The sequence below is a fragment of the Clarias gariepinus genome, chromosome 5, assembly GCF_024256425.1.
Source record: "Clarias gariepinus isolate MV-2021 ecotype Netherlands chromosome 5, CGAR_prim_01v2, whole genome shotgun sequence".
NCBI lineage: Eukaryota > Metazoa > Chordata > Actinopteri > Siluriformes > Clariidae > Clarias > Clarias gariepinus.
Genome location: NC_071104.1, coordinates 6370001 through 6490114, shown reverse-complemented (window position 1 = coordinate 6490114; position 120114 = coordinate 6370001). Strand labels below are relative to the sequence as shown.

General features: G+C 39.8%; 3 protein-coding genes across 12 annotated transcripts in view; 2 read left to right on the top strand and 1 right to left on the bottom strand.

Annotated features, from left to right (window-relative positions):
* Window positions 1-16138: 16138 nt before the first annotated feature.
* On the top strand, window positions 16139-40164 carry LOC128523884 (transmembrane protein 50B-like). Of its 2 annotated transcripts, none has more exons than XM_053496057.1 (7): window positions 16139-16203; window positions 23200-23360; window positions 24223-24335; window positions 28745-28812; window positions 30096-30188; window positions 30398-30455; window positions 39404-40164. In XM_053496057.1, exons 2-7 carry the CDS (start codon window positions 23262-23264, stop codon window positions 39447-39449), a joined length of 477 nt encoding a protein of 158 aa, XP_053352032.1. In that variant the 5' UTR covers window positions 16139-16203; window positions 23200-23261; the 3' UTR covers window positions 39450-40164. The 2 variants fall into 2 exon arrangements, with proteins under 2 accessions (XP_053352032.1, XP_053352033.1); XM_053496058.1 differs by having other exon boundaries at window positions 16169-16186.
* Window positions 40165-44254: 4090 nt separating this feature from the next.
* LOC128523880 (glycerol kinase-like) lies at window positions 44255-81935 on the bottom strand. Its single transcript, XM_053496053.1, has 19 exons — window positions 81805-81935; window positions 76574-76647; window positions 75433-75539; window positions 75254-75331; window positions 72771-72850; window positions 72245-72382; window positions 72006-72115; window positions 70956-71022; window positions 67070-67105; window positions 66836-66903; window positions 61467-61509; window positions 61287-61367; window positions 56029-56107; window positions 55747-55843; window positions 53624-53708; window positions 52293-52413; window positions 48409-48552; window positions 47449-47535; window positions 44255-44469 (listed from the first exon to the last, which is right to left on the bottom strand). The coding sequence occupies exons 1-19, from the start codon at window positions 81862-81864 to the stop codon at window positions 44450-44452; spliced, it is 1575 nt and encodes a 524-aa protein (XP_053352028.1). The 5' UTR covers window positions 81865-81935; the 3' UTR covers window positions 44255-44449.
* An 8406-nt stretch (window positions 81936-90341) lies between these two features.
* Window positions 90342-120114, top strand: part of map4k4 (mitogen-activated protein kinase kinase kinase kinase 4) — a 62044-nt gene continuing 32271 nt past the window's right edge. For all 9 annotated transcript variants that reach the window (XM_053496049.1, XM_053496048.1, XM_053496047.1 and 6 more), the window contains exons 1-9: window positions 90342-90663; window positions 90976-91041; window positions 109659-109715; window positions 113465-113590; window positions 115022-115132; window positions 115460-115550; window positions 115990-116120; window positions 118968-119022; window positions 119498-119576. In XM_053496049.1, coding sequence (XP_053352024.1) covers window positions 90607-90663; window positions 90976-91041; window positions 109659-109715; window positions 113465-113590; window positions 115022-115132; window positions 115460-115550; window positions 115990-116120; window positions 118968-119022; window positions 119498-119576 — 773 coding nt within the window. In that variant the 5' untranslated portion in view covers window positions 90342-90606. The remainder of the gene's footprint in view (window positions 90664-90975; window positions 91042-109658; window positions 109716-113464; window positions 113591-115021; window positions 115133-115459; window positions 115551-115989; window positions 116121-118967; window positions 119023-119497; window positions 119577-120114) is intronic.

Below are 120114 nucleotides of genomic sequence, written 5' to 3'. Positions count from 1 at the left end.
TGATTACATATTGTGTTTGGTTTTTACTAAAATCTGGATAATTATCAGCGGCCAGGTTTGTGTGTGAATTGTGCAAATTGGAGCCATTCATCCTGAGCAGAGTGCAGAGGTGCCAGGTGTGCGGGATATTTGTGGACTGCTGATGCAGAGTGTTTGTCACTAGCATGAAGACTATTTATTGATGATTGATAACAACATTATAATATTAGGATCTCCATCAAAGAAATGTACACACAATGGTAACTCAACATACAAATGTAATCTGTTTAAAGCGCCTTCTCCCATAGGAAATAATGTAAATGCAGATAATCCGTTCCAAACTGAAAGCGGCTCCCTTTTCTTCTTACTATTGTCATTGATTAAATATTTGGGACCTATGGGACCCACAAAAACATTTGTAAAATACAAGCTTTGCTTGGCTTTCCAATAAAGCAAACAAGTTTTAAATGACTTTTGGACCTCTGTGCAACTTAACACTTCGGTCCAGCTTGGTTTGTCTGGCTGTAAGCTGAAAATATTTTGACTAAATTTCTTCTCTAAAGGTGAAAGTTTACAAGTGAGCGCAATTTTGTAAAGGATGACAAAGCGATATGACCTCATGTGCAACCTTGATTAGTTAAAAGACAATTGGTTAATCTGTGGTTATTAATACAGGTTTCTGTTATAAAGATGCTGTACTTAGATTCTATATGAAGTTTTAAAGTTTTCGTGTACTTTGGTCCTTATACTCAGTTATTTTCTTTAGAACCATTTTGCTCAGTTAAATGTCTATCTTATATTGCTTTATTTTGCTTTTACGTTGTAACTGCTTGTATATAAAGCCAATAAAAGGACTTCCTTCCATTGTGAGGATAGTACCACAAGTGCTGCGTCTCAGAGGCGTCTCTCGAGTGTCAGACAGATGTAAATCCATCATGAGAGTATTTATTTAGGAAAACAGTTTATCGGCATTTATTTATTAAAAATATTTAAACAAATATAATTTGAAAATCTGTATTTTCCCATAAAAACGGAAAGAAAATGTTAATTATTTATCCAACTGACTGGGTAGAGCATTTTAATTGTAAAAAACAAAAATTATTACTGTTATCATTGTATTTCTGCTCTTAGAATACTGTACTTAATAGATTTGTTCCTGATCTTGGCTCTGTACTGTACAGTCCCACCTTCCAATTTCAATTTAATTCACAGTAAATTATACTGCAGGTCAAACAGCGTAAATATAAACAACTCTTATATGCTGCACATCTGGCATTCCTTGTCTGTTATTCATTCTATTTTCAACATTTCAACCCAACAGGAGACATTATGTGCATACGGAGCTTATAGATGTCCCGCAGGTGTCACACAGTTATCCACAGAGATGGAAAGAAGGCGGGACAAAGACATTTTCTTTGTTTCTTTGTATTACAGATACTTTTCTTTATAGTCATTCATATTTGCTTGTTTCCTTTGTCGAGTACCAAGCATCAAAGTCGTCACCTTGTAATGAGTTCACGTGAATTACGTGAGTTACGACTAAAGTCAGGAGATGTTTCCAATTCCCATAGTCATGAATCCTCTAATCTTGAGGTTAAACAATTGCATAAATTGTGTTATGATAACTCCAGGTATTCATACCACTTGAACTTTTCCACATTTGGTCACGTTACAATCACAAACGTAAATATATCTTATTGGGATGTTATTTAAAAGACCAACACAAATTGTCACGTGATTGTGAAGTGTAAGGAAAATGATAAATGGTTTGAAAAGTGTGGTGTGCATTGGTATTCACCTCTCCGAGTCAATACTTTGTAGAACCACTTTCGCTGCGAATTACGGCTGCAAGTCCTTGGTGCTATGCCTCTACCAGCTTTTACAGAGAGAAAATTTTCTTCCTTGCAAAATAGTTGAAGCTCAGTCAGATTGGATGGAGAGCGTCTGTGAAGAGCAATTTTCAGGTCTTGCCACAGATTCTGAATTACAGTTAAGGTCTGGACTTTGCATGGGTCGTTCTAACACATGGATATGCTTTGATCTAACCCATTTTATAGTACAATTTTTAAAACCATTTATTATTTTTCCTCCAATTCACAATTATGTGCCTCTTTGTGTTGGTCTGATACATATAAAATCCCAATAGAATACATTTATGTTTGCGGTTTTACTGTGTGACAAAATGTGAAAAAGTTCAAGGGGTATGAATACTTTTGCACTGTATGTCCACAGAACAGACAGAACAGACGTTCAACTAACATTCCTAAAAACGCTAAGAACTCATCATTACATTTAAACTTGAATTCCTGAAACGTTCCTTTTCCTTTTCTGTGACTGAGCTGATGCCCTCATGGGGGGGTCACATGACCCTGATAGGTCAGTGTGGAGAGTGCTGAGTGCTGGACGCTGGTCCACCAGGAGCCTGTTGACTAGTACAAACTGCTTTGTTAGACAAACAGCCTTAAATGATAAAGATGCTAGACACTACTGTTAACAGCAAAGCCAGAAGCAGCCTTAAGGGCAAAATCCACCCTTAATGATGTTGATGTCTCTGATCTGTTCTGTAAAATGTTGTGTCATTTGTATAAACATTATATTTCAGGACAGTAGATGTGTGTCCTGTGGTGTAACATGGCTTAACACTGATTTTAAATATTATTCACTAACTCACGTTGAGAGAGACTGGGTATGTGCAGAAAACTGTTGTGTTTTCAAATTTTTTTATTTACATCCATTTGTCCAAGTCATGCTAACTTTTAAAAACAGCCCCAATGTTGCTGCTCAAAAAAAAATGTCCTGATGTTGTGTGTCAGGTGGACGAGGTTGCAACCTAATGACACAAAATCCAACAATAGCGTTACTGCTGATGAAGGACGAATAGGGTGACCAGGCCTAAAAATACTACAATGATTAGCACCTTAGAGTAAACATACAAGGGAGTATCAAAAAGATTCGAGAGATCAGGAAAACCTTCAACGAGAACAACCCCAAAAATGTCCAGACCCTTCAGGAGTATACTGTCTGCATGATCATCCACAACATCGCTGCCTTTGTGGTGCGTGATATGGAACAGTTCGGGCGATCCTCACTTGTGATGTGAACGTGTGTCACTGAGTTCGTCCCCAGGCTGCTGATCCAGGAGCAGAAGGAACACCGCGCCAAGAACTCAGCGTGCCGTGGATGACCCGTCCTTCATGTCAAGGATTGTTATCAGTGATGAAACTTGGGTATTTGGATACGACCCTGAGATGAAACAACAGTCTTCACTCTTCACAGTGGAGAACCCATTATTTCCACAATCAAAAACAGCGAGACAGGTCTGCAGCTCAGTGCATGCTCATCATCTTTCTTTTTTGACATTCAATGCATTGTGCATCGAGAAGTTGCTCCCAGGAGCCAAACCGTCAATGGCGAATTCTAGGTGAGGACGTACAGAGAAAGCGACCGGATCTGTGGAGCACCAATCTAGACACGTTCTGATACCACCTCGTAGTATTTATTTTTCTTTTTTTTAAAGAGCAAATCTGTCAGCTAGTATTCAGCTCTAGGGTAGAGGGCTGATTGGCTGTAGAGCCGTGATTAATGTGGGAGCACGAAGTACCTCTCATCCGTCCCCCAACCCTCATCCCTCTGAGTCAGCTCTCTCTAGACCTCCGGCTGCGAGAGGTTACAGCATCACCCGGGAATCGAACTCACGATCTCCGGATGATAGGAGGAGTACTTTAGAGATGGGGTCAATGATGTGTCCTATGTCTATTTGAGACTGGAGTTCATCTTAGCAAGTGTAACCTTAGTACAATATGAATAACGGTCAAAGTTCATGTTTGGTCAGGCACAAACTGAGACTGCATTGAATGTGAAATAGAAAAAGTCTCCTATACTCAGGTCTTCCTTATACTGTATCATGTTGACACATTAAAGCTCAGTACAGATCCCTCAGTCTGCTATAAAACTGGAGACTTCCTTACAGATTCAGAACAGTTTGTGTGGCTTCATGATAATCAGCTCCAGTGCTGCAAAATCTGTGTATCATCGGCTTTCTTCAGATCTAACCCTGAGCAGAAGTGTGGTTTAGCTGAGAATCCTCCGGCTGTAGAGAGTTGAGACTCGTCTCATCCAGGAGACAAGGAGCGAGCTGTCTGCTTCAGATAATCCAGAAACCCCCCCGAGATGAACAGGAGCGCTTCATCAGAACATTAATGGAGTGATTATGGCTTCAGCAGGTAGAGATTCCTCTATTGTTTCTATTCTTTAATATCTACACTCTTGTAGACCTGTACATCTGTACATCTGTATGTTTTGCCTGTTTGCATATTAAATCTCCTACTGTACTGATCATCACAATAAGCCCCTATGCACTTTGTTTAATAAAGATACAGAGAGGAAGAGATGAGAGGGAGAACTTTATAGGAAAAAATGTTAAAACAGTGTTTTTTTACAAACCTTACTGTTTAATTCCAGAAATAGCATTAAGAGCTGGTCTCGAGAGCTTATTAGCTGAATGTGAAAATGTGCTCTTGACATTATGCTGAATTAATAAACACCTCAAGAGGCAGGTTTTACGCAAATAGGAGCTCTGTGAGAACTGTGATGAAATGAAAATAAAATAAAAAAATCTCATCCATTCTGAGCTTCACAGAGGCAGAGGTGAAAAAGGAGGCGATGAAAATACTTTACAATGGGGTTGTTAATAAATGATCGACCAATAACGCACTCTAAGGTGGTCAATAAGTCCAGTGGTGTCATCACACTGTGGAGGCTGCAGTGACCTTCCTGCCCAGGCAGAAAACTGTGAATGTTTGTGATTACTGATCACACACTCCTATAAATAACCCGGACTCATACACTCACACACACATTATGTGAATTCTTTCTCTCGAGGCTCTCAAGAGTTTTTGTTCATGGTCTCTGGATTGAATGCTTTCGGCCTTTTAGAGTATTTATTGATTTATTTTAAGATTTTGAAAAGAAGAGAAATGCAGTGAAATGTAATTAAATGTCTAACTGTTAATCATTCATTCTTAAAAGTATAAAAGGAATTCTTTTTAAAATATACGCAATAACAATTGTTAAATATTTATGTGAAATACTTATAAATCTTTTTAAAACTATACAACTTTTAGCCAGAAAAGGTAAAAGTCCAATGCTCCATACACATTTTAAAGAGCACTATGGATGATCTGTACATACACAGCTGGAGCAGATGTGGAGAAAAGCTTAATGCACCAAATAATCTCTAAATTGAACTAAATGACATCATTTCTAATCAAGAAAAAACTTGCTGGTTAAATAAAAGTAAGTTTAAGTCAGAATTTGCCAGAGGAGGGAATGATTTGGGGCTGCGATATAAGAAAGAGTGAAAAATTTAAGGTGGTGTGAATACTTCCGTACCCACTGTATTATAAGTATATATACATTATGTGTAAAAACGATAATTCCACTCAGTGTGGCCGAAACCCTTTTCCACATCCTCAGTAAAGCAGAGAGTTGGGAGAGGAGATGATAAAATAGTTATGATCTTTCTGATATTGGAAAAGAACAATCATTTAATGAGAACATCCGGGTCACTCTGAATGTCAGATATTGTAAGACAAGGTTTTTCCAGGGATTATCAGAAACATGAGAAGTGTAATGAGGTGCTTATAAAAACTCACCAGTCAAGACATCCTGCAGTGCACATTGTGATGTCGCCTCCACGTTGGCCTGGGACATTCAAAAGAGCTCCAGTGATGTTCCTCCCTTGTCAGGTTGAACGCAGCCTCATCTATGAAAAATAAATTCATGTGAGATTGGATCACCATCAATTAGCAGAACTCTCTAAAAAAAAGAACAAAAAATAGAGAACATGTAAAAAGGTTTTGTGTGCAGGGGACAATACTAAAGTGGACATTTCCTACCTCCACATATTCATGCCGTAGGTTTTTTACTCTTTCAGAATTTTTCTCAAGTGGCACTCGGTATAGTTGTTTCATCTGGATGTGATGCTTTTTAAGGATTCGTGTCAGTGTTGTTAGAGAGACCTGATGGACATTATTGAAAACGGTATGTTCATTCAGGATGTTTGTCTGAATTTCTCTGAGACATTTTGCATTATTGGCCAAAACCATGTTTATAATAGCTCTCTTGTTCCTCTGTGAATATGCGGCTCCTTCCTCCTCTATGTTCCTCATCCTCAACCCTCAATCCTACTGTACAGTATGTGGATTAATCAAAATACATGTTACAGTAAATGCCACAAGACAGCACACACAAGACATTGTCTCAAACATGGAACAGGGTCATGTAGTAGGCCATATTGTACTTTAGACAGCAGAGAGAAGTCGCTTTTACAAATAACCTGTGCTCTTGTTGAAATGTCCAACAGTTTATCTGTGAGGTTGGGCCGAACTCTCTGGCGAATCGCTTCTGATAAATTTGGTCCCGCCTTCTTTGTCCACGTCCTCCAGGTCTACCTGGTCCTCCATGGACCGCCCCTCTTATCCTACCACTTTTGTCTCACTTTAGATTAATTGATTGATTGATTGATTGATTGATAGATATTTTATTGAAAAATGTGTTACCCATTTTCATTTATGGCATTAGGCATAATCTCTCTCTCTCTCCCTCTCTCTCTCTCTCTTTCTCTCTCTCTCTTTCTGTGTGTGGTGTGTTAATTAAAGTTAACTGGTCAATCAAAGTTTCCTCAAAGTTTCCAGGGTTCTACTCATCCTTAAACAGCATTAATCAGCACTGCTCACTTGTCTGTCCTTTATCCTCTAACGAGTCCTCTCTAAAACATCATGCAGTTCACAAAATCCACTCTGATGACTTACATCTGATGTTGTTATGAAAGTGCAATCAGCGGCAATTAATGAACAAAAGCACATTTGAAGTTTTTTTTTACCGCGCTCTAAAAGCTTTTACGCACACCTCGACCTTGACCGGCACTTTCCTCTCTCTTTATCACACACTCAAATTACACTTTCTCTCAGTTGATGGCATCTGTTTTAAACCATTAGTACTTAATATGAGCTAATTCAAATAACATTCATGAATATGAATGTACAAATAACAAGGGATGATGACTTTTTTTTTTTTTTTTTTACAGTTCATAGAGTTTCACAAATGGAAATGATGAAGAGGTTAACATGAGTCAATATACAGTAGACTGAGTACTGAGAACTGCTATATGTATTCTAGGAACCTGAGTACCTGAACTCACACAACTGAGTCTGGGTATCACAGCTTGGATTGCATTCTGCATCATATATAACCATCTGGCAGATATATAAATATAAAGGGATACAGAGAAAGCAGAAGATAAATAATAATAATTACTGGCCTTAATCTCACCTGCCTGAGTAAGACTCTCACTGTGACGCCAGAGGAAATACAAGCTCACATCCAACTGCTTCTCTTTTATTTCCCAGCATGCTCCCCTGCTCCTGAGGCTGTGTAGTAATAGCACTAAGGCAACAGTATGTACTGAGGAATACTGAGAAACATCACAATAACCCAAACCGATTATAAAAAGCAATCAACTATGTGAGAATTTCTGGGATGAATATGAAATGAGATAGTCAGGCACAAAGCAATTTCCAAGTCCTTTAATTTATTGTATAGTGTCAGTGTAGAAAAACACAATAAACCTGACATTTGTCTTTTATAGTGAATGACTTTCACTAGAATCTTATCCTTATCTTATCGAGGACGACACAGTGCCAAATTAAAGAAGGACTTTCTCTGTGTTGTCTACGCACCATTATCATCGCTGTGATTTGTTTAGTGTACAATGCCAGAAGACACAGATGCACTATATAGACAAGAGTCTTTGGCCAGACCTGTTAATTATTGAACTCGGGGTTCCTCATCCCCAGTGAAGGACAATTTTCAAGGACTATAAAGACATGGTTTAATGAGTTCAATGTGGAAGAAGTTAACTGGCCCTGACCTCAGCCCCATCGAGCACCTTTGGGATGGAGATTGTGAGCCAGACCTTCTCGTCCAACATCAGTGCCTGACCTCATAAATGCTCTACAGAATGAATGGGCATGAATTCCCACGGAAACATTCCAAAATCTTGTGGACAGACTTCCAAGAAGAGTAGAAGCTGTTACAGCTGCAAAAAGGGGAACCGACTTTATATTAAAGTGTTGTAGTATTTGGATACAATGCCATTGCATGTTTGGATAAATCCCCATAGAATCAAGTTCTTCCACACCAAACTCATTAAACCAAGTCTGTATAGTCCTTGCTTTGTGCCCCGGGACACAGTCACGTTGGAATAAAAAAGGGCCTTCGACAAACTGTTGCCACAAATTGGAAGCGTAGCATTGTCCAAGCATTGTCTCGGTATGCTGAAGCAGTAGTTGTGAACAATCCCTTTGGGTGATGGGTTTCATGTTGTCATCACTGCATCACACAGATCCTGCATTTTCTTTTACTTTTATGTTTCGAATCTCCCACTGAACCACATCCCAAAGGTCTTCTACTGAATTGAGACAATGAGAAGGCCACTGAAGAGTTCTGAACTCATAGTCATGTTCATGAAACCAGTTTGAGATGATATTATGATATACCTTGTGATATGGTGCATTACCATTCTGCATGCTGGATGATCAGTATTAATACTCATGTAATCTGTAGAATTCTAACCATGATTGATGGGTAAAAGCAGGTCCAAAAGATGCCAAGACAAATGTTCCATACTTTATTAGATTTATCCCATACACCCTACATTTTTCCAGCTTTTATCCGTCCTGTTTTGGTGATCCTGTGCTCACTGCTCTTGGCTAATAGAAGTGTTTATCACTAAGTTTTCTGCTTATTGAGTGGTTATCTTAATTGCTGTAACCTTTCTACCAGCTCGAGGCAGTACTTCCGTTCTCCGCTGACCTCTCGCGTCCACGAGCCCTGTCAAATACTTGTTGCATTCATTAAAAATAACTGACAGCTGCATTTTCATCATATTTAAAAAAAGAGAGAAAAACATAGCTAGAAAAGGCGGCAAAACAGCGTTCCAATCTGCTTGAGGTAACGGCATGTACAAATTGATCAGTACAGTATCTCACAGAAATGTCAAGCGTATTTTAAAAAGGTTGTAAACCAAGAGTTAACCTTGCGGTGCCAAAGTGCCAAAACATGCAGTACCTCAAACGTCCACTAGGAACTTTCTTCTGAAGCAAGTCAATCCCCTTTGAGTTAAAATGTGAAACTTTATAACAGAAATATACATGTTAACTCCCTGGTACTAACATGGTTTTGGTTTCCATAGCTAGATTTTCCATTCATAACAAGCGTACGGGATGAATTAGCATGTAAGTCATCAGTTAAAGTTATGCATAATTAGGGGCGTGGCTGATTCATCCACATGTGATTGCAGGATGATTAAACAATAATGATATCAGTGGTGTGTTCACAAACATTGTGGTGTTGTGTGTTCTCTGTCTGGCTTCACATGTTGCCCTGCTACCTGATGGGAGGCAAGTCCCTGACCATGAATCCTGGACCTTTCACACATCCTATTACCTAACTGGGGGGAAACTTCCTTAATATCTCTAAATTCTTACTGGGATTAGTTCATATTTTCACTTTGGCTGAAATAACAGCGCTGAAGTGGTATAAGTGAATTTTAACACGCTGGAGTGGTTTTAAGACAAAACGTCATCTTTATCCTTTCATCTACTTTTTCCATTTCTCATCTGTGATTCACTCTCCGATTACCGAACAGGGAGTGTATTTGTCTGAGCACCAAAGAAGGACAACTTAGTGTAAACAAGGCGTCAGATACTCAACCTTACAGAATGGGATTTCTTTGTATTAATAAGTTAGACAGAGAGTTCTGCTGTACAGAGAGACACACAGACATGGACGTGGGCTTCAACCTCAAATAATAATAATAATAATAATAATAATAATCATAATAATAATAATAATAATAATAATATCACTGATTACATTAAAGATCAGCAGATTATTATTGGCTTTAACCTTTTAACTCCTTAACCTTCAATGACGAGCACTTACACTAGTTTTTAACAAACACTATTTTGGAGAAGGGAGTGAGGAGTTGTTGTGTGTGGGCTGTGTAACTGAGAGTTTAATGCAGGTGGGGAAAGTGGCTGGTGGATGTTGGCTGGCACAGGTTAGGCTTAGGATCTGCAGAGTCAGAGAGAGAGAGAGAGAGTGAGTGAGTGAGAGAGAGAGAGAGTTCTCATGGTGGCAGAACGTGTGGGTACACCGGCTGTAAGCCCGCTCTCACAATGCTCAAAGCATTTAATCAGAATATAACTTATTTGATATTCCACCCGCTGTGAAGTGTTTAATCTGCCAGGAATATAACAGAAGGATCCTCCCATCTTTTTCTCACCTTCTGTGTTATGAACGGTTACAAGAATTCAGTCAAGTCTGTGATCGTTTCGATGCTTAACTACTGTATCCGTGAGCCAATCAGAGCTCCCTTCTCAGCCAGAGACACAGTGCATGAAAGTCTAAAGTAAATGCGAGAGCTGTTTGTTCTCACAGACTATATTGATCAGGAATGGAGGCATAATTTCCCTCCTGGAGACTCATCATGGCATCTAACGTCACATGGGGCAAACATGCGCAGAAAGAAAATATTTACTCCTACAAGATAGGAACAAGTGTTTATGTTGACTTATATATAATAAATATATATATATATATATAAATAAAAAATATACAAAAATGTAAATTTTATTTGTCACATACACGACCAAACACAGTGAAATGCTTATACGACTGTTCATGACCTAATAATGGAAAGATAGAATAAAATGGAAAGATTTCACTACAATAAAAGGGAAAAAATGGAATGATGGAATACAGTTAAACTAAACATATCATTCCAATTCAATTTGAATCAATAAATAAAAATGAATAATTAAAAAAACTTTTAGATTTACAAAAGCAACAAATAACATTAATTAAAATTTAAATATATAAAAAATGTATAATTTACACAGATTGTGCAAAGTTGTAATTGTAAACTGAGAAGTATAAAAAATATTCAAATATAGAAGGGTGAAGATATGGTAGATATCTACAGTGTATAAGTGAAATAAAGGTTTTGTCTGTACATCAATCAGAACTCGCTCTTTCAATGCTATCTTTATGTTTCATCTATTGGAGGACCAGAAACCAATGAAATGAAACTTTGGCAGTACTTGGGTATTTGTCTCAAGTTAAAATAAATGAAACTAAATTAGTGTTTTACTCTTGAAGTGGGCGTGGCTATACACGTCACTCAACAGGGTTAATCAATGCGATAGTTTATCGTGTATACACAGAGTATGCGGAAGATACAGAAACGACGGTTATGCATCGACACGGCACCCAAATCCTCAAGAAACAGAAAAAAAAGCATGAGACAGCATGGCTTAATACAAAATAAGTAACGTAGGCTATGAAAACCGAACCTTCAAAGATGAACGGACAAATCATTGTATGTTCTTCCTGCAGGAAATTTAAAACCAGTTTGTCTGAAATGTTCAGAAACCATGGTGTTGATAAAAAGTAGTGATGTAAAGCGTCACAATGAGATAAAACACGGGTCGTTAGAGCGATCACATCCACACCAGTCTGAGGTGGAGGGGTGTAAAATTCCTGAGCTATTGTTATGCGCTAAAATGTTAGCTGTTATAAAAAAAATCGGTTATTTTTGAGTTTATTTATCTACTTTGTGAGACAAGAAAAACATGCACAAGCTACAGTATATAGGGTTATAGTGTTAGCATGCAACATCAGTCTCAGTCTGACCGAGAGCGAAGTAGAAAGTAATGAGAAATAAACCATAACTCGGCAAACTCATACCGCACTTAATCAAATAAGCCGTAGAATAAAAGCTATACAATGAGGATTCACTGGATGTCAGTCACTGGAGAGCCACTGAATTAGAGAGTGAATAAGTCTTGCTTATCAATAAGTCTTGCTTATCAATAAGTCTTGCTTATCAAAAAAATGATCGGGTTTTATTTATTCAGACATTACAAGTGAGAAGAAAAAAAAACAAGAAAGATAAGAATCCAATTGTTTCCTTCAGTTCACTTGATACGTGAGATGTGAGATGAAAGGAATCGGTCAGTGCGGCGGAGAGGTCAGGAGGGTCACGAAGCAATTTCCTCTCTTGTAGAGACATACTGGATGTGTCCTGGGTGAAAAGCCTCTGATGCAACCGAGCCTTAAAAAACAAAAAACCTTGTACAGTAAATGTGCCCTTAAATAGATTGTATAGAGACGCTCCTGAGACAGAGGGTTATGGGAATGTACAAAAAAATACAATAAACAGCAAAAAATATAAAATTATTTAACAGTAGGTGTACAAAACACACTTATGAGTGTGCATACACACACACACACAGGCACACACCCGCAAGAAATCCTTAGACTTTTCCCAGATTTCACAGACAGCCTGTCTAAGCGGGCAGAAAGCATCCTCTCCTCCTCGTGCTGTCGATTGGTTCAGCACATACAGTATGGGCTCCATCCTGAACATCACACACATCTCCCTACATCATAACTCCAAATGTGAGATCTCCAGAGACACAGGACTTTTCTCATTACTGTTAAAAAAATCAGTCTAATGAGTATCAGCCATAATACCAAGACCACCATCAAGGGATTTGAATAACATTGATTATCAATTATATGCCAGTAAACTTGTGACAGATTAACATGTAAAATAGTACAGAAAGTACTGTTGTATAAGAGTTTCTTGTCTATCAGTCATCTGATAGACATCTGATAGATTGTCTATCTCAGCGCCGGCTCTGATGGTGGCGTCTTTGTTGCGGTTTTTCACATTTAAGACACTGATGGTGGGATTTTTGGGTGTTACTGTCCCTGGAGTTTACACAGCGCTGGCTCTGATGCTGGCGTACTGACATACAGTACAGTACAAACACCCATGAGAGTGAACAGCAGCTCTGTCCGTGGAATCACCCTGGTAATGAGGAGGAGGAGGAGGAGGAGGAACAGACCGGCTCGGGCTGACAGGAGCTCAGATATCTGCTGTGTACAACATCACATGAGTAGAAAAGCTTCTCTAAATCTACAGCTGTTCTCAGGTTTAAATTGGGCTTCTTAATAATTTTATCAATCAGTTTACCTCAAACGTAAAGAACGTAATAATAAAAAAAATGACAAATTTGTTTCTTTTGTGTAAATTGTATTTAGTAAAAGCAGTGTGTTAAGGCTTGGCTGTTTATGCCCAGGATAAAAATAAAAAATAAAAAAAGGAAATCTGAGATATGTGATAAATAAAGAGTTTCACTGTGCAGTAACGTATATGTGACACACAAGGCTTGGCTTAATGCACAAGAACCCACGGTGACTCAGGTGTCACAAACGTTTACAAATTTAAACGTTTAATTGTTCAGAAAAACTTTATTTTATTTTTATTTCTATTTGATATTCCTTGAATTTCAGAGGTGCATTCCGATTCGCTTAAAGTACACTTCAAAGTAGACAGCACAGGGTGTAGTGTCTGTAAAATAGACTCTGCCTGGATTCAGCTGTGTACAACTATATACAGTAACTTGTTATTGTAGTCAATAAATACTTATTATATAGACTAGCAATCTGAAAAAAAAAAAAACCTCCCCTAATGATAATTTCTCCGTACATCTAGTGTATGACTTATACACATTTCAGTAGCATATGATTTTTAATAGGATCAGTTTTGGTTTAATAAATTCAATATTCAATTTAATATTTAATATTTAATGTCAGCAGTGTGAAATTTCCAGCAGTGCCAGGTACCCGAGGTGCTTATGTTACCATGGTAACGCATGGAGGAAGTGTTCTTCTGCCCTGGTGGCGTTGCAGGATGTTCCAAATAGAATTATGTGGAGGGAAGTTCTCCCTGTACAGGGAGCGAGGAATAGGGAGCACTCGTTGAAGTACACTGTGGAACGGAACACAGTCGAAGTCACTACATGACATCTAATGAACATTCTGTCGAGTCATGTGACAATCTATGAAACTGTGTACCGATGACATCATGCCTGGGTGACATATATAACACATATTAGAAAGCTTGTTTTTTTGTTACTGAAAGTAAGTTTCATCATAAATAACATTTCTAATATTTCTAATGAATTCTAATTTCATCTTATATTTTATATAGAAGCTGTTCTTATTTCATTTCTTAAAGAAGTTTGTATAAAACAAATGAAAAAAAATATCGCTGTGACATACTGTATATCACATACTGTAAGATCTTTAAGCCTAAACATCAGGGAAAATGTCATGTGACGTCCTTCAGAAGGTGTTCCATGTGGTCTGATGTCACTTAAAAGAGAAACTGGTCTGCACTCTTAAATCCCTGGTACAGTACTAACCAGTATTAACCAGTTTGTTCTTTAGTCTCAGTATGTCAGGCTTTCAGATGACATAGTTCAAGTTGTAGGTAGACGAGGCTTAACATGGCTGTGACACGAATAGGGATTCATTTCTATAGTGAGAATTATTCGAGAATATAACTATATAAAAGTTATTTTAGTGCCATTTGTTAAAGTGGATTTTTCCTTGATAGATTATTACTATTATTGTGTTAAACACAGGCTAATTGGATAACATTACCAGATCAATGTATTTCATTATACAGACTGCATTTACAGTAACAGCATCCTGCTTTCCTTGGCCCGCCCTCTGCCCTCTCCCTCTCCCTCTCCCTCTGTGCTCCGCGGTTCTTTAGTGCAGTCACTCTGTGTTTCACATTCGTGATGTTTACTCAAGTCAGATGGGAATGAGGTTAATAAATAGACAATAGTGTTGCATTACCTTCAAATTATTAACTACATATTTATAGGGACCAAACACATTTTATAGAAATGGCAGGATTTGCAGGATTTTATTAATGTTTTTAAAATAAATCTGAACCGAGGTGTCTGGAATAATGGCACAGTGTGTTACATGGCGAGATTGTGCTCATGTCCATAAATTACAGCCAGTCACAATGCAACCTTTGGGTCTGTGAGTGAAGAACTGCATGTGGTTTGAGGCAGATATTGGATTTTTTATTTTTACTTCCATTAGCTATGTTAACCTCCAGAGCGAGAGGCAGCAACTAATAACGATAGCAGGGATGCGGTGGAAAGAAAAATCCATGATATTTAAGAGAGGTGATGATTTTATTAGTTTGCTTTGTGGAATATTTAAAGTGTGGAGCTAAAAATCACTGACACAACATACACCAGTCAGCCATCACATTACCACAACATATGATTAATCATCAATTATAAAAAAGAAAAGTGGTGATAGGATCAAAGCCACCCAAGGCTCACCCATGCCCGCAGACTAAAGGCCCGCCTTTCTGATCCCATACAATACAAATCAGCAGTTAATTTACTGTCTCCTTCTTAAATCTGCTATTGCTTAAAAAGTTGCTATTTGCACTTAAAAAATTAATATATAAATATTTATTTATTTATTTATTCATTTATTACTGATTACTAATTACAGAGGTGAGAAAAAAATGTTAAACATTGTAAATATTGACTGTTTGCATAAACTGAATGTAATTAATCAATAAAAGTCTTTGACACTTATAAACTGCTTGTAATTATACTTCAGTATACCAAAGATAACAAAAAGATCGAAAAACACTGAAGCAGACTTTGTGAAAATTAATATTTGACACACAGCTGTAGATATCATCAACAACCGGCACTAGTGTTTCTTTAATTAATTAATCACAAACAATTACACTTACAATATGGAAAGAATAAAAATACAAGATTTAGGTGTAAAAACCTGAATCATACAATTAACTATTTACAAATACTGTATATTAAGTTTGATTATACTGTATATCTTAAATAGAAGACAAATAGAAAACTGATTAAATCAGAATGTCGAGATCATTGCAGAGATTTTTTGTGGATTTAGAAAATGTATTAAAACTTGTAAAACTTGGCCGTTAAAATATACCATAATTAGTGTGTGTGTGTGTGTGTGTTTTCCTCCTACTTACTACCAACAGAACCCACCCCCTGGGCGCTGATTGGTCAGTTCCTGCGCTCCTTATCGGGATTATATACCGTTTGAAGTTTAACCTGCTGGCCAATCAGAGTGCAGTAGGCGGGGCCTCGGGTTTATCTCCGCCCCTGTGCGCGTCAGGCCGCGGCGCTGCGTGAGGAGGGGGGCGGGGCGTGTGAGCGGCTCTGCGTGGGGGCGGGGCGTGTGAGCGGCGCTGCGTGGAGGAGAGGTGAGCGCGCGCTGTTAGTAAGTAAATTCCTGTACAGTCTGTTTAAAACGCCGGAATGTGTGTATGTTTGTGTTTCTTATGTTCTTCAGGTGTGTGTTTTTGCGTTTATTTGTCAGACATGTGGCTACAGGTGTGTGTATGTGTGTGTGTGAGAGAAAGAGAGAGTGTGTGTGTGTGTGTGAGAGAGAGATAAAGAGAGAGAGAGGAGATCATCAGTGTGCAAAAGTTACTTTCACTTTGGAGCAGCAATGTGTGTGTGACGCTAAGCTAACTGGCTAACTACTGGACATGCTAAAATTATTTCTCTTAAGTTTTTTTTTTACAATAATAATAATAATAATAATAACAATAATAATAATAATAATAATAATAATATAAATGTGAATGTAGGGACTACACTGGGTTTACTGTAAAGAGTAATATCCAGTATAAACTTTAACCTTTCTAATATTATTAGTGTTTATGTTCTTAATTAGAGATGGAAAATGATTTACTTCAGACGTAACACTTAGGTTTAAAACTCAGATGTATAATGAGATAAATGTAAGTTGCCCTGGATAAGGTCATCTGCCAAGTGCTGTAAATGTAAAAATAAATAAAACACACACACACACACACACACACACACACACACACACACACACACACACACAGCAAAATGATGTATACACACTTCAGGAAAAAAAAAAACTTTAAATATTTAAAAACTAAACATATTGCTAATGTATGTCCAATGACGCAGGCGCACCCAGACACAGAGCAGGCTGATACAGAGAGAGAAAATAGATCTTTAACCTCTCTAATGAGACTTGCTTTTGCTTTAAACGCACACACGTACAGACACAAAATAATAATGTTTTACACACACACATGGTCCCAGTGTTATAGTAAACAGTACACACGTGCACGGATGTTAGTTATACCGGTATGAGATGCGCACTACGACCCAGCAGGGGAGTCGCTCACATGACGCTCGGCGTCAAAACAAGAAGCGCATGCGTGATACATGATACTCGGTACTCGTAAACCACGACTTGTTAGTTTTTTTAAATGTTTTAAAAATCTTTGCTTGTCTTGCAGAACACTCGCAAACTGCATTACTCACAATCCAAGGTTTCACTATATTTGATATTATGATAATAATATTATTATATTATTAATATATTATACATCATACTATTTTTTTTCTTAAAGTGTGTATACAGTAAATGTTTTGGTTGACTCTTTATGTAACTATTTTTCTTACTACTTACCGAGGAACTTTACTATACACAACTCAATATTAAGTTAAACACCTTTTCTGTTTTATACAGTGGCAAGAAAAGGTGAACCTTTTGGAATGTTATGGTTTTCAGCATTAATTAGTCATAAGATGTGATCTGATCTTCACCTAAATTAAGAGTATTGACAAATATAATGTGCCTAAAATAATAACACAAAAAATTCTAATCTTTCATGTCTTTATTGAGAATAACCATAAAAACCTCATAGTGGCATTGCAAAAAGTATCCTTGAGTTAATGACCTCAGAAAGCATACCTGGAGTCATGTTAAGAAAATGAGTTTGGAGGTGCGGACTAGAGCTACTTTGACTGTAAAAAAATAAGAAGAATATGCTAATGTGAGCTCTGCCTTGCCAAGAAGAGCTTTCAGAGGATCTATGATCAAGAGTTGTTTATTTTCATAAAGCTGAATAGGGTTACCTCAAGAACTTCGAACAAAATTCACCAGCCTACAGAAGACGGAAAAGTAGACACCCAGTCCAAATGGCTCCGAAAGGATAATGAAGACTCCTCAATGGGGTAAAGAAACAACCCTGAGTGACAGGTCTAAAGGCATCATCAGAACTGGCTTACATCTGTGTTCATGAGTCTACAGTACATAAAACATTAAACAAGTAGAGGTCCATGGCAGGAAACCACGAAGGAAGCCACTGCTTACTAAAAAGAACATTGCTGCATGTCTGAAGTCTGCAAAAGAGCACATTGACACTTCACCGCGGTGTTGGCAAAATGTTTTTGTGCACTGATGAAACTAATATTGAAATCTCAAAAGAATCTGCAGCACTACGTCTGATGTAAAAAGGGCGGTGCATATCATCATAAATACATCATCCCAACCGTGAAGATTTTCTACGGTGGAGGAAACAACATCATTTGGGCCTGCACTGCTGCATCAGGGCGTGGTCATAGAAGGAAAGATGAATTCTCAAGAGTATCAAACAATAGCTGAAACTCTGGAGAAGTTGGATGATGCAACAGGACAATGACCAAAAACACCAGAGCAAGTCCACAGCAGAATATGGCTTCAAAACTATTTGGCCAAGTCAGAGTGTCAGACCTCAACCCAAAAGAGATGCCGTGGAATGACTTAAAGATGGTCGAACACATGGGACATCCAGAGAATATGACAGAGCCAAAGCAGTTCTGCCTTCCTGGGCTGAAATTCCTCCTGAACGATGTGCAGGTCTGATCCACAGCTACAGGAAGCGCCAGTGGGTTACAACCAGTTATTAATTCAAAGGGATCACTTACTTTTTCCACTACCAATTAAAATTTTGAATAAATATGTTTAATAAAGACATGAAAGATCAGAAATTTAACAGTTATATATAACATTATAACAGTTTTTGTGTTATTATTATTTTTATAGGCACATTATATTTGTCAATATTTACATTTTATGAAACATTAATTCAGAAAACCATAAAATTCCAAAAGTTTCACAAACTTCTTCCTGTCACTACAGTATACAGTGGTGTGAAAAATTATTTGCCCCCTTCCTGATTTCTTATTCTTTTGCATGTTTGTCACACAAAATGTTTCTGATCATCAAACACATTTAACTATAAGTCAAAGATAACACAAGTAAACACAAAATGCAGTTTTTAAATGATGGTTTTTATTATTTAGGGAGAAAAAAAATCCAAACCTAAATGGCCCTGTGTGAAAAAGTAATTGCCCCCTGAACCTAATAACTGGTTGGGCCACCCTTAGCAGCAATAACTGCAATCAAGCGTTTGCGCTAACTTGCAACAAGTCTTTTACAGCGCTCTGGAGGAATTTTGGCCCACTCATCTTTGCAGAATTGTTGTAATTCAGCTTTATTTGAGGGTTTTCTAGCATGAACCGCCTTCTTAAGGTCATGCCACAACATCTCAATAGGATTCAGGTCAGGACTTTGACTGGGCCACTCTAAAGTCTTCAATTTGTTTTTCTTCAGCCATTCAGAGGTGGATTTGCTGGTGTGTTTTGGGTCATTGTCCTGCAGCACCCAAGATCGCTTCAGCTTGAGTTGACGAACAGATGGCCGGACATTCTCCTTCAGGATTTTTTGGTAGACAGTAGAATTCATGGTTCCATCTATGACAGCAAGCCTTCCAGGTCCTGAAGCAGCAAAACAACCCCAGACCATCACACTACCACCACCATATTTTACTGTTGGTATGATGTTCTTTTTCTGAAATGCTGTGTTACTTTTACGCCAGATGTAAAGGGACACGCACCTTCCAAAAAGTTCAACTTCTGTCTCGTCGGTCCACAAGGTATTTTCCCAAAAGTCTTGGCAATCATTGAGATGTTTTTTAGCAAAATTGAGACGAGTCCTAATGTTCTTTTTGCTTAAGTGGTTTGCGCCTTGGAAATCTGCAATGCAGGCCGTTTTTGCCCAGTCTCTTTCTTATGGTGGAGTCGTGAACACTGCCCTTAATTGAGGCAAGTGAGACCTGCAGTTCTTTAGATGTTGTCCTGGGGTCTTTTGTGGCCTCTCGGATGAGTTGTCTCTGCGCTCTTGGGGTAATTTTGGTCGGCCAGCCACTCCTGGGAAGGTTCACCACTGTTCCATTTTTTTGCCATTTGTGGATAATGGCTCTCACTGTGGTTTGCTGGAGTCCCAAAGCTTTAGAAATGGCTTTATAACCTTTACCAAACTGATAGATCTCAATTACTTTTGTTCTCATTTGTTCCTGAATTTCTTTGGATCTTGGCATGATGTCTAGCTTTTGAGGTGCTTTTGGTCTACTTCTCTGTGTCAGGTAGCTCCTATTTAAGTGATTTCTTGATTGAAACAGGTGTGGCAGTAATCAGGCCTGGGGGTGACTACAGAAATTGAACTCGGGTGTGATAAACCACAGTTAAGTTATTATTTAACAAGGGGGGGCAATCACTTTTTCACACAGGGCCATGTAGGTTTGGATTTTTTTTCTCCCTAAATAATAAAAACCATAATTTAAAAACTGAGTTTTGTGTTCAATTATGTTATTTTTGACTAATAGTTAAATGTGTTTGATGATCAGAAACATTTTGTGTGACAAACATGCAAAAAAATAAGAAATCAGGAAGGGGGCAAATAGTTTTTCACACCACTGTATATGTTTGTGTGTATATACAGTAAGTCCCCGACTTATGCACGAGTTCAGTTCTGGGGGCAGGTTTGAAAGTCTGAATATATTGAATGAAACATGACGTCATCGAAACACAGCGCCATCTTTAGAAAGAATGAGCGAGTCCATATATTCAGACTTTCATTCAATATATATAGAGTTTTCATTCCATTCTCTCATAAATATTTTCCTAAACGGCTAGCCATAGTATGTGTAAATATATAAATATATATAAAATGCTGTGTGTTAGGTGGCTGGTTAATTATGGAGTCCATTATAATGATTCTTCATTGTTAGAACCTAGAATAGTTTGAAATGTTTTAAAAGATGTTATAAAAATAACGAAAATGAAAATAAAGACCGGTTGTGAATTAAGATCTAATACCAAATATAAAACAAGCTTGAGTAATGTATTTCATTGTCTAGCTAGAAGGAAGATCAGAAGAAACGGCATCATCAACAGCTACTGCAGAGCCACTCGTCTTTACATCAGGTCCTGGAGACAGACTGAAAGCTTTCAGAGTAGCAGCGATAGCCCGAGAGGGAGTGGTGCTGATATTCAGCACAACAGGAAACCTCAAGTGTGATATTGTTTTTATACAACAGTTCCTCCGCACTCCATTTATTATCAACAGATTATGATTTTTTCATTTATTTCATTGGTTATTTCACTCTGTCAACACATGTCCTTATGCCCCTGGTTGAACTAACTGACCGCGACTGGTCGAGCAGGTGACCAACAGTTAGTATAATTAACGGGGGTGAAAATACAGTAGGCTAAAATTCTTAGCCAAAAGGTGAGGAGAATAAACTTTGGAGGGAGTAGACAGTTCTATAAATCTCATTAGTTTCACTTACTTATTTGGCTTTAGAATATGTGTGCGTGAAATGGAAAGCTAGTGCGTTGATGTAGGGTGTAGAATCCCCTGTTCCACACACCAAGTAGTGCCCTTTACCAGGGGTTAGAGGGGGATTTGTCATTCCGCATTGTGTTAGAAGCTTTTGCAGTAATTCTTGTTTTATAGTGTACATAATTCCTTTTAAAGAAATAAAAAAAAATCCTTCTCTAAGCAGTTTTGTAGTCGTGTGTATTAGGGCCGGGAATCACCAGTCACCTCCCGACACGATGTTATCGCCATACCTCGGTATTACAGTTATGCAGTGCTACTACTGTAATGACGCGGGCCTCACGAGGGGCAGAACCGCGCATAAATGATCCAGAACGAGCAGATCCGCAGGTTGCTACTCCGAGGAGTTCTGAACAGGCAAAGCCGCGGCCATTTATACACACGGTGCCGGGCAACGCTGCAATCAGCGTGAGCGCGCCTCACCTGGCGGCGTGTTTATTTAAGGGTCCTAAGGGTCTCTTTGTGTGATCATTTGGGTAACACCGGTAAGGTATCAGGGCCAAAGACAAAGCAAGGCAAAAAAAGAAAATGAAAAGAAAGAAAGACAGACTGACGAGCTATCTCCAAACGGAAAGGTCTTCCTGCGCCTATCATAAGCTCTCTCACAAGCTCTTCTTACACATTATAACATCTCGTGGTGCGGCTCTCCATACCGCACCTCCTAACAGTTACGAGAATTTCAAGAGCTAAAATTTTTTAAATAATAATAATAACAATAATAGTTATTTTCAGAACTCTTAAGTTTTATAGAAGGTTTTTTATTCACCAGATTGACATTGAGAATTTAAACAATACAAACTCACTTCAAATACAAGACTTTAACATTTAACTGAGCAGTGCGTATCTCTGTCCTCCGTCATAATTATTATTTCTAAACAAACCTGGCAATAATTCATTCCTACTACATGGAATTCCAGGGTGGGAATAGTACAGAGTGCTCCACCTGTGTGTTTTGAGACTGGTGTAAGTGTGTGTGCTCAAAGTGTGTTTAAGACTAATTTGCTTACAGAGTTTGGACAAAAAGGGCCGATCTGAGGCTTTTTAGCACACGGAACTTGTGATAATGTACAGTAACGCCATAAAAATGTGTAAAAAAAAAAAAGAATCACGACTCATAAGTGAATCAGTTCTTTTTCTCCCATCACTAGTGTGTATGTGGATATAATTAATCTAATATTAAATGTGAATAAACTTTGATCGGCTGACGTAAAGGCCTATTTCAAGGTCCTATATTGTGTATTTATATAAAAGTAAATGTGTCCTGGTAAACTGTCACGTTCTGCTTTGAGCCGAGTTATTTATTGTTTTTTTTAAACTTCTCTAAACTAATTTAAACTTGAATTGTGTGTAAAGCCTTTCAGCACTCTTTACAAAGACAGTCTAAGTGCACACTTTGTGTCATTTTTCTATTGAAGTTCTGGCTCTTTAAAGTAATAAGTGTGTCTAGACAACCTGATGAGCTAATGCCACTCCTTTAATCCAACATTTCAGGCTGAGAGACGTACACACTCTGAGACATGACGTGCTGGTAAACACGTGAAAACACACTCTGCACTCCAGAAACACAGGTCCAGAATGGGGTCTCCCGTGTGAGGCGAGGTCCAGCACAAACACCGTGCACCGGAGGGTCATTAGGACGTGAGGTTTAGGGCAGAGACCTCAGACGCTCTGAACTTAAATTAAACACCAGAGACTGAACAGGATCAAATCCGCATGTTGTTACAGGTCTGAGAGGAACGCTAAGGTCAGGAGGCGTGTAAACCTGGGGGCGGAGCTTGGAGACAGACATGGCCGGCTTCCTGGATAACTTCCGCTGGCCGGAGTGCGAGTGCATCGACTTGGCAGAGAGGAGGAACACGGTGGCCTCCATCGTAGCTGGTCTTCTGGTAAGTGTGTGTGTGTGTGTGTGTGTGTGTGCAAAAAGTTCTAAATATTATTTTTTCATAAACACAGGGAAACACCAATTTCATTAACATTTCTCTCTCCTCCTGTTTCTCTCTCTCCTCCTGTCTCTCTCTCTCTCTCCTCCTGTCTCTCTCTCCTCCTGTCTCTCTCTCCTCCTGTCTCTCTCTCTCTCCTCCTGTCTCTCTCTCTCTCTCCTCCTGTCTCTCTCTCTCTCTCTCCTCCTGTCTCTCTCTGCTCCTCTCTCTCTCTCTCTCTCTCTCTCTCTCTCCTCCTGTCTCTCTCTGCTCCTCTCTCTCTCTCTATCTCTCTCTCTCTCTCTCTCTCCTCCTGTTTCTCTCTCTCTCCTCCTGTCTCTCTCTCTCTCCTCCTGTCTCTCTCTCCTCCTGTCTCTCTCTCTCTCTCCTCCTGTCTCTCTCTGCTCCTCTCTCTCTCTCTCTCTCTCTCTCCTCCTGTCTCTCTCTGCTCCTCTCTCTCTCTCTCTCTCTCTCTCTCCTCCTGTTTCTCTCTCTCTCCTCCTGTCTCTCTCTTTCTCTCTCCTCCTGTCTCTCTCTCTCCTGTCTCTCTCTCTTCTCCTGTCTCTCTCTTTCTCTCTCCTCCTGTCTCTCTCTCTCTCCTCCTGTCTCTCTCTTTCTCTCTCCTCCTGTCTCTCTCTCTCCTCCTGTCTCTCTCTTCTCCTGTCTCTCTCTGCTCCTGTCTCTCTCTCTCTCTGCTCCTGTCTCTTTCTGCTCCTGTCTCTCTCTCTCTCTGCTCCTGTCTCTCTCTGCTCCTGTCTCTCTCTCTCTCTCTCTCTCTCTCTCTTCTCCTGTCTCTCTCTCTCTCTCTCTCTCTCTCTCTCTCTCTCAGTTCTTCACAGGGTGGTGGGTTATAATCGATGCCGCCGTGTCCTATCCCGACCCAAAGGATCTAAACCATGCTTTTCACACATGTGGAGTTTTCTCTACCTTGGCATTTTTCATGTAGGTCCTATAATAATAATAATATTAATAACAACAACAATAATAATAATAATAATAATAATAATAATAATAATAGCAATGAGCCATATTTCTAGAGTTGGTCTCAGGATGGTGTGTTTACAAACTGCACAGTACAAGAGAACTATTTCAGTAAAACCAGAAATGAACAGAACTTATATTTCTACATGCCTTATAGTTCCTCAGCACTGTGTCAGAACTCCAGATGGGTCTAGAAAATATGTTTGCTAAATTATATCAGAAAGTTTTGGAGAAGTCATGGGAATTTTGGAAATATTAATCAACATTTTGGGTCTAATGTAAAGCAGATCATTTGAGTGTGCATGAGTGTGTGTGTGTGTGTGTGTGTGTGTGTGTGTGTGTGTGTACTGAAAGATTGATGTAACTTCACCACCCCTTCACAAACACACACTAACACACAAACTAACAGGCTCCAGTCCCGCTGGTTGGTGTAATCTGTTTAGTGAGAGGTGTGTGTGTGGTGGACGCGTCACAGCCTTGAGTGTGTACTGACCTCTGTTTTTACACATCTGCACTGACTTGACACGTCCATGTGGCTTTTACACGTCTACATGGCTTTTACACACTTTCCTGTACCAGCACTGATGGTAACAAGCGAGCGTCCTTGAGCTCCCACATGAGTATATAACTTAACTTTATAAATAACAAAAATATTAAATATAAAAGAAAAACTTAACAAACAGCAATCCACAGGATCCAGGGCCCGAATTAATTAAGCGTCACAGAATCGCGAAAAAAAATATTTAGGTCTCAGAGCAGGACATAAAAGTAATTTATGAAGCTTCCTACTCTTACTTTCAGCGAGGAGTTAGGACTGCTCCTAGGAAACTGCTGCACATTATAGTGGGTGTGGTAGTTTTAAACGGTGGAAAAGTGAAATGTGAAAGCTTTATACACACAGACTGCTCCAATCACAACTGTTTAAAGCCCCTATAATAGATCTGTGCACGACCGTCACAGTCTGATCAAAATAATTTTGAACAGAAATGTATATCAGTAAAACAAGAGCAATTTAAACAGCTCAATGCAACTAATATAACAAGTGGTTTCTCCACTTCAGGTCAACACAAAATGCTTCTTTTAATGATGACCACAGACAAAAAAATTATTCTTTAATGGGGGTTGAATAATTTCCAGTGTAACTGTGTATATTGGCACTTATTACAGTTGTGAAAACTCACATGTGGTTGTGAAAATCAGTAGAACGCACGAATGTATTATATTTTCTACCGTAGTCATAGAAAAGACAAGGTGCTGCTGAAATAACAAAGGGCTTGGTCTCGCTACACCAGCACCTCTCTGTAGTACACTCTTGGAAAATACCAAACACACGTCTTGTGTCAGAAATAAAAACAAAAATTTTAGCACTTGCACCCAAAAAACCTCCATCCTTCTCTTGCGATGGTGTTCCCGCAGGAAACAGTAGGAGTAATGTAGTAGTAATCATCATCATCATCATCATCATCAGTGTCTTAAACAAGTATAAATAGTTTGTTTCACAGAGACAGTTCTAACAAACTGAATATTTTACTTTATCGTCTAAAACATCAGTGACATTTCACTCCTCACGCCCACATGTATGAGTTCACATTACACTGTGACCGTAGGAGTGGTAATGTGATGTAAGGAATAAATTAATAAGCATCTGTCTGCTGAAAGCAAGAGCAGGTAGTGTAGTCCGGGTAACAGGTTATCCATGCAGCTTTATTGGTAGTGTGTGTGTGTGTGTCTGAACAAGAGAAAAGCAACATCATGAGTGTAAAATTACTGACAGTGAAAGGTTCCTTCTTATCCTGCAAGATGATAACAGCTGGTTCCTCTACACAAGGCAGATGTTTATCATGCAGTGGCGATCACGTAACACCACCGTTTACGTGTCCTGAATGAGGTAGGACAGGGCAACTGTGGTGAATTTGAGTCTTAAAAAATATAGTTGTTAAATGCTCCAGATGCAGGCGTCACCCTGTCACTGTTTCACTTCCTCATTTCTCGGTTCCTCTGGTTGTGCATTTGCTTGTGATTGTGGAAACGGGAGGTGAAACAGCGTTTGAGGAAACACTTTATGTGCATTAAACTGTTCTGCACTTCTTTATTTGTTGGAATCTCGTTCATCAAAATGAACAAATCTTTTTTTTTTTTGGTAGTCATTTAGTTCATTTCGTTCTTTTGATCAGAAATAAACTAAAATGTTACATTTTAAATAAAGACCCCCAAACCGTCTACATACACAAATTTTGGTTCCAGTAATGAGAATATTACACTACAGCTAAGGACATATTATAATAAACAGAAGGAGCAGCTCATCTCCTATATCTTCTGGTCCGAGTCGTTTGTTGTTTTGAATCTATCGCACTGCGTAGTGTCTATGGGAGTCACGTGATTTAAAAAACGAACGACTCGAACGGTAACTACTCATTTCTGTTTCCTGTACATAACCAGCGGGGGTTTATCGATGCTTTGCGCATGCGCGCCCAGTAGACAGTGAACAAATCACTCTCTGAGATACTCGTTCTTCTGAGTCACGTTACAGACTCGTTCAAAAAGAATGAATCGTTCATGAACGTCCCATCACCATTGGACAGGTCTGTGCTACAAAAGCATCCCAATGACTTCTTAACCCCAGCTTAAATCCTCTGTGGATCCAAAATCTGAGTTATTATTTAACAGTAACATTATACAGGTGTTTAACTGACACATCTGTGATTTCAGGCCACACTGTTTTATCTAAACACATAAGTAAAGATTTCTCACTTGTGCACTCACACTCAGTAGTGACCATGCTTAATTCCCATTTATGCAAAAGTGATGTGCTGATGCAGGTCCGTGTCCAACAGAACAGGAAGGACTTGAATAAAGTTTTAACATTTACACGGAAATATTCTTATACACACGTAAGAATCTCTCCCTGAGAAGAGACTCACCGCATGAATCCACACGAAGCACTTCAGGTTTTTTTTTTATAATAATAATAATCATCATGATTTTTTGCTCTATGTGTCCAGCGTTGAATACTTATTTGAGCACGAATGTCTGGAATGCGGCTGTGAATTTATGACTGAAATAAAGCTGCTCACAGTTTCAGTCAAAAGGCAGCGTTTTGATCGAAGGCGAGATGAAAACGCCCGGCGGTATGAGCCGCTTTATCTTAGTCGTAAAAGAGCAGCAACTTCTGCAAAGCAGACGAAATGTGAAAATCAATAATAATACCTGAGAAAAACAACAAAACACAAACAGATACTCACTAAATAAATACTGCGTGCCGAAGTGAGCAGCTTTATTTCACTCATAATCACAGAAAACAACAAGGCGCGATGCACGGTGTCTGTGGAAGGCTGAAATGTGGTTGTGACCATGACTTTTTAGAAAATATAAAATGTTCTGATTGTTTTGATTAAAAGGCAGATGAAAGCGAGCGCTGATAGAACCGGATTTAATCTAAAGTAAATTTCTCATAGGACTGTCCATCACCTCCATGGACATCCATTCTCCTCAGCTTTTGGCTATATAGTATCAGTAACAATTTAAAACTAGTCAGTCGCCAGCTCAGCCAGTCGCGGTTACTTAGTTCGACCAGGCACGGAAGCATACAGTACATGTTGGTGTAGAAAAATAACTGGTTAAATAAACAAACAATTAATAATCGGTTAATAATGAGAAATGATTTGTTTGTTGTATAAAAGTAAATTCACACTCGAGGTCGTGCTGTTGTACTGAATATCAGTAACTGTGATATCTACAGTCTCGGGCTGCACACTCATGTCTACTAACGCATCTCAGCCATCCTGATATCCAGCACAACAGCACTGCTGCTTATTTATTATCCCCATGATAATTATGTTATTGTTCATGATCAGAGATATAAAAGTTTGTTTTTTCAGTTTCTCTCCTCTTTTTTGCCTGATCGCCTGATCTGGAAAATCCGACCTCGTGTTCAAATGGACAATGTCACATCACATACTATATCTGATCACATTTAAATACAAATACTGCTCAATCGTGAACATTATATCTACAACATATTAAACATTTGCATTCTTTAAAGGTTTCATCTTGTCAAAACAAATTTTTTTTTTTACATGTACATCTAATGTTATAAATCATTCAAAGTCTATTAAAAACACATTGTGAGCTTTGCTGTTCAACAGTTCTGGGACTGGCAGTTTACAGCGGATGTGAGTCGTGTGGGTCAGAGTGGGTGAAGATTTAAGTTCTGTGATTTCCTGCACATCATTTTTAAATGTTAACGATCCATTATCAATGAAGCATACCGGATGTGTTTTAATGCATTCGGTGTAAAGTGGTACTGACTCCCTGTTCTTTATACTAGAGTGTCTGCTAAGACAGTGTGTGTGTGTGTGTGTGTTTTGCAGGATTAATGCAGTGTCAAACGCTCACATTCGTGGGGACGTGTTCGAAGACGGCTGCCTCGGAAGGACAGGTACGTATTCCAGCCGCTAGCGAGTGGTACCGATATATAATATAGACTACAGCACTAACTCCGCATGCAAAGAATTTTCAGCTTAAAAACAAAAATTTTGCAAAAACTTTTCTTTGAACTGAACGGCTGCTAAGTTGCGTTCACATCCGAGAGACGTCCAGAACGTATTTGTGTCGGTGACAAGCCAAGTGAGGTGAGTTTATGATTTTTCTTTTTTTTTTGTTGCATTTATTAATACATCAGTCTCTATTTCCCTATTTCTCTATTTGACAGGTGTGAAGGTGATGAATGTCCTGTGTTTCAGGTCTTAAGTTTGGTCACATGATGGTGTTTGTGTAGTAATAGTGTACTCGCCACATAAACAGTTGTTAGAACTTACAGTAACATCACAGAGGAGACATTCATTTGGTCTTTTTGTAAGGAGTCTCTAGTGTCGGTGCAAAGGCGTACCAGTTTACAATATAGAGGTTTATGTTCCACTGGAAATATTTCAGAACAGAGCGTTTTGTATTGTTTTTCTCAATTTCCTCCTGATGAGAGAACAACAGGTTACAGCAGCTGGTGTGGACAGGAACTAACATGTTTTTCAACATTCCATGTTCATACGTTATTAACCTAAACTAAAATATAGTTTTTAATTGATGTTAGAATTACATTTTTATTTCTTATGTTGTATTACTCCAGAGAAAGACACAACACAGATATCATGGGTTATGCAGTACATGGGTCATAAAAATAGATAGTGAGGTGCACAAACAACAACAAAATATATTGTTTACATTTAAAAAAACCTAAAACTATATATATATATATATATATACACACACACACACACAATCGAGCCCGAAATTATTTACACCCCTGGCAAATTCTGACTTAAAGTTACTTTTATTCAACCAGCAAGTTTTTTCTTGATTAGAAATGACACAGGCGTCTCCCAGCAGATAATAAGATTATGTAAAAAGGCATCATTGTGGAAAAATTATTACTCATCTTTTATTTACATTTGAACAAAAGTGGCATGTCCAAAATGATTCATACCCTTCACAATAACCAATAAAAAACGCATTTATTGGCCATTAGCGCAATCAAATGCTTCCTATAATTGTTAACCAGCTGATTCATCTTTCGCGATGAGCTCCAACAGGTTGAAGGGTCTCCTTGGTATCACCCTGATCTTTAGCTCCCTCCACAGATTCTCTATTGGATTTAAGTCAGGACTATCTGTATAGTATTTCACAAAAGTAAGTACACCCTGCCATTTCTGTGTCTCCATCTCCTAGGAGCTCGTCTTTGGCTCTTCATCGGTTTCCTGATGATGTTCTCCTCTCTCATCGCCTCCATCTGGATCTTGTTCGGGGTTTATGTTGCAAAAGGTGAGTTGCTTCTTTCTTTCCCAAAATATGAAATTACACATCATACCTGATACGTCTATAGCTTACCATTGGACACAAAGATATTCAGAGTTTTTCCAAATGTGAGACTAACTTATTGTACTGATACCATTACCTGTACCTTAATGAAGCAAATTATATAGCATGGAAATAAATTAAAACCACACTTTTTTCTTTCCGTGCTCCCTCAGGACTTCCTGTGCATCCGGGATTGTGTGTGTTCTTCCAGAACTTGTTCATATTTTTCAGGTGAGTGAGCGTGTCGATGAATTTAACCTCGTGGAGCTGACGGGGGCATCATTGGCTAATGTTCCACTTGTACTCTGTTCTAGCCACACGGAAATATTACCAATATTACCAATTTCCAACACTATAATCATATTTTTACCTATAACAAAATGCAAACATTTAGTAAATGATGTAAAATATAAAATAAATAGACATTAAACCTCAGTTAATCTTAATTTATGATTCCTCTCGGCACCGGCTGCTTTAAAAAACAAACTGAAAGTGACTCCCTTTTCTTCTTGCTGCCGTCCTTGATAACGTTACCCATGGTGCTGTGTCTTCACTAAATCTTACACAGAATGCACAAAAATATGTAAACTCAAGCTTTCCATTGACGTAAACGAGTTTTGAACGGCTCCCAGACGTACACGCAACTGAAACCGGTGTTTGATTTGGCTCAGTTTCATCGCTCGTGTGCCGAAAATATGCCAAGAAAATTTTCTAACAAAATTTAGTTCTTAAGGTAAAAATTCTTAAGGTGGGTCATTTAAATGCCGAGGTACCATCGTACAGTTCTAGTATTTTTTAAAGGGTAAATTTTATTTATAATATTATTAAATTAGTAATAAATGAATATAAGTTTTGCTTTGTGTCGTGAGTCCCGCCCTTTTTAAGTAATCATGTAAATATAATCTATGTGAGCCGTGCCAGCTTGTTTATTTATTGTCCAGTTATTAAACAACAGATTATTTGGATCTCTAAGCGTTCGAAAAAATTGAAAAAACTGCAGGAATTAAACACCACCGTTTTAACATAAGAAATCCTGTTAATTTATTATTTTATTCTAATATGCCATGAAAAACTAAAATACTAGCACACCTGTATGAGTTTCTTTTTTAATTCTGTTCACGTAGCACAATCATAAGCTCATATTAAAGAATTTACAGCACCATCTGTTGAATTTTGGAACAAAATAAAATTCTTATGTGTTATCTTAAAGTGCGCGGAGTGAAAGTGTGAGATTGCATTTATTAAGTAGACTTCAACTGCACACTCATAGGCACGTATTAAAAAATTTACAGCGCCCTCTTATGAATTTTAAGATGAACTAGATTTTTTTCAAGATAGATTTTTTTGATACAAGTGTGTTTTTCTATTAAAATTTCAAAGTAGCATCTCTTCCCTTGGACCGATTGCAATGAAAAAAAGCCTGTACTGTATGTTACCTAAGCTTGGCCAATCTCCATTAAAATTTGTTTAAAAGTTTTTTACGTGATTCGTGCACAAACAAACAGACAGACAAGAATTCCAGAAACGACCTTGGTGTGTCCTATTACTCATCTTACACCCTCTATATTAACTTACAGAAACATTCTACAGTAAGTTGTGGTTCAAAGATTGGGAGCAGGAGAGTGGAATCTGAAATATGGGTCAGGTTTCATCATGCACAGGCTGAGAAATACATACATTCCTATTTTGTAATGCCTGATAATCTGTTTTGTAGCTTTTATAATTTAATTGGTCTCAATCTGGCAACCCATCGTTACAGAACTGAGCTGCTAGACTGCACACTGGAACACTGCAGATCTTTATTTGCTCTTTGGTGAAGTCTCATCCCGTGTTCCCGTGAGGAGTTTCAGTTATCTGTTGCCATCCCGAGTGCAGATGATTGGAAAAGTCTGTAAAGCCTGAAATCTTGAGTTTATCTTGGCTATAAGCCTGAGAACGCTTTTAGCTTCCCAGTTTGTCCTCAGGCTATCTGCTCGATAAAACTGACCTCGAGCAGCTGTGTGTCTAACTGAGAGTTAAAGCTTTTATAATCCTGTGTGCTTATTTCATTCTCCTATCTTGCAGCTACATTAATGAACCCTTTTATTATGTACAACACTTTGTAGATATATAATCAGTGTGTGTTAGTGATTACTGCCAGCTGAGCGCTACACTGTGTATTCATTATGCAGGTCCTGAGCTCTTTATTAAACTGTCCTACCATCTCTGTAGATGGACAGTTGGAGATAGACGGTATTATTTCCCTTCGAGTAGGGAGTGTCTGGTGTCAGGGTGTGTTGGATTAAGTGTCCAGTTCCATCATTAATAAATTGAAGGCAAAATGATGTTCTTATTTTTGCTATTTTTTGCAAATATGTAAACATTTCCCCAAACCATAACTCAAAAACTGTGATACAATCTGAACTGTAAGATTCTTTGAGTTATTCAATCTTGATTTAAGACAGACTTGACAAAACCTGAACTATACCTTAAAGAGAATCAATTAAGCATTGTACTAGAGCTGTAGCTATCGAGGAGTTAAGTAATCGAGCATTCTACCAAAAAATGAATCGAGTAATTGGATGAAATGTACTTTTGCTTAATTAAACAGCAATCTAAAATTTATAAGAGAAACAAAGATCAATTGGATTACTTTTTAGAAAAAAAATGTTTAAACATGTTTTTAAGGCGGCTTAAACATGAAAGATGGAAACGTAGTCGTAGCGCTAAAACTCGCGGTGAATCATGATGCATGGTACTTCTGGCCACCGCGTAAAACCGCATAGGTGATATAGAGGTATTAAAGTTGACTGAGATGAATTAAGTGCGTTACGGTGCCATACATTCTTATTTTAAATCCTTTTCTCAGATGCAAAAAAAAAAAAAAAAAAGGTATTTCAAATGACTTTAAGGATCATAAAACTAAGGCACACATTGAAATTAATAATTATACAAAAACACTACTTTGTGCAACTTAAATTTCAGAACTAAAGGTTTCTAAATCTACAGCTCAGGCTTCATGACATAAGCTTTTAATGACCATTTCTATTGTTTTCTCTTGCTGGTTTCTTCTTCTCTTGCTGATATTTTTATCGCTTTCTTCCATTTTGCAGCCCACAACCGAACGCTCCATCAAATCAATACACAGCTAACTGTTTGCGTCTGCTTCCGCCTTTTGGATGACGTAATCGCTTCTTCTTCGTTGGTGTTTACTGGCGGCTTGCATCCGGAAGCGCACTTTGTCACAACGCGCTGTCAACAAATAATTGCGCAAAAACAGGATGCAAGCTTTATTTTTAAATTAATTAAAAGAAGCTTTGAGGCAGAAGACTTTGCTTAGATAATTTTTTGTAATCGAATTACTCGAGTTACTTGAGGAATCGTTTCAGCCCTACATTGTACTGTACGGTTAAACTGATTATTAATCGATCATTGATTGGTTCACTGTCCTGAGCTCGGATTTACTAATCGTCTCAAAATCAAACCTACTGTAGGAATCTCACAAAGTTCTTTTAGGACTGAAAATATTTCTAGCTCAGAGCAGGACCTTAAAGTTATTTACGAAGCTTCCTACTCCTACATTCAGCGAGGAGTAGGACTGTGCCAAAGAAGGTGTCTGGCGTCACTTTTTAGGACACTGGGAGCTGTGAAGTAGGCTGCACAGTATAGTGAGTGTTGTAGCTTTAACAGATTTTTGCAAATTGTTTTAAATTGTGCAAAAGCGAAACTGTGAAATCAGCGTCAGTCTTGTGAAAGCTTTATGCGCACAGACAAAACTTGTATATATTTGACTCGGCTGCTCCAATCACAACTGTTTAAAGCTCCTATAATAGATTTATGTAGGACTGTCATAATCTGATCAAAATGATTTCAAAAAGAAGAAAAAACTGGAGAGAGGATGAGAGCGTGATGGAGAGAGGAGAAGGCAGTAAAATGTAAAGAAATAATTAAATTAAAATTCTGCCCTGCTCTTACCACTACAGACAAAAAGAGTGAGTGGACCGCACTTTGTGAAAGCATCAATACCACCTGACAGTTTGTGCACGTACCCCTGAGGGGTGTAAAACACAATCAACGCTGAAATTTCAGCTTATTATGCAAAAAACTATCTCAAAAATTATCTAAAACAAAAAAAAATTTTTGTGTACACTGTCAAATACTTTTATATAAATATCTCTACACGAACACTATTTTCTCACACCTGTTTTAACAATGTTATATATAAATAGCTTTTACTTCTACTCCTAAAAGTAGGACCAAAATTGCATCACTCTGAGAATTTTTGGCCACTTAGAAGTGATTTCCTACTCTGAGACAATTAGTAAATACAGATTTTGGTCATGGCTGGAAGAAGAGCCCCAAAGACCAAGGAGTGTCATGTAGTTATATTGTTCACTGCACAAGACTGGTGTTTGTTGTTAAATGAGGACGAAGAGCTTCATGCTTATCGGTGAGGGGGAAAAGTCCATAAATTCCGCTGATGAAAAAGTGATCAGATGATTAACAGAAAAGGGGAGACGTATATGCTGATCTAATATACTACTCAATATGTCACCAGCCTGTTCTCTTTAGGAAGTAATATCCTCCCCCCCGCTGCTTCCTGCACAAGAAGCTTGGATGATGAACAGATGCACTAGGCTTTGGCTTACCAACATGAAATGTGTAACTACAGAGTGTAATGAGGGATCAGTTAATGATAATGAAGAAATACTTCCTAGATAAATGATTAACTCATTAAATAGGTAAGAACTCAAATTGTTTATCTCATCCCCTGCTTGTAGCATGATCTGTAGAGTGTAAAAGAAAATGACTGTGCATGCACTTAACAATCTCTATTTATTTACCAAATGACAACCAAGTCATGTTAGTGCTTATGTTAGTACGTCCCCGACTTACGAACATTTGAGTTACGAATTTCCGCTAAATATGAACGGACTGCAGTTATATGAACATTCATACAGTAAATGTGAACACAATTTACAATTATATACAACACTTTCAGTGTGTAAGTGAATGTAAAAAAATGTCTAAAGGCTGGTATATTGTAGGGGGGGGCGGGGGATGAGTCAGCCTCACCGGTTTCAGTGAATTAGTCCGGGAGCACGATGATAGAAAATGTCGGTGCTGTAAAGCTGTCCTGATGGTGAATAATCTTAATTTTGGAAAATCCCAGTTCACAGTCCAATACAGTGGAAAACATCTCCGAGACAAAATGGTGTCCGTTCAAGTGTGCAGTAAACACCATGTAAAGTTGTCCTTCCCCAGACGTCTTCTCAGGTTCTCTTTTAATGAGGTCAGCTAACCCTGCTGTGTCACTGGGATTCCCCTCACAATTTAAAGGTGCAGTCTCACGAAAGTACAACGCGGAACCCAAGCACCAAACCTGTATGTTTTTTTTTTATGCTTTACATTGTATAGTTGTGTCAAAGGTGTATGAGTCTCTCTTTGTCAGACTTGCAAACTAATTCGACTTACGAACATGCTCCTGGAACAGAACCCATGGACTTGGAGCATGATGTTGTTTACTGAGAATTACAGTCTGCACCAGTTGCTATGAGACAATCACACCAATGTGGTCTCTCAGAATCCTGTATACAGGAGCAAATGCGCTTAGTAGCAAAGTGCCAAATATGTCACAAGACTCAAAGCCCCCTTGGTATTCAGTGGATAGGGTTAGCTATATTCTCATATACTGTATCTCACTAAAGGTTTATCTTCTGGATCTAAAAATCAGCAGCTTGCATCTTATACACACCTCCCTCCTTTATTAGCCATTAGCAAACCTAACACCTTCCTGTGTTGGAAACGGTCCTCTTCTATGTTTGTATGATTGAGTTTGCAAAGTTCTGCATGGCATAAGCCAAAAAAAAGTTATCTTCTGGAGAAATCAGTTTGCTGATGTAGTCACTGTAGTCGAGTGCTTTACCTAGACTTACACGTTAATGCTGGTGGGCTTCCTGTCTCGATATGTCACGTCTTGTTTATCAAGGTCAGGGGTCACCTATGCATGGTGAGTAAATACATATTCTCCAAATGAAGACATGGAAAGCATTTGTCGTTTAAATTTCGTTGGAATAAATTCATTATCCTCTGTTCCTCTGCAATTATACCGGGGTTAATTAGCAAACCGCTCGGTGTAATCATAACCCAAGCAATCACCAGTACTGCAACCTCCAAATCATGCTGTGTTGAGTATAACACACACACACACACACACACACACACACACACACACACACACACTGCAGAAATTCAGCTCTTGTGTGAGCTCATATGGTGCTGGTTGATTGCCCCAATTAGGACACATTACATGACAAACCCAACAATTATGTGTTCATTTAGTCGTAATCTGAGCCTCTCGCAGGGACAGAGGACAGACAGTGTTACATCTGCAGGCAGTCAGCATCTCTAAAGTCTCTCAGCATCGCTGGCGGATCAATGACAGTGGGGAATAAACATTAAAAAACATTATTAAATATTAACTACAAATGATCTACTGCACTTACTGTCTTATTATTTGTCCAAATGATGTGACCCGCCCACCTGACATTCGTTTATTCATTCACTTATCGTCTATACCGGTGTACAGGGTTGTGGTGGGGCTGGAGCCTATTCCAGATACCAATCCATCGCACCGCACACACACACACACACACACACACACACACACACACACACACACACACACACACACACACACACACTACAGGCAATATGGGAACACTAATTAAACTAATCTGCATGTCTTTGCAAAACCAGAGTACCCAGAGGAAACTCACAAAGTATAGGGAGAACATGCAGACTCCTGAGGACAGACTGCAGAACTTTGCTCAATCCACTCGTGCATAATCTTCAATTTGCTACAGAGATCCTTCGCCATGCCTGTAGGAAGAAAGATTAGGAGCTCAAGTTTGGTGATTTTCATCCTCCCCTATGTACATGTATCGGAGGACTGGTAGCACTTGTAGACCTGTGTGCCATTACTTCTGATTCAGTGGTCCCATGCGATTTATGTGTGATGGGCACGATAGGTTTATAGATTAGTGTCTAATGCAGCTTAAAAAATGCTGAATGAATTAATTCACAAAATAAGTGAGTTCTGTGTGACTCTGTATCTGGGGTACACTGTGTAAAGTGATTTAATAAAACTTTGTCATGCTTGTTTTTTTGTAAGACATTGCTGTATTTTATTCTTTTAATCCTTGGAAAGCTTTTTCTTCTGTCCCATATTGCATGAGAGCTGTGTGTTGCTTAATAATAATAATAATAATAATAATAATAATAGGAAACAGCTATTTTAATTAGGTTTCTATTAACTCATTAACAAACCATGTCTGAGATTAATACTGAGAGGTATCTAAGAATAAATAATGAGAAATAAAACAAACCAGCACTTTGTTTAAAGCTAATAGCTGTGTGAAACTGCTTTGATGAAGTGGATTGTCTGCAGGGACCGGACCGGACCGGACCGGTGTCTCCTGAGCTCCTGAGCGATTCCCGAGTGTATGGAGTTGACGAATTATGTGTGATATTCATGATCATCTCTCTTCCCAGTATGCGAGTGGGGTTTTCCTGGCAGCGGTTTGTGACTTCGGTCCCAGATGCGTCTCTGAATAAGCAGAGTGAAGGGGAGAGTGAAGAGCGAGATCTTTCCTTAGTGATTTGTTTTTAGAAGTGTTTAACTGGTGTACAGTCCCATGTGGCATGTGTATAATCACCTGGTGTTTGTTGTGTACGCGGTTCCTTTTTCCCATTTTATAGATCCTACAGCCTGTGTAATGAGTCCTGTGGATCATTTTGTATTGTATCAGGTGCAGACTGGTGTTACTGGTTACATGTTATCACAGGATAATTATTGGCCTGATCTCTGGGTGTAATTAGGCCGTTTTCACAGTAGGAACGATTGCTCCTCGCCCCTTCCTCATTCCCCCATGTTTATTTTCCTCTTTTGTCTCCTTTCTCTGGCACACTTATGTATTTACACCATCGGATACAGCAGGTGGCAGCTGTCATTAAACACAAGAGAACAAATAAGTTAACTTTTTGCAATGCCTAATATTACAAGATTGTAAATGTTTCGCGATAAGCTCAGTTTACAAGTTCAGTTTTTTCGCCGTCCTCCATCAGATGCCTTAAAACCTGGCAGTAGAATTTGCTATTGATGGTCTGGCCCCTGCACGTGAATTCGCGAAGCACAATGCTGCAATTACGAAAAAGACGATGAGCATGCACTCGGTTGAGCTGTGGACCTGCCTCGCCTTTTTCAGTGGTGGAGATGACGGGCTCTTCCACTGTGAAGACTGTTTCTTCGTCTCAGGGTCGTACCCGGTGTTCCTTCTGCTCCTGGGGCAGCAGTCTGGGACAAACTTGACAGCAACACGGCACATGTTCATATCACACGTGAGGATCGCCTGGACTGTTCCATATGACACACCAACAATGTTAAGTGGGGGAAAGGGTTTGTAGAATTAGCTAAGTAAAGTAAAAAATAGTAGAGTTAAGAAATAGTAGTGTATCTTACGCCTTGTGTACGCCAAATTTACAGATGAGAAATGGAAAAAGTAGATAAAAGGATAAAGATGAAGTTTTGTCTTAAAACCACTCTAGCGTGTTAAAACTCACTTATACCACTTCAGCGCTGTTATTTCAGTCAAAGTAAAAATATGAACTAATCCCAGTCAAAATATTCACTTTATCTTCTCTAATTAATATCTATTGGTGCAGGTGTTTGTTTACATTGAGACAGTAGCGCATTAGTAGATTATTTTAAAGTAGATTATTAAATCCCACACATAACTGTTCATAACATCACTTTTACTCAACATTCAGATTTCACTTACAGTATGGTGCAGATTAAACTTCAGTCAGAGATCTAAGTACTGCAAAAGTTTCATTGAATTCTGTCCAGCGGTCGATTTAAGACGCGCCCACAGTTTGACGAATGCGCAGTACTGTTTGCTGTCAAAATGTACGGTTTATAATCTGGCACAAATCTGTTATACCAAATACCAAAGTACTGCCAAAGTTTAGTTAAATCCTGTCCTGCCAGTTTTGCGTGATGCTGTGACAGAAATTTTTCTGAGACTGGTTTCTGGTCCTCCAGTGTATGAAACGTAAAGATTTTATGTACAGCATGAGTTCAGAGTGTATTTGAGAGAAATGTATATGTGCAAATGAAACCCTGTCTCTCCATCCTGCAGCTCTCTCGTCTACAAGTTTGGACGCACTGAGGACTTATGGGGCTGAGGGGGTGCCACAGCTTCCGGCCAATCCTGAGGCTTTGACCTTTGACCTAGATTATATTTTAGTAAGATCACTGAAATCTCATGTAGAATCTTTGAATTATTTAGTGTAGTGTTAGAGATTGTCCATTTCCCAGAGGACCATACTGCATCACGCCTCGGGTGTCCTGCCTGTCCTGCTGTACCTGATGTGTGTCACGAGGAGTCCGAAATCCTTTACATCAGTTTGTGACCAAATTATTTGCTTCTGTGTAGTTAATGAAATGAAAATAATTTGAATGTTTTATTTTTTAAATGTTTTTGTTTTTTTGCTGAACTCTTACTGAAAATCCAGCCGATATATTTCATGCAGAGTAACAGCTCTGTTTTAGTCTTCTGTTTTTTATTTGTATAACTTGATGAACTACTGACTCTAACTTGGCAACAGTTAGATAATTAAATGCATTGGCACGTCTCTTATCATCATCATGGCATGCACTGCCAAAATCTTGAACATGAAAATATCTTGAATATATTTTTATATTTCTGATTAGGTCTTAAGTGTGTATTATTGGCCAGTACTTCTATCTGTAACTAAACCATTGGTTTTTATCAATGTACATATTCTAATACACTGTTTCTATGGTAACGGCTCGTGTACAATGACTAGTACAGTGTACTCGCTGCATACAGTGTGTGAAGCACAAAATGTAAAATAAATAATAAACTGACTTTTTAAACATGTGGTGAAGTTTTTTTGTTTTTTTTACATTTATTTATGGAAGACTTCTCCCGCTATAGGAAAGTCTACTTTACAGAGGTTTTTACATTTTCTATTAAATTCACTACAATACTCTGTCCTTTACTTATTTTAAGTCTAGTCTAGTAGGATTTTATTGTCATTCCAACCGTAGTTCAGTACACAGTGAAACCAAACAATGTTCCTCCAGAAACAACATAAATCAACAAAACTAACTAGCTACAGTAAGACAACTAATTAGCACCATAAATACGCAAACTATTTAAGAACAATACGAAAATACACGGCCAAAATACATCATGGATGCTGATTTTTTTTTTATGTTATACATATAGCATGGTTAAAGTTTATGTAACATGGAAGTGACCAATCTTTCTTCCCTAAAAATTTCAGTTGCTAACTAAACAGCGTTATGCTGTCTCGTTTCAAACAATAATCATAAAAAAACAAATTATTTATCATTCTTTATGATTTATTAATGCTAAACTTGGTGTAAACGTCTAGAAGCATATGACCTGTAAAAAATGTTGCTTAAATTAAAGCATTCCATCCAAAATTAAGGATTTTTCCCCCAAAACAACCATCAGTAACCATGTCAAATGTCCTAACATTTTAGAATAATACAGTATACTTTTTCAGATTTATACAATTTAGTCTTTTCATGTGAAATCTAATTTGTCCAAGTTTCATCGTAATGACAATTAAGATCATTGGAAGATTTGAATACAAAAAAGGTTCCATAAACGAGCATGAAATTGTTTTTAGCAAATTTATTTTTTAATCTAATAAAAATATAAATGTGTCTGCACAAAAATTAAAAAAATTGAAGATAAGAAGCATTATGAAAAATTGTGTTATATGATCTTATTTAAAAATTAACTTTTTTACCTAAGTGAGACACTTCTACCGTATACCAATACAATGTTTACATCGACAAAAAAAGACAAAGTGTACAGTATGTGCAAATGTGCAAACAAGAGCAACAACACGAAGCACTGCAATACTCTGTGATGAGTATTATTAAAGTATTTGAGTACTTACTTATGACAAATCTATTCAGAAAAATGCTTGTCCTAATAAATCGGATTTTAGCCTTGACGTAAACACTGAGACTGTGTCTGAGTTCTGAACGTTAATTGGAAAAATATTCCATAACTTAGGAAAGATAGAAGATCTATAGATCTATACAAGGTCTTGGCTGTCTGATCTATTCTATAAAACTTATTTCAATGTTATTTTTATAGCGCTTTAACAATGGTCTTTGTCACAAAGCAGCTTTACAGAATTAAATGATGATAAAACGATGAAGTTAAAAAAAATGTGAGTAAATATGTATATATGTAATTTAAAAAAATGTATTGTCCCTGATGCCCTGAAGAAACATTGAGAGGAACCGGACTCAACAGGAAACCCATTGTAAGGGGCATGCTTAACCATGTTTAGCTAAAAGCCATGCCTAGCTGATTGCCATGTCTTTAGCCCTCGTCCCGTCCCTCTCTTGGTCTCTCGTCTCTAGTCTTTACGTGCCTCCCGTTCCTCTCTAGTGTCTCCCGTTCCTCTCTAGTGTGTCCAGTTTCAGCTCCACGCCTCGTTTGTGTCCTGTTAGGTGTTTGTCCCCCTGCCTGTGTCTCGCCACAGGACGTGTTACGTGTCTCCCTTTGCCTGTGTCTCCACAGGGCGTGTTTCGTGTCTCCCCCTGCCTGGGTCTCGCCACAGGGCGTGTGTTTGTTCCCCTGTCTGTGTCTTGCCAGAGGGCCCCTGTTAGCACAAAGTTAAGTATTGTTTGAGTTTGTTTGTTCCTTTGTTTGTATCTTTATTTATACTTTGTGTTTACCCTTAATTAAAAGACTCTTTTTGGTTACACCACCCCTCTGCCTCTATGCCTGCTCCTTTCGCCCACGTTCAACACCTGCCACAACACCCCGATCATGACACCCATCTTCGTTTGGGTGATAACGGATAGCAGGGATTGATCTGCACTCGTACTGAGTGTTACTGTAGGAGGCTGTTTGTTCAGTATAACAGGAGACGTGTTTAAGTTTATTTGGAGTTTGTTATTGGAGGCTCTACTGAAACTAGTAAAAAAAAAAAGAAGTGTCTAAACATATAAAACTACAAGTTTTATATTAGAAATCTTATTTTTGGTTTATTGTAATCTCAGGTCAAAAAATAGTATTTAGATTGGACACTTTCCAGCATCCTTTCACCCTCTAACCTTTTGTTTCGGGGGTAATTGGATGTGAATCCTGTCACTAAAGCATGTCAGTTGTATTTGATTTAGAATATGTTATTGAAGCCAATTATATGGTCTGGTTCTTTCTCTGCCTCCTCCTGGCCCGAAGCTGACAGCAGCCCTGATCCGCACCACCTGGGAACAGGATTCGCCCTTATTATTCATTTCTGAAATATTTTACGAGCAAGACTTTGAGTGCTGTCAGAAAATGAACTTTGTGTATCTTTTCTGCATGTCTTTTAGCTTTAATCTGTCCTGAAGAAAGCCTGAGCACATGGTCATTGATCTTGTTGAATAATGGTTCTGATTCGGTTCTGATCATTAGGATGCATTTTGAACCTTTTCTACTTTTAAAGTAAAATAAAAGTTTTTTTTTTTTAACCAGCGTGTAATTTTCATGTTTAGATTTGTGATGACGTCGTAATCTTGTACAAGTGATCCACCTCAATAAAACCTGCCTTTCTGCTCGATTTATTCTCATCTCATCGCTTAATGGCTTCCTTCTTGCTACTCTTTCATAAAGGCCAGATCTGTGGAGTTCACGACTAACACTTCTCCTGTGGACAGATTGTCCCACCTGAACTGTGGATCTCTGCAGCTCCTCCAGAGTTACCATGGACCTCTTGGCTGCTCTCTGATTAATGCTCTTCTTGCTCGGCCTGTCAGTTCAGGCAGACAGAAATGTCTTGGTAGGTGTACAGTCGTGCCGTACTCGTTCCATTTTCGGATGATGGATTGAACAGCACTCTGTGAGATGTTTAAAGCTTGGGATATTTTTTATAACCCTGCTTTAAACTTCTCCAGGACTTTATCCCCGACCTGTCTGTTGTGTTCCTCAGGCTTCATGGTGCTGTTGGTTCACTAATGTTCTCTAACAAACGTCTGAGGGCTTCACAGAACAGCTGTATTTATACTGAGAATAAATTACACACAGCTGGCTGAATATTAATGCATTTTTCTGATTTTTATTTGTGACAAGATTTATCATTTCTCTTCACAATAATGTGCCACTTTGTGTTGGTCTGTCACATTAAAATCCCAGTAAAATAACTTTACGTTTGTGATTGTAACCTGGTGAAATTAAGAATAGTTCAGGGGGTGTGAATACTTTTGCAAGGCACTGTACACTCATTTCTTCAGTCAGTGCTGTGCAGGTGGTCAGGATCCCGTCCTGGGAACATGTTGTGAATACACTGTGTATGAGACACCACTCGGTCTTTACGTTACAGGATAAACCAATAAAGAACATTTTCATTGTTTCAGGGTTTTTTATAGATACTCTTCTTAAATAAACCAGTTTACACAAAAATCAAGCCAAACTTAATTATTACATCAATGTAAACACGTTAATATCAAAAAATATTAACAACATCATTTAATGATGTTAATGTCATTCATTACATTCATTTCAATATTCACTCACACAAATACTTCTGATCTGATCAACTTAAAGCCTTTACTTCATTTTAGTGCTTGTTTTTATTTTGGCTCAAACGTGCCAAAATAAAATAAGTTGTGATTAGTTCTGTTATTCACTAATTAAAGGTGGATTTCTTGTGTTCTTATTGTACTGTGAAATTCAAACCAGTTTGTGAAGGAAAAGATGCGAAGCAAAAATCAATCAAATCTACTGATCACTGATGTGAGTAAATCACTTAAATTTATAATTTAGCTGCGTTCATATTAAAATAAAAATCACACAACCAGTCGTTTGTTCGTGCAGGTTATCGATCACACCATTATTCTCTTTTCATTCTGCTTCCCGTTGTTGAGAGACGAACTATCGTCCAGGACTTCAGCAGCTGGGAATCAAATACATTTTAAAATGTGATGGGAAATTCAGGGGGAGCACCGGGCGGGGCTGTCCGGGTCCAAAACACATGGAGACATGGTGCACTCAGACTCTGGAGCCACACACACTCAGAGCCACACACACTCGGAGCCACACGCTCGTTTAATCAGGAGGAAAAGTCACTTGGCTGGTTATGGTGAAGACCGCCGTGCAGATGTCTTCAGCCTGATTCACAAGTTTTCACTGCTGGTTTTGGTAACCTGAAAAAACAAAGTGAACAGATCTCAGTGAAACAACACACAGAAGAGCTCTTACAGGCTGATTGATTTGTGTTTATACAGTATATACACTGTATATGAATTGTTAAAGAGCAAAATTAGATAAAGGGCATTTTTTGAGCTGTTATTCATTTTGGCTAATTATTTTCTGGCCCAGAAACTTCATGATCAGTGAGTGAAAACACTTTGTGTGTAATACAGTGGCGGTCGTGACTAGTGTGAACGTGTTCAGAGGGTTTCTGGAGAATACTGAGGAGCTCCAGCAGTAATAACAGGTACAGTACGGATGCATCATTTAAACATCTGCCAGATGTTCTGTGAAATGTGAGGTTATGTGATTTGGATATGATTAGAACATTATGTACTTAACCAAACCATGCGTGACACTGTGAGGTCAGGACCGCGGGGAAAAGAAAACTCCAAATTAAATCCTCCATCTAATTTGCTGCCACTGCTTTCTGTGGGACTCCATACAACATCACAGTTAAAGCTTGAGTTTGCTATATTTCTTTATTAATATTTAACTAACAAATTAATGATCCTAAACTGTTTGCGTAAATAACCAGAAACACAACTGCAGGCTGATTTATCCATTGTGATAAAACTGTGGGAGATGGAGGGGTTTGTGCTGTACTACCTGTGATCATGGTGGATTGGGTGTGTGACTTTAGCGAGACGTTTATATAAGAACAACAATACATTTTAGAGGTTTGTCTAATGAATACAACCTGTGTGTGTTCCTGAGTGCAGAATCACTGACAATAATCCATTTTGCACCGTGATGTGATGTACTGCAGCCTGGACGTGACCATGGGAAGGCGTGCATTTGTAGGTTTTAACAAATTTAGAAATGTTTTAGTTTAACACAATAAAGGACCGTTATACTGATTTGTAATGCATCTCAAAATGAAGTTAAGATCCAGTGGGTTCGATATTAGACATTCCTGTTCTTACAGATTGCAATACCTAAAGCGTCTACACTACAAACCTGAGAAGGATTTTAATTCCTTGTACTTTTTAAAAGGAACATGAACTCTTATTTGCATTCACATTGTGTTTTGATTGATGTGTTTTTAATTGCGTCTCAAAGCCTTCAATGTCTATTAGTAGTCAGTTGTGTGCTTGTGCTTTCATTTTGACTTGTACAGAAATCCATTAGAGATCTAAACAGCTGTCAAGAACAAACAGTACACACACACACACACACACACACACACAAATAGCTTTTTGACATGATTGATGTAAAATTGATGTGAAATACAGACAGATCTTTTCTTCTAAATAATTCATGCGCAATATATTTATATTTAAGGCATTTGGTAGACACACCTCTCCAAAACAACTTACATTTATCTTATTATCATCTGAGCAGTTGACGTATACTGTATGTGTGTGTGTGTGTGTGTGTGTGTGTGTGTGTGTGTGTGTGTGTGTGTGTGTGTGTGTGTGTGTGTGTGTGAGAGAGAGAGAGAGAGGGAGAGTAAAGACGGTGTAAAAATGTGTACTGTAAGAATGCTTAGAAAAATATTTTTATGTTAACAATAGATTATTGTTATCAATTTACAAAATAGAAATTAAATGAACAGAAGAGAAATCCAATTCGAATCAGTATTTTATGCGAGCACCCCTTTCCTGAAAATCTGTATCGATTCTTCTATGTGAACTTTAAAGGAACTCTGCAGGTAGGTTGTTCTTAGTGCCACCTTAGAGACCTAGGCACTGATCCTCTGTGGATGTCGGCTGCCTCCAATCTTTCTGTCTCTCCATGTAATTCCAGATGTTGAGGTCAGGGCTCTGTGGGGGCCAGATATCACCTCCAGGACTCCTGGTTCTTCTCTACACTAAGGATAGTTCTTAATGAGATTCCCTGTATGTTTGGGGTTGTTGTCCTGATATAGAATAAATTTGGGGACAATCAGACGCTTCCCTGATGGTACTGCATGATGGATAAGTATCTGTGTGGATTTCTCAGCATTGAAGACACCATCAATCCTGATCAAATCTCCAACTCAATTTTCAGAAATAAAACCTTCATGCTTCACTGTTGCTTGCAGACCCTACGGCAAACAACCTGCCTAACACTTCACATTCTGGCTCATCAGTCCTGAGCTCCTGCTGCCATTTTCCTGCACCCCAGTTCACATGTTTTTGTGCATAGTTGAGTCACTTAGCGTTGTATACATCTGGAGGAACGGCTGTTGGCCACAATCCCTCCATGAAGACCACTTCTGGCCAGACTCCTCCAGACATTAGATGGATGTATCTGGTTCCCAGTAGTTTCTGCCAGTTCTTTGCTGAACAGCGACTACTATCTTCTGGTGTCTAAGATGATGTGTCTTTCGTTTAATTCTCCTACACAGCTGTTTCAGTTAATGACTGTTTCAATCTACACTACCGCTCAAAAGTTTGCGATCACTTGTAAAATTATTCGTTTTTGTTTAGTGAGTTATTTTCTACATTCTAGAACAATACTGGGGATTTCAAAACTATGAAATAATACATAAGGTAATTATGTAACTACAACTGTCAGTTGGTAACACAAAGGTCAGCTGTTCTGGATCAGTTCCTGCAAGAACAGTATTGTGTCAAGTGCATTTGCAGAACCCATCAAGCTCCATGATGAACCTGTCTCTCATGAAGACCTTCCCAGGAAAGCAAGACCAGAAGAAGAAAAACTTCTTCTCAGTCACTGGATTTAGAGTCACCAGCCTCAAAAATCACAGATTAACAACCAGCACCTCAGATTAGAGCCGTTATCTCAATATCAACTGTTCAGAGGAGATTATTGTTTATTATTTATAAACGCCTTCAGTATTGCTTAATAACAAAGAAAGAAATAAAACTCAGGAAGGACCATGCAGAAAGTGTGTGTGTGTGTGTGTTTGTGTGTGTGTGTGTGTGTGTGTGTGTGTGTGTGTGTGTGTGTGTGTGTGTGTGTGTGTGTGTGTGTGTGTGTCTCACCATTCTCGTTAGAAAGTGGATCCACAGTCTCCCAGTTCATGGCTCTCTGGACAGCTTTCTTCCATCTTGCGTATCGGTATTCACTCTCTTTTTAAAAAAAAATTAAATAATAATTAATCAGTGTACTGCAGAAGCACAATAAGAAACATCTCTTAATTCATGTTTTTAAATTCAAGCAGGTATCTTGAAACCTTAACATCAAAAGGCGTCTGTGAAACCTTTGCTGGAAAGCGACCAATCAAATGGCCCACAGTTTCCTCCATCAGAGCAGGTTTATGTGTGAACTGGATGAATGTAGAGTAGCTAAACAATGACATCTTCATATTACAGACAAGAACACAAGGGTGATGGGACGGTGATTACAACATTCAGACAAATAGTGGGGGGAAAAGTGATGGTTTTCTCAGATTTGGGCACATTTTGTTAGCTTGATCAGTTCTGGATGGATGGATGTGGATGAGTAGAGGGATGGATGAAAGGATGATGGTTGGAGGGGTGGATGGTTGGATGAGTGGAAGAATACATAGATGGATGGATGGAGGGATAGATATGGTAAATGGATGATTACCATGATAGTGGGAGAGGAGAGTGGAGGACTGGATATATAGTTATGATGGTGGGTCGGTGGAAGAATGCATTGACTGAGGGGTGGATGGATGGAGGTGTGGTTAGATGGAGGAAGGGATGAATACTGTAGATGGTTGGAAGGATGGAGGGTTGGAGGTATGGTTAGTGGTATGGATGAAGTAATGGATGAATTGAGGGGTAAATGGATGAAGGATGATTGCCTAGATGAAGGGATGGATGAATGAATAGAGGGATGATTGGCTGGATGGAGGAATAGATGATCCTTCGGGAACTTGTTTATTTAACATCTTCTGTCAGTTTAAGCCTTGAGAACATCATTAAAACCCTGGAAGAGCAATAGAGGAGGGCCGTGCTGTTCCCCTCAGCTCTCACCTTCTGGTTTGATTTGAGGTTGGTATTTCTCAGAGGTCACACAGGTCATGTCCTCAGGATTTATGCTCCACACGTTGACCCCTTCAGCTGCTCCAGCGGCCATCGCTGCCCCCAGCGCAGTGGTCTCAGACATCGAGGGTCTCACTACACAGGAGAAACTCTCACAGTCAGGAACACTGACCGAACCTGACAGGCACAACTCACACGAGAGAGGGTGAAACATGTTTATCACGATGTACACTTTGAAGAAGTCTTGCTTGAAAGGAACGTTTGAAGATGCTTTCCTTTAAAGGGGACAAAATCAAAATAATTGAAGTGGAGTTTAGAGTACTAAAGCAGTACTAAAGCAGTACTAAAGCAGTACTAAAGCGGTACTAAAGCGGTCCACTAAACTGATGTGGAATGTGTTTTCAACACTTTAAACACTTACAGGTTTCAAACCTTTTAGGGACAAAGAGAAGATAAAAATATCACCAATCATTATTTTTGGGGAATAAATGAAGGTGCAGAAAATCTCAAAAAATATGTTTCTTTAATATAATTTGTTGCGCGAGTTTCTTACGACTGACTTTTGCTAATGTGGATTAATGTAGACACGAGACATATTTGAAGTTGGCTATTAGATTTTCAGCAGCCGCAACAGAAACCCCAAAGCACCAACCTCTCATTTAAACACACACCTGATCCATACTGTAAATGACAGGGTTGGCTTTATCACACTGCTGATTTTTTTATTAAACTTTTGTTTTCCAAATTTTCTTTTTACCGAAAACTTTTTCAAGGACTAACAAAGCTTTTACTGCCTATTTTTTCCTTAAAAAATATAAAAAAAATACATACAGTATTGTCATGGGTTTATAGTAAATCAGGATCTACCTGTAACAGTCACATTTACATTCAAACATCATTTTTAATTTAGATAAAGAAAAAAGGGGGGCGGGGGGGGAGACAGAGGGATCGTGACTTCTTGCAACACACCATGACTCCGCCCTGAAAACTTAAAGATTGACACAGACCATACATGGATCTCAAGGTGTATATTAAAATGAAGAGAAAAAATAAAATGAAGTCACTACAGCAAATACAATGTGTTGTATAAATACTAAAGTAAGTGAACAAGGCTGATCCTGTGTACACTCCCATCTTCGGCGGACATAAATGAATATTAATGAGTATGCAAATGAAATGGTCACGTGACACTATGTCAAAACAAACACAATGTCAGAAACCCAAACAAGAGAAGATTTTTCTGCTTTTAAAAAAAGTTTGTGTCTTTTTCGCGAGCTGGCTCTGTGTCCGCCATCATGGCTTCTTTGAAGAAAATTTTAATGAGGTCTCAGGTCACGTGATCTCAGTGCTATGGAAGGGAGGTTGGGTCTAATTAGCATACCAAAAGTACAGGCTGCACAAAATTATTTTTAAAAATCACTCGTCATTTTTATGAATATTCTTTTTTTATTTATTGAATATGTGTGTGTTCTGAATCAGTGTTTAAAAATTAGACAATATGTTTAATAATTTTTGATGGACAACATTACCATTCTTTACCCCCTGACCCAACACACCTGCTCTAATGTAACCCCTGTGTTACAGTATAATACAGTTTGCCCGTTATTATTTTAATGAAGTTTTAATAAGCAGACATTAGAAGAGTTAAAGTGATGTAGAGATTTTGATAGTCAGTAATCTCTGAGCTGTGTCTGGCTTTTTAAGAGTTGCCGCCCTTCCCCCAGTGTGTGTGCTGTGGAGGTGTGTGTGTGTGGAGGTGTGTGTGTGTGCTGTGGAGGTGTGTGTGTGCGCGGATTCGGAGCTCAGGTGTGCTGCTCACCCCCGAAACGCTCTATTCTGTTAAAATACAATTCATCTTGTATTATAATTTTGGGATGCTGAAAGGGGCTGATAAAGGTTTTGTGCTGGATGTTATTCTCGGCTCTGAGCCCTTTCTCCCCTCGGCTGTCCGGCGCAGAGCGTCACACCATATTTAAGCGACCACTTTGATTTCAAGCACAAGAAAGTTAACAGCTTTATTATGCAAAGGTGTTTCTTCAATTATAAACAACTACTTTGAGATTTATTTTCGCCTTTTTTTGAACTACACTAAAATCCCCCATCCCAACCCCGTAAATTTTTAATGAGCTACTTTTTACTTTTACATAAGTAGATTTTTATAATGGCAGCTTTACTTGTATTCCAGTAAATGTTTACTTAAGTAACCGTACTGTACCTGTACTTGAGTACAAAAGTTAATTACTCTTTCCACCTTTGGCTTTGAATGGACAGGGTTATGAATAAAAGGGGACAGTGCAGGTAGGACGGTTTGGGGAGAGAGTTCGCAGGTCCAGATTAAGATGGTGTGAACACGTGCAGATGAGGGATGAGGGGTGTATCGGCAGGAGAAGAGAAAGGTCAACCAGTAAGATGTTGATATGGATGTGATGAGGGAGGACATGCAGGAGGTTGGAGTGACAGGGGAAGATGTGGTAGACAGAGGTAGATGGACACAAGTGGTCCGCTGTGGTGAGCCCTAACGGGAGCGGCCGAAAGAAGGAGGAGTAAGGTTAGCGAGGAAAGGTGTGGTCAGGCATCCCATAATAGGTCATGCCACGCACGAGGACAGGGCAGGTGGGGCAAGTCAACGGACGTCTATACATCTATCTCAATTCTTTTATTAGGAATTAGAGCTATTTACATTAAACGCTGTGCTTCTCACAGTATTCAACACGAGCAGACTTCACAGACATTTTTGCACATGTCTGTGGGTGTACAGTACGGACGGGTCCGGCACACTTCATCTGTTATAACTGAGTTTGTTATAACGGGATCGTACTGTATTTACAGATGAAAATAAATTGATTTGAATAACACCTTTTGGTGGAAATCCAACACTGGGCATCACCTTGAGAACACCATCCACTGAAGCATGAACAGAGCATGAAGTATGGTGGTGGTTACATCATCTTACGGATAAGCCTTTCATCAGCAGAGACTGGGATATACTGGTCAGAGTGGAGAGCAAGACGTATGAGACTGGGGCAGAGGGCTCACCTCGAACAGAACGATGACCCCGAAAACCCTGCGCTAGTTAGAGTGACCCAGTCAAAGACCAGACCTCGGTCCGAATCCTACAGCTGTGACTGCACATAAGCGTGTGTCTAGCTGCCAAAGCCTTTTTTCCACCAAAGTGAACCAACTGCTAGCTCATGTCTAGTGCTAGTGCTGGTTCAGAGCCAGTTCAATACCGAACCTCCTAAGAACTGGCGAGTCATGTCATTGGGTCATTCATTACATCTCTAATTTTCCAGCAATGTTAGCGGAAACGCTAGCAGCAATGCTAGCAGCTAGAACAACATCTATGGCGTTGCGAGCAGTTCTCCTGACTTTATCATTAGTAGAAAGCATTTAAACTTGCCATTGCATATTAAGTCAGTTTTTTCTCCCTGAGGGTCAGTGCTTTAGCTGCTTGAAAACAAACAAAATGATTCCAAATTGGGCTCCGGCTCCAAACTTGCCTTGGTGGAAAAGGATTACCAGACCAGGTGGGAATACGACATGTCTGTCATTTTATTTAATGAAGATTTTTTTTGGTTAAACATAATTTTTCAAAACAAGGTCTTATTTTAACAAATAATTATTGACAGAGGTAGCATCTACGGGCAAAGGCAGCGGCCCTAGAACGGAGCCTTGAGGAACATGTTACAGTTCTTTGTGCAGAAAAGTCATCATTAACATTTACTGCTAGCAGATAAGATAAGCTTAAAGACTTCAACAAACTTTTGATGAAACAGTAAAGCATCTCTCTCTCTCTCTCTCTCTCTCTCTCTCTCACTCACACACACACACACACACACACACACACACGCACGCACGCACACGCACACACTTACCAACAGGTATACACAGGATATCAGCCTGCAGTTGCATGAGTAATTTGTTAGCCGTCATTCCTCCGTCCACCTGTAACTGAGTCAACGAAGCTCCACTGTCTCGATTCATCGCATCCAAAACCTGAAGCAAGAGATTTCACATTTTAATCAAAGTGAAGCCGAGCCACCCGTACATCCTCACCTGCTGCTTCATTATGCACTGAAACCCCCCTGCGGATCGCATTCTGAAGACCTCACAGCAGCCATCCACTCATCTCCTCACCAAATTGTCTCAAACTATCCATCGTTCGCTTATTATTGTGGATTTCTTTGAGTTCCTCTTACGGAAAAAAAAGCAGCACACAAATGACTCCCGTATCTGTGATTCACTACACAAAAGCTTCTGAACATTTAAAGGAACGTTTGTGCTCCTAAAGTAACTCTACATGAGTGCTGCACCTTAATAAAGCCATTGGAGCGGAAAGCAGTGAAGCCTGGAGGCTCAGAATGTGTCTGAACAATGAGAAGAACAATGGATTATACTGGATCTAGATTAAGTAGAAATCATAAGAAAGTATTTTTTTATAATTCACTAAACATTTAAATAATAATTAGACTTATTCCCTAGATTGATTTTAAAATTTAAGAGTAATAAAAGTGATGTAATTTAAACAAAAGTTTTAAAATACCATCTACTCACTGGCCACTTTATTAGGAACGCTGCACTAATACCGGCTCAGGCTTTCCTTTGCTCTCAGTACTCCACAAGATGTTGGAAACATTTACTGGAGGTCTGGGTTAAAGTGATTGCATCATGTAACAACATTCCTCAGCTGCATGTTTATGCTGTAACTCTCCCCGTCTACTACATCAAACACCCAAGGTGGGAAGACCACTGAGGTACAGTGCAGGGAACATGATCATGGAATCTGATTGAGATGACTTGATGCTGCCTCAAGGATGCCGATCTCAGATCAGAGCTTTTCTGATAAACATGGTTGTCAAGAGTCGATGTCTGAGGTCGTCTAGACTTCCTATCAGCTCACACCGGTCGGGTCCCTCCCCTGCGCCATGTCTCATCATAAAGATATTACTGCCTACAGACTTGAGTGTGAAAATCCCAGGAGGTCAGCAGTGTCTAAACCCGAAACCCCCTTGAACCCCAACAGCTATGCCGTGTTCAACGTGAACATGATCAGAGTTGTTTCTGGAGATCCTGACCTGTATCTGTGTTTATGTTATGCTGCTGCTGCTACATGATTGGCTGACTAGATAACTTATGATCAGGTGTACCTAATAAAGTGGCAGTAATTAATACATGCTGTGTATGAATGTGTGTTTCCGTGTGTCACCTCTCGTGTCTGGAAGCACACTGCCTCTAACGCTGCAAACGCCAAGTGACTCCTGTTTGTGAACTGCGTCAGGCCACAGATAATCCTTATTGGAATAAAATGACAATTGGAATACAGTGTGAACACCAGTGAACATGTGATGGGTACAAGAAATAGTTTAATTAAACTTTTAGTGTTGCTTTACTGTTGTATTGCCTGTTTCTTTCCTTGTGAATGTTTTTCTGTATTTCAAAGGTATGATATACTGTATATACTGTATATCTTTAGAAATGATAATAATTATTAACTTTAACACCAGATAATAACTACTAAAGCATAATACAACTACATAATGATTATTATAAGTGTGATGTAGGATACAGTTTATCTCCATCTGATGGACAAAACAGTGTAAATAAAAAACATTTCACCTGAAGAAGACAATTCATATCCTAAAGATGGGATTACACAGCAACAATAATTCATAAACTTCATTTAAACAGTGACGGAAAGCTTGTAAAACACTCACACAGTTATTAAACTCATCCATCATACGCGCAGCTTGAATTTAATTGAAAGTAAATTTGTAGTGTGTAATGTGTGTGAACGGCATGCTCTTAATATGACTGACCGAAGAGAATCAGATCATATCAAATCGCGCTCCTCATCCACTCCCACTCCAGTGAAACCCACCCACCCGTCCAGAATTACACTCCATCTCAAATACATACTGTATATGATCACGTGATAGGATTATAAAAGATAAATTTAAAGTCAGTTATTTCTAAACAAAATTTTTTTTATCATCATCTATCAGATCCATTTCTATCCAGAGCTGCATCAATTAAAGTATGGATCAGAACTGAAATAATCTATAGAGCATGTGACCGTCTACTGGAATAATAATAATAATAATAATAATAATAATAATAATAATAATAATAATAATAATAAACAGCAGACTTATAATAAATTAATGTGCTATATCAAGGAAACACGGCATAACTGGTATATATCATTACAGCCTTGAAACACTAAAAAGCTCACTCTGTGTGTGTGTGTGTGTATATGTGTGTGTGTGTGTGTGTGTGTGTGTGTGTGTGTGTGTGTGTGTGTGTGTATTTATTATTATTCATTATTCTTCTTCCACTATCAGGCTGAACTGGTACTGTGACTTTGGCTTAACCAATTCACACAGAAACAATGAAATAACCTTTGGAGAGAAAAAAAAGGGACAAAAATGTAATAATTGTTTGCTGTTATTATTGCACCCCCCCTCCCAAAAAAATAAAAATAAATAAATAAATAAATAAATAAATAATGCAGAAATACAAATGCAGAAAACAGAGAGAATGTCTCAGTGAGAATGTCTCAGCTCCCCAGAGGAACAGACTAAAGCCACCTTTGGTCCAATAGAAACTGCAATTATTGTAAATAATATTACATTATTAGATATTCAGAGTAATTACAGTGACCTGTGCACCAGGGGCTACAGTTAGTTTCTCTGGGGAGCCTTTAAAAGGTCGATAAAGGATCTCATTTTGTACTTTTTTTCTCTTAAGCACTGAGCTAAGTCAACTGCATTTGAATGAAATGCCTTTTTGTTCTCGCCAACAGAAGCTTAAAATTACAATAAAAAAAAGAAAAAAAAAATAAAACTTCAAAAGCAATAATTTATTTTGTCATTCCCTAAAGGTGCAAGTAAACTGAACTGAAGTGAATAAATACTGAATAAATATTGACTTACTGAATATTTACTGCTAAATAATAAAACTAAACTTTATTTATATTTAGCAGCCTGATGATTTTTAAACTAAATATTTGTTTATCCAGTAGAGATTAAATTTTAAAATAAAAGTTCATGTCTAAGCTTCATGGCATCAACCAGCACCTCAGATTAGAGCCGTTATGAAGCTTTACAGATCAGAAGTAGCAGATACTGTACATCTCAATATCAACTGGTCAAAGGAGATTATTGTGTATTTTGGAAAACTCATTCACTTGTTGTGTGTGTGTATCATACACATACTGTATATACTGTACTGTATATGAAAATGAATTGCACCGACTGTGGCTGTTGAACCACATCTTTGCTTCATCTCTATATAAAGAATGTTCCTCAATTATGTGTTAATGGTTCTCACCCCCGAGCGCTGGGTTCCCAGTAGGGAGCATAAAGTCCAGAAAAAGCAGGAACAAAATAACAGCCGTAAGACATACCAGCTGCAGCAGCCAACGTTTCTAATGGAAAAATCAGAAAATACTGAAATATTATTCTCCATAACACACAAAACTACACGACTGGATCTCACATTAGATATTTCAATTTATTTATTAATTTAATTTATAATCTTTATATATAATATTAAAATGTACTGATGATTTTTAGTCGGTTATATGATAAAGGGCAAAGTGTGAGGGCTCACCGATTTCAGAAGAGGATTTGAGGATCCCCAGATTGTCCTTCAGCCACCTCACTACTGCCCCGGCTATGGCAACCGATCCCTGGAACATGGAGCATTCTCTTTAAGCACACACACACACACACACACATATATACACTGAACCACTGGCCAATTTATAGTTGGAGGTTTCATGGCTAAATTCGACCAGCCTGGTGGCCAATCTTCATTGATTGCGCATTCCACCAATAAGAGCAGAGTGTGAAGGTTTGTTAGCACAGAGTAATAGCACAGTTTTGCATAAAACATTATGGGTGACATATCAGAGTTCAAAAGAGGACAAATTGTTGGTGCGCGTCTCGCTGGCACATCTGTAACCAAGACAGCAAGGCTTTGTGATGTATCAAGAGCCACGGTATCCATGGTAACGTCAGCATACCACCAAGAAGGACGAACCACATCCAACAGGAGTAACTGTGGACGCAAGAGGAAGCTGTCTGAAAGGGATGTCCGGTTGATAACCCAGATTGTATCCAAAAAACATAAAATCACAGCTGCCCAACTAACTGCAGAATTAAATGTGAACCTCAACTCTCCTGTTTCCAACAAAACTGTTCGTTAAGATGTATTGTTCTCTGATGAGTCCACCTTCACTGTCTTGAACTTTCCCACATCTGGGAGAGTTACGGTGTAAAGAAGCCCCAAAAACGCGTACCGGCCAGACTGTTGGATGCCCAGAGTGAAGCATGGTGGTGGATCAGTGATGGTTTGGGCTGCAATACCATGGCACTTCCTAGGGCCAATACTTGTGTTAGATTGTGCTGCCGAGGACTACTGAACCATTTTGGAGGATCATGTGCACCCAATGGTTCAAACATTGTATCCTGAATGCGGTGCCGTGTATCAGGATGATAATGCACCAATACACACAGCAAGACTGGTGAGTGGTTTGATGAACATGAAAGTGAAGTTGATCATCTCCCGTGGCCTGCAAAGTCACCAGATCTAAATATTATTGAGCCACTTGGTGTCTTGGAGGAGCGAGTCAGGTTTTCCTCCACCAGCATCTCGTAATGACCTGGTTACTATTCTGGAAGAAGAATGGCTCAAAATCCCTCTGGCCCCTGTGCTCATTTCCAAGACAAATTGATGCTGTATTGTCTGCAAAAGGAGGCTCTACACCATACTAATGAATTATTGGGGTCTAAAACCAGACGTTTTAGTTTCATTGTCCAACCCCATATATGTTTTTAAATAAAATTTAATTTAGCAAGAACCAAATATTCAGATTTTATTTGTAGGTAAAGGTGTGACTTGTAGCCATTAAAAACCCAGAGCATTTTAGCCACTTTTTTGTTTGTTTTGTTGTTTTATAAACATATACAAGGCTCATTATTATGTGGGTTGTTTCTAAGACCATAATAATAATAATAATAATAATAATAATAATAATATGCTTTGAGAGTTTTACATTTTTGTGACATCGTTCCCATATTTCAATATAGTGGTTAAATTTATATGTTATAAAAGCTATATAACATTTGTTCTTCCTGATATATCTAATAACCAAATACACAGTGTAAAGTCTGAAACCTCCCTGCTAACACACACCAGGGCTCTGCAGTTTAACCTTTAGTATATTGTGGGCCTGAGCCGATTTCTTACTGTTTATAGCTTGTAATAAATTTTGTTGGATATTCATTTATTATTTAGGGAATAAACTTTAGGAACAAATGTTATGCTTTTATAGATTTTTTAACCTCATTGAAGTGTTCTGTAACTCATTTTTTATGCCGCGAGATCATCAGTCCTAAATTTTAATTCTCCTTTTAATTTTATTTTCTCCACTAACACCTCTCCTTAATCTCTAACATCCAGTAGCAATCTAAGAAGCTATTGATTTAGGGTCTACTTGATGACAATGCATCCATCTACAAAAATTATGTAAGTAAAACTACAGTAGCAAATCTAGTTAGTTAGATATGTTAAAACTACCAAAAAAAAGGAGGGGGGGATGTAAAGGCATGTTTATGAATACTATATTTATGAATAGTAGCTTTCCATCGTTTCTGTCTGAATTCATTTTTACTTGTGGAATTGCTTTTGCTTCTTGCTTTACCGTAGTGAGGATTCTTTCAAAAAATAATTGCATGACCTGGATTTGAAAATTGACTTGAAATTAATTTTTAATAAAAAATAAAAAACATCAAATCAGTTTGTGATGTGACAAACATTTGCTTTTACACTAGTCTTCTCTTAGACACACTGGTGTGCAGGTTTTAAAGTCCTGTTTCATCTCTGCATGCAGTCTCAGACTGGCACAATGCTGTCGAGACCAGAGACATGCCATCAGTTTTAGGACTCTTTCTGCTGTTCTCTACTGCTTTCCTGATGTGTTTAGAGTCACTACGATGCTGCAGATTGGATATTACATCTCCTGTTTATAACACGCCGTATTTATTTATTGTAAATAGGCCACTTATGCACTTCTGGTTGGATGCTAACTGCATTTCATTGGCTCTGTACATGAACTCTGCACGATGACAATAAAGTTGAATCTAATCGAATCGAATATAAAATCAGCTTAAGCAGTAAGATGGGGATGATTTATGACCAAAAAACCCCCCATAATTTGCACTCCCAGTTACAAAACCTCTGAGGAACGTCCCCTGTGTTTTACAGAAGTCCTACAGACGCTCAGGTCTACAGCTGTTCAGGGACAAACTGACAGAGCTGAAATCTCACATCTCACATCTCTCCCCACTCTGCACCACAATCCTTTTGTTTTCGCGTGAAGACCACTTCTGACCAGAGTCTTTAAACTGTACACCCTGATAGTGATGCTAGTCATGTTTAATTATTTGGGGGAAGTGAGCTTGATGAAGGTGAGCTACAGATTCTCTTCTCACTCAGCTCTGTCTATTTGTTTCTGCTGAAGGTCCTATACACCATGTCTGGAAATACCTCACTAAATTTCCATCAGGTCCTTACAGATAAAGGTTTAACTGGCAGATCTAACACAACGTCCCCACAGACTGGTGTGGTTTGGGTCCACTTGTCACCCTATGGCTGATAAAACACCTCCATCCTGATCCTGGTCCGTTCCATGCCTCCGTCTACAACAAGGGGTTTACTGAATAGTTTAGCGAATTGTTTAAAATGATGTAAGTCATATACACACTCGTGCATTTATTAGTGCTGACTTATCAAAAACAAGTCCAGTACAGTTACAGTTACAGTAGATTCTGTGCCAACGTGCACTGTTCTGCCAGCGTGTGGTGGCCGGAAACCTGACTAAAACCCTTCATTTTCTATTTAATTTGTCACAGACAGTGTTTACAGTGCCTTCCAAAAGTATTTAAACGCCTTGAACGGTACAACCACAAACGTAAATGTATTCTATTGGGATTTTATTTGACAAACTGGCACATCATTGTGAAGTGGAAGAAAAATGATAAAATTTATTTAAAAATTTAAAATGTATAGAATGAAAAATAGACATTTACTAAAAAACAAAAAAACAAGATACATTGTAGATATTGTAGATTGGGACAGTGGTAGCTCAGAGGGCCAAGGCATGAGTTACTGATCGGAAGATCGGCGGTTCGATCCCCAGCTCCACCAGGTCGCCACTGTTGGGCCCTTGAGCAAGGGCTTTAACCCTAACTGCTCCAGGGGCGCTGTATCATGGCTGAACCTGTGCTCTGGCCCCAGTTACACTCGGATATAAGAAGAAGAAATTTCACTGTAATGTACTATATATGTGACAAATAACTTAGATAGGACAAGGAAGCATCAGTCCCCTGTAACGCTTAGTTAATGATGCCAAACAACAACATACAGTAGCACAATGCATGGTGTCTGTGAATGGCTGAAGTGTGGTGGCTGTATAAACCCTTTTAGTGAATCTAAAATGTTCACCTGCGGCACGCCAATATATAGATTTATAAGAGATTTTAAAATGCAGTTGTTGTTTTTTTAAAATGCAGTTTCTCTTCACATAATCTCCCAGAGATGAGACATCTGAGACAATAGGAGTCCTGGTGAAACCTGATGTTACCCTCAGACAGGTGTGAATGAGTCTTATTATATTACATATTCATGTAAAGTCTTGGATTATTCAGTGAAACAGAGGTTCACTTTACACATCAGTCACTTTACCCCAAATAAAAGGTCTTTGTGTTTTAATATAGTTGTTTTCCTATAAACACACACGAACATCAACTCATGTCTGTGTTCAAAAACAAAACAATCTGCCACGTTTGTTTAATCTCCTTTTTCTCCGCTTTTCTGAAAATAGTATTTTTGTGTGCAATTTGACATAGGTTTAAATGTTGCACATGAATCTAACATCTTTACATCAGCCACATTCTAAATGCCCAGTTTGTTCTCTACATCAATAAGGGAAAATGTACAGTATTAGCTACTATATTGGTAAATCTTTGAAATGTACACAGATTTAAGAAGAGCGCTGAATCACTGCAGGTCTTCAGAAAGGCCTCAGACCCCTTTAATGTAGACACCTTGGGACCTCACACACACGTCTACCCGGGGTCTCATCCGCTGTTCAAAACACTCATTTCTGAATCTCATCGATGGTCTGAAATCTCTCGCCTTTTAAAGGTGATTTTAGTTTGGAGAAAAGCCCGAAGTCCCAGGATGCCATATCTGGTGTGTAGGCGGGGCTGAGTAACCCAAGTGATTGGATGCACTCATTGCATCGTTCCTGAAAGCCCTCTGAATAGTTTTCTCTGAGGAACGTTCAAGTTTAACACACAATTTAACACAGATTTGTTACTCTACTCCCTCAGTCATTTAATGCGATGGACGCATAACAGCATCTGGCGCCTCACTGACTAGTACAGTGAAATCTACATTGTTTACACTCTTTACTCTCTATTGTCTGCCAGGTTACATCGATGTTGTACAGACTGTTCTCGTTATATTAACAATGTCTGGGTACTTTCCTGGACCTCGTACATGTAAAAAAAAAAACATATGTAATATTTAATGCACAAGAATATTTGTGCATGCTTTAATTCTGAATTTGTTTTTAAAAAATTTATTCTGCCCTGTAAATACGTCCAGATGCATAAAAAAACAATAGCAAAGCATCTTTAAATTGTATAAAACCCAGACTGCAGGCATTTTACAGTTTCCTTTACTTACTTTTCTATTTTTTCTTAAATATATTTTTAATTTCGACAAATAATAAAATGAAAGAACCCGACTTCTTTAAATCTTAAATACATCAATAAACATAAAAACCGTACAGTATTCACCTCGAGTGCATAGTGAGCAGGTTTGTCCTTTCCCAGTTTGTAGGCCACAGTGGTGAGGAGGCCGTGTTCTGACATCACAGGCTGTGAGGAAGAGTTAAAACTTTAACTACAGTAATTAAAGTCATCTAGTGATGACCTTTAAAGATTAAGACCATGTCATGTCATTAAAGCGTTAAATACCTTGACTCCGGTATTTTTCAACATGAAGCAGCCGGTTCCATATCTACAACAAATACAGAGACAACATAGGTGTGTTAATGGTATGTGATTTTCATAACACATGAAATCCTGCTGAATTTGTAACCAGATCAATAAAGCCTCCAGCGATCGAGCATCAGTTGAAGGTCGGATCAGCTGCAGAGAGCCACAGAGAAGATTCAGCAGGATAATTGTTTTGCCGCTGAATTGACAACGGTCAAAGAGGAAGCCGTTACTGACGCAAAGACGGTATTGGATTTCTCCAGTTCGTGGTCTGTGTAAGACTGGGCCGAGGACGGCGCCCAGCTTCACTTCACTGCTTATCTAGGAAGTATCTCTCACATTCGCCTGAGGTGACGGTGCCGGTCACCCCTGCATGAAACTCCTGAACCATTATGAAATCAGGGAAGACATCGTACTATAGAGACATATTTTGCTCAATATTCTGCTCGAAGCTTTACTGGTGTCTGTCTCAAAGCAAAAATCATGTCTGCACTGGTCACACAGTCCTGGTGTGGAGCCACACTGTGCTCCTGGGAGGTTCTGCTCTGAGACAGCGACTGGTCTGATGACGACTCAAGAAAAAAACAATCAGGGTAGTTGTCCGGTATTTCCAACTCGTCCCAGATGCTCATAAATGTCTTCGTGGCGTTAAGGACGGCTGCTGTGCATGATGCTTCGCCTAAGTTTGTCTGGAAATGGGTTTGCTTAATCTTTTTGATTGAAGGTGGCACATTAAGAAGGGTCTGTTGAGAAGAACACACACACACACACACTTGTACTGTACAGCCAAACAACAGCTCTGGCAGCTAAATTACACCCTTCCAGCTTGTATGCTCAGCCGGCTGTACACCGGTCAAAGCAGTCGATCTTAAAATGGACACAGATTTAAAGCACAAACGCTTTGTTTCCTGTATCTCAGCCATGAAACATTTACCGCATGTAACGCAAAGTCTACACGTAGAGTGCTAAACCTACTTACTGTATGTGCAGTGCCCTAGCCAACATGACTGATCAGAGTCTTCAGACCACAGAAACAGTTATATGGCACATGTGCTGGCACGTGTGACTCCAGTGATTCAAAAACTGTGAAGATTAATTCAATTCAATTCAATTCAATTTTATTTGTATAGCGCTTTTAGCAATTTTCATTGCCGCAAAGCAGCTTTACATAGTCAAAAGAATTATTTAAGTTTGTATGAAATGTGAATTTGTATGAATCAAAATGGTCAGTTTGTCCCTGGTGAGCAAGCCGAGGGCGACAGTGGCAAGGAAAAACTCCCTGAGATGGTAATAGGAAGAAACCTTGAGAGGAACCAGACTCAACAGGGAACCCATCCTCATTTGGGTGAAACAGAAAGAGTAAATGATCTGCATTTATACAGTGTGTAGGGTGGGAGGCAGTTCAGCTATAATAGCTGATGTTAATTGATGTTAATATGGAGTCCAGGTAGTTATTGAAGACCCAGGTAGACTTGTAAGAAGTTCCAGTCATGAACTATCGAACTGTCAAGTCCTCAGAGAAACAGTTGCCAACACCAGTCAAGGCCAGAACCATTTTCTAGGTGGAGAGAATCATTCCCAGACACCAGACGCATCCCAGAGAGACACACGTGGCATCCATGTGACGAGATCTTCAGCCAGAAGCGGGGCACCAGGATGGGTCAGACAGGTCCGGAGGGCAGAGGGAGTCTGGATCACTGGCAGCTCAGGAACGACATGTGTAGCTCGACAGAGAGAGAGAGAAAGAGTGAAAGGGGGGGACAGGAGGAGAGAGGAAAAAGAAAGAGGGGGGGAAAGAGAAAAAGAGGAGAGATGGCAGTTAGGTATGGTCACAGTCACACAATGTATAATGTGAATGTATATTAACTGTAGAGTGCAAGCAGAGACTCCGGCAGGACTAACTATGACAGCATAACTAAAAGGGAGGAGCCAGAAGGAAACACAAACATGAGGGGGAACTGACATGTAAAGCAAACAATCACCTCACCGTCAGCAAACCTGAGTGATCAATGAGAGTGAGGAAGACAGCATCCAAACATACCAGTTCACCATAATACTCTACGTCCATGAGTCCCCCAGATCTGCTCCTTTACCTATGGCAAATCTATTTATAAAAATGCTCGGCTAAATAAATAGGTTTTTAGCCTGGACTTAAACACTGAGACTGTGTCTGAGTCCCGAACACTATTTGGAAGACTATTCCATAACTTTGGGGCTTTGTAAGAAAAAGCTCTGCCCCCAGCTGTATTTTTCATAATACGCGGTACTGACAAGCAGCCTGCATCCTTTGATCGAAGTAGGCGTGGCGGATCGTAAGACACTAGCAGTTCGCTCAGGTACTGCGGCGCGAGACCATTTAATGCTTTATATGTCAAGAGTAGTATTTTAAAATCAATGCGAAATTTCACAGGGAGCCAATGGAGTGAAGATAAGATAGGGGTGATGTGCTCATATCTTCTGGTTCTGGTGAGGACTCTCGCTGCTGCATTCTGGACTAGCTGAAGCTTATTTATGCATCTAGCTGAACAACCAGACAGTAAGGCATTACAATAGTCCAACCTAGAGGTGATAAAAGCATGAACTAGTTTTTCTGCGTCGTTTGGCGACAATAAATTTCTTATTCTGGCAATATTTCTGAGGTGAAAGAATGCTATCCTGATTACGCTGCAGATATTGTACAGATATTGATTACTAAATGCTCAGCACCTCACTTACTTCATGTAACCTCCTTACACCAGTCAGGCTCGCAGTGGGTTCAAAGTGGATTAAACCAAACTGCTTAGCAACTTTCAGACATGTGAAAAGGCACATCTCCGTGGCCGTGAGAACATGATGGGAAAATGTAACGGATAAATCCTACTGTAGCAAACCATGTCATTTATTTATAGCATTTATTCATATTTTTCAACTAAAATATACTCATTTAAAATAATTGTATAGCTCAGTGATCCCACTGTGTCTGTAAATAAAAACATAAAATTAGAGGAACTTGAGAACAAATGAATCTTCTTCCAAATCAATGAACTGAAGTAGTAAAGCGTGGGTGAATCTAAGGTAAGCTCCCCTCTCCCCCTTCTCGTCTTACACAGTTACCCTTCCTCCACTCTTTTCACACACTCTGATCAGCTCGGCGTCAAAACAAGAAGCGCATGCGTGATACATGATACTCGGTACTCATAAACCAAGACTTGTTTGTCTTCCAAGTCAAAAATCTTTGCTCGTCTTGCAGAAAAATCGCTAACCGCGTTACTCACAATCCGAGGTTCCACTGTACTTAAAAAATATTGTTTCTAAAGGTGATTCGACATGTTACTCTCACTCACTTATCATCTATATATCGCTCTATCCTGTGTACAGGGTATCAGGGAGCCTGGAGCCTATCCCATGAGACTTGATGGTGTACAAGGTGGTGTATACCCTGGACGGGATGCCAATCAACCACAGGACTCACACACACACACACACACACACACTACAGGAAATATTTTGGGAACACCAATTAACCTAATCTGTAAATCTTTGGACTGTGGAAGGAAAAGGATTACCCGGAGGAAACACACCAAGCACTGGGAGAACATGCAAACTCCACGCACACAGACCCCAAGGTGGGAATCGAACCCGGGCACTGGAGGTGCGCGAGGTGACGTACAGCTTACTAAATGACTTAATTTTTCCACCTGGTTTCTTAGTGCTGAAATCTGGCTCTGGTTAAAGGTCTTGCTCAAGGGCCCAACAGTGGCAACTCGGTGGCGGTGGGATTTGAACCTGGGACCTTCTGATCAGTAGTCTAACATCTTATCCACTGAGCAACACCTGCCCCTATGAGTACTCGTGATATTCTACCTATATACCGATATTCTATTACCTTCGCCCTTCATGCTCTATCCAATATTGAATCATGAATAAGGCCTTGGTAGATTAAGGTTTAATTACAGCTCGAATCCAACAATGTGTGATACATGCTCCATTATACAGTATACTCACAACAGTGTGATCAATGGATGTGTGATTACTGCCCTGCTCTGGATACTCTGACACCTGTCCTTTACCACACCTTCAGACTTTCCGGTTGCACGGGTCCATGTCACTGTTCCGTCCAGCAGTCTGGTGATCTCTACTCCACTGAACTGTACATCTCAAAGAGAATCTGGTGATGAGTCTGGTGGATGCTGTTGGGGGTTTGAATGATATTGATGAGCGTGAAGAGATCCAGGGTTTCAGCATCACTAAATCTGCTAGCTTGTTGGCTAGTGCTAAGCTTTATCAAATCTTTACCTTCATTAATTTAACGCTGCATGCTGCCGTGCTCCATGATATGTGCTGAGATGCTTTCAAGCACTTTTATTTTTTTACAAGACTTGGTATAAGACATTCTGCTGTGCTTAAATGGGAATGAGGAAGTGATGGCAGGCTTATTGTTGCTTTTCTTTTTGGCCTTGTTTTTCTGTCCTACATCCTTCCCCACTGAGACACACCAACATAAACACACACAGGACGATGCAGTTCAGCTCAGCTCTTCATTCTTCATCTTCAGCAGGTGCTTGGCCCCACGCCTACCGTCACAGATGATGCAAGGTGCAGGGTTATGTGTGTTGAAATATACCCACTGTAGGTCGACAACTGCTTTGATTGTACACACATCATACACACTTGTGTGTATAGACACACTTATATTTATGGATACAGCAACTCTTAATTATCACCCACTCGTCCATCAACCATCAAACATCTGTCTTTGTTTTGAACTGACACTCATGTTCCACTGAATGTCACTACGCCCGTCAGTGCATCGCGTTCCATACATTATTCATACGTGACAGCCCTTGATCTGACCTTTTCTTGGGTTGATGTCACTGTCCTTTATTTTGACCCATCATGCATATTCCATTCTGACTTTCAGCAAGCGTTAGAACCAGGGATCACACAGCCCTTTCATATTTTTTCCAGAATCTATCACACAGAGCAGCAGTTACGTTGAATACGTTAAATAAGTGGAAAAGATTCATTTGTCTGTGTGAACTGTACACACACAATCATTCACCAACACCACTCGCTCATTACAGGAACTCGTCTGGGAGTGACTGCCCTGTACAGACCTGACTTTGCTCCAAGACTTTTCCGCATGGAGTTCCTGGAAGGCCAGGGTTTCAGATGTGCAGCCAGCAGCCGGATCATTTATCAAACCTGTACCTTCAGTAGTTTAATGCTGCATGCTGACGCTCCATGATATGTGCTAAGATGCTTTCAAGCACTTTTATTTTCAAGAGCTACATACTTCACAAGGAAAGACTTGGTATAAGACAAGACATAATATATTCATGTTGTTTTATTATTATTCTTTTTCTTACGTGTTTTTGGCCTGACCATCTTTAAAGCACATCTGTCCCACAAGAGCAGCCGACTGATCACCCAGACACTGAGGAACACACACACACACACACACACACACACACACACACACACACACAGGATTTTTTTTTGTCTCTATTTTGGTCATACAGTTATATTTGTCAAAAATAATTAATAATGCATAAATATCATCTGGTGTCTTTATGAATTTATAAGAATAAATGATATCTTACTCCAGAGATGGGCACACCAGCCAGAGAACCTGAGCTCTAGAAACAAGAGCAGGAAACAAATTGGAAGATAAAGCACATTTACACACACACACACACACACACACACACACACACACACACACACACACACACACACACACACACACACACACACATAATTACAGTATATTCTAGTACTCTGACTATCTAGTGGAAAAATAATGCAATATGGTATGAACTGTAAAACACTGATAATACATACATACACACACACACACACATACTGTACATAAAAAGTATCGTACCTTTTCAGAATGCCAAATGAATCAACCATACTTTTCTGAACACCTGATTAACTCACTCACAGTACCACTATATACTGTGTACAGGGTGGCGGGGGCCTGGAGCCTATCACAGGAGACTTACAGTAGGGCATACAACATAAAGAAGAACCCTCTATAGAAACCAGACTCAAACCAGACTAGGGTACAAAAAACTGTTCGTGGCAATTAAAGTCCTTAAACTATTTGAGTGCTGTCAAAACCATCATAGTGTAACTGGTTATAGCAATGCAATCCAAGACATCTAAACACACAGTTATGGTTATTATCCAAGATGATGTGGACGACCAAGAAGATGGTGTAATTCAAGACATCTTCATGGTTATTAAGTTGAAGCGTCCTCAGCAGTACTGCATTATTCCATTACCCTTGTTGAACCTTCAGGGATCTGTGCAGGACACTCCAGTCCTTCCAGTCCAACCTTCACACACACACACACACACACACACACACACCATGTGGTCATGGAGCTGGCTTTGTGTACACTTTGCCGTGCTGCAACATTCCATGCAATTCCGTGCTTCAGACTTCATGGAAAAAGTTTGGGGAAGAACCACATAATGGAGTGATGGTCAAGTATCCACAACCTTTTAGCCGTGTATCACGTCCTTTGTAGTCTTAACTGGTATAGTGAGCAAAACTATGAGAGGTGCTGATTTTCTGCAACAGCTTTTCTGACAAGAGTTTCAGCAGCAGTCATGGAATTATATAAAAGCCTGTTTCTAATGCATTATCATTTCTATAATAACAGCGCACCAATGCTCCTATTTAAACCTAATAACACATTGATTTTTTTTTCAAGTGCTGGTATTTAACAGAGAAAAGCATATAAATGTTGCTCAGGTGAAAGTTTATAGTGAAAACCTTTTTTTTTATACGGACTTCAGTGAAAAGTCTTCATGACAAAAGACTTTGCTCCTTGTGATTCCTAGGCAACACAACAAGCTGTATTTCAGAGGCTGGTTAGGGGGTGAGTGTTTATTAACAGTACTGTTTACTGTCTTTTACTGTTATTCAGTGCATGAAAGAACATGAACCAACCTGGATCACAAACTTTTAATAGTACTGTATCGGGTTCGACCCAGGTTGCACGAGCGGCACCATAAAGCACGGACACGAGGCGAGGTCTTACTGGAAAAAGGGTGATTTATTTAGGTAAATGGGAAAGTAAGGGGTTAAAGGAGGGAGGATGGAAAGAAAGGGTAGGAAAGAATGTGCACGTGCAGATCTGGTGGGCAGTGCCCCGCTGGTATGTGGGCACAGGCTGGTGAGCGGTGGACAGCGGACAGAGTGGAAGCGCAGGCCCACGTGGACAGCAGAACCTCCTTGCTGCCTTTTTCTCTTCGGTGGCAGGGTCACCATAATCCTGCTCTATTGAGAGCTGAAGAGCTCATAATCCGAGTTCAAAGGCGCACTCGCCTCTTTGAAGTCTCTGAGATGTGTTCCACTGCCCCACTTGCATGCCGTTCTTGCGCGCGTTTTACTCTCCGCTCTCGGAAATCCAGTATCCCCACAGACCCCGAGCTACACTCCCCGCTGTGTTTTAAAGCGCAGGGAGAAGCGCGGGATCATTAGCGGCGATGGCTCACCAGCCGTGCCTAATTCCATGGCCCCGCTCCTTCGTGCACCAGCAGGAGTGGAGGCCGCCTACCTAGTGAGCGAGGAGCGATTTTCATTTGGGCACACGCCCATCACAGGTGCACGCCGTGACAGTACTTATTAGGGACAGGGATCACCTGGGAATACCTGATAAGATATTATACATTAAATGGTCTCGCACCGCAGTATCTGAGTGAACTCCTAGTGGCTTACAATCCGCCAAGCCTTTGATAAAAGGATGCAGGCTGCTTTTCAGTACAACGGATTTCTTACAGTACTAAGCCCCTAAGTTATGGAACAGCATTCCAGTTAATGTTCGGAACTCGGGCACAGTCTCACTATATTAACCTAATCTCCTGTTAAACCTCCAGCCTCCTAACACACAGTATGAGTGCAGATCAATCCCTGCTATCTCTTATCACCCAGATGACGATGGGCTCCCTGTTGAGTCTGGTTTCTCTCAAGGTTTCTTCCCTTTAGCATCGTCACCCTCAGCTCGCTCATCAGGAACAATCTGATCATTTTGATTTATACAAATATTCTCACACATTTTATACAAATTTTCATAATTTCCTTTTGATTGTGTAAAGCTGCTTTGTGATGATGGCCATTGTTAAAAGCGCCGTACAAATAAAATCCAATTGAATAGAAATTTTACCACCTCAAATGCAAACATAAATAAATAAAAAAATATATATAAATATTTTGGAAAGACTGTAGCGGTACATGAATTGCCGCACAAAAGACACATAACCGCTATACATAAATAAACAATATGTGTTGTTTTGTAAATAACTAGACATTTTAATCATTAGTAAACCTTGTGTAAGAGGAATAAAACACGACCATCTTGTGCACCTGGTGCTGAGCACGTCTGCTATTTCATCATGGAAAACAAGTTCAAACAAAATGAGTATGTGAAATTCTGTGTAAAACTGGACAAATCTGCCACAGAGACGTTTCACATGATTTAGCAAGTTTATGGCGATGCTGCAATGAGTAATTTGAGATGTTTTGAGTGGCACACACTCGCGTCAAGAGCGGAAGTACATCACTGGAAGACAACGAGAGATCAGGAACTAAATGTCGAAACCATTCGGTAACTTGTGCATGATGACCGTCGTCATGATGAACGATCCACAACAATGCTGCCATTATTGACGTGTGATACAGAACAGTCCAGGAGATCCTCACGTGTGGTTTGCCGAGTTCATCCCCAGGCTGCTGATTCAGGAGCAGAAGGAACACCGTGCCATAATCTGCAAAAAACTCAGTCAGCATACCGTTGATGACCCGTCCTTCATGTTGAGGGTACTAGTGAGAAAACTTGAGTGTACAAGAACAACCCTGAGACGAATCAACAGTCTTCGCAGTGAGAAAAAAACACAACACCGTCCAGAGCTGGGGACAGAATAAGACAACGAAGGCAAACTCAAACACGCGGGAATTCAAGGATCTCACGCAAGATTCGGTCCAAGCAGAACTCACAAGATCAACAGCCACCTTCACATGGACACGTTCTCATGTTCATATATACCGTACTGTAGCAGTTCTAGAGGGAATGGGAGTCACAGCAAACACACCACGTGGGTTTAATGTTCAGGTGAAGCCCCCTGCATGTCTGGGGTGAAAAGCTCTGATCTCACACACTTACACGTAATGTTGTGGAACATCTTTAGTGTCACGTTATTCCCTGTTATCACTTACAGAACAGCAGGGACAAACTGTCCTCTACTGACAGTAATAAGATAAAACAGGAGCCGATCACAAAGTCATTAAAGCACAAACTGCAAAATCCTGCTGGAGGAAACTGACAGTGAATGAAGATTAGAATCCCTTCAGATTCTACAGTACAGGTTTTATTACTGATAAATACTTAGAATGTACTTCTATAGGAATGTGAACATGTACACACACACACACACACAACAACAACAAAACCTTACATACAGATGCTGATAACTTACCAAGTAACCGTATATTTCTGAAGAGCTTCTGATTTCTGGAAGGATGTTGACAGGAACATCAAAGTACCTACAATAATAAAAATACCTTTATTTATCAGATATATATATTCATATTCAACAGTAATTTCTCGCTGTTATCTCACATTCACATTAAGAGAAAGAAAAGAGGAAACAATGCAAAGGCAATATTAGGCATTGGTCATTAAAATAAATAAATAAATCAATAGAAATGGTTTGCATTAAGTAAGGAATGATTACTGTGGCAGGTACAAGGTGATACACCATACGGTATAAACCACAGGCTGTGCTTGGACCGTGTGAGAGCTCGAACCCTGTGAGGCCACAGCGCTAACCGCTACGCCACCATGTCATCACCAAACTAACAAACATTTCCAAACGCAGCTTACAGAAGCCAGGAATGTAACAGTATCGCATTAGCGTTATCAAATGTCCAACAACAACAACAACAAGTAATGAAATATAATAAACACTGATGATTACTTTAAAACAAAAACAACCCTTATTTCCTCCTGAATGATGAGATAAATCCAACAACACGTGCTTTTATTTTATAAAACTGTCAATCTTTAGGTCATTTCACCTACAACAAATCTAAAAAGTTTAACTAATCCAAAAAAAAAAATCTAGATAGACTGATCAATAATCTGGATGCTTCCACTGATAATTCCCCAGAATCTGATTGGCTCTGTATTTAATCAGTCTTAATTAGTGCATCATCAGAAAAAGGTTTGCAGGAGGAGGAACGTTCGTGAGTAATATGATCATTAAAGTGACAAAAATATAAGTCACTTCTGACAAGTGCAAAGAGCTACGTTGACTCTGGGGCAGGGAATAAGAAGGCGGATTTGTAATGCGTATTTGATTGGATCAGTCTGATCATCTTCATTAGCATAATTAAATGTCGACAATTAAAAGTCTGCAATCAACTGGCGGAGCTGGACTGAGGTGGTGTGTGTAAAAATGACTCTTAATCCAGGACATAGATGGATGTTGTTGTGTGTGAGTGTGTGTGTGTGTGTGTGTGTTTACCTGCACAGATCCAGGTCCCACTCCATGGTGTGTATGTTGAACAGCATGGTGCGGCTGGCGTTGGTGACGTCTGTGCAGTGCACGCCGCCGTGTTTCCCTCCAGTTAAACTCTGAAACAAGACACGTGTGGTCCAGTGAACCCGGCTGACCCTCAGACCAACTTTTATTGATCAGATCCGGTGATTAATTAGCGTATTGTGCTAGCTGTGTAAAGGTGACGTGTTAAAGGAAAGCCTGACCCAGATGAGCCAGGAGTCGACGGTGCCGAACATGGCGCGGTGAGAGCGCACGGCCTCGTCCACCTCCACCACGTTGTCCATCAGCCAGCGTAACTTCACTGCACTGAAGTAGGTACTGATGGGGAGACCTGTCTTATGCTGCACACCGAAGACAAAAAGGTGTCAAACTAATAGAATTCAATCAACAATTTATAAGAATTCAAATCTAATTAAGGTGACACGATGGCGTAGTGGTTAGCACCGAGCCTCGTACCTCTGGGGTCCCGGGTTCGATCCCCATGCTTGGGGAGAACATGCAAGTGGGAATCGAACCCAGACCCTGGAGGTGTGGGACAACGGTGCTAATCACTCAGCCGCAGAGCCACGGAAACAAATCTACAGAAATCCTCCAGCTTACTGTGAGTTATCATAGCGGCCATCTCCAGTATTCTCAGGTCTTATAGGATATTTTTGAGAAGTACTGCATGTGTGTGTGTGTGTGTGAGAGAGAGAGAGAGAGAGAATATGTTCATTAGCTCATCGTCACCTTTAAGTGGTTTTTGTTCTTTCCAGGAGTTTTTTCAATAAGATGCTCAACAGTGGACTGAGTCCTCAAGTCCAGCCACACTGAGGATGTGAAAAATATAACATTTCAACATTTCACACTGGGTTTTTAGTCATTTAAAACACACACACACACACACACCAAGCGTGGGGAGAACATGCAAACTTCATACACACAGACTGACCTGAAATGGGAATCAAACCCAGACCCTGAAGGTAACTATAAACCAAACCCCTTTGGTATGATGATGATGATGATATTGTTCATGGTGCTGTTCTGCCCTCTGCTGTCTCCATTACACACGTTATAAAGGTTTTAGTTTATAGCGTTAAAGGTCTTGGTCTCCTCATCACTAACACTTTGATCACTAACACACACCTCTACGTCCTGTGTGTTCTATGCCACACCGTCAAAATGAGCATGCTTTTTAGGATGTATTAGTGAATAATAATTATTTAATAAATAAAAATGTCATATTTAGTATTTATACCATAATTTTTTTTATCGCTATATAACTAAATAAAAAGGTACTTATTACTAATCAGGGATTCTGATAATGAACAATAATTGAGAGTATTAATACAAATCTGCTTTAGAGACTTTAGATGTCTACAGGACTGATGGACAAGCTTTGTTCCAGGTGGCCCAAACAATCAGAAAGGACTTTACCCCAGAAATTCCCAATCCATTCCCTAAAATCTTATATTTTTCTATATTTGTACAGAAGCATTTCTTCTCCATATTTGTACAGCTAATACTTTATATTTTATCTTATATTGTATATTTTGTCTTCTATAGATATATTATTCCTATCTTTATATATTTTTTTTCTTCTATTGTATTTCTTTTTTTATTCATATTTATTTCCTATTAATAATCCTTTATTTTTAAGGTCACGGCAGGTCGTTTAAACACTTCATATCGTACAGTGTATGACTGTGTGTGTGACAAATAAAATTAGATTTTGAAAGAATATCAGTCTGTCCCTCTGTTCCTGTTTGGAATTTAGCCCAAGAACACAGCCATGAATAAAGAACGGTACCAAAACATCCTCCAAAAGCAACTTCTCCAAATCATCCAGGAACAGATTGGTGATGCCTTTTCCAGCAGGATGGAGCTCCTCACCATAAGTCAAGAGTAATCCCTAAGAGCCTCAACAAAACATCACAATGTTGGGTCCCTGGCCAGTAAAACCCCCAGACTTTATACACCTGGGAGAACTTGAGATCCTCAAGAGGCAGCTGGACGAACAGAAACCCACAAATCCTGACAAACTCCAAGCAGTGATTATGTAAGAATGGGCTGCGCCACCAGTCAGGGTGTGGCCCAGAAGTTGATTGACAGCATGCCAGGGTGAATTGTAAAAGAAGGATCAACACTGCAAATACTGCCTCTCTACATAAACTTAATGTACTTGTCAATAAAAGCCTTTAATACTTATAAACTGCTCGTAATTACACTTCAGTCTAACACAGTAACATCTGGGGGAAAGATCTTAAAACAAGCAGCTGACTTTGTGAAATAATATTTGTGTCATTCTCAAAACTTTTGGCCCCTGCTGTACAGTGATAGGAGAGGAGAAGTTAAGATTAATGTTCAGTTATTTGTCTCATACAGGTTTTGTTCACATATTGTTAGGAAGCTGAGGTCAGAGCACAGGGTCAGCCAGGATACAGCGCCCTCTGGAGGAGATGGGGTTAAGGCCCTTGCTCGGGGGCTCAACAGTGGCAACATAGCGGTGCCGTGCCTCGAACCCCTGACCTCGCACTCAGTTTGAGCCCCTGCTGCTCCGTTTAACATAATGCTACCTTCTGTTTATTTGGCTAATATTTAATTTATTTAATTTCACAGCAGAAGTCCAGTTGCATAATTTTAATTAGAAATGATGAAACCGATGTAATGTTAATGAGAGCTATATTTCTCAAATATTCCTTTAATATCAATCACATGTAAAACACTTGTTTTGCTTGTCTTTGCCAGTGGGGTTCATAATCATAGACATATTATTGTCTCTTTTTTAAACTCTTTTTTTTTTGATTGATTGATTTTTTTTAATTCTTTAATTTTAAAAACTTTAGAGCCTGTAATTGTCATTTTCCTGATTCCTGTTGGAGTCCCACATTAAAGTAACCATGTGGTCGCTGCTTCTATAGGGTGTGAGCTTGCTAATTAAGAATGCCAGTTTATTAAATATTTTCTATAGTTATATATTTATAAATATTGTTGTAATATTTTAATTGGTAAGTCATTAACTGGAATTTGATGCAGTGAAACTGTATAATAGATATAAAGTTTCGATGGAGTTCTGTGTGGACGTGTTTCGCTTCGTCCCCAGTCATCCCATGGACGTAACATTCCACATGAACTACATCACTCTGTAGTGATACGAGCACAGCTATTATGCTAATTAATGCCACATTGTTTAATGATCTCACTGCTGCTGCATTGTGGGTAGGCTGACTCACCGATGGCGTTATAGAGTGGTTCTCCGGTCTCTTTGTCCCACACCAGCGTCGTCTCTCTCTGGTTGGTCACTCCAATGGCTGTGGATCACAAAGACCGTTCTATTTTCACTATTTTACTGGAAAATCACATTGAAAACAAACACACACACACACACACACACACAGACACAGACACACACCTTTAATGTTGGTGATGTCAATGTTGAGCTGAGCGAGTTTCTCACTGGTCCTCTCCATGCACTCGTACACAGACTGCAGGATCTCCTTGGGATCTTCTTCCACCCACCTCACAGCCACAGATTACACAAGAAAAGAATATGAAATGCAAATAAATCTCCATCTACTGTAGGTCGATATGCATAAATTTGCATGTTTCATAAAACCCGAAGCCTAGTTTATTGAAGCCATTAATTCAAGAGAAAAACTTTAACTTTTAGACTTTTAGAAGAACTTTTATGAGATTGTGTAATGTGGACAGAGCTGATAACCTTCCTTAAGTTTTATAAATGTGGTTATGTATAAACTTTTGCCTTCAACCATATGTGCAATAATTCTTATTAGTGTTCATTCTTACTCATTTCCACTTCAGTTACAGTACGCAGCAACACACTGTTAAGAAATCTTATAGGAAATTATAACCCTTTGAACTGCATTACAGTAAAACTTATTTTAAAAAATGTGAAGAAAACAATGCAAATTCCCATAAATGTGTAATGTGGGATTCTGAGGAAGGACTGCGGTGTGTGTATGTGCTGATAAGCACAAACGCTTTGCCTAAGCTTGACCCCGGATTGCCCTGATAATGTCCATTACGCAATTGTATTGTGTGTAGCAATAAGTAACTGACTTACATTTAGGCAACACAAAATATTTTAGATTAAAATGGGGTCGCCTTGTTTATAAAGAACAAACTTTTATAAATTGATTAATGGATTAATATACTAATATTGATCATGTTTAACAATCTGCATTAACTAATTATTTAATCATTTAAACATGTAAATGCTCGTTATTTACAGTATGAATGTCCTTTTTAAAAAGTTTCTGGGGGACTCATGGACGTGGAGTATCATGGTGAACTGGTATGTTTAGATGCTGTCCTCCCCGCTCTCACTGATCACTCAGGTTTGTTGACGTGAGAGTGACTGAGAGTTACCTAACTTGTCAGGGAGCCCTCTTCCCGGATCTCCCGTTTAGTTAATAATGTTTACATTTTTAAAATCTGATATGGGATCAAACAAACAAAACAAACATTCAATAACATTAAGTCTACTAACATGAAGAAAGCTGTTAAAGTGTTTAAAGTTTATTATAACTTACCCTTCTTTGGGGTAACTCTGTTTAATCTCCACATGATGCTGACTGACGAGCTGAGCGGTTCTAGCATTGAACACCTGTGATGAAAATAATTAAAAGTGCCACGTTAAATACCAACATCTGGACTGCGTCTCAAAGTTGCAGGCTTTAGTCAAGCTCCTTTTCCTGCTTGAAGACAAATGATGAAGTCAGTCTACTCTGACCCTGGACTGTGGAAGATAACTGGGTTGGACCTGTTTCGCCTTCAGAACTGCCATAGATTTAAAACAGTGCCAGAAATATTCTCTAGAGATTTTTTGTCCATGTTGACTTGATAGTATCACACAGTCATCACACAGATTTGTCAGCTGGACATCCATAGTGTGAATCTCCCGTTCCATTCCACAGTGATCTGCTGACTGAGAGCTGGTGACGGTGGAGACTGTGTGAGTATAGTGACCTCTCTGTCACACTCAAGAAACCTGTTTGAGATGATTTTAGCTTCGTGTCATGACACCACCCCATCCAGCCTGAACCACTGACACACGGCAGGATAGATCCTGGCTTTTATATTATTTGCTTTGATGTTTGACCCTACCATCTAAACATCAAAGCAGAAATCGAGACCCTGTAATGTTTTTACCGATGTCACATACAGTAGATGTCAATCATCTATTGACAAATGTCCTCTTCTTAGCCGACAGCCCCTATGTGCTTAGCACCTGATGTGGTCTACTGCTGCTGTAGCCCATCCGATTGAAGGCTCAATCTGTGGGCTGCTTGGAGATGCCCTTCAGCATACAGTACCTCACTTGTAACAAGATGTTATTTGAGTTACCCCTGTCTTTCTATTAGTCTGGCCCATTCTCCTCTGACCTCTGGCATCAACAAGGCGTTTTCACCTAGAGAATAGCCCTCACTTTTCCAGACCATTCTCCGCAAACCCTGCAGATGGTTGTTTGTGAGAATCCCAGGAGATCCACAGTTTCAGAAATACTCACACCCAACCATGTCACGTACAAAATCACTTAAATCCCCTGTCTTCCCCATTGTGATGCCCGGTTTGAACTTTAGGAGATCATCTTGACCGGGTCCACATGCCTAAATGCACTGAGTTGCAGCAATGTGATTGGCTGATTAGATATTTGCATTAACCAGAGGCCAATAAAGTGGCCGAAAAGTGCATGTCAAGTTTAGTAAAGAAAAAGAAACTTTACATTGTCACAAGTCTAAAGAAAGCTGGCATTGAGAGCACATGAGAATAATTCCACTTTACTGTGATGTTAAAAAGACCACTATAGTTATTATGTGAATGTATTACTCCATTAGAGACAGCAGACATGAAACCTGTGTTTACGAAGCTAACACTGAGAGTTGTTGAGTTACTCGATGTGACCTTCTATTTTAAAGAAACCCGAGCTGAGAATCCTGGGAGGTGGAGTACCTGAAGATATAATCAGTTTTTGTGACAGTTTTGTACAAAACATGACCAAAAGTTTGTAAACACCAACACTGTTTCCTCAGAGTTAGAAGCAGACGGTTGTATCCAGGTCCAGGTTGTATCCAGGTCACATACACCAGTATCCATGGTGTATGTGAAGCTTGGACTGGAAGAACTTGACTCTCCTGAACAGAGTCCTGAATGATCTCAGCCTCACTGAACTGGAGCCTCCTTGACATTCTGACATCAGTATCTGGACTCAGTAATGTAGCTGAATGACCACAACACTCCCAACACTCCAATGTCTACTAGGAAGCCTTCTCAGAAAGTGGAGCGCACCAGTTTTCCTCTATGGATCTAAATGCTGGCCGGCCACCATCAAGCACAAGCAAGCCCTGCATGTCATGGAGATGAGGATGCTCTGCTGGACATTTGGCTTTATGTGGCTAAATCAAAAATAAATCAAACTCATGCTTTACTGATTTCTTTGAAACTTACACTCGTGCTGATGAAGAATGGATTGTACCATGGATTACTACAGCGTAGTAGAGGACAAGGCATAATTCTATTAAATGTGGTAGAAGACTCTCACAATGATAAAGAACAAGAGAAGAAATATGTTTAACAAATCCTTGCCTTATAAGCCATTATCACTTAAAGAGCAAAAGATTCATCCATTCATACGCTGGAGGGGGAAAAGCCATTACCAAACTGCTTCAACACTCATTTACGTCTTTCATTTGCTGAGAGGTCAAAGGTTAAACTGATGACGCTGTACTTTAACCTGTGTGCTGTGTTTACTTGGTTGCAGAAATCCCGAGCAGGTGAAAGTTCTCCTGCAGACTTAGTGACCTACGCTGAGCAAACACCTGACGTCCTGAGGTCACGTGTAGGAAGTCAACACTCACTGACTCAACCCTACTGCCGCACAAAGTCTCCTAACTTTAATAACAGAGCCTGTGTTAGTTTAGTACCGGTACCAGGGACTGGTCTAGAAATGGAGCGTAACCTGACTCGGATCAGTTTCCACACACACACACACACACACACACACACCTCGTTAATTTTTAACACCGCTTTATTGTTCATAGCAAATTCTAGAAAAAAAATTGACTCTCCCTTATTACTTAACATCGGTTTAACAGCCATCTGCTGCATCTGTCAAGCACAGGAGGAGAAAGAGGAGGAGGAGGAGGAGGAAGAGGAGGAAGAGGAGGAGGAGGAGGTCGAGGAGGAGGTCGGGGAGGAGGTCGGGGAATAGGAGGAAGAGGAGGAGGAGGAGGTTGAGGAGGAGGTCGGGGAGGAGGAGGAAAAGGAGGAGGAGGAGGTCGAGGAGGAGGTCGGGGAGTAGGAGGAGGTCGAGGAGGAGGAGGTCGAGAAGGAGGAGGTGGAGGAGGTCGAGGAGGAGGTCGGGGAGTAGGAGGAGGTCGGGGAGGAGAAGGAGGTCGTGGAGGAGGAGGTCGAGGAGGAGGTCGAGGAGGAGGTCGAGGAGGAGGTGGAGAAGGAGGAGGTCGAGGAGGAGGTCGGGGAGGAGAAGGAGGTCGAGGAGGAGGAGGTGGAGGAGGAGGTGGAGGAGGAGGTGGAGAAGGAGGTGGAGAAGGTGGAGGAGGAGGAGGTCGAGGAGGAGGAGGTGGAGGAGGAGGTGGAGGAGGAGGAGGTGGAGGAGGAGGAGGAGGTCGAGGAGGAGGAGGAACAAATTCCAAATTAAACAGCCAGCAAGACTTCACTAACTCACTAAATCACTAACTTTACAACGTTTTCATTAAGTATTATGAGTAAAAAATTTGTTTAATTTAAACGCTTATAAACTCATACAGCACAGTAATGCCTGCACTTTGTGTTTTGACAAGAAATTGTATAAAAAGTTACAAAGACTAAGACTTGTAGGATTCACTCTCTGTTTGTTTGTTTGTTTGTTTGTTTGTTTGTTTGTTTGTTTGTTTGGATTAGTTACTTTCTTTCTTTCTTGGTCCTTTTTTGTTTGTCTCCTACTTTAGTGTGGATCTATTTATTTATTTATCCTTCTAATTTATTTGGGTTCTTTTTTTTGGAGTGGGGGAGTGAATTTAATTATTTATTTGTTTGTTTAGCTTGTTTGGGGGGTTGTTTACTTATTTTGGTATTTATTTATTTTCTTTATTGGGGTAAGGTTGTTTGATGGTTGGTTTGCATTGTTTATTAATTAGTTAATTAATTTAGGCTTATTTGTCGGGGTAAGTTTATTAGTTTGATGGTTGGTTTGGGTTGGTGACTTTTTTTATTGTTCTTCTGTAGGTCTGTCTGTCTGTCTGTCTGTCTGTCTGTCTGGGTTAATTAACTGATTACCTAAATCAGGAGAGCTGTGAACCCAGAACACGCTGAAACGTACAGTACACAGCGTCCTCCACGGGAAGGTCTTTACCAGGAATCCTGAAACTCAAAGTCTAAAGTCGGGAACAAAAACTAGAACTCCAGTAAACTGAGCCTCCAATAACGAACTGGACTCCATATGAACTTAAACACGTCTCCTGTTATACTGAACCTCCAGCCTCCTCACACACAGTATGATGCAGATCAATCCCTGCTATCCATTATCACCCAGATGAGGATGGGTTCCCTGCTCAGTCTGGTTCCTCTCAGGGTTTCTTTCTATTTCCATCTCCGTTTTTCCCTCCGTTTTTCCCATCGTCACCCCCGACTCGCTCAGCTATAAAAGGACAATCTGATCATTATGATTCATTTTTAAAACTTATTTCCACCATTTTCTTGATTCTGTAAACCTGCTTTGCGACATTGACCACTGTTAAAAATATTATTTAAATAACACTGAATTTAATTCTATAGAGTAGATCAAACCACAGGGATCTTATACAACGTTGGTCAGACACAATATATCTTATATAGATTAGATCAGACATGCTGTCTATATACGTATACTGTAAATCTACATATATAAGATGTATTGTATAATCTACAGTATATACAATATATCTTATATAGATTAGATCAGACCACATACTGTAGATCTTTATGATCTTCTATTTTCTCAAAGTCAGAAAAAGAAACACATTTAAAACAAACACATCTACCCTTTTATGTTTAAGTGTCCGTAACTTTTTTGAATTCAAATCTTTTGATGATCTTAAATGTCATTCAGATGAAACTTGGTCTATTGAGATTTTATAAAAATGCTGTATAAATAAAACTGAATTGATTGAATAGAGGATTAGCGTAGCGTTCCTTACTGCGCTGCCTTCTCCAGTCATCCCTGTGTACATCCAGTTTATCTGATTACACAGAAGCCGAGTCATAAGCTCACACACACACACACACACACACACACACACACTGTGAAGCAACATTCTTGTGACTGTAAAAAGGAGGATGTAATTTCGGATCTTCCCCGTTCAGTGTGAGTGTCGTACCAATAGATTAAGTTCATCATAAAAACCTTAAACTTCTTGAAGCTGCGTCTGTCTCACACTAAGGAGAGAAGATTAAGTGAGACTACATCTCAGTAAGCTCAGACATTCCCTCAGACGTGTGCTCTCTCTCTCTCTGTCTCACACACACACACACACACACACACACACACACACACACACACACACACAAACATCAGAATGTAACAATTTTTTTTTAAACAGAATTCACTGGAAAATCCACTGATAACGACACAGAGTCTGTGTGAAGATCAGCTGCCTAAAGCCTCAGTGTAGGAACCCCAGGTTTCATGTCTTTACTTTTAAACACAGTAAAAAAGTAAAAATACAAACATACAGTAAAAGAGAGATTCACTTGTTACAGCTTTTTTTATGGATAAATTTCCTCTTACCAGAAACCTTGTGGAGCTCGTCCCCTGGTCCACTGCCCCAACCAGCGGATCATCAGCCATGGTGTCACCCAGGTACAATGTGTGTGTGTGTGTGTGTGTGTGTGGTGAGGAGTTACTGCCTCGCTTTTATATATCCCAGTGAGGTCTGTGCGTGTGGTTGCGTGTGGGTGTGTGAGTGTGTGTGAGAGAGAGACAGAGAGAGAGAGAGAGACTAAAGGGCACGATCACAGCTGAGTTTCAGGACAGTAGAGGAAGTCTGACTTTTAGTCCCAGTCTGTGAACCACACATGAGTTGTTGTTGTTGTTGTTGTTGTTGTTTGTAATAATATACCATTCATGGATACAAGTGACTCTTTGACCCGACTCTTAGGTGAGATAAGCGAGTGTCCGACTCGTCTCTGTCTGACTGAGACATCACGAGGCTCCGACTTACAATCTGATCTTTAGATATGTGCTGTGTAGTGTGGAGGTAAATACAAAGGCGTCCAAATCACTTATAGAATAACAGAAGACAGTCCTGAGAGTAAAAACTCCCTTCATTTCTCTATATAATCCCCTGATGCACTAATGCACTTATCCCAGTGTTTCACATCAAAGTAGAACTCATACATACTTACTCAGTACACCAGAGCCACGATCAGACCATGTACACTGTGCAAACTGTCACATTTCATTTTACTGCTTTGTTTTTGAAACACTGGCCTCCCAGGAACTCCTTTAGTGTGGACATGGATTGCAGGGAGGTCAGGACGTGGCTATAACTCGAGTTCTAGTAATGTGTGAGTGATGTTGGTAAATTATGTTGGAAAAAAACTTTTGCACAGTTCAAATGTTTTACTGCGACAAAGAGTCTCATCACCATACTGGGCTTGAAGTCATTTGTAAATGCAGTATGTGTGGGATTTCATATAGAGGTTATGAAGCTGAAGAGTCCCTGAAGTGTAACGTCTCACCTGCTGCTCTCCAAAATATAGAGAGATGAAGATTACCGTGAGTGTAATTAAACACACCCACGCACCACACACTCATCTGTGAGCTCATATTAATCATTCAGCAATGCTGTGTGTGTGCGTCTCTGTGTTGCATCATGCGGTTCTGTGTTACACACAGACCTCAGACTTCAGCGTGTCACACCCTCCATCATAAACCTTAACATGACTGATGTGCGAACAGATAGACGCTCTCTTACCCATTTATTACGACTTCACGAGAAGAAGCATTCTCAAACTGCACTTCCAGGTGCTCTTTTTAAACTCAATCAATTTCTGTCCTGAACATCTTTAGGTTACAAATAATATCCTACTGAGGTCAGAAATATGAATGTTGTAGCATATATAAATAAATATAAATAAATAAAGTTGGGAAAAGTGTTTTCTGTAACAGTGCTCTATAGTTAAGGTGTAGACAGGGTCACTGCAAATGAAGCCATGGGTAACGTGTCAGTGTCACGATCAAAAGGATTGCGTAATGTGCAGATGCTGGCCGTCAGTGAATAGGACTGTCAATAGTGAGTGTGTGTACTGTGCAAATGTGTCACATTTCAGATTCCCTAAACGAGAATAAACTTCCACACACACACACACAGATTGTTGAGAAAATGTAGACAGATAAAAGATCTTTCTAAGCACGTAATCCTTTGCAGCTGCCACCTTCTTCCTTTTACTGCGAGCTTTCAGGTCTGAGATGTTGTTTTATCCTCATTAACCCATAAGAGTGCAGAAACATTTCTCCATTAAGGGAAATTATGGGACACACAAACCAAACAGAGCAAACAGACTGACAATTTAACGAGTTAACAGCCTTATGTTAGATACTACAGTATGTCACAGTGATATTTTCATAATTTGTTTTATATCAATTTGTTCAAGAAATGCAGCCTGAACAGGTTAAACATAAATTATGTAATGTTATTAAATCAGACTGGAATTGTTAAATAGGATAAAATTTACTTTCAGTAATAAAACACAAGCTTTCTAAAATGCGCTACAGTAGTTCTGTCACATTTGCTATTCAGACGCGCCACCATTTTGGAAATGATGTCATGGGTGGCTTAGCGGTTAGCACTGTCACTGAGTGTGTGAATGTGTGTTACCGAGTGTGTGTATGTGTGTGCCCTGCAATGGATTGGCACACTGTCCAGGATGTACCACGCCTCATTCCAAGTCCCCTGGGATTGGCTCCAGCCCCCCTGCAACCCTGTATACACAGTAAAGTGGTATAGATGATGAGTGAGAGTTAGGGGCTCACTGATTGTCACATCAGGATGTTCATTAGGGACTTAATGAGTTAATGTCGAGGATAAAGCTAAAAAAAACTTTCTATCACCATGTGGTCTTATGCTGGTAATCCAGCAAGTACATTTGATCTATTCTGTATAACATATATACTGTATGGGTTAAAGCAAAGGCTCACTGAAGGTTGGGCCAGTGTTGCCTTTATGTGTGGCTTAAAAATAAACATCCTAATCATAATACTATACTTTTATTCTAAAAATAAAAAATCCAAATGTTAAAATGTTAAAAATCCGAGAGCAGTTGACACACTAATGGACTGAGCCTTTAATCAGCTGACATGTCCTCTATATGACAAAATGTCCTGCAGTGGAGGACAGGAGTTACTGTTTCTGGACCCAACACAAGCTGAAAGACCTTCCTAAAGGGCATCTCCATCACTGCATTAGCTCAAGACACATTTTTAAAATCACCCAAATGATTCAGAGCAGGAAAATTTATTTATTTACATGTAGCACAAAAATACCGAGTACCATCATTTAGATATTTGAAAACATTTCTTTTCCTGCATTCAGTCTGGGTTTTACATGTCCCGTGAAGTCAGACGTACGGTACGATTAAAGCCACACAGGCAAACAAACTGAGGGGATACACAAAACCCGAAAAGAGATACAAGTTTGGGGTCAGAAAAAAGGCATAAATTAAATAAAAGTTTAAATAAATGGTGTGTGTGAATGGGTGAATTCTGCTGATAATCGTTCTGTTTAACCCGACTTTCTAATAATCCTCTGATTAGCGCTAAGTTAATAACCTTATGAGATTGTTGAGAGTGTAACTAATTTCCTTCGGGCCAGCAATAGAAGGGTAGAAGTAATAGTTACTTACCCAGAATGACCTTCAAGAGCATAACTAATCGCACAGGAATTGGCCTTGTGGCTATTACTAAGTAGCTTCAAGTCACCTCATCAGGCAACTCTCCAATCTCTTGAGTCTTGTGGTGTTGGTTTGTTTCTTACCTGGAGAGCAAGTCATACAGTATAGGAGGGGACACTTTCAGTGGTGTCCCACAGGATTCAGAACTGGGTCCGCTTCTGTTCAGTCGAGTGTGCACACGCAGCCATCAAAATCATTTCTTTCACAGTCTGTGTAACGGAAATATGCTTAAAATACATACAGCTATTTAAACTTGTCATGAAAATCCATTTAAAAAGCGTAGCTCATCAAAAAAAAAAAAAAAAAAAAAATTATACAGATCAACTCTAGGTCCAGTTTTGAAAGGGTGAGATTTACAAATAGTGTCATGTGAGTCATGTGAGAGTTTTATTAATTCATTTGTTTTGTTAAGTTTTTATTCATAAACGTTAGAAATATCAAAAATAAATTTTGTGTGCTAATATTTTGAAATGTTGCTGGGACACGTTCAGTCTTAGTATTGTTAAGGTGGGAGGGCTGACGGTAAAAATGCTGGAGTTTTTCTTTAATTGCCACCTCAAAGAGCTGAAGACCAGCACCATCTAGTGGAGGAGATGTCCTAATGTACTGATGCCCTGGAATACAGAACACCTCATGTTATGATAACATGTTAATCCCAGGGAGCTTACCCTCACCACCATCGCCTCATGGTGTCATAGGCATTTAGACACTTTCACTTAAGCCAAAAACAGCCCCTCTAATATCTCTGTGTGGTTGCAGTAGAGCTGGTAACACCTATGGAGTGTAATGATTAATTATCTCACAATCCTGTGTTACCCAGAGTGTGAGCTCTATTTTGGGTCTGTTTCCCTCACTGCGCCTCAATTTTAAACTGGACATGAATGAATTTGTTTGTAAATCCTCAGTATGAGCAAATACTACAGAATAACAAAGAGCCATGAGCCTCAGCTGACAGAAGATTTAGTGCTCGCGTATCAATAATAATATTATCTACAGTATTTTTAACGACTTTTATTAGAATAAGAGTGAGTTTTAACTGGTACAGATGGTCCTCTTTATTAATATTCAGATTTCAAACTTTACACTTACGTAGACAATTTATAATTGAAGAAATAAGTCACTTTGATTTATAAAACTCCAAAAATCAAACACCTAACCATCAGATGCATATTCTGCAAACTATTATATTGCATTGTTATACACAATCGTAAAGAATGTATGCTTAAACAGACCAGTTTCCCCTTACTAGAAATGATTGCAGCTAAATATTGTCCAGGAACGGCAATGAGTCATGCACAAAGTGAAGTCCATGTAAGGTTTTGCAGACTGACGTGTGCTCCAGAGCTTGGTCCAGGCCTGTGGCTCATCTCATATCATGGCTCATATCATAATGATCAAGATGGCTCTGCTGGCTGTTGGCTGAAAATGTGACTTTAAGGAGGTTGTGAATCTGGTGCTTCTGGAACAATGTATCACCTGACTGCCTTTGAATCTGATGGGTCATGTGCCATGGAAAAGTTAATGGAGGACATCCATTGGACAGAGGACTACATGGTCTAATATCCAGGTGCAGGAAGCCCCTCCACTTCTCTTTCCCCACACTCTTTGCCTCTTTATCTGACCACAGTAAATTGTTCTTTAGCCCATACAGTGGAACCTCGGATTGTGAGTAACATGGTTTGCGAGTGTTCTGCGAGACAAGCAGAACAACAAAAAACATTTTTTATAAATTTTGACTTGGAAAACGAACAAGTCTTGCTTTACGAGTACCGAGTATCATGTAGCACGCATAGGCTTTTGGTTTGATGCCAAGCATGTTTTTTCTCTCTCTTGCATTGTGGAATTGTGGGTAATAATCTCTCCCGCTCTGTCTTAGTGCGCGTCTCTCACCGGTATAATCAACATATGTGCATGCGTGTACTGTTTACTATAACACTGTGATCACATGTGTGTGCGTAAAACATATTTTATTTTGTGTATGTAGAGCGTGCATGTATTGTTTCTTATAACACGTGTGTGCGTGTGTGTAAAGCAAAAGAAAGTCTCATTAGAGAGGTTAAAGATCCATTTCTCCCTCTCTGTATCAGCCCGTCATTATGTGTGTGCACGGCCGTAATTAGACACCATGCTCCTTCACACACACTCTCGCCTTCCAAAACTGGCTGTCCCGCGAATTATTGTTTCAATGGGAAAAAACAGAAATGCTGTTGTTTCAAGCAATGGTGATAAGCACCGGAATTATGATATGTCTAGTCTAGATACTTATTTTTCTTCTGCAGCCAGAAACCTGGGGTTTATAGTGGCTAAAAATTTAATGTTTGACAGGCAGATCAATTCTGTAGTCAAGTCAAGTTATTTTCCATCTTCACCAAATAAGTTGTAAAGCTGTACATAACTGTGCTCTTGCCTACTTTGTTCAACTTTTACATGCATATCAACCAACTAGAACCCTTAGGTCTAAAGATCAGCTTTTTTTAAATGGAATAAATATCTGGAATGATATCAGGAAACATTACTGTTGACATGACACAGGACTGATGCCCCAAACAATCCGGTAATCACAAGGGTATCATAGTGAATGAATTTACCCCAGTCCCCAGCACTCCAAGCCCTGTACCATTTGCAGAATTTCAATCTGTCTCTAATGGTTTTCCCGGGGAATGGCTTCTATGCTGCCCTTTTTTAAATGTATAAAGGTGAGCGCTACTATCAGTCCTGTCATACCAACCAGTAAAGCATCCTGAGACCATTCGCTTTTCAGCAAATAGTGTGGGCTCATTCACAATTTAGCCTAAGAACACAGCCATAAATAAAGAATAGCACAAAAACATTCTCCGAGAGCAACTTCTGCCGACCATACAAGAACAGTTTGGTGATGAACTTTTCCAGCATGATGGAGCTCCTCAACATGAGGCAAAAGTAACCAAATAATTATGTGGCACGGGGAGCAAACCATTGAAATGTTGGGTCCATGGACAGGAAACTCCCCAGACCTTAATCCTATTGGGAACTTGTGGTCAATCCCCAAGAGGCAGATGGACAAACACAAACCCACATATCATGACAAACTCCAAGCATTGATTATGCAAGAATGGGCTGCCATCAGTCAGGATGTGGCCCAGAAGTTGATTGACAGCATGCCAGAGCAAACTGAGGTAAGAGGCATTGAAAAAGAAGAATCAATACTGCAAACACTCCTTGCATAAACTTAAAGTAATTATCAATAAAAAGGGAGGGTTGCATCAGGAAGGGCATCTGGCGTAAAAAAAAAAAAAGCATCATTTTTTATGTCACTAAATGTCATTACATTGAGGGACATCATAGTGTGATGTCACTGAATATGATGTCACAAAATTATGTCACACCAGAAGTTATTAACCACTTTTCTGCACAAGTTTTAAGGCATCGTCACAGCTGACCCATTTGAGATATCAACAATATCCCAGCAATTTTGCATTCTCAATGTCTTGTCATGGCATGGCATGATTTTGCTGCATAGTTCATACACACTTGCACATTTGCACATGAAACCAAGACGCATTTAGACCATATGGAGCTAAACAACTTTTACTTTACATGGCATGGGCTCAGCTCAACCGGAACACAGTTATTTTGGGCCATTTGCAAAACACACCCAATAGATTTTGATGTACTTCTCTTAGGGGAGATCTAGATCTACTTTTATTACATTACTTTTCGTTCTTTTACTTTATGCCATATACACTCAACAAAAATATAAACGCAACACCTTTGTTTTTGCTCCGATTTTTCATGAGATGGACTTAAAGATCTAAAATTCATTCCAGATACACAATATTACAATTTCTCTTAAACATTGTTTACAAATCAGTCTTAATGTGTGATAGTGAGCACTTCACACCTCACAGGTGTGCCACATCAAGATGCTGATCTGACATCATGAGTAGTGCACAGGTGTACCTTATACTGCCCACAATAAAAGGTGTTGCGTTTATATTTTTGTTGAGTGTAGTTTTGGGAGGGCAAGCATACTATATAACAGATTGAAACAAAAAAATAAACACATTGCGCCACGACAAGAAAAACATATCCATGATTTCAACTTGGGAATGCCCACTAGAAACGTCTACTGCACGTCCATATAATTCTTTTCTTTTCTTTATTTAAATTGCTTAATTTTCTGTCAAATCCGTGTTGATTTGCTATTACTGACCAATTGGGCTGAAATTAACGATACCCTTGTTCAAAAGCATAGCTTTTCTTCCCTTAGCAACCGTTGGCATGGGTAAACAAAATCAACTAAGCAATATGATCTAGCTTATTTTGCTGATTAAATCGGCAATGTATTTGGTACAATAACGTGGATTAAAATAGCATTAAAACAATGTATTGTATGCAGAAATTCCTAGAGTAGAATAACACCCTAGAATCTTTGATCCGAATAGTAGCAACATTCCATAACCTGTGTGAAGCAGCCATAGACTGTGTATTGGCAGCAGCTGGTGGGCTGGGCTCCATAGTACATTGGCAGCCAGGTGCTCCCTAGTCAGAGGGCCTTCTGTAAGGCTGTTAACATGCCCCACTCCCCTCCCCCCAGAAGCCAGGGGCCCCATGGTAGGGGCCCTTGTAATCAGATGGCCCTCTAAAGGTACACTACACCCCTCTCCCTAGGGCCTCCTAGTAGGGCCCTCATAATCAGAGGGCCCTCTAAAAGCCCCCACCACCACAATCACCACAATTCAAGGGCCCTTGGCAGCCAAACGCCCTCCCTATAGGGTCAGGGGCCCTTGTAGGCAGTAGATCAAAGAATGTAGGCCCTCTAAAATAGACAAACGAAAATAATTTGTTCATAAGCGTTGCAAATTGTTTTGGGCTCTGTGCAGTGGCCCCGCTGGCCTGGTCCGTGATCCGTCCCTGTCTCAAACAGGTCAGCTTTGAGGGTGCCTTGACCTTATGCTGAAAAGTGGTTAATTACTTTCCGTGTGACATCATATTGAGTGACATCATAGTGTGATGCAACATCTGGGTTTTTTTGGAGATCTAAAAAAAAATTCCCCCTTTTCTTAAATTATGTCATATTGGTATTTGTATGTCCCCATAAATACACTGTCTTTCTGGTGCGCCAGGGGACGATGACCGTTGCTTGGGCACGCTCATCATTCCTAACAACTGCACTTATTATTATTATTATTAGTCCAGATTCTTACATTTTTATCATGAACAATAGAACTAATGTTCAGTTATGATGCAGTGATGATTCGATTTCATTCGTTAGTGAATCGGATCATGAATCAGTCCTTTAGGAACGTGAACCGATTCGCTCGGGACTCGTTGTTGCTCGTGCTCTCCAGCGCGCGGCGTCCTCCCCCCCTCTTTCTCCTTCGGTATTCCGTTATGGACTGAAGCTGGGAGCTGCACTCCGCCTACACACACACACACACACAGGCAGACAGCGCGGCGGAAACGGTCTCCTGCGTTCAGGGAAAGAAAAGGAAGAAAAATACAAATATTTATTTCACAATACGCCTATATATTACACTAAACAGAAGAGTGATTCGTGCGCCGGACGATGTTAGACGGAGTGTCGGATGCAGGCTGTGTGTGACGGCGCAGGCGCAGTGAAGGCTGATCCCGGAGCTCGGCTACAGCAGGAGGGAAGATGGCGAACGATTCTCCTGCGAAGAGCCTGGGGGACATAGACCTCGCCTCTCTGCGGGTACGCGCGCGCCGTTAGCACTGTTAGCTTCCCTTAGCGCCTGTGAAGAAAAAGAGAAAAAAAAAACATTTGTTAAACCTGTTATGTTGTGTTTTGTTTTTTTTGTGGTGTTGTTGCTTGTGAAAGCTGTGTGTGTGTGTGTGTGGCTCGCCCAGTCCTTTGTTTGCACGAAAATAAGGCTTTAGCTGTAGCTAATGGCAACGCCTCTGTCCATCAGTGTGTCTCTGGATGATGTGTGTGTGAGATTTTATATGAGTGTGTAAATAAGGTTTTGTGTGTGTGTGTGTGTGTGTGTGTGTGTGTGTGTTTCAGGACCCTGCTGGGATTTTCGAGCTGGTCGAGGTGGTGGGCAATGGCACATATGGACAAGTGTATAAGGTGGGTCTGGGCCTCAGTGTGTGTGTGTGTGTGTGTGTGAGCTCGCCCTTACACTCACTTAGGGTTTACACACACATCCTCATCCAGAAGGCTTTACCTCATAGTGCTTTATTAATTTATTTATTTATTTTGGGATCAGAGATTTTTTTGGCACTGCCCCACATTACCCCTCCCCAGGACCTGACAGTACAGTACAGTAATACCCCTGCGTGGGGGTAAAAACTCGTCCCCGTGTCGTTATATCGTTTCTGGCTCTTGCTCCTTTTTTTTTTTTTGCACCAGTGTTGGGTGTGATCAGCTCTGCGCATTTTTACTTGACTGCAGCGCTGCACAGCTCTGCACAACTGGAGCGGGGCAAGAAGGCATTAAAGAGCAGTAATGCACCACTTAATGCGCCAGGGCTCTTCCGCTCGGATGCCGACTGCTCCCTGTTCGTCAGAGCGGGCGCTCTCGGTGCGGCGACATCACATCCTGTCGGGAAGCCGCTGTGGAAAGACTGTGTGCTAGATTATGGATCTTGCCAGGATCCTCCACAGAGACACACACACACACACTCGTACACACTCTTACACACACTTCCTCGAATCAAATGACTGAATTAATCTTATTTCTGGGTTTAGTCCATGTTCTTCTGATCCTCTGTTTATACTAGTCTATATGTACAGGTCTTTTATATGTCATTGTATTTCTGTAACCTGTGTGTAACATGGAGCTGATGAAGGTTTCGGATCTTGCCAGGATCACGCACACACACACACTCATACACACACTTCCTCAAATCAAAAGCAGCTCTGACTGCGTTAATCTAGTCCTTGTTCTTCTGTTCCTCATGTCACTGGTTTATACATTCATCTCTTTCATATGTCTGTACATTTATTCTTTTTACTTCTGTAATGTGCGTGTGCCAGAGGGAAACTGTGGAGACAGGACAGGAAGTACTTTTGTATGTTGGGTATTGTCTCTTTAGAATACGTTAATGTTACTAATGCAGAGTAAACTGTGCTTGTGTGTCACGTTTTAACGTCAGAGCAGCAGCGTTACTCACTCGGGTAAATCTCTCCATATCATGTCGTGTTAAAATATAAATGTAACATAAGCCCCATGTGATCAGTATGTAAGATTTTATTTTATTCTTCCTTCTCCTGTGAATAAGCTCAGAGTGTCAACAGTTCCGAGACGCATTTGGCTGGTTTTTAGTATTATTGGTCGTGACCGATGATCAACCGATCAGCCTCAGATATAAACGATTTTGTACCGAGCGCTATAGCTTCCGCAACAAAAAAAGCGGCGCGACAGATGTTGTTACATTATCAATAATCGCAGATGTGAAAATCCTCTGATCTGCCCTTTTTTTCCAAACTCAGTGAGTGAATTGGTCTCAGACCCACTCGTTACACACGCTTACACCAGTCTCAAAACACCACGAGTGCTTATTAGTAAAAAATTGTGCATTCGAAGCTATGCATGCCCACAGTATAAGCCGCGTGTACCAGTGTGCTCACTGTCGAGTTGAGTTTTGAGACTTTTAAGGAGGCGTTTAAGGCAGTAAAACGTCGTTTCTTTATCATCCTACAGGTGGCGCACTCTGAAGTATTTACACATGCTCATCCTGTGTGGTAGGAGTGAATTATTATAGAATTATATAAATTTGTTTAGAAATAATAATTACAGCGTATGAAAAAGATAGGCGCTGCTCAGTTAAATGTAAAACTTTGTATTTGTATGTAGTTTGTATTGTTTAAATGCTTTTTAAGTAAGAAACATAAATGTTATAAGGAACAAGCTACATTTAATTAATCATTGATGGTTTAAAAATGTAAAAATATTCTGGAAAAATATTAAATTGGGATATTTATAAAATCATGATACTCGTAGCATCACAATTTTAATTCAGTTGACTAATCGAGGTATCGTAATATCGTATCAGGAGGTGACTGGCGATTCCCATCCTTTGTGGAAGGTTAATTTATTTTCTGTTTGTTTAAAATTGTAACATTAAAAAAAGAAATGTATATAATTTTCTTTTCTGGATATTTATAAAATATAATTGAATACAGAATCGCGAAACAGATATCGGTATCGTGATCTCGTTGTATCGGGTGACCCCTGGTGATTCCTGTCCCTAATAATTAGGTGCTCTGATAGTTTGGATGTAAAGCCCATACACACACAGCAACATTTTGACTTTTACTGTAGAGAAAAAAAAGAAATCTAAGGAGTGTATCTGATGATTACATCATTGTGTTAGCTGGAGGTAAGGCAAATTAAAGTCAGACATGAATCACTTCAGGGTGTTCCGCTCCCGACAGGGTTCGCCCCAATCACAAGAGGACTCGCTCCAGCTTATCTCACACACCACTGCCTCCGCCAGAGTCATAAATTGTTTTGGTTAAACATGATAAGCTGAGAGGACGAGCATCAAAAAAATGCTTCACATCAGGTGAAGTAAAGCAGAGTGTGTCAGAGATATGGATACAACTCTAAAGGTTAATCATCACGCCGCCTCATGTTAATTATAAAGTAGAGATTTAGCAGGAATGACATGGGGCGAGTTCCTCTGTATCTCTCTCTTAGACCGAATGGTGACGTAGTAAATTCCTGAGTGACCAATGTCACTGTATAAGATCAATCTTTATACTTTAATTCATTATAAAGCAGTGCGGCTCCTTTTAATCACCGTGGGCAGTAATTTACACACAGTTGAGAATTATCTAAAGTTTGTCAGCAATGTAGGCATTTTTTTTGAGTACATATGAGGTGATCAATAAATAAATATTGGCTTAATGAGATCATTTGCCCCAATCATTTGCTGTTCGCCTCAAAAAATGTTTGAATACAAATTTGAATAGTTATAAATAGCTGTCTGTGTAAGAGATATTGAGAAACTTGTGCTTTCTTCAGCTGGTGTTTAAATACAATCTGGACGAAACTGACTAGCCAGTGTTAGTTAACATGTTCAGGGAATTATTTTTGCCTCCAGCTCTGCTCCGCCCACAGTGATTGAAATAAAAACGATTGGGCTAAATAAAACTAAATACATATAAAGGAAAAAGGATTTTTTAAGCCAGAAATTAAGAGTACAGCGATTATGATTAAGGTTAACGATCGGCTGAACCCTCCTCTGTAACAGATACGGACTTGCAAAGGCGGCTCAATGGAGCGTAAGCCCGTTGCTTATAACATTAGTTTTCTCACTTAAAAAAAACAAAAAACAAGCACAGCTTTTAAACAATACAAGCTCACTTCAATACAAGAGTTTAACATTATTCACTGAGCAGTGTGTATCTCTGTTATCTGCCATAATTATTATTTCTAAACAAACTTGGCAAATAATTTACTCTGACCACACGGGATGAAAAGTGTAAATAGTTTACCTGTAGCATTATAATGAAACGGCGATGTTGTACCTTCTCAAACGCCTCCAAAATCTCCAACAGTGAGTGCGCGGGTTGAGGGGCTGCGAGCAGAACGATTATAACGAAGGCACACGAGGTTTCTAATGCACACGATTTCTTGCTAATTAGCGCTTGCAGTGTTTTGAGACTGGTATAAGGGCGTGTATAAGTGGGCTTTGAGACTAATGCCCTCAGAAAAACAGACAGTTCTGGTCACTGACTGATCAACCGTTTATCACTATTACTGTATAAACATAATAGGTTTTTTAAAAAAATCGATCGTGAATCACCACACAAGAGAGTTGCTTATCATAACGTTTTTTTCGCCCCATCTCTATTGGATACAATCCCAGGCATCCAGTGTGTCAGTGCATCACATGCATAAATAAAAGAATGCAGATGTCGCACATTCCCATGATCCTGTGCTGCGTCTGTCCTACCCTACACATGCAGAAATTATATTTTTGCTCTCAGAATCTTTCACACACATGCGCTATGATTGCTCAGGGTTGCCAGATCACACCTAAAAAATAATTTCTAGGCAACTCTTAGTCATAAGGAAAGTACAGACAGTTTAAAGCTGAATGTTGAATCTCGGCCTTAATTCTGATCAGGTTTTGTATCAGTGATCAGATAACAGGGTGTGTAACATAATGACAGCCTGACGCACCGAGTCACCGTGTAACACAGTCTGGTCATCGGGTTTTCAGGGAAAATATGTTCAAGGCATTATTTGAATTATATTTAAATATTTAAATATTCAACCTGCAAAACGCGAGCACACACACACACACACATATATATATATATATATATATATATATACACACACACCAATGCACACATCCCTCTCTTCTATGTGTTCATTTCATTAGTGTCTTACTGAGGTGTTGAGTTATTTACAGCAGCTTTAACTATTTTTGTGATGTGTGATGTTAGTCTCTTATAAAGACAGACAAAGGTCTCTTTCGATCATGTGCTTGTGTGTATACGAGGGCAGTACCTGCGTACAGTCTAGAGCTTTATTTTGGCCAAACTGTGCTATCGGTGCTAAAAAGTGAATTTTCAGACAGGATTATCTAACATTATTTTTCATAATACTTAATGCTTCTTATCTCTCGATCCATGCTTTGTTTTTTTTTTTATAAATATGCATACACATTTATATTTTTATCAGAAAAAAAGAAACGCGTTTGCTAAATACAATTTCGCGCCCTTTTATGTTTTTAGTGTCTGTTTTTTTTTTTATTCTAATCTTTTCAATTATTTTTCTTAATGATTTTAACTGTTATTCAGATAAAACTTGGTTTCACATGAAAAGACACAAACCTAAAAAAGTGTTTTATTCTAAAATGCTAAATTGTTAACATATTGCAACATGAATTTGACATGGTTACATGGGAACAAAAAATCAATTTTGCAGCAATTATTACAGGTCTTACACCTCTAGAAGCATACACCAATTTTAGTGTTAATACTCATAAAGAAATATAAAAAATTATTAGCATTTTAAATGATGATTTTTTTTTAAGCGAGACAGTACAACACTGAAAAATTTCCATTTTTAGGTCTCATATAAAATGATCTTTCCAAACGGCCTAAGTTAGTAACTTAAAATGTTTAGGGAAGCAAGACTGATCACTTTTTTAAATATATTTATGTAAACTTTTATTTTATTCAGTTTTATTGATAAAGTTTGAAAAGTGTGAGGAAATGCGTATAAATTATAATTCAGTTTTTTATTTTACAAATTGATTTTCTTAAAAGTTATATAATCTTTTGCAGGATATACAAAAGGTATTTTGGTAACTTTAGAGATTAGTGCTGCTTTGGTTTATATGTGGTTGGTGCTTTAGACCGGAGTTGGACCGGAGTCATAAAAAAAATAATTATACTTCAAAATCTGTCAGTTGTTTAACGTGTCAAAATCAGACAGTGATGCTGATGAGCAGTGTGCAAAAATCTGTTCAACTCGACAGTCGGTGTCTTAATCATGAACAGGTCACATGACCATAACATGTATTTCTACTAGTCATTGTAGTGACATTCTAGATTTGGACTAAAACCCCAGTTATAGTCCAGTAACACACACAGGAAGCTCAAACGTCACAACCCAACATGTACGTCATTCTGTGTTAATTGTCTAAAACTCCAATAACTGTTTAGAAACATTGGTGTTTTATGCATCATGACGCACCACAACACAGTGACTTTAGAACGACTCTCGTCCACACACACACACACAGCTGATCCCACACTGTCTCTTTGTGCCTCAGAGTCAGCGCTCCTCCACAGGACCACACCCCACACACACACACACATATGTACACCCAGCTTTCACACACAAGTTTTCTCCTCGTTTCCTTCTCTGATATGGATATTGTCATTTCTACCCTCGAGCGAACTCTCACCCATCACGCAACAGCTACAAACAGGGCAGTGTGGGACAAACACATGCCTCCTCAAAGACACGCCAAGCCGACCTCAGTGTCTCTTACTAAAGAGGGGCGGAGCTTATAGTTGGAGGTTGTACACGAACACATTCCTCATGTTTGTGATCTGGATCTAGTAAACGTCTGATATTTAGGGGAATCCTGAGGGACTTGATATTCCATTAATATACAAAATTAACTAATTTCATTAACATACTGAAGCCTGTCATTTTGTTGCACTTTATTATCTATATTTGTTATATATGTCACTTTACTCATGAGTGTAATCTCTTGCTGATGTCACTACACCCCATTTAACGCCCCCACTGGAGCGCAGCTGACACAGTGTGAATTTGTTTTATTCAAGATTCAAAAAATCCCAGAGGGAAAGTGCTTATGGACAGATATCAAAACCGTGTGTGGGATTGTATCGTATAAACATTGTGATCTCAAGATCTGTTATCTCACATCTTGATTAGAAAGAGTTAACTGTTTAAACTCCATTCTTAAGAGAGAGAAGTTATTCTGGGATGTTTTTTTTTGGGGTTCCTGGTTCCATCTTGAGCTTGGAGAACTCGCTTAAATGTTCCTCCTGATGTCTCGTTTCCTCCCATCATCTCCTGTATCATTATGTATCCCATACGTCATGGTCACTGTTCCCGGTTTAACACAGTAAGAGTGAGGAGAAGGAACTGGTGCAGCAATTGTATGTTTTATTTCATCAGAGTTCATTTGGAATGTCTGACTTTGCGTGTTTGATGAGCTGCTGATCATCTCCTGCAGAAGTGAAGATGTTTCACTTCTAGGTGCTTGTTGGTGAGGGTCCATAAATATCTTCTGTAGTCTGAATGAGTGGTTTTGTCGAGGCTTACTTCAGTCCCAGGGTTAAGAGGCCCTACTCTCGAGGAGCTCCCCGAGAACTTTATTCTTGGGCGAGGTGGATTTTCGAGCAGGAGAGAGTGCAAGTGTTTTAATGTAGTTAAAGTTGTAACAGTTGGTCTCTCATTGTGTGGCTCTTCTTCCTCAGAGGTCTGAAGATCTTCTTACCCTTAGGACAAGTGATTGTGCCCAGTCTTACATCTGGCACAGGTGGTATGCATGGATTTGTCGCTGGCCATGGTGCTGATGTGTTCCAGTGGTGCTTCAGGTGTGTGTGCGGGGGGGATCCAGTGAGTCCTGATCACGCCTTCTGTTTCACGAGAAGCTGTGACACGCTGTCCGAGCCTGTTTTTGCACGGTGCTAAATCATATTAAAAGTCTTTAATGTTTACTGCATCGTGATGAATTTTAATCCATACAGATTTACAGGTAAATGACGATGTTAGATGTTGGAGTTACCTTGCTGTACCACTGCACAGATGTTTCAGTTTTGGTTTGATTGACTTAAACACCGCTTCTGTTATACTGAACTTCAATCCTCCTGACACTCAGTATGACCTGATATCACTGAAATGAAGATGGGTTCCCTGTTCAGTCTGGTTCCTTTCAAGGTTTTTCCCGTTGTCATCTCTGGGAGTTTTTCCCTCATCACCGTCGCTAGGGCTAAACGATTCTCGAGTAATTCGATTACAAAAAATGATCGAAGCAAAATTCTGCCTCGAAGCTTCTTTTAATTAATTTTAAAAGCTTGCGTTATGTTTTTGCGCAATTATTTGTTTGGAATAACACAGTGCACATCCAGGTGAAGAAGCGCTTATGTCACCCACAAAGCGGAAGGAGACGCAAACAGTTCGCTGTGTATTGATTTGATAGAGCGTTTTGTTACGGTCTGCAAAATGGAAGGAAGGGATGAAAATATCAGCGAGCCAAGAGAAGAAGAAACCAGCAAGAGAAAACAACAGAAATTGTCAGTAAAGGCTTATGTTATGTCTGAGCTGTAGATTTTGAAACCCTTTAGTTTTGAAAATTAAGTTGCACAACGTAGTGTTTTTGTATAATTATTTATTTTAATGTATGCCTTAGTTTTATTTGATACTTTAAGTCATTTGAAATCCCCTTTCTTTTTTTTCCATCTGAGAAAAGGCTTTAAAATAAGAATTTATGGCACTGTAATGCACTTAATTCATCTCAGTCAACTTGAAGCTATTCCTTGTATTGTGAATAATAATAATGTTTATTTTTAATAAAATGTTGTATGCATTTAAAAAAGAAAAACAATTAATCCTTGTTTCTCTTAAATATTTTACATTTCTGTTTAATTAAGCAAAAGTACATTTCATCCGATTAATCAATTAACTTTTTGGTAGAATACTCGATTGCTTAAATTTTCGATAGCTATCATTGCCCTCGGCCCACTTATCAGGGAAAACCTGATCGTTCTGATTCGTGTGTGTGTGTATATATTTTTATTTGTAAGGCTGCTTTGTGACAGTGACCAATATTAAGAAGCGCTACATGAATAAAATTTAATTGAATTGAGCTTGTGTGTGACCTGTCTGTGACTGATTGGACTGTTTTATACTATAAAGTATCCCATGATACAAGTACCAAATGTTTTACTCGTTTCCTTTCGAGACAGGAAGTCAGGGAGTTGAGTGTGTCAGAGGACTTGACTGGGTTTTCCATTCAGAGTTTTTAACTCACATGGTTTTGCGTTTAGTTTCTTGGCATGTGGATATCCAGACACAGCACCTCGGATTGGGACGGGGTCATGACCCTCAGGACTGAGAGCGTTAGTCTGACTACAGGGGAAGCTATTTAATGTGAGAGACTACAATAATACGGAACAAAACTCTTACACACAAACACACAGGATGGCCCTGATCCGACTCATATAATTATAGACCTGTTTTTGACACAAACATCCTGGAGGGAGATAATTGAGAAAAATGGTTCAAAACTTGAAGGAACCCAGCGTCTGGTTAAAGTCTGCGGGTTCTAGACAGCGGTTCTAGACAGTTTGCAGCAGAATGGTAATGATGATGATGATTTACTTCAGTTTGTTAGTCTCATTGTGTTTGATGTGATTATGGTTAAAGGTGGAAGTGGCATGTAGGAACTTAAATCAAAGCCACGTTCACTTAATTTTTAACTCCAGTATAGCGTCGCCGTGCTGTCCAAATGTTTATCGACCTGACTATAAGGCTGTAGCTATCGAATAAATTAGTAATCGAGTATTCTATCAAAACTTTTATCGGGTAATCTTCTAAAATATTCTTTTGCTTAATTAAACAGTAATGTAAAGTGTTTAAGACAAACAGATTAATTGGTTTTCTTTTTAAAACTTTTTTAATGCATACAGCATTTTATCAAAAATAAACATTATTTATAATACAAGGAATAGCTTAAAGTTTGAGATGACTTAAGTGCATTACAGTGCCATACATTTTATTTTAAAGCCTTTTCTCAGATGCAAAAACAAAAAAAAAAAGGTATTTCAAATGACTAAGTATCAAAAAAACTAATTAAAATAAAAAATTATACAAAAACACTAAGTTGTGCAACTAAACTTTCAGAACTAAAAGTTTGAAATCTACAGCTCGGGCATAGCATGAGCCTTTACTGACTTCTTATTGGAATGTTTTGTGATGACATTTAGGATGCAAAAATCCATGGACAGGAACAAGAGTTCATACGTTGTGTTTTAAGTCAAAATATTCATCAGAGTGTTAATGTCTCTCTGTTGGACGTGTGTGCACACTAGTCTTTAAAGGAGCATGTGATCGCAATGAAGAAAGGTAAGCCAGCTAACTGTTTGCGTCTCCTCCTCCTCGGTGTTTACTGGGGGCTTGTATCCGGCAGCGCACTGTGTCACACCAAACAAATAAGTGTGTAAAAACATAACGCAAGCTTTTAAAATTAACTAAAATAAGCTTTGCGGCAGAACATTTTGCTTCGATCATTTTTTGTAATCAAATTACATGAGTTACTCGAGGAATGGTTTCAGTTCTACCTGACTACACACACAAACACACACGCACGCATCCTGATTCGCCAAGAGCTTGTACAAAAATCTCTGAAAGGCCACTTTTCTGATTTCTCAGGGATTTGAATGCTTTACACACACACAAACACACACACACACACACACACACACACACACACATACACATCCATGTTTTTGCCTCCTCCTCCTCCTCCTGGACGCGGGCCCGGTGTCAGCTGACTGAAACCGAGGGCTGTGATTGGTTGTGGAGCCATGTGCATTTATCCTGTAGCTAGGCAGACTCCTCGACTCCCATGAGAATGCAGGCCTAAATTCCATTATATTCAACACACACACAGTCTTCTGCCACATTCAGTAAAGAGAGGTGTGTGTGTGTGTGTGTGTGTGTGTGTGTGCGTGTGTGTGTGTGTGTGTTTTTTACAGAGTTCTGATTTGCAACACACACAGGCCGAACCGTGGTGTGACAGTTCAGGTTTTAAGCACAATTTCTGTGTGTGTGCGTGTATACACGTTATGAATTTTAAACATCCTCCGTCTAGTCTCTGTAACACTCCATGAGTGTGTGTGTGTGAGAGACATTGTGATGGTGTGATATTGTACTCAGACGCTCTCTAACACCCAGCGGGACGCCTCACACTGACTCGTACTCTCGGCTCGTATTCTCCTGATCTGTTTTTCGTCAACGATTCTGACTTTGTAGAGCTATTAGGCACACACACACACATGCACGCATGCATAAAAGACATCCAAATATATTTAGCAAAATGTAAAGACTATTGATGCTGAGTGTGTGTAATTGTTTTTTTTTAAGTATTTTTTTGTTGAACAGAATTAACTTTAAAAAAAATTTTTATTCTGGCTTCACTTCAAAGCCTGAGGGGAAACATGCAGAGAGTCAGAGAATGATGTAACTCCTACTGGATGACCCTAAACATACTGCAGAGACCAAGAGTTATAGCAGGATGCAAAGACACATTGAGCACAACAGGTCTTTCTACTGGTGTGTGTGTGTGTGTGTGTGTGTGTGTGAGCGATAGAGGGCTATATAGGTAATGACCTGAACTTGAGCAAGGAACAGAAGCTTGTAAATTATGAGAGAATTATAAGCAATAGAGAAATGACGTTCATAGAGGGGAAACTTTTTGGGATTTATGTAACTCTTTGTTTATTCTCTTGTGGTATTTCACCTGTGACGTGAGAACAGTCGAGAGCTTGACATCAGTCATAATAAAAGTTTGTCCAGGATTCTGTTTTGTGTATTTCACTTCATCACGAGGAAGTAGGTCTGTACAGAAAGAGAGATGATGTGTACTACAGGCAACGCTGGTTAAGAAACTACTCTGTTTACTCTCTGCTTCTCTGTTGAACGTGCCGGAACACTTTGACTCCCGAGTCTGACTCCAGTCTGTTATCTCTCACGGCAGTGGTGTCTTGGTGAGTAATGCTCCGGGAAGAAGTGATGATCCACTCAGAGCTGATGCTGATTGAACCACTACTTCTCTTGCGGCTGTGAATCATCACAGCTTTGAGTTTGAAAAGTTTTGATTTTCTTTCGCTTTATGTTGTTTTTAAGGCTTTTCTCACACGATGCAGTTGTGCTCAGCTTGCACGTTGGTTGTTCCGTACCCGAATTCACTTGTATACACTCCGATACAACAGGGGGCAATAAGGCACCGACCCTCTCTCCTGCCTTCCTGCTTCATTAGTTATGAGGATGAGGTGAGACGTAGAGGAAGGAACATCTTCAACACGTGGAATAGAAGTGGTCTGAAAAATTATTTAAGCCTTATTGGATTTTTTTTTTTTTGCTTTACGTGTTTGGAAAATTGCAGTAAGTAATGTGATGACTTTAGAAGCTTCTGATAGGCTAATTGGGTCAATCGGGAGTGCACCTGTGGATGTATTTCAAGAGCTACCTTCAATTCCACTGCCTCTTTGTTTGATTATTATGTGAAAAAAGAAATTCATCTGGTTCATCTTTGGGAACAATTTCCAAATTCCTGAAGGTACCACGTTCATCTGTACAGACAATATGATGCAAGTATAAACACCACGCATCATCAGGAAGGAGACATGTAACTCGGAACAAAAAGTACTAATCAATCCCAGAACTGCAGTAAAGGGCATCGTGAAGACACTGAGGGAAAGTATTTTTATTCACATTACAACAGCACCGATATCAACATAACCTGAAAGCTGAAAGGCTATTCAGCAAAGAGGGATCCACTGCTCCAAAACTGGGGTTAAAAAAAAAAAAGTCAGACTACAATTTGCAGCTGCACATGGGGACAGAGATCCTAAGTTTTTTTGAGAAATGTCCCCTTGACTGATGAAACAAGAATGTAAGTGTTTGGCTGCCTTATGTCTGGAGGAAAAGTTGGAAGGTTCACAAGCTGAAGAGGACCGCCCTAACCGTGAAGCACCGAAACGCAGCATCATGTTGTAGTGGTGGAAGGGGACTTTTGCTCCAGAGGGGGCTTTCACAAAATAGATCGGGAAAGGAAGATTATGTACATGTCGTTTTTGAGCTGCCAGTGATCCAGACTCCCTCTGCCCTCCGGACCTGTCTGACCCATCCTGGTGCCCCGCTTCTGGCTGAAGATCTCGTCACATGGATGCCCTGTGTGTCTCTCTGGGATGCGTCCGGTGTCTGGGAATGATTCTCTCTACCTAGAAGACGGTTCTGGCCTTGACTGGTGTTGGCAACTGTTTCACTGGGGACTTGACAGTTCGATAGTTCATGACTGGAACTTCTTACAAGTCTACCTGGGTCTTCAATAACTACCTGGACTCCATATTTATTAACATCAGTTAACATCAGCTATTATAGCTGAACTGCCTCCCACCCTACACACTGTATGAATGCAGATAATTTACTGCTTTCTGTTTCACCCAAATGAGGATGGGTTCCCTGTTGAGTCTGGTTCCTCTCAAGGTTTCTTCCTATTACCATCTCAGGGAGTTTTTCCTTTCCACTGTCGCCCTCGGCTTGCTCACCAGGGACAAACTGACCATTTTGATTCATACAAATTCACATTTCATACAAACTTAAATAATTCTTTTGACTGTGTAAAGCTGCTTCGCGGCAATGAAAATTGCTAAAAGCGCTATACAAATAAAATTGAATTGAATTGAATTGATTTCTATTGAAGCCATATCTCAGGACATCAGCCAGGAAGTTAAAGATTGGTCACAAATGGGTCTTCCAACTGGAAAATGAACAAAGCAATACCCCTAAAGTTGTGGAAAAATGGTGGAAAAAAGTCCTTGTGTTGGACCAACTCTGACCTCAACCCAATAGAAAATGTGAGAGAGAACTAAAAAAAGTGAGGAGGCCTACAAACCTGACTCAGTTACACCACTCTGTCAGGAGGAATGGGCTAAAATTCCTGAAACTTGTTGTAAGAAGTGTCTGGAAGGCGACCCAAAACATTTAACCCAAGTTACACAATTTATAGGCAATATCGCCAAATACTCACTAAACCCTGTGACCCACTGGGAATGTGATGAAAGAAAAAGGAGCTGAAGTAAATCTCTCTCTTCTCTCTTTATAAACTGACATTTCACAATCTTAAACAAAAAGTAGTGACCTTCAACTGACCGAAGACCAGAGAAGGTTTAATAAGATTTAAGTTAAAATGTATTTGGATAAAATACTGTAAATGTAAACTGAGAATTAATCAGATGCCAAATTTCAGTTTCAGATTTTTTTTTTCGCACACACTGTTGATTGCTTGATCAGTTTAATACTGTTTTTAATCATGAGATCTTCATGATCCTGCTCATAGAAGGGTGAGGTGAGAAGAAACATCACGCTTCTGCTCTGATCAGTAAAAGTCTAATGAAGTTTTTTGACTCTGGATTGATTTTCCCGTAGAGTAGTAAGCCTGCTTGCTCGCTCTCTCTCTCTCTCTCTCTCTCTCTCTCTCACACACACACACACACACACACGCGCGCGCTGGTGTTGGTGTCTATGGTAACGCCTCAGAGCTATTTCAGGCCGAGGCGACGGGGTGAATTCTCTGTGAGCTGGAGGCCTTCTCACGCTCCCTGGTGTTTGAGTTCAGCTCGTTTATGCAGCTGAACAGAACACTAATTACAATCCAGACTCGTCACGCCAGAGTTTAGCATAAACAGAGTTTTATCATTTTAAGCTAAGGTTGTCTCAGAGCTTATACTGAAACGTCTTTATTCTCGTGTTGAAAAAGATCATTTAAACACATCCCGTGGTCCTAATATTTAGAGTTTAACACACATCACACATTGGTAAAGGAAATTGTGTGTGTGTGTGTGTGTGTGTGTGTGTGTCCGGTGAGCTGCAAGGCCGTTCTCATCTGGTACCAACAACCTGCAGTTTACTGACGTTTGATATGAACATGAACCTGGAGCTCTTCACTTGCGCTGCATCGCTCTGCTGCCTTGTAATTGGACGATAACTTACAAATTTAACAATTGATTTTTCTGTCTTTTTTTTATATTTAGTTTTTTCGCACTTTGTGCAAGATCTAGTGAAGACATTCCATCATGGGTCCCAAAAGTGTTAGCGAGGACTGTTTCAGTCGATGAAGATTCACAAAATCCACAGAATTATTTTCACCATTTTATCCCAAAACTTTTTTTTTTTTTTTTGATCCACGTTCTTTTTATTGGACATGATGGTACCTGAGAAAGTAAACAAAAACAAATAGATTACATTGGCTGGAGACTGTGAGACCGACCAACCAAAAAAAAGTTACGATTCATCAGCCTAAAACCACACAGCGACAGAACTATCACAATACACATTACAATGCACGTGAGCTACTTCTGTGGTCATAGAACCGTGGTTCCTCTGTTCTTATCTGTGGAAATTCATAACTCCAATGTTTGCAAGTCAGGGATTACCTGTGTATTGTGTGTAGTGTGTGTGTAGTAGGGCTGCAACAACGCATCGATAAAAATCGATTACTAAAAGCAACGAATTTCATAATCGATTCATTGTGTCGTGCGACGCGGAGACATTTGATTATTTAAAGAAAAAACTTTAGTTGAGCGCGGAGCGAAGTGAACACACTCGGTCTCGCGCACTGATGCTAGCAGAGTCCAGCGCCTTATAGACAGGGCGGAGCAAAAATTATTTTAAGAAGCCCAGAGCGGAGGCAGTGGAAAGATACATAGCGGAGGCAGAGAAATCCGTAATTAGGTAAATGTCTGCCCTGTCTTAGTGCGCGTCTCTTACTGGTATAATCAATATCCGTGCACGCATGTACTGTTTACTATGACACTGTGACTGTGTGTGTGTAAAACATATTTTATCTTATGTTTGTATGTGTGTGTGTGTGTGTGTGTACAGCGTGCGTGTAAAGCAAAAGCAAGTCTCATTAGAGACGTTAAAAATCCATGTTTTCTCTCTGCTCAAGGACCCCTCCTCCTTTCACCTTCACAGACACACACACACACACACACACTCACACACACACACTCTCTGCTCTACACAGAAACACTGCTCTGTCGCAGTTCTTTTCAAAGGTAAAGTGCAGGTCAATTTGTTTTATTTTTAAAAATAAAATTTGTTAAATTTAAAAAATGTAATTTGGTTTATGAGTGTTTTGGAATATGAGCCGCTTCCGAAACTAATTATGCTCGTAATCCAAGGTTCCACTGTATATATTTGGCAGATGTAAAGCATGCATGTCTGTTTGTGTTAGTTCATTTTTATTTAATTTTATTAGTATTATAACAGCTCAAGAAGCAACATGTTTGTGCACTTTTCACAGATTTTAGTTCTGTTTTAGAATTGAAAGTGTTGGAAATGAATGATTTTATTGGGTTTTTGTCTTTTATCCGATTAATCGGAAAAATAATCGACAGATAAATCGTTCATTAAAATAATCGTTAGTTGCAGCCCTAGTGTGTGTGTGTGTGTGTGTGTTATTGTGTGTTTTTGTTTTGTTTGTGTGTGTGTGTAAACATATATTAAATATATGGATGTGTGTTCAGGTGATATTAAGAGAGCAATGATGTCATTAAACGAGATCCAAATGTACAGTCAGTGGGAGTCTGGAAAACACACACACACATACGCGCACACAAATGCTGTGTCACTTTTTGTCCCAGAAATCGCTTTTCCATCACTCTTCACTCGTTTAGAAACTCCCCTCCTTTTTCTCGTCTTTTCTTTCTCATGATTTGTCTTTGTGCTTCTGTCTCATGTCTCTCTCTCCTCTCTCTCTGAGTGTTTTTTCCTTGCCCCCTGTCCCTGCCCACTTTGTTTCTCCCACACGGTTAACCCTTGCAGTGCCGTGTGTGTGTTCTGCTCGGCTGATGTGTGGGTTAACAGCTGGAGGGAGGAGGACAGGAGCTGGTTAAAAAGCTACAGCACTATTTATAGCCGTGCCAGCACTGAGGGACTGGAGCTCTGTGTGTGTGTGTGTGGCAGGGGGCTCCTTAAATCTCAGATAATGGACAAAGCCTGGTCCTGTTCGCTTTTACAGTTTAGCCAGTGTGTGTTCACGTGAGAAATCTCGTATGAGAACATCAACACATCTGTTAACTATGACAGTTTAAAGACATGTGTGTGTTTTTATATTTTACACAGGATCAAGGCACTATATATGTACAGTATATATACAGTATATTTGTAAATCGAAAGATGTTTATCTGCTGCTGTGTGTGTGAACCGAAGTGATTAACAGCTAATCATGTAGCAGATGAGTGTCTAAACATGTAAACTGACTAATTTGTGTCAGAGAGACAGGTTTTTAATGACCCATGTGTCGGTTAGCATGTCTATGTCCACATGTCCCTCATACGGAGACGCAGTGTCAGGACAGAGACGTGTCCGGTGTCATGGGCGAGTGACTTTTGATCATCTTTCTGTATTTCTTTGTTGTTAAATAAATGGTTTTTACTAGGGCCGTGCAGAGACATTTAAAGGGACGGGTGCTCAAAGTTGAAAAAGATAGAACAGGCTGAATAACAACAACTCACGTTCATGACGAATCTAATATGGAATTGCATCATACTGTATGGACTGTCATCAGGTGGGGACAATGTACATGTGTTAATGTAACCTGTGCTCTTTGTAATCCAGCTTATGAGGGATTCACTGCCTTTAGCAGCCTTACACAGGTCCTTTTGTTTCTTCCTCCTCTCCTTACGAGGCATGTCTGGAATATTTGTTGCGCTGTACACCCTATTTACTGTTTTGTTGCAGTCTGCACCTTTCAATTAATTCGCACCACCCAGCCTACAGAAAATGCATGTGCACTTTTTGAGCTCGTACCCGGCTCATAACGAGCGCGCTCTGCCCTCAAGGACGAGCATTGGTTAATGGCAGTCATGTGACTGATGCAAGCCAGATCCTTTTATTCAGCAAAATTGAGATTAATATTTACATTTTATTGTTGAGCGGCAAAGACAGGGCTCCATACGCACATACAAAAAAAAAAAGGGCACTTGAGGCATCCTGGAGGAAAGGGGCGGGTGCTCAAGCACCCTCCGCCCCAATGCACGTGCCTGGTTTTTACCTCCGATCATTCTGTGTAGCACACGACAGGCGTTCAAGTCAAACTAGGAATTTTGATTGTACATAAGACTGTGATGAGTTTAAACACACTTTTTATGTCTCTATATTCTCTATATCAATCCCTGATACACTAATGCTCTTATCTCAGTGTCTCACTGGTGCTTGGACCCCATCATGGTAGAAAGTTTTCTGTTTTTGTGCTTTACATTTGAACTGCTGGCCTCCCAGGAACTCCTTTAAAACATTTGGAAATGGCTCGGACTGGGGATGTGGAAAAAAACTGTACAGATCTATTATAAGTAATTGTCACTCTGTGCCCTTATCGGGTCATCAGGTGTGTTGTGTAGCGCTCGGTGAGTTTGTGTTTGTGTCCCGAACTTTAATGTTGGTGTAATGATGTCACAGCAAACTTTGAATCATGAAACTGGGAGCCGGGCTTTAAGAGGATAACATGATCAGGTGTTAGGATAGTGTTATTCATCATCATGGAAAGGGTTTATATTCCATTATATTCACACACACACACACACACACACACACACACACACGCGCACACACACACACACACACACACGTCTATCGTCTCCAGCACTAAATGACTACAAGTATTCGTTTGAGTCTCATCAGTTTTTTAGGTTCTAAAACGTTTCACGGATCAGTGTTCCGTCTGTCTCTTTGCAGAGTTGAGTTGTGCTGTTCACACTGGATCTGCGTTAGACCGTGTTCAGACGGCTAAAGGTCATCATATCTAGACTAGAATCTGATCTAATATGAACAGTAAAAAACACATTGTATCAAATTTTCCGATAAAATTCGATCGATCTTGTTAAAGGTGTGTCTCAGTCTGGACGCTCAAATCAAACTTTAAACTGTCCATTGCGTCACTCACAACATGACGAAGAAGTTTAAGTTCCCGATATCGTGCGGTTTGGAGAATCCATGGTCACCGTGCTTTAGGTGGTCGTGGAAGGTCTTATTTTCACTTTGGATGCTGTTGCTGTTAAATTTGTAAAAGCTATGTGATCAGGAAGAGTGTCCCTGGACATGGAGAACAGTCTGTCCTAAAGATCAGATCTGCGAAACAAATCAGATCGGCCTGCAGTCTGAACAAAACCTTAAAAAGCCTGTATTGTCACAGCAAAGCATCATGGGAGAAAGTCTGTGGTTCACAAGACTGTGTCTGAGTGTTCTTGTTTTTTTGTAAAACCAGATGTTTTCATCCTGCTGCTCGGGCATCACCACAGGGTGGCGTAGCAACACACACACACACACACACACACACACACACTAATGGAACCGTTAATCACACTAGTGTTCCCTTCATTGCGATACTGAACTCTTTCTGTTTGTATGTAGTCTTCACTCTCCACTCATTGTCTCCTCCTCTTTTTGTGCAGGGTCGACATGTCAAAACAGGACAGCTGGCCGCCATCAAGGTCATGGACGTCACCGAGGTAAGAAAGTCTCAAGTCTGATTGTTTCATCTGATTGCTGATGAGAGTCAAGTTTATTTTTATTAATTTACTCGATTAATTTACTTTGATCGATGTGATCGGTGGCCGTGACCTCCTGTGACCTCCTGAGAACCTGGTTTTAACCGTTAAACACGATCACATGACCATGTGTTTCATTAACGGGTCTTTACTTCACAGGTGCAGGTGATACCCAGACTCTCCATAAGAGCATGATCATGTGATCGAGTGCTTTATGGATGTATTCACTCTGTAGGATGATGAGAATCGGCCCTCTGGTGTTCAAATACTGAACTCGCACGTTCCCTCACAATCCTCACAATTTTGTTCTAGAACCCAACACTCTCATATATTACGTGTGCAATGATTAAAGCTTCTGACGTCATCAGTACGTATTTTATCCGCAGGGCTGAACGTCAGGGGTTTCCCACCTTAGTGTTCACTGGGAACTGGGATTTAAGGGATTTAGAGCCGTTTCAGAGACTGCTAAAGGTTTTACTTTACCACCAAAAAACACTTCATGTGGCAGCACGCGGCCACAGTTAAATCATTTTAAAGTCAGTCCATCATTTAGTGTTCTACACCTGAAACCTGCTGGAGTTTAATGGAGCTGGAGGAAAGCTGGAGTAAGAGACAGAAGTGTACAGTCGACCCCTGCGAAGTCACGGGTCAGAGTTCACCACCTCGGATTTTTCCTCAGAACAAAATTAATAAATGTTCGCGGGAAACCCCGAAAGACGGAAATATCCCACCCGCAATTGTTTGTATGGTCTTTTTTTCGTGGCAATATTTTTTTTTCATGCGTTTTAACGCTAAACTTTTAAGAACAATATAGTTTATTAAACAATATATGTTTTTTTTTTGTTTGTTTTTTTGACCATTTCCAAAACTTGTTTTTCCACAATTGGCGGGTGGAACATAAACACCCCGAATGTCAGGGGGTCGACCGTAAATGATCACTTTAATAAACAAACTGTAGGAGAGTGTCTCTTTGGGATGCGTCTCGTGTCTGGGGATGGTTCTCTCTACCTTGAAGACGGTTCTGGCCTCGACTGGTGTTGGCAGCTGTTTCTCTGAGGACTTGACCGTTTGATAGTTCAGAACCGGAACTTTATACAAGTCTACCTGAGTTTTCAATAACTAACTGGACTCCATATTAACATCAATTGTTTTGGCTGACCTGCCTGCCACCTAACACACAGTATGAATGCAGATCAATTCCTGCTCTCCGTTTCACCCAAATGAGGTTCCCTGTTGAGTCTGGTTCCTCTCAAGGTTTCTTCCTACTATCATCTCAGGGAGTTTTTCCTTGCCACTGTCGCCCTCGGCTTGCTCACCAGGGACTCACCAGGGACTATCTGACCATTTTTGTTTCATTTTTGTTCACATTCAAATTCCATACAAACTTAAATAATTCTTCTGCTTTGCAACAATGACGATTTCTTAAAGCGCTATACAAATAAAATTTAATTGAATTGATCTAAAGATTTAACAATAACAAGCAAATATAAAGGCGTTTTCACATCAGACCTCCGGGATCATTTCCGAGAACACTTCCAATATTGATTAGTGAGGAAACGATACGGTGTACGCGGGCACGGATTGAATCAGATACAGCAGCTAAACAAACCTGAAAGCTAAAGCACATCACCGTTCATACGTGACATCATCAGTGCCGTCTGTCTCCTCTGAAATCGGAGAAAATCTTAGAAATCACCGATCTTGACCTCTGACCTACACTGTCAGAGCCGATACAGTAGGAGGCGCGAGAGTGCCACTTGTGACGTTTTCCCCACAATCTCAGTAATGTTAGGTATCGCGCAAAAACTTCGGTAAACTTCCTTGTTCTGTTCCCCTCTTCCTGAGTACTTATGGTCCCAATCAGTCGTTCCTAATGTGAAAACGCCCTCACTGTGACGTCTGATGCTATCAAGATGACCAGCTTCAGCTTCTCTGTACGATTACAAATAATCCGACTGAACTCAGCATTGCAGTGTGTGTTTAACACAGAGCGTGAGGACGGCTGACCCCAGTGTACGATTACACTCCTGTTAAACACCGTAAACTGAGAAGCAGGAGGTCGCCGAGATCAGCAGGGAACACAAATAGTCATGTCTCTGATTAATTTATATTAAAGCAGTGGTGTTTATTTCTCTATCAGCACCCGTATCTACTGTACAAAACCCTCACCCTAAACCCCCACACTCAGAACCTCAACCCCCTGAACCCCATCCACTATGAAGGTGTTGGACAGTCCTGAAAAACGTACCAGATTTACTTCCGCTTTACAATGTCAGCTCCGTTAAACTTCCAATTCCAGACTAGTGCACTATGTAGGGTTTACAATCCCTTGTTCCAAACTCTGAGTAGTTCCCTTTGATCAGGAAATGAGGAGGGATTTAAGATCTAGCCATCGAGTTAGACGCTAGTTAGCGCCGTAGCCGTAAATAAGAATGTGGACGGTTCAGAGGCGCTTCAGAACGATGATCAGTGCAGAGACGGCGTGTTGTTTACGACGACGTAACGCTATCAGATGTGTTTTCCTTGCTAAAAGAGCTTCTGTGACTGGGTGTTTATGTGGGTTTTGGTAAACGCAGACTGACAGTGTCTCACTCTGTCTTCATGCTTATGTCAAAGTACTGAGAGTGTCTTATGAGAGACACATGAGTGTGTACCAGACCGCTTCTGTTTATCAGAGACATTTATTAGAGTTTAATCACTGTCCTGCGGCGTGTTCTCTCAGGACGTTCTGACCGTGGTGCGGGGACGAGCCCCATTAGGTACGCGTGTGAGTTTGTCCTTGAATGGAGAGGTGAGTCCAGGAACGGAGGAGGAATGTAGTGAAACGGAGAGAGAGACATGGGACACTGCAGGAGGAGGCGGAAAGAAAAAAAAAGGCATTTGAACAGGTGTGAGATGAGGTGGCAGACACACCGCCTGGAGTGTGTGTGTGTGTGTGTGTGAGAGAAAATCTGTAACACCTCTGTGTGCGTGAGTTCTCGAGTGTAAAAATGACAGGAGTGTAGTGTCGAGTATAGTTTAATAAAATAATCAAATTGGTTGATACTCTTTTTTTTTTTCTTTTTTTTTTCCTGTGTGTGTGTGTGAATCAGATCCAGTGATGCAGCACTGCGCCTGACCCACATACAGTTTCCTGTTAGATACAAAGAGAGCGGTGTGTGTGTGTGTGTGTGTGTTGAGTTGTGCATATTTTTACTTTTCTCTTTCCATAAGGAGGTTCAGCAGAAGTGCTGTGGGATTATGGGAAGGGCTAATGTTGTTCTCTCTTTTCCCTTCTCCTTTCTCTCTCTCTCTCTCTCTCTCTCTCTCTCTCTCTGCAAGATTCAAGGGTGTTTTATTGGTATGACTCTCTCTCTCTCTCTCTCTCTCTCTCTCTCTCCCCCCCCATTTTTCCCCCTCTCTTTGTGTAAGAGATGCATTTTCAAGAGAAGGATGATGTCACTCTGCTATATGGCCATAAATCTCCTCCCCCAATGTCTGTCTCTCTCTGTGAGAGATGCGTGAGATGTATGTGTGGTGACGGGTTTCTCAGGAGTCAGGCCCCCTGGGGAGTCACTCAGGCCTGTAAAGATGCTGAGTGTTTGCGTGTGATGTGTGGAGAAGCGTCTTGGCGTCTTGGCCTCGTGTGTTTCTCCTGATATGGTTTTGTTAATCACGTGTAATGACTCTGGATCGTCTCTCTCACACTCTGCTCTTTAATCTGTGTCCAGGATGAAGAGGAAGAAATCAAGCTGGAGATCAACATGCTGAAGAAATACTCGCACCATCGCAACATCGCCACCTACTACGGAGCATTCATCAAGAAGAGCCCGCCGGGGCACGACGACCAGCTCTGGGTCAGCCATGTTATATATACACACACACACACACACACACACACACATACAGGGTAAAGCTCCACCATCACTGAACATTTTGACCTCATGCTAATATTAAAGACGTAAAGACCACCGCCTGTATTTCTGAGAGGCTACATGTCTCCGGAGACCGAGCATAATCTGTGTTTCTTAACTCAGCCTCTTCTTCTGCTCAATGGTGCTGTTGTCAGCAAGCAGATAAACGGCATTCTGGGTAATGTAGGAAACCGTTAACTGGAGTAAAAATCTGCCCTGATGAAACTCTAACCCAGAGAAGTTCTGCCGTAGTTTTAATTCTATACATAACGCTGTTTGAGGTCAGGCGGAGTTTGCCCTTTAATCCCATGATGCACTGCAGTACGTTTCTGTGTGAACAGTCAGTGTGGTTATAACCGGACTGGACTATTTAATTAAACTACCCTCCGTGTCCCGGTACACAAACACGACAGTAAAGTTGGGCCGTGTCCCTTTGATTAGTGTTTTATTTAAGCTGTTACATCACAACAAACTGAAACGAGTGACAGACTAGTTAGCTTTACAGCGCTGCACGTTTCATACACACTTCACTTTTTGTACAGATGAGACGCACACTAACTATCTACTGTATGTCTGAGTTACATGTGCAGGAGAAGTTCGACTCCCAGACGCAGTATCAGCGTGTGTTTAGTGTGTATTGTTCAGACTGTGAAATGTTTGATTTAGGCCGATTTCAGTCAGACTAGGATGTTTACATTTATTTCAAGCTTTTGCTCGCAGATCGGATTTATATTTCAGATCAGGAAAAAAAGACTAGAGTCGAATGTCATTTTGTTATTACTTGTAGAAATTAAAAAACTTTGAGTGTGCGAGTGAGTGCATAACAATGTTTCACGAGCATACTCACGATTTACAATGTTTAAATAAAATATTCAATACTCAGTTATTAAATTGTTTTTTATTATTATATATTTTTTGAGACATGGACTGTTTGATTGTTCAGTTAATAAGGTACTTTAGTTTTAAGTATTTTCTTTATTTCATCAATAGTGCACGAAATAATAATTGTAATAATAATGACTTTATCTTGGTAATAGGACAGTTTGGCCAGTTTTAATGAAACAAAAACTGTGTGTGTGTGTGTAGTTGGGCTCCTGTATGAGCTCATGTTATTTGGGCTGGTTTTTATCAGACTGAGCAGAGTTTCAGCACTACATAGGGGGATTTGTCCAGTGAGACTTGGCAGCCCACTTGTAAGCAGAAAGCAACTATGAGAGAGAGAGAGAGTTTACAGTCGATTAGTGAGCATGCAAGAAAGAAAAAAAAACAACCATATTATATTAAAGTGTCTTCATGCTGAGAATCTGATCTACTGAAGTTGCCTGTGTCAAACTGTGTGTGTGTGTGTGTGTGTGTGTGTGTGTGTGTGTGTAGTTGGTGATGGAGTTCTGTGGTGCTGGTTCCATCACAGACCTGGTAAAGAACACTAAAGGCAACTGGCTGAAGGAAGACTGGATCGCGTACATCTCCAGAGAAATCCTCAGGGTGAGTGCGCGCGCGAGTGAGTGCGCGCGCGCGCGAGTGAGTGCGCGAGTTCCTTGTCAGGGGTTGTAAATGACAAGTTTCTATACAATTCTCTCTATTTATATCTACAAATAAACATTTTGTTTTCAAGCTGCTCTGCAGAAGATATTCAGTTTTTCAAAATGTTTTCATTGTTTTACCTATTTCATAACCTCAAATAATGTGGTTTATTAATTCTACATATGTATTTTTTGTATTTCTTCAGCCTCCTAATATATGTGTGTGTGTGTGTGTGTGTGTGTGTGTGTGTGTGTGTGTGTGTGTGTGCGCGTGTGTGTTTCTCTAAAGGGCTTGGCTCATCTACACGCCCACCATGTTATCCACCGAGATATTAAAGGCCAGAACGTGCTGCTGACTGAAAACGCAGAAGTCAAACTGGGTGAGAGGAAATGTTACATATCACTGCTTTTGTGTTACACTTACCCAGCATGCACCACTGCAGAAAAAAACATCAGATAAAACCTCAGAGGGTTCAGGACGGTTTACTTCTGATCACATGACATAAGGTTTATATTATTAACAGTAACAACAGGAACTAAACTCATCATGATCAGCAATATTTAATATTACATTCAATTATTAAATTAAGAAGAAATGCTTATACGACTGTCTGTGGTCTAAAAATAGAAAACTTACACTAAAGATTATAAATATTACACAATTGAATGACAGATAAAGATAAAAAATAATAAAGTTTTAATAACACATATTTGATATTCATGTGAACTTTTTTATACTTTATGGAGGAATTTAAACACTTTGCTAATCTCACTGCTTGTGTGTGTGTGTGTGTGTGCGTGTGTGTTTGTGTCTCTCAGTTGACTTTGGTGTGAGTGCTCAGCTGGACCGCACCGTGGGCCGCAGGAATACTTTCATCGGAACACCATACTGGATGGCACCCGAAGTCATCGCCTGTGACGAAAACCCTGATGCTACCTACGACTACAGGGTACAACACACACACACACACACACACACACACACACACTACATCCGGAAAGTATTCACTTTTTGTTATGTTACAGCCTTATTCCAAAATAGGATTGAATTCATTATTTTCGTTAAAAATCCACAAACATCTCATAATAGCAACTTCAAGTTCAAATATATATATATATATATATATATATATATATATATATATATATATATTTAATATATATATATAGACACAAGTGATTTACAATGTAAACAAAAAACATAAAAACTCACATTAAAAAGAAATTATTACACATATTAAGTGCATCACAAAAGAACAACCAGGTAAACCTCGCTACTCCGGGTTAAACACCAGGGAGAAGAAGACAAGTCTTTAATTTAACTTTAAAAGTGAGAGGTCTGTAACAGACCGGAGCTTATGAGGTAGATTATTTCACAGTGTGAGGGCCGACACAGCGAATCCCCCCAGAGCTTGTGTTTTGACCGGAGCAGCTCCAGCATCAACTGATTCTACGACCTGAGTGGGCGACTGTGGCTGCGTTCAACAAACCAGTTCATTTCATTATGCTGGAGCTAAACTATTGAGAGACTTAAAAACCAATAAAAGTTTAAATTGGACCCAAATGTGGAAATAAATCAGATATGTGCTAATGTGATTGTCGTGTAAACAGACAGATCGGATTTCCTGAGTCATTGTGTTCTGTACGTCATTGAAACTGCGACTTCTTCGGGGTTTAATGACGTAGTGTTACTCTCCGGTGGAAGCGCATGTAAAATAACATCGCAGGTGACATGGAAGAGGAAAAAAGCTCCCCATCTTGTGTTAATGTGTATTAAGGCTAAATAACATTAAGAAATCAGTATTTGGTGAATGACGCATATACACAGGCTGCAATTATGGCGTTTTTTTTCCCCTCCTCCTACGTTTCAAAACCATGGTGACGCTTCGCGAACTTTGCGTATTTCGCCTTCGTCCGTCTTGGCTAGTATGGGAGGGACTTGGACACTGTCTCCTCCTTTGGTTTTTCTCTGTTTTATTACTTCTGTTTGACAAATTCGGTCACTTGTTCTGTATAATTTTTCCATTCAGTTTATGGTTTTGTTCACAATCACCTGATGAGAGATAATGAGCGACGCTTGGTACGGTTATACAGAGACCCGTTCACATCTCATGTCTTTCCCCCTCACACCACTTGTGTTTCAGCATGCCTTCTCTTTTGAAGTCCCTGGTTTGTTGTTTGTATATTTCTTATCTGGGTCAGATCCGACCTCTCTTACTATTTGTGCAGGTTCTGTGCTTACAATGATCTTACAGTTCATCCCATATGAGTTTTTAAAGTTTAGACGTTTAAAGAATTTCATGTGGTACTTAAGTAATGTGAATTTATTTGGTACATCTGTAATTAGTACTTAATGTGATTAAATTTGTTTTACTAAGAAACCTAAATGCTTACATATTTCTCTTTTTACGACTGTTCAGTTGTATACCAACATGCCTTTGATAATGTGAAAGAAGTTTGTTTGAAAACATTGCAAATTTACAAAGAAGAAAAAAATCATGTACGTAAGTATTCACATCCTCTGCTTAATAATTTGTTGAAGCACCTTTGCTGATTTTGGGGCAGTTTTTCCATCAGGTTAAATGGGGAGCGTCGGGGCACAGCCATTTTCAGATCTCTCCAAAGATGTTAAGTTGGGTTTGAATTTACTCAAGGGTGCTCAGAGTCGTTCCGTAGCCACTCCTTTGTTATCCTGGCTGTGCGCTGTGTGGGTGGGGTTTCTGTCCTGTTGGAAGGTGAACCGTTGCCCCAGTCTGAAGTCCAGAGGGTACTGGAACAGGTTTTCATCAAGTTTGTCTCTGTACATTGCTTCCTTTATCTTTCCTTTGGTTCTGACTAGTCTCCCAGTTCCTCCTGCTAAAAGACATCCCCACAGAGTGATGCTGCCACCACCACGCTTCACTGTGGGGCTGGTGTTGTCCAGGTGACAAACAGTGCTTGGTTTCCTCCGGAAATGACGATTGGCATTCAGCCCACTCTGTTTTTAATTAGACCAGAGAATTCCGCTTTAGCTTCTGTCTGGCCGTCTCTCGTTCAGCTTCCGTCTGGCCGCTCTACCACACAGGCCTGATTGGTGGAGTGCTACAGAGTCGTTCTTCTAGAAGGTTCTCCACAGAGACATGTGAGAGCTGTTTGAATGACTGTCGGGTTTTGCACTCTGTGGGACCTTTTATATAGACCTTTTATTTATATTTTATATAGGTGTGTGTGTGAGTTTGTTTGCAAATCATGTCCTAACAACTGAATTGCACTCAGGTGGACTTTAATCAATTTGTAGAAACATCTCAAGGATGATCAGTGGAGACAGGATGCACCTGAGCTCAATTTTGGGTGTTGTGGTAAAGCTCGTAAATACTTACTGTATGTACATGTGATTTCAAACAAGATTTCTGACAAACTTCTTTTATGTCATCATTATGGGGTGTTTGCAGAAATTTGAGGAAAATTATGAATTCCATCCTCTTTGGAATCAGGCTGTAACATACACAGACCATCAACACTGATTTAGAGTTCTTATCATCACTCTGTTTTCTGTTATGATTATTAGCGCTATGTCTTGCTCTGTAGCGTTATGTCTTGCTTTTCAGGCTGTTGGTGATATCACAGCACGTAATCATTGTAGTCCTGATCTGTACTGTACATGTGAGCACACACAAACCTGATTCATCTCAGAAGCCTTTCATGACCACTGCTTAAATCAGTTCACATTTCTTAGCTCAATTTTCACATTAGTTGCTAAAATATCCCCCCCTCTCTCTCTCTCTCTCTCTCTCTCTCTCTCTCTCTGTTTCATCCAGAGTGATCTGTGGTCTTGTGGAATCACGGCTATAGAGATGGCTGAAGGAGCACCGCGTAAGTGCAGACAGCTCAATACTGCAGCGCCTCTCTTTCTTTGTTCTCTGTGTTCTCTCTCTCTCTCTCTGTGTTCTCTCTCTCTCTCTCTCTGTGTTCTCTCTCTCTGTTCTTGTTCTCTCCCTCTCTCTCTGCTCTGTGTTCTCTCTTTCTCCCTCTCTCTCTCTCTCTCTCTCTCTCTCTCTGTGAAATGCTCATCTGTAACGCAGCCTCATGTTCTCTGTAATCTGTTAATGACTTGTGTAAAATCAAACAGTGATGTTCTTTAGATCAGAGTTGTTAATTGAGACTCTAATAACACATTAGTGATGTAAGTGAAGCTTGTCTGTGGAGTCAGATCGAGACTTTCAGTCGTGTGTCATTAGGGAGCTGGAGAGTCTTTACTGAAAGAATTAAATGTCTTTTTGTCATGATGCATGAATTGCTTTATTGTAAATGCGTATTTATTTATTTATTTATTTTTTTATGTGTGTAGCGCTGTGTGACATGCACCCGATGCGAGCGCTCTTCCTTATCCCCAGAAACCCTCCACCAAGGCTCAAGTCCAAGAAATGGTGAGTGTGTGCATGTGTGCGCGCGTCGCACCAGTTTGTGTTTTGAGCCTTCAGGTTAGCACATAACGACTAAACACACATTGTCCTTTTTACCTCTTTGCTGACCAAAGAGACGTGTAACGATCAGCTCACAGTTTAAACACATTGGCACATCATAGATGTACACGTGTTGAACCAGTTAGCTCTGAGTGAGTGTTGTAGAACTTATGGTAGGAACTTTCAGTGAACCTGGCGAACCTCTGGAGAGGAGACTGAAAGGATGTACTCCCCTAAACACATTGTAAATAATGAGGTGGTGGGGTGGGGTGGGATGGACGCCGAATGGGCGCAGGTCAGAGGTTTGACGCAGCTATTACAAGCAGACGTTGCAGGTAGTCTTATGAACATCCGAATTATAAACCTCCGCAGATATAAACAGGACGGTGTATCTTTTGTTTGATCGTGAACATTTGTAGACTTGAACAAATCACGGAATCGTCGGCTTCACCGTTTTTAATGAATAAGTCCGGGAGCACAAAAATAGAAAATGTCTATCCTG

Bases quoted from the DNA above. Each gene is read 5' to 3' on its own strand.
- LOC128523884 (XM_053496057.1), top strand. From the start codon at position 23,262: ATGGCCGGCTTCCTGGATAACTTCCGCTGGCCGGAGTGCGAGTGCATC. The intron at 24,336-28,744 runs GTAGGTCCTATA...TGTGTTTTGCAG, and splicing joins TCTACCTTGGCATTTTTCAT to GATTAATGCAGTGTCAAACG. The intron at 30,456-39,403 runs GTGAGTGAGCGT...TCCATCCTGCAG, and splicing joins AACTTGTTCATATTTTTCAG to CTCTCTCGTCTACAAGTTTG.
- LOC128523880 (XM_053496053.1), bottom strand. From the start codon at position 81,864: ATGGCTGATGATCCGCTGGTTGGGGCAGTGGACCAGGGGACGAGCTCC. The intron at 52,414-53,623 runs GTGACACACGGA...CTCTTGCTTCAG, and splicing joins TGTGCTTCCAGACACGAGAG to GTTTTGGATGCGATGAATCG. The intron at 47,536-48,408 runs GTGAGAGCTGAG...TTTTTTAAAAAG, and splicing joins ACCTCAAATCAAACCAGAAG to AGAGTGAATACCGATACGCA.